This window comes from Pezoporus occidentalis, unplaced genomic scaffold (genome assembly GCF_034315485.1).
Source record: "Pezoporus occidentalis ecotype Australia unplaced genomic scaffold, CSIRO_AGI_Poc_V1 ctg158, whole genome shotgun sequence".
Lineage (NCBI taxonomy): Eukaryota > Metazoa > Chordata > Aves > Psittaciformes > Psittacidae > Pezoporus > Pezoporus occidentalis.
In genome coordinates, this window is record NW_026913404.1 from 257,565 (window position 1) to 401,743 (window position 144,179).

The 144,179-nt window shown below is 40.6% G+C and overlaps 3 protein-coding genes across 6 annotated transcripts; 1 reads left to right on the plus strand and 2 right to left on the minus strand.

Annotated features, from left to right (window-relative positions):
- The first annotated feature begins 4,399 nt into the window (after nucleotides 1–4,399).
- Nucleotides 4,400–6,610, plus strand: RMI2 (RecQ mediated genome instability 2). The gene is made up of 2 exons (XM_062611876.1): nucleotides 4,400–4,720; nucleotides 5,564–6,610. Exons 1-2 carry the CDS (start codon nucleotides 4,450–4,452, stop codon nucleotides 5,710–5,712), a joined length of 420 nt encoding a protein of 139 aa, XP_062467860.1. The 5' UTR covers nucleotides 4,400–4,449; the 3' UTR covers nucleotides 5,713–6,610.
- Nucleotides 6,611–9,696: 3,086 nt separating this feature from the next.
- On the minus strand, nucleotides 9,697–104,723 carry LOC134160128 (uncharacterized). The gene is made up of 72 exons (XM_062611803.1): nucleotides 104,676–104,723; nucleotides 102,995–103,155; nucleotides 101,416–101,486; nucleotides 99,313–99,478; nucleotides 98,267–98,398; nucleotides 97,260–97,449; nucleotides 96,430–96,557; nucleotides 90,663–90,766; nucleotides 89,010–89,175; nucleotides 87,194–87,376; nucleotides 85,799–85,951; nucleotides 84,339–84,483; nucleotides 79,514–79,672; nucleotides 78,703–78,821; nucleotides 77,936–78,217; nucleotides 76,801–76,956; nucleotides 76,165–76,349; nucleotides 75,185–75,367; nucleotides 73,692–73,783; nucleotides 73,335–73,504; nucleotides 71,964–72,123; nucleotides 70,865–70,944; nucleotides 69,493–69,673; nucleotides 68,227–68,382; nucleotides 66,797–66,930; nucleotides 65,695–65,853; nucleotides 64,505–64,685; nucleotides 63,002–63,213; nucleotides 61,355–61,543; nucleotides 60,324–60,463; nucleotides 55,976–56,138; nucleotides 55,780–55,866; nucleotides 54,773–54,907; nucleotides 54,289–54,408; nucleotides 53,350–53,567; nucleotides 51,189–51,382; nucleotides 49,695–49,997; nucleotides 48,712–48,941; nucleotides 47,548–47,709; nucleotides 46,657–46,734; nucleotides 45,001–45,357; nucleotides 44,076–44,432; nucleotides 42,666–43,016; nucleotides 40,653–40,784; nucleotides 39,597–39,746; nucleotides 38,928–39,044; nucleotides 38,000–38,173; nucleotides 37,100–37,307; nucleotides 35,668–35,834; nucleotides 34,183–34,457; nucleotides 32,967–33,048; nucleotides 32,216–32,353; nucleotides 31,347–31,509; nucleotides 30,163–30,284; nucleotides 29,003–29,143; nucleotides 28,252–28,365; nucleotides 27,723–27,851; nucleotides 26,497–26,658; nucleotides 25,237–25,401; nucleotides 24,042–24,207; nucleotides 22,562–22,746; nucleotides 21,549–21,641; nucleotides 21,084–21,288; nucleotides 19,949–20,136; nucleotides 19,136–19,233; nucleotides 18,576–18,757; nucleotides 17,317–17,519; nucleotides 16,647–16,836; nucleotides 15,927–16,036; nucleotides 13,667–13,780; nucleotides 13,110–13,249; nucleotides 9,697–10,272 (listed from the first exon to the last, which is right to left on the minus strand). The coding sequence occupies exons 3-72, from the start codon at nucleotides 101,427–101,429 to the stop codon at nucleotides 10,257–10,259; spliced, it is 11,403 nt and encodes a 3,800-aa protein (XP_062467787.1). The 5' UTR covers nucleotides 101,430–101,486; nucleotides 102,995–103,155; nucleotides 104,676–104,723; the 3' UTR covers nucleotides 9,697–10,256.
- A 14,423-nt stretch (nucleotides 104,724–119,146) lies between these two features.
- Nucleotides 119,147–133,787, minus strand: LITAF (lipopolysaccharide induced TNF factor). 4 transcript variants are annotated; one of them, XM_062611811.1, is made up of 6 exons: nucleotides 133,471–133,787; nucleotides 128,930–129,036; nucleotides 126,972–127,102; nucleotides 121,136–121,318; nucleotides 120,053–120,209; nucleotides 119,147–119,724 (listed from the first exon to the last, which is right to left on the minus strand). In XM_062611811.1, the coding sequence occupies exons 3-6, from the start codon at nucleotides 126,991–126,993 to the stop codon at nucleotides 119,616–119,618; spliced, it is 471 nt and encodes a 156-aa protein (XP_062467795.1). In that variant the 5' UTR covers nucleotides 126,994–127,102; nucleotides 128,930–129,036; nucleotides 133,471–133,787; the 3' UTR covers nucleotides 119,147–119,615. The 4 variants fall into 4 exon arrangements, with proteins under 4 accessions (XP_062467795.1, XP_062467796.1, XP_062467797.1 ...); XM_062611812.1 differs by having other exon boundaries at nucleotides 126,972–127,125; XM_062611813.1 differs by having other exon boundaries at nucleotides 120,053–120,203; nucleotides 133,471–133,781.
- Nucleotides 133,788–144,179: the final 10,392 nt, after the last annotated feature.

Below are 144,179 nucleotides of genomic sequence, written 5' to 3' on the forward strand. Positions count from 1 at the left end.
CCAATAATTAAATTCAGTGATGATAAGATAGACTAAACAAAGATAAATGAAGGATGAGGATGGTTTTCCAGACTTCATCCAGCATGTCAGCTTAGAATCATAGAACAGTTAGATTTGGAAAGGGCCTTAAGATCATCTACTTTCAACTCCCCTGCCATGGGTAGGGACACCTCCCACTAAACCATGCCACCCAAGGCTCTGTCCAACCTGGCCTTGAACACTGCCGGGGATGGAGCATTCACAACTTCCCTGGGCAACCCATTCCAGTGCCTCACCACCCTTACAGTAATGAACTTCTTCCTTATATCTAACCTGAACTTCTGCTGTTTAAGTTTAAACCCATTACCCCTTGCCCTATCACTACAGACCCTGATGAAGAGTCCCTCCCCAGCACCCTGTAGGCCCCCTTCAGATACTGGAAGGCTGCTAAAAAAAAATAAAATAAATAAAAACATGTCCACATTGCATCTGTTATGCAGTACAAAACACCAGGAAACAAGTGAATTGTATGTTCCTGTGATTGCTTCATGTAGTTCTGTGTTCAGTATAAGAAAATAAGCATAAACTAGGGTGGTCTCATAGAGGTGAAACTTAGAGCTCTTGTCTGTGCTAAAATTAGTCCTTGAGTGAAGTTTCATATGAATACCAGGAAGTCTCAGATCCCTCTTCTTACTTATGGAGTTTTTTACAAAGTATTGTTTTCTTGTTCCTGTCATGCTTAGCTCCTTAGCTGCTTCCTCTTACTGAAGGAGGATATAAAAGACACAATCGTATCACTGCAGTTTACTCTGTGACTGTGGGCAGGCAGTGTCTGCAGGAGATACTGACACAGGGCAGCAGGTTGCAGCAGGTGAGGAGCTGCCCCATCACACTCAAATCCCTCAGCTTCTGGGCTACTACAAACAAGATTTTCTATAGGATGTGTTTTATGGGCATCTGTTGGCCATTCTGACATTGCCATTATGATCCATGTATTTATCAGCTCCATACTTCGTGCCTTTTCTTCCATTCATCTGTGGAGCTTCCAGGTAGCCTTGTTTCTAAAGCAAGTATTTAGAAAACACAATTTTTTTTTTTTTTTAAACTATAAATACTGATTGGATTTCAAATCTTAAAAAAAAACCACAAAACAAACCCAAAACTGAACAAAAAAAACCACCAAAAACAACAACCAACTTTTTTTGAAATCCACTTAGTGACTTCTCAGTACTAGGAAAGAGAAACTGAGAAATAAAACTGAAGAAGGGGGCCTACAAGCATGCTGGAGAGGGACTTTTCATCAGGGACTGTAGCAATAGGACAAGGGGCAATGGGTTCAGACTAAAACAGGGGAAGCTCAGGATACATAAAAGGAAGGAATTCTTTACTGTGAGGGTGGTGAGGCACTGGCATAGGCTGCCCGAAGAAGTTGTGAATGCTGCATCCCTGGCAGTGTTCAAGGTCAGGTTGGACAGAGCCTTGGGTGACATGGTCTAGTGTGGGGCATCCCTGCACATGTCAGGGGTTTGGAACTAGATGATCTTGGGGTCTCTTCCAAGCCAAACCATTCTATGTTTCTATAAGAACCTTTTCTGTACACACTGACCAATGCACTGGGAGGGAGATCTTTTTAAAACTCTTCTGGGTAGGATGAAAGATATTGTAAAATATCAGAATTTCTGGCCAAGAGAGAGAAGGATTTTTCTGCTTGCATATCAGCCTTTTACCAAAACTAGAGAGGGGGACAGAGAATCGGTTCCATTTTAAGTAGTACTGTCAGTGAGAGGGTGAAAAGGTCTGAGTTGGAAAGAAAATTTAAAGTTGCTGATTCTTTGAAAATCTCTGATCATGGGTCAGATTTCTAAGGTCTCTTGACACCATACCAGCAAAACAGTGCCAGAGTAATTGAGAAAGATCTGGCTCCTGCTGCGCTCTGGACTGTCTTAATCTGTGTCTAGTCTGACCTTTTTTACGTGTACTGTGACAGCATCTCATGCATGTCAGCATGAGGAATAATGTCCTTGAAGACTGCTTGGAAGAAAGGCACATATTGTAGCAGCAGGCAGAAGAAGATTCCTTCTTTTTAATCTACGCAAACCAAAACTGTCTCACCCAGCATGCTCTCAGAAAATGCGCTCAAGTTTAATTCACTATGATTTACAGCCTGTCAGCCGCCTACTCATTGCCTTTTCTGAGTGCTGAGCTTCCTCTGCTACCCTTAAATCAGGATGAATGCTGTGGTATCATCTTCAGAAAACAGTCTGTTGAGGCATCAGACATTTTCCTTGCAGGTGCAGAATGTGTCTCCATGCTGAGCTGAGCCAGTTCTTTGATAAGACCTTTGCAGATAATTCAGTATAACTTCACATTTTACTGAAAAATAAGGATTTTCTGGTTTAGGAAAACAAATCCATTTCTTGGTGCAGATCACCAGTGCTTTTGCTCTTCGTCTTGTAACAGTTTCTTCAAGGAAAATCTTTTAAAAGGGACCTTTTAGCCTCTCCTGGAGATTACACCCTTGTAGGGGTCCTGCCTTCATCTGTAGATTTAATGGCTTAATAATCATTAGACCCTCCTATTATACAGTAACAAATAGGAATACAATACTTTTATCAATATTTGGCACAATTAATTTTTTTTTAATGTGAAACTAAATATTGATGCTGTCAAGTGACTACAGTTTAGGGGCATAAATTACAAATACTCCCGTGAGCCTCGCTCAAATTTGCATTCATATACAGTAACCATCTAATGTCTTTCTGTTCCTGTAAGCCATATGATTTGATTGCCAGATTACATGATTCTGTATTGTGCTTAGATGTTTTTACTGTTATTACCAATACTATCTTTTATTCTTACTGTAAATGGTAACAAAAAGTTAACTGCTTCCTTACCCTATAAAAGGAATGAAGTCCCATTTACAGAATGTCTCTAAACAGAAAATATCTCTGGAAAAAAAGATATACTGAATAAATAATTCATAACATGATGGGTAAGTAGAAAAAAAAAGGCCTTTTGATGTATTTTGCTACTCAAAATACAACCGGAGATTTAAAATAAAGTAACTGGCTATTATAATGGAGAACAAAATCTGCTTTAAAGAAGAACCACTGCAGGGGAGTCAGCTCTCTGTGCATTTTTACCCATTTTGCGCTTTTGTAGGTAACAACTTGTGAAATTGAGGAATCTGTCCCCTTGATTTTCCTAATTCGTTTCTTTCTCTTCCTTCCACCCTCCTGGTTTTCCATTAGCTTATTTCTTGGCTTATTTTCTAAATGAAATGTCAACCCACCCACCCAAAGGACACCCTAACATTTCAAGGATTTCAGATTACAGCAAAGCCCATCTGTAACATAAACAGCAAATAAATTCTTAAAGGCCTTGGAATTAAAGTCTCCCAGCTCAAAGCTTTCATTAAAAACTTGAAACTTTCAGTGCATTATGCTTCAGATTTCCACATAAGAATATACAATAAAAATATATCCTGAAAGCATCCCTGAGGAAATCAGCATGTGCATTTTCTCTTTTTCCCCATAAAACTGGAGGATCTTAATCAACTGAACAGTAAACATGAAGTCATCATTTCTTGCTAGGTACTGAGGAAATGCTGCATGAAACCACCTGGGAGGGCTCGGACAGCCTGTGTGGAGGAGCGGGCCGGTAACCCTGTGTCCCCGTTGAGGCGGGGGCAGGGGGCAGAACCCGGGCTGCAGGGCGGCCTGGCCTCGCTCAGGTGGTGTTGGGACGCAGCAAAGTGCTTTCTGCTCAAACCAAACCGCTGGGTCAGGTGTGCGCTGGTTTTTGCACGTGGAGGAGTCGATCCGGGGCTGATCTGAGGTGAAATGATTCAGGTGTGGCTCTTGCCAAGTGCCCCGGTGGAAGGGGCTGCTGGCCGCGGGCAAGCCCTGGAGCAGACGTGGGCTTGTCGGGAGGAGGCAAAGCCCCTGGGAGTGGCCTGCCTTGACCGCGGTTTGGACCGAAGGCAGCACACCCCCGACGAGTACTTTATTTCCCATACGAGCCCTTTATTTGTTTCTAACGCACAAGTGCCGGCTGCGCGTGTCCAGTGCTAAAGGACGGGTGCTCGTGCTCCCTCTCCCCTCATCGGCGACTGGACTACCGCACCCGGGGGGCGGCGGGCAGCTGCGGGGCAGGAGCACCGTCACGATCGCAGCGCCGCTCCTCGGAACGCCGCCGTTATGTGGCGGTGAAACGCGGGGTGCAGCTCTGCCGCCACGTAAGCGGGACGCTACCCCCGATCTTTATTTCTAAGTCCTGGGGCCAGTCTCCCTCTTCCCGCCGGGGGCCAGGCGCCGCCATCGCTCCCCTCCGGTGCGGGCCTAGCGAGGCCTTGCCGGCCGTTACGGCGCCGACGCCGTGTGCCGCTAGGGCGGGGCGTGCGCCGCTTCCCGCCTTTCGCGTCACCTCCCTCAGCGGGCGCCGGCACCCGCGTCCTCCCCGCGACACAGCATGGCCGGGGCGGCTCCGGGGCCGCCGGTGAAGGTGCTGGCCGCCCAGCTGCGGGGCGCGGTGCGGGGTGCTGGTGGGACGTGGCAGTTGGGCCGGGCGGAGGCGGGCCGGGCACCGCTGTGCCTGCGGGCCGTGTGGATGCAGGGCACCGTGCTGGAGGTGGAGCGCGGCGGCGTCCGCGGCGGCTCGGCCCGGCTGCGTGATGACAGCGGCCCCTTCACCGTGCTCGGGGTGGAGGAGGTGCCCAAGGGGCGGCCCTGCCTCAGCGCAGGTACCGGGAGGCGGGCGCGGTACACAGCCCCTGCGGGGCCTCTTTCCCTTGCATCGTGGGCCGTCGCTTGCGGCTCCTCCTGGCTCGTGTGCGCAGGGATGCAGCTGCTCCCCTTGTCCGAAAGCGGGAGGCTTGCAGGCAGCGGGTGTGTGTCGAATACGTGCCTGGGGCGCGCAAAGCTAGCGCAGCTGCACAGGCATCATTTCACATACACCAGCCTTCCTACAAGAGGCACCCTGAAAAAGCTGTGCTGCTATAGCAGTCAGAAGGAGCAGCGTGTGTTGCCGCAGGGGAGCGTGTTTCTGGCTGTCAGTACAAAGACACGGCCTTCCCCTGCGAGTTCCAGTGAAGATAGGGCCTGTTTTCAGTTCTTCACAGTTAAAGCCAACGGTGGATCAAACTGGGATGTTGCAGAGAAGAGCTGTGAGTCTAGGAGCAAGGACAGTATTTACTTGTTTATTTACTTGTTTCTTCTCTTCACCAGCACTGCTAATTCAAGTGAACAAGTGCTGGACTGCAGCATTGCAGGAGTTGTGGTACAAAACAGTCTTGTTGCTTAATGTTCAGTCTTCTGAATTGCCCTCCCTCCACTTGCATGGTAGAAAGAGGAATCGTGCTGGTTTTGACTCCTAGTGGATGTGAAAATGTAGCAAACTACTGTAAAACAGCTGTACAGATCATGTAGCCTTTTTCAGACTCAGATCCAAGCAATCTTAGTTCCCTGAGTTTTCTTGCAAGTATTGGCAGCTTTAATTCAAACTGTTTAACTACTTGTTTTAAATTCCTTAGCTTTTTGAATTAAAATAGAGGCTAATTAGATTTCACACTTTCTTGTTTTTTTAGGGAAGTATGTAATGGTGATGGGTGTGGTGCGGTCCTGCAGTCCTGAGCCTGTGCTTCGAGCCATAAAGATGACAGATCTTTCTGAAAACCCCGTGCACAAGGATATGTGGAGCCTCGAAGTGGAGGATTTGCACAGAGTCATCCCCTAGATATTTTTTCTTCTGCCAAAAAAAAAACGGAAATGTACTTTTTTTCTCCCCCCCCCCCCCCCCCCCCCCCCGCTGCAGAGCATTGAGCCATTCTGTGTATTTGCAGCTTCAGATAATTGCCAGTTACTCTCCTGGAGTAAACCAAGGTGAGAAAGTCAGGCTTGGAGTTAAGTGGAGGGATCAGTGCGTATCTGATAATAATCAGTGTACGTCTCTTTCACAGTCTCTTTTTATACCAACAGAAACACTTGATGTGCTAAGATGTCTGTGCTATTAAAATTACTACAGTTCTACATATATTAGTTGCTGTTTCTAGGCCCATGTTTAGATAGTTGTTCCTGTAGTGGTGTATTCTTGGCAGCAGCGGCTGAACAGAACTCATGTTACCAGGTGAATTCAATACATGAAATGAAGGCAAAATGCATTTCAGTCCATCTAGGTTGGGGTTGGCAAGAGCATCTTCACCTGTTTTCTCTTTCAGTAATAACATGTCAGCAAATTCTACTTGTAAGACAGATGTCTTTTTCTAAGTGTAAAAGCAGAGTCTTGTAGCTAAACGCCACTCTGGTTTCTGTGTTTCTGAAAGTGGTACAGTGATAACCCCTGTGTTCCAGCGAAGCGAGATTAGCTGAAAAGATGTGATGCAGGATTCCTTGGAATAGGTTCTCAAGATGCAAATAACTTCTACTACCTCATGAAACAAGCTTGCTAAGCCTAAGTGTATTTTTCTCTTTAAAGGTTTCCTTTCTTGTTTCAAGCTATGTTATTTTTAGTTGTTTACATTATTCTTAAATATATTTTAATCTTTCTTTCCTCCTGTGGAAAAAAACCTCAAACTCAAACAAACCAAACCCCATATAAATGATGAAATCTGATAAAGGAAAACCTTTCAAAATCAGAGCTATGGCTACTCTTTTATCTTCCCTCATCTATAGAGAATTTGAGTTCTAAAGAAAGCATTGCATTATCTATGTGATACAGCTTTGTAGTTTGGGACTCTGTTGTCCAGCAGTAGTTATGTTAATTAGGAATGCATACAGGAAGGGAAGATGTGCTCTAATTGTACTCTGAAAAATAGAAGATGAAAATCCAGTGGTGGTTAACTAAATTTTAAGACTGGAGGATTATGTTTTCAAAGTGCCTGGAAATGAAATACTCTTTTCAGTAGATCTTTAAATGAGACCTTTACAGATGAAGGACTAGCTTTCAGAGTCAATTCCAGCCTTGAGATCAGTATTCCAAATCAGGCCACATTAGAGGCACTTGCATAATGGACATCCTGAGCTCCAAGACCCTGCTGATAAAATGCCAAAACACACATACATACAGAATTTTGGCAGTCTGGGTTTATTTATTGTTTTTAATGCTGGGGAAAAAAAAAAAAAACAAACAACAAACAAAACACTTGTGGAATGATGTAGCCTTTCAGGAATGATCCATGCGGTCAGGATACCGACTGGCAATTTTTTACCTAGCAATAGATACTTTTCCATCTGAATGCTGCTTTTGCCAGGAACCTGAAGCTCATTGCATGTAAATTCACCTTGCCGTGCTTTCCAACTAGGCAGTGAAACCCTGAAAATAAAGAGCTAAAAGGTCTGCTGCGTCCTTGCTGGTGTAAGTAAATCTGTGGCAATATTAAATATGGCTTGTAGCCCTGTTGGTGTGTGCAGAGTATAGTGGTTGTCAGGAGAAAAACTACTGTCAGTCCGTCTGGCAGTGATGCATATTCACTGCGTGCATCTGAAAAGTTGCATTTCTGTAGGAGTGGGTTGTATGTACATAGGGCTGGAATGGATTTGTAAAGGATTTCTTTGCATTTTTCACCACTCTGCCATTCAGAGGCTCATGAGTCAAAGCATCTGGGGTTTCTTTGCTTGCCAGCAGTCAGTACCAAGCACAATAAGATCTAGATCCCTTCACTGCTTGACTTTTGGTGTTTCTGTACCTTGTCTGGATCTGTACTGCATGCTTGACCTCACTAAACACACAAACTGGCTCTACTCCACCTGGAAAGTTTTTCATGTTTCATCAGCACAAAGCTATACATGTTTGCTTGACAGTTAATGGGAAGGAGAACTGTTGTTGAACTGAAGTACTGCTTCAGAAAGGCCTGCAATTACATTAGTGAATTTAAAGGGTTATCGTTAGTTTAAAGGTTTTAAAGGGTTCTAAAGCCAACACTGGATGCTTTTGTGACAGTTCTTGGCAAAAAGGGCTTTCCTAGGAATTCAAAGCAAAAGGCAGTCTTCAGAAAGTTGAATGCTGAGTTTGTAAACAAAAGACTTCTAGTGATTGCTGATGCTTCTTATGGCTGTTGGTAGCTTCAAGTACCACCCAGGGCGGAGTGCCTCATCTCTGGGTTTCCAGAGTTTGGCACTGTAGTGCTCTACTGAGCAGTGTGAATTCTCCCTTTTCCACATCTTAACTGCAGCAGGCAGAGTGTGTATGTGGCTATCAGTATGAAGACTTACACTATCTTCCCCTGTTAAGTCCCAGTAAGGATAGGGCCTGGTTTCAGATCTCTTCAGAGTCTGTTAGTCCTGCTCTGTATAAACAGTGCTTTGCCCAGACTTCTGTTGCTGGTATGATGCACTGTTTATGGTTGGTGTGGTAGGTGGGTGTCAGGGACCACGTTTAGAACCTCAGGGCACGAGGGGCTGTGGTTTCTGTTGCCTGAAGTGCTGGCTTTGTTGCTGCTCAGTGTGCACCAACCTGCACCCCATGCTGACAAGGCTTCTGCTGCCCTTCATGGGCATCAGGTGTGAGTTGGAGGGTCAGTGCGAGTGCTTGCCTTGCTCATCAGTATCTGTATACAAACCATGCAGTCGCATGACCTGGGAACAGCTCAGAGACATCTATCAATGTGCTGAACACCATGGCTGTAGCTCAGTATGTTCACTGGTGGTTAAATGGCTTCTCTATATGCAGCTTCTAGGGGACCCCTTGTCTGCACCTACCCCAGGTGTTGCAGTTGACAGCTAATACAGTTTAAACAGTTTCTTTTCTGTATTGCTGAATCCCTGACTGCACTGCCCTTAGTCGAAAAGTAAAGCTCTTCTAGATCTTTTGTTCTACTTGTTGACATTGTATTTTGTTCCTGTGGCTGTCATCTCAGTATTTTTTCAAAGGTGTTTGGTGTGTTCAGCATGCATTAAGTGACTGGGGAGAAGATGATGAGGTTTTTAATTAAGTGGTGTAAATACTTTTTAACTTTCAGAAAGATTGCACACAATTTTGGATTCATTATAAAACGTCTCTCTAAGTAAGCAGTTATAAAATCATTACACAGGAGGGCCTCATTTCTACCATGTTTTTACAGCAGCATCTCCTACCACTTGTAGGAATTTTTCCTGACCCGTGTTAGAATCATGTTTTACTTGCATTTGTGTAAAACTACAGTGTCACCGTTGAGGAAGCGATTGCAGTTGAAAGTAGCACAGACAGGGTACCTGAGGGCATCTGCTACTTTGTCTCTGAACTGCTGGAGGCATTTAAACCCAGCTGGTTCCAACTCTGTAGAACAGTACAACTTACTCTGAATAATCAGTAAAAACAAACTCTTGCATAAAAATAAGCAAGTCAAAAGTTTATTAACAATTATTTCAATGGCTGCATATTATGCAAAGACATCTGAAGGATTCTGAAGCATTACAATTTACTAAGGAATAATTGTGTTTCTGGTATTGTGTGGAGAAAATGTAATACATTTTTTTTTTAATCAACAGATCTACACTACAGAAAGTAATTTAACAGGTGGGACACTCACACATCGATCTGTAGCACCTTAAGACAACTCTGTGGACAGGATAGGTATTGGTCACCCCTTCCAACATGTAAACTGGTTTCTGAGAAGGGGGTTGGTTCTCAAGACACAAAGGGAGACTGTGAAACTGATGAACAGATACCAAGAAGGCTGGTTCTCATTTAACAATGTACAAAGTAATAAGGGAAAAATCAACCAGCACAGAAATGAGAAAATCATTAAAGGCTTTCAGTTATTTATTTAACCATCTTACTTCTTGCTTAGCCTTCTTGGGTGCTGGGGCACTTCCCTCGAAAAAGGGCACTTCCTCCAGAATTTACTGGGTAGCTGAGTTATAGTTCTGGAGAAAAAGGAAGTCAGCATTTCTGCCCAGCTCAAAGCTGACATACTGCCCTCACAGAGGAGCCCACTTGTACCAGTCTGTGCTGGCAGAGACCTTTTGTCATCTTTACACATATTCCTGCTGTGGTTCAAGGCTTGTCAAGAGGCACCTTTGCTATTGAATGGGAAATTTACTTTTTTATTCAAGTACCTGATAATCTTATGTCCAATTTCTTCTTGTCACTGTACTGAAATCATTCCTCTTACCCCAGGTGTTTCTGGGTGAAAAGCTTGCTCTCTAGACTATATATGCTTCATTATACTCATGGTCCTAACACAAATTCATTCCCGCTTTTACTGGTCTCCCTACTATTGCTTCTAGCTTCTCTACCTTAATCGGTTGTTTTATTTTGGGTGCCAAAAAGGTTCTTCCATCTTCAGGGCTGGTATATGCCATTCAGAACTGGCTCAAGCTGAAATGAAAAGGAGATGAAATCCAGTTAAAGAGTTAGTGGTTACTTGAAGGATGGGAAGAAACAAGTCACATTTAATACAAGCTGTTACTATGCTGAATTACAAGAAATCTATGAAGGGGAAAAATAGCATCAAATATATTTATGACATTATAAAGAAGCTGTGGGGAAAAGTACCCTAGCAGTTTAGATACTGGTTTAGCTACACTAAACTGAAATAAAGATGTTCTTTCTTTATGTTTGATGATAAATTCACCTTTAGGAGGAAAAGAGCAGCATTACTGCTAAAGTTTATGGGCTTTGGCTAGTTCAGCTATGCCGATCTTTGACAAGACAGGCTTTCTAGAAAGCAGTAGCTGTTTGTGACCAAAATGTTCTCTTCTGCTCTCCTGACCTTGGCCAGCTGTCAGTTACAATGCGTAACCAGCCTGGCCATTGCAAATGCTTTCGCAGTATCAGACCTAATGCTCCACCGCTGCGGTATGTGCTGTGGCACTTCCTTCTCTTTACTGTGTTTACATATTTGAAGACTTAAATCATGTCCCTCCGCAGCCCTTCATTTTGCACCCACAGAGAGACCTCTGGACTTCTATCAACTATTTCACAACTAGATCATGGTGTCCAAAACTGGACACATAAAACAAGCTAAATAGAGAAGAAGTATTTCTTTGGTACATTTATTCATGTGTACATCCCCAGTGCACGCTGCTTGTTTAATAGTATGTTCTTGTTGCTGTCTGAGCTTGTGATTACTGCAGTTTCAATCCCTTTTCTCAGAAACGGGGCAATGTAAACCAGAGGACTTCAAGTCTTTTGGCTACTGAGTCATTCTAAACCTCTGGTTCCAACTGAATATTCAGGCTCAGATTTAACAGAATTTTTAATTCAATGTTGAGTTTTTATAAATAATTGGAGCTAAAACCACTTACTGCCTATAAGATACCACCCAGAAATTTCATGGTCACCTACTGCTTACACACTGACCTGAATACATAAGGCAGATAAGGACAAGTGGAGTTACTACTGCATAGGTAAGTCTATGCTTGTGAGGTACTAATGTACATACTGGCTGTTCTTATTCTAGGTTTTTAATTTATTGCTAACAGAATCATCTACAACTATGTGATAGTTATTCCTTCCCTTACTGGGTGACAATTCAACAAATGCTTGCAAATATATATATATATATTTTAAGCATATCACAACTGTTTGTAGTCAAGGAACTCTTTTGAGGTAGTAGTGAGTTTACAAAGGCAAATGCGTAACATTTTATTGCATATATTAAAAACTCCACCCTGTTTCTCATTACTAAGCCACATCAGGAGATGCAGCATGGAAGTTAGTGCTTCATTTCAAGCAAAAGCGTAACCGGCTTTTCTGCATGATTCAGTTATTTACTTAAGAGTGAACATTTCCATTGCAGTCCTGCAAAAATGTGATTACATCTGAAGTTATTACTTGGGCAGGTGAATCAGTAATTAGTATGACAGTAATTTGTAAGTGTGTTTCCTTTCATGTGCTCATTGAGTGAAAAGATACAAGCACGTAGCAAATTTCAGAGCAGCTCTGTCCTTTTTTTTGGTCTAAACTAAGAAGTAACAGAATGCAGATGAATAAAAAAGTAAGTTTTGACTGTCTCAAGACAGGAAGATGTGAATGGCCTGTATCACTCAAGGGGTACAATTTATCATAGTTTAGTTATTATTTATGTAGCAATTTGTAGTCAGTAAATAGCAGAACTCAAAGAAGGTAGTTATGTATGGAGACAGCACTTAATAAAAAAATGTGTAGGCAAGATGTAGAGTGCAGATCAGTGACTATATGTAATACATAAAACACCCAACAGACATCCATCCTGAAGCCGTAAGGTGTCTCACACAGGTTACTGTGGTGCTCTAGCAAAGACAGGGTTTTGTCCCTTGGGGACTGACACTCCACAGTAGCCAAATTGGACTGGAGTACAGTAACACATACTGAAAATGGCAACTATCGAGCTGCAGTGTGCAGCAGCTGTGGTAGCTCTGAGGAAAATGAGGGAAATAAATTTTACTACTAACAGGTATGTTGGGGCTGGAGACTTACATAGGACTTCTCTTTACACAAGAATAATAATTTTCTTAAAATGCTGTACTTCCCAAGTAATACAGGTGCATTCCTTTAGAGAGTAAGTTTCCTAGTCTGGTTTCTGCATCAATGTAAGGATCCATAACTAACTTAGATAGTAACACCAGAAATGGGCAAGGTTAGTAATGCCAAAAATTTCAAGCTAGTACTAGTGCTCTTTTCAGCGTTCTGTGTATTTTCAAACAGATTCCTGGAAGATGTTACCCAGGTGACAGCTGCATTAAATACAAGTACTGATAATCTTAAAATCCTGGGTTAAGTTTAAAGATAGATCAATTTAATTGAAAAGTACAAAACCAGGTCACTGAGTATGTTCAGGGTCTCTATATGTTGTATTATTGTTAATAGGGGTCCAAATGCATTATTCAGACAGAAAATTGAAACAAAACCAGTATCTGAGCAGTGGAACAGCTGGGGACAGTCACACCGTACTTGGCCAGTGTTCCGCCTCCTGCATGGAGTGAGGAGGCAATAATAAGCAAGGCAGTGGGAGCAGGCATTGATGGGCTGTGGTGCACTTCTGAGAGAGCAGCAAGAAGGAGGAGGTAGACAAGAAGCAAGAGGAATAATTCCAGAAATAAGTTCGTTTTTGCTCAAATCCACAGTCAGATTCACTGGTGTTTTTTTTCCTCTCATGTGCTCTTGAATAACAGACATGTAAGTGTTGGAGCAATGCAGCCAGCATGTTCTGGATGAAAGGAAATGAAACTTACCACTGAGGAGGAATTTCTACAGGGACAAAGTTTTGGTTGCACAAGTGAACAAAAGCTGCTGCTAATCTGCAGGCAGCCTTCACCTCATGTGATCCACAGGAGTCGTAAGTGCACATGCTGTAGAATGGTGCAGGGTCTACCTTTAACACAAAGCAGTTGTTAGAGGAAGTGCTGTGCAGGACACACACACATCTCTTCTGGAGATGGCACTCTGGGCACACACCTCCAGGCAAACTGAAAGGGAAGTTTGATTTGTGTCATCCCTCCCCCCAGTCTTGATAGGGACTATTGCAAACCTTTAGTCTCTTCCCAGTATCAAGTGGTTGACCTGTACCGCCAATTCCAGACCTGTATGCTAGAGCACTGCAAAGCCACGCCACTACCTCATGGATGTCAATGTATGCTATGGTGACATAATACCTTTTTTTTGCTTTCTGTCTGAATTGTTCTGATTATTTCTAAAGGTTATCTGTAACTAAATTCCTATATCCTTGCAATAATTATGTGTACCCCTACCTGGTGTGCAGGTAGCCTTTGGTGGCCAGAGTTATACTTACAACTCTGAAGCAGTTCCGAAGAAGTGAACGTGGTTCCTCAAAAAACACTTTACAGACTTTTTGCTTATTTGGACACAGCTCCGCTTTCTTCTGTACAAGCCTGCATGTGTTCACCTGGAGAAACAGAATCACTTGAGTTGTTTGTTTGTTTTTTAAACATCAGTGTGCTGGGATTTCTTCACATTTCCAATGGGAGATGGTTTGGAGGAAGACAGGGGCAGCTCAGTTCTCTGGTTAACATTTACTGTTCATCAACATTGAGAAGTACCTTGCACTCTTGATAAACAAAACTGTATGTCTCAAATATTACAGACTATGGACACTGGTTCATTTTCTGTTGATTTTATTATTCACTGAAGGATTTTGGTGTGGCTGCTGACACAGTGAGTATCTGACCAGTTTCTGACCAGTTGTCTGACAGGTCAGAGTTGTGCTTTTACTAGACTTTGAGTGAAAAAATTGTCAGATGCTTGCTGGATTATTCACAGGTAATAACAAGGCAGCTTAAAACCCACTCCCAAACCCAAATGGGACTTCCCTACAATTACAAGCATTTTTGGATGATAAAAATGTGAATGCATTTTTATTGTATGTGATTCAGGTAAGGCCCCTTAGCACACCACTCAACAGCTGATGATACCAAATATTAACAGAACTAGTCATGAGCAGCATTTGCTTACATTTCTTAGGTTTTGTTTTGACTGAACACTGGGTTTAGTACTCTGTATGGATCAGCAACTTACTGTTTGCTTTTAATCAGTAATTTCCCAGCAAATCTTTTAAGATTTTAGAAGCTTTTTCAGCAGGTGTGAAGTAATTTTAGTTACTAAGAAAAATTAACTCCCAGTTTAATCTCTCAGATAACTCATCCTGCAGCAGTCGGACACTTGCAGTCTCCTTATTAACCTGACTTTGTACAGCGGCTGCTCTGGTAGCACTTTTGTTAACGTGTAAGGTCAGTGCATGTTACAAAGCCCCTGGGAGCGAGCTGACAGTCTGTGCTCAGAGCTGGGTGCTAGGTGGCTCCAGCAGTGTGGGGTGACTGCTGCTATTCCAGGCTTTGATGCCTAACCAGATGTAACATGACTGTGTTTCACTTTCTGTATCATGTATAGTTGTGCTAAAGCTTCTGGTCAGGATGGGTTTTTGCAAGCTCCATTTTACCAGCACAGATGAACTGCCCATTTAGACTGGATATTTCCACAGTGTCATTTCATCCTTCTGCTTCAGAAAAGTTTCTGAAACTCTGCAGGAACTCCTGACTTGGTACATTTGTATTTCTGGCCATTGCTTTGATGCTGTATGATAGCAGTACAGTATTGGCAAGTCAGTCCATTCATTTTTTTTTTTTTCTGAGCAGAATACGACTACAGACAGCCCAGAGGTCAGCCAGAGACATCTACAAATCCTGGGCAGTACACAGAAATGTCCGAATCAATAGTGTGAGCACAGCCATTATACCACTTAGAGAAGGACATACGTGACTTCCCAGCTTGTTTACGACAGTGTCTTATGTGTTGCTTTTAATTGATTATTGGGTTTAGTTAATTGTCTCTGGTAGTTTTGCATTAGATGGTTGCATTTTCATGAATATATTAAAGTTAATATTTGTAGCAATTAAGAAAATTATGCCAAGTCTGTCATGTCATGATCCCACCCCATTATTAACAAACACATGAGCAGTATCTTGGCAAGGAAAGTACAAACACTCAAAGCAAAACTCTTCTTTACAGTAAAATCCTAACGGAAAGCTGAAAATAGTAGTTTCTGTGCCCAGAGCGCAGACATCTGGTGAGAGAAGGTACAGGGAAATGCCACAGAATCATAGTAGTAAAAAGATGCTGGTTTCTTTTTTTTTTTTTTTTTGTAATGGATTCTAAAAATGAGGCTTGAAGGATTTAGAGGATCCTGTCAATGTGGCTTGAGAGCACATGAAGGCTACTTTGTTAGGTCAGTGGTATTCATAAATAGCCATGTATACCTGCACATCAGTGTCTTCTAGTAACAGAGGCAGCCTCTATTTTTTCCTTACTACTTGAACCAAAAATGCTCAACACCCATATACAAGGAATCCTTGCACTGTTTTAGCAACTTTGCAATCGTTACCCTGGTTAAACTCAGGAAAACAAATTACACACAGTATGCTCTGTTTTTACTATCTAGCTTTATTTCATCTAAGCAAAACCAGCATGTGGGATGTTGGCATTTGTGCTCCAGCACCGCTGGTAAGCTGCACTGGCAGCAGCCCTTCCCTCATTACCTGCCAGCTCTGTGTGAACTCCTGCAAGTTGTCAGTGATGGAACCATTAGGAAGGATCCATTCATTTCCAGCTTCATTGTCATTGGTACCAAAAAGCCCAGCTGAAATGCCTGGAATGAAATTGGAGTCAATCAGTAGTTGTCACAAGTAGGTGTAGGAACAATTTAGAAGCTGTGCCAGGGCTCTGATTATTCTGCAGTAGAGCTCAGCTGTAATGCAGAAGAGGGAACACATGCTCAGGCACCCCTTATGGATTTTCCTCCAATTGCACTGCCATCTTGTTTGTTACCTCTTATTTTGTTTCTCATGACCGGATCAAGGCATCGTATGCATTCTCTGCTAATCTCAGGGGTCTGAGTTCTAGAATAGTGCGAGGCAATGGGATAGAAATGTATTCCAAGTATACTGAAAACCTCCCTCTTTCATGCTCTTGCATGTTTGATTCTCAGACAGGGCCTGGGCCTGCGCTGGCTGCATTCCATCTTCCCCCTATTTCTGTCTGCTTTAGTGAGCACTTTCTGTTCTTAGTGGCATGATACATGCTGTGCTTTACTTGATAATAACTGGGAATGCTTAGGGCCATTTCCAGGGTGTATATACACAAGGAGGGGGAAAAAGAAGTGAAAGACAACCCATGTGCTGGTACTAAAGGTGGTGATGTTCAGAGAGAAAAAAAAAAAAAATGACTAACACTGGCAAAGCTCTGGGATTGATACTCACCATGATGCCAGCCAGCCAGAGTGACAGTGCAGAGATCATACTGGAAGTCACAAGAGACAGAAACTCCTTTCTGATTGGACACTTCTATTTTATTGCTTTCTCTCCTTGAATTAATGGTATTCTTTTCAAGGGACTGATCCAGTGCTTGGCAGTTTTCTTCCATAAAGGAGAAGTTGTATGTCTTGGATACCTGTTTCAACATGAAAACACAATTTCCAGTTCATCACAGGGCAGGGTCAGTGCCTGGCAAGCTCAGCCTGGTTTTGCAGGTGGGGTGGGGTCAGCTTTGCTCAGCCCAGAGCTGGGGAATAAGAATGGGGTTGAGTTAAACTTTTCAAGAGTAGGAAAGCACAACTCCTGCCAGGTACACTGAAGCTGGGGCCCAGTCTGCTCTCCAGCCCTTTGTAACTGTCGATGAAGTAAGAAGAAAGCTGAAAAGTTCAGTGATCCTCTCTTATTTAAGTACCCAGAAAGCAAAGAGGCAACCCTGGAGTTAAAACTGGTTTTGTTCAGGGGAATTATTTCCTGATTAAAAAGCGGTTGCTTTCTAGCACTTACATCTGCCAGCTGCTCTGATCTGTGTCTTGAGCATTAATATTTTGAAGACTTTATTTTTGTTGGTTGGTTTATGATAATCTCTGGTCTAGAATGTTTGACTTCCTCCTCCTACCTTCAGTCTTGGGGAGATGCTGATCACGGTCTGGTTCATCTCCACATACAGGGATCTTGAGTTACCAGTTTCCTCATTTAGTATTACAGTGAATGTATTGTGAGCAAAATCCTTTGCAAGAAGTACACTGCACTTTGATGCCAAATCATAAATTTTGCCATCAAAAGTCATAAGATGCTTGGTCCCCATTAACATAGCATGATCTAGAGAACGACATTTCAGAAGCAGCATCAGTGAATTTTCCACAGAACTGTAAGTACTGTGCTACTACCTGCATACTCCAACACAAAGAGCTTCTGGCTGGCCATCTCTTAAGATAATTTCTCAAGCTATTATTACTTTTTCATTAGTTACAAGTTACTCTGCAACAAAAATTTCTCCTGAAAGGAACCAATCTAATAACTTCTTTTTCATTATAGATCCACTCAAGTGTCCTAAAGCTTTGAGAAACATGAATTAGGATTCAAAGCTCATCTTGATCTACAGTCATGTTACTTGATAGCTCTATTTGTGAGTCTGTCCCTGTTCCCCTCCCCATACACAGTATACATTCCTATGCAGAAAACAGCAAGACTATTTTAACTGTCTCAAAACAAGTACCCAACCAGAGCACCAGAGTAGCAGCCCAGGAAAGCCAGCTGGTATATCACTCAGATGATGTGGTCACTAGAACCTATTTTGAGTGCCCTCCATTGAGTCTGCCTGCTGGAAGGAAGCCAATAGAAGTGGCTCTTTCTGGAAAAGCCATTATCTAAGGGACAGCTGGGACTGTTAATGCAGTCTTTCAGCATTTAGCAATGCTTTTTCAGGTAATGCTGTCTCTCAAGTTTTGGTAGAGCTGAGCTTTTTCATACTAGAGCCAACAGAAGTGATGTCAAGTCTGGACACAGCCTCCACGGCAAGACCCAGGGCCAGCAGGTATGGCAGGCACTGAACCATGTCAACTCACAAGAGGATATTGATAAGGCAGATAAATGCCACCTGCTAACTGCTGGTCTCAAGAGGAAGAAGTGTAGAGTTGCAAAATTAGCATGAATATTAAGTAAAGGAGTGTTTACCGCATGTCGGCTTTACCCAGAGTTGCTGTTACGTGTACAATTACTGGTTTACAAGAAAGTCTATATATCAAGTTCATAGGAAAAGTAATAATTAGCAGCCATGTCTATATAAACTGCTATTCCAAATATGTTTTGTAGGATTTGGAACTAAATGGACATATATTCAAGTACAAACCAAAGCAGCACTTTGAAAGGGCTTACATTCGAAGGGACTCTCCAGCATCCTCCGTTTGAATCTATAATACTCTGCAACTATGTTGATATTGTAGAGGTCTTGGAGAGGCCTCATTAGCTTTTCTTCAATGAGATAATGAGTGATATTTCCCAGATCCAGAGATCCAGCTTTAGGAAGTACTGGCAGTTTTACTGCCACTGAACAGTTCCTGCAGAATACAAACAAAACAGTGTATGCTCTTAGCTGCTAAGCTGATGAAATGCAGTTGCCTTATTATTAGAAATGTGGAAGTGAAATATTCGTAAGAACTGCAGTCTGGTTACAATGGCAAAACCAAAGATACACCGTGCCAGATAAGGCAGTTATCATAGCTACTGCCATTCTGTTTACTGCTGAGTCACTTCTTCTGAAGTACAGCCCATCCTGGTAGCCAACAAAAAAACACATTATGGTGTGATGCCGTATGCCCAAAGAAGAGCCAGGTAGTCCCCAGCCCCCAGCATACACACTGCTATGAAGACCACCTGTGCACACAGCCATTTACAGTGGTACCCAGCAGCAGGGATCCTGCAAAACCACCACTTACCTGGCTGAGAAACTGTACAGGTTGAGTAAGGGCTTCCGGATCTTGCTCACAGCTCTAGAAAACAGGGCCTCTGCCCACCTGAGCATCTGCTGTGTAGTCTATTGGAGAGCCAGAAAGGGAGATTACAAAACCGGCTTCAGGGCAGGGTCAGTACTGGACAATAAGTTTTAAATCAGTGGTCAGTGAAATAGCAATTTAGTCTCTCTTGCATTTGTCACCTGCCTGGCATATTGTCATTTAGAGGTTAATATCCAGAGGACAGATACTAGTCATTACTGCAACAAATAATGGGCAGAAATAAAAATTTCCTAAAATAACATTATTTAAAGTATACCAATACTTCATTAAGTTAATGTGCTTCAGTAGCGGGTTTGTATCTTTGTTAATATAAACTGCTGTCATGATATACCCTTCATGCTCTTCAACTAGACGAGCCCAAACTTTTTGTACATTACTTGTTGGAATCGCAGTCCCTTCCTTTTATGGTAGAACAGCAAAAGCTACATGCATGAAAGATTACCAGTGCTGTGATTTCAACCAAAACTAATACAACACCCTCTCCTCTAGCTGGAAAAGTACTGCTTTCAAAGCAGGACAAGTATTTCAGGAACAAGCACAAGCCTGTTGTGTAGCAAGATAACCACACTGTATTTCAGGAACAAGCACAAGCCTATTATGTAGCATGATAACCACACTATCTCTATAAACGAAAACATGTAACTATTTGAGTATACCCAAAATTCAAAGCTGAGACCTGAATTTGTAGGCCTTGTCTTTCAAGCCATTAAAAATGGAGAACTGACTTGTACCAACCATGTCCAAGCCCGCTTTCACAGCCTTCAGTGCCACCTGAATTGGTTCCATTAGCCACACATCTTTTACTATCTTGGGTAAAAAAGCCTGGATTTTCTTCATGTACTCCTCTGTCTTCTCTTGCCAAACTTCATCCAGTGGTTTCAAGGTTACATCGTAGTAGGCATCCTTCAAAGTTGCTAGTGGGTCTGTAGCAAAAGCATGAGATGATGAAGCATTACTTAGGGAGTATGTTACAAAGGAGCTGTTTGTTTCAGAGTGTGTTTCTTTCCCCACAGCTTCCGGCATGGTGAAGTAGGGACACAGAAGAATGGCACAGGCAGCTTGGGTTTCATGGCAGGCACCTCTCACAGCTGTGTGTGTGGACACAGTGTTAAAAAACGCCCTGAAACACGCATTTAGCTGTAACCCTAATCCACTCATACGCCCTACAAATACACTGCTGCTTTCCAAAATAAATGTAACGCATGCTTTGCAATATGCCGCCATCAGAATCATACAGATCAACCTGCATCTGCTGGAGGAAAAACTGAGCAGTTTGGTCACAACTGCTTCCACATATGGTGTATCAGCTAAATCTCACTTTGGAGTGGAAAGCATCTAGAGGTAAGTGGAGTGAGGTTTTAATCTTGTGAGAACTGAGGGTTCTCTCTGCCCATTACAGCTGACCGTATTTCTTCATAGTGGGAAGTGTCAGGCTATAGACCAGCCCAACAGTGAATTAGCGGCTGCTGGATAGACTTAGAAAAAACAGTTCAAGTGAAATCAGATTAGTACAAGCATCCAAAACTGAAGGATGGGTATGAGCTGCCCTTTAGGAGGAAATGCTTGCAGGGAACTGTTAGCAGAAAGGCTTCAGATTAGGAATCAGGGCTCTGTTCTCATTTGACTGATCCAGACTCCTGTGTCCAAGAGAATGCTTTTTTAATTATTTCATTACAACAGTGCTCACAGTGAGCTTACTTACAGCTTATTGCATCAAGGCTCCCACTCTGTAAACTAAAAGCCAAGGTTGGCACTTTTTGTTAGATCAAAATAGAAACATTTGTGCTGTTCAGCATCTTTTATACTCAAGTTTGTTTTGCCCTGCATTGACATTGTCCTTACTCTCCTTGCTTTGCATTGTTTTGCTTACTTTGCAATTCATTCTGCATTTGCTGGACAATGTCTTGAATTTTATCCAGGTAAAGTGGGAGTTTGCTTCTCAGTATATGCCCAATTCCACTTTGCTTCCACACCTGGGCGACAGCTCTACCCACACTGTGGAGTAATCCTGCTACCTTTTGCAAGGCTATGGAGGGCCAGCCAGCTGTTTCTGACAGCAAATCAACTTGCTGCACCTAAAAAAGAAGAAATATCACATTACATTGTGATCACAAGCAAAGTTTTGACTTCATTCCAAGGCAATTCTGAAGCCCATGGTGGTGGCGCAGAGATACAGGATCTTTAGCATGAAAAACACTTTCAGTCTATGTGTGAATTGCACAGGAGGGACCATTTAAATGTTTAAGCAAAACAAAACAACTGCAAGTAGCATCATTTTTAATAATACTGCAGGGACATTTCATGGTGCTTTCCCAGATGATGTACAGACACTTACTGAGCTCCTGAATCTCCACATGTATCCCTCAATCTTCTTTATCTTCTCCACCAGTTTGGCTTTCAGAAGGCTCCCAATTTCATTAAGTTTGTACTGTGAAAATATGAATAAAACCCTTGAATTTATGATTTAGAATTGCTTGTGCTGAGTCCAAGTCAAAGTTTGTACTAGTTTAAATGTCAGCAAAGATCCACATTGGCCTTCCATTTCTCAGGGGAAACAGCTTCTGGTTACAATGGGTTAGAAATGGGAACAGAAGAGTGTAAGGATGAAAAGCCAAAAAGCCTCCTCCAAGCAGAGTATGTGAAACCCTATTAGGAGTAAAAGCACATTCAGGAATTGTAATCTTAGTTTTATAACCAACATGCTGAAGCAGGGCTATAAGGATGCTGGGGAAGGACTCTTCGTTAGGGACTGTAAGTAACAGGACAAGGGGTAACGGGTTAAAACTTAAACAGCAGAAGTTCAGGTTAGATATAAGGAAGAAGTTCTTTAAGGGTGGTGAGGCACTGGAATGGGTTGCCCAGGGAGGTTGTGAATGCTCCATCCCCAGCAGTGTTCAAGGCCAGGTTGGACAGAGCCCTGTGTGGCATGGTTTAGTGGGAGGTGTCCCTGCCCATGGCAGGGGAGTTGAAAATAGATGATCTTAAGGTCCTTTCCAACCCTAACTATTCTATGATTCTATGCTGAGCAGCCCTGGCACATTACTACTGCTCTTGCTTTACTTACTTACCCTCTTCAAAGGATAGATACACCCTTTAGGAGAGGGTCCCATATTTTCTGTGCTTTCTAGGTATGGCTGAACTTTTTAATTCTCACCATGGTATATTTTCACACCAAAGTGAAAAATAATGTTACTATGAGCTTAAAAATTGCATAATTCCCCTACCTGCCTGGTTACTCACTGAAACTCATACCTGAAGCCTACCTGGATGATGCGCCATCAAAGTGAAAAGATGAAACAATATTCTGGACAAACCACACTGCAGTAAACTGCTGTTGAAGGGTCTCACCTCAGTCTTAAGAACTGGATCCCCACAACCATGAGCCAGAAAACTCAAGCTTCCATTAACAGCTGCTAGAGTCATTTGTCCCATGTTTTCTTGCCTTTCACCGTTAATGTTGAGATAGGTATTAACAGTAGCCATCTGTTGCCCATCAGTACAAGCACTGACTTCCATTCCTTCTTCTAAATCCCCTTAGAGAATGAAAAGCAAGAGCTTAATTCACAGGAACAACACTGACAGATACTGTTTCAAAGGCAGCTTTGTAATTACTTAGGTGATCAATCAGTGTCTGAGAGTGTTACGTGTTTATGGGAAAAAAAAACCCAAGAGGAGATAAACAGGAAAAATTGTCAACATTGGATTTTTCTCTTCTGAGGGGTTTGTGAATGATTTACAAAGACAGATTTGCCACTCCAAATACAGCACTGGATAAATATAATCTAAATAAATACAAACAGTTCTCTCAGTCAGAGTGATTTACAGGCTTTTTTCTACTTCAGTCTTACACTGTCCCTTGTTGACGATGTTTCAGAATAGCTCAGACCATAAAATGAAAGTGTGCCAGTCACTTATCCACCCATCACACACAGAAGTTCTTTCTGCCCAAGTACTGATGAGCATAAACAGAAGTGTTTGGCAAAGCACACACAGAATCTGGGTTGGGAGACTCGACTTGAATAATTTCTACAAAATTTCTACTTCAGTGATTCACAGACTAATGGTATTAATCTCAAATTCATCACAGCACTTACAAGTGAGGCCATACACCTGAGAGAAATTCTACTGCAGAAGTGGGGAAGGGCAAATCCGTAACTGAAACTAGGACTGGGACTGTTAGCAACATAAGTTCAAGACAACTGTTATACCACCATATTGACTGGTTTGCACATAGATCTAATGTACTTGAAAAGTGGATAAGTCACAACAGAAAGCACTTGCAGTAGGTCTAACTTTACTCATCTACACTTAGGCACAGTCTGAGCCAATAGCCCTGTTTCCTCTCTGTTGTCAGTCAAAACTGACTGCTGCTGAGAGTCAGCTGCAGAGGGTGACTGCACGCACCCTGTTGCATGCCTCTGGAGGTGCCTTCCTTTGTCCTTTCATTGAAACTGGAATGCAATGATTATCTTAAATGATGCACAACTGTAAGATGGCTAAATCAAGAAGAAATTAATCCTATATTTGATCACCATCAATTACAATCCTTCCCTGGCTAACAGTCATAAAAATGTTTCCCAAACTGACCCTTGTATAACTGCTCTGAAGCTTCAGCTTTTCTATATCTGATAGACCACAGACTGAATTGTCATAAAACTGAGCTAGCTTGGTGCTAGAGAGACACAGCCTTTCTTCCTGCTTCTTCACACTAGTGAGAGCTGTGAATCACAGAATATCTCAAGTTGAAACAGACCCATAAGGATCAAGAACAACTACCTGCCTAAAACTAAATCTTATGACTAAAAGTATCATCCATGAATGTACGTACCTTTCAAATACCCCACGTAGCACTGGAAACATTCCTTTCCTTTAGAAGCAGCTATTTTTACTTTCTCTTTCTGATCAACAATCCCCTCCACCAGGATTTGACTCTGCACAGATGAGGAAGCAGCAGTTCCTGTCAGGCCTAGCCAAATATCTTCAAAGGCTCTTAACTGTAGCCATAAAGGAAAAACATGTATTCAAAGCCACCACACAGAATTAATGCATGTTCAGGGATGATGCTCAAGTATCAATGCTGCCCACAGATGGGTAAGTGGTGAGGGAAGTATTTCCCAACAGGAAACAAACAGGAGTTATACTCTCAAGTAAGACACAAGTATTAGGATGATGGGCTCAAGAGCTGAATGACCAGACCCCACAAGACTTGTGGACAATATTTTAATGGTACAATGAAAGAAACATACTGTAACAGTCAACTCCCTAATGTGGACCATTTAATCTAAAACAGAATACAGAAAGCCCAATCAGAGCGGCTTATACTTCTTTCATCTCCTTTCTAAACAGAGAGGGAAAAATAACTGATTATTTGTCTTAGCCTGCTACTGATTAAATCATTATCATTTTGTTAAGGGATGGCCTATTGTCTCAGTTAATTATGACTAACTGCCTACATTCCTTCTAATGAAGAGTTTGGATGCAGCTGACCACATTACTCTTCTGCTTCACTCTGCTGCCATCATCAGCTTCTCCACCTTATTCACTACACAGCAAATTGAAGGCAAATACAAAATATAGGGGAGAGAAAAAGGAAGAGATTTGCCTCAGGATGAGCATCATATTAGTTGTTCTGTGCCTTTCTTAAGGCCAGTTCTTTTTTCTGGCAAATGATGCTTAGTGCCTTATCAAACGAGTCAGTCATGCTATAATAACACACAGCCTCTTAAAACTTTTATATACCTTATATACTCCAGTTGATAACACTTACTGTATTTGTCACTGAGCTCTGCAGATAATTAATGCTGGTGCTTTCCCTTCTCTCTTGATCGTACTGCATGCACATTGCATAACTGATCCTTTGACACCAGAACTAAAGAAACCAGGAGTATTTTATGTTGCCTGTACTTGTCTGCTGTTTTACAGTCACTGCCTGCACCTGATCAGTTTGGATGCTAGGTGGCAGTAGGCCTTTAAAAAAAACAAAACTCAAATCCCAGTGGCACTATACTAAAATAAAAACTCACTTCAATTTCCAAAGAATAGTTCTTCACATCAGCTGTACTCTGATTTTTTAAGGATATTCCAATCAACCCCTCATCTCTCCCATGATCAGCAAGGTGGAACCTGCTCTCTGACTGCAAAATGATGTCATCTTTGTTGAGCTGGTGCTTTCCAGAGAAAGCAATTACCTAGGTACAAACAAAAAAAAGTGTTAAAGCTTACTTCTTCCAAAGAAATGGGCTCTGCATAGAATAGTAAGAAGCTGTACAATGTCAGCATTCAAACAGTGAAGTGATGAACAAGACTTGTCCTTTCAGAAACCAGCACGTCTTCCTCCTCACTCAGCATTGTCTTACTTCAGTACCCCTTCAGTTTCCGTGGTGTAACAAAACATGGTCAGTGATTACAGCCTAGGACAAGATGAACAGCTATAACTATCTTTCATTAAAACACGTTTATTGGTTTTTTTTTGTCTTATGCTTCTCAGCTACTCTAGCTGACATTTTGCTGCGTGCCTTTGAAGGGAAGGATCCATAAGAACACAGAGGCTTTTGCAGTGAAATGCATACACATATTTGGCATTATAAACAAGCTCTAACAGAGTTCTGGAAAAAGCTTTCACTGTCTGCTGATACCTATTGCTAACAGACTGTGACCTTCTCTGATTGATAGTGAATGAGGAAAAAACTGGGATGCATTTCAGCATCTGGGAACTGAAAAGAGACCACATTCATTACAAAGTCCAAGTTTTGTGTTTGCTGTGATTATTTCTCACAAATCTGGGGTTCAATGTGCACCTAAGGAAGACCACAGGTGTGTCTTTGGTTTATGTGTGCAATATAAAAATAAATGACAGCTACAAGGTTACACTAAGGTTCAAAAATCCATCACTGCCAGCAGAGCAGCCATAAAAAACAGTAACCTTTTACCTACAGGGGAAGGAAAGCACTTTTACTCTGCTCTAGTTTCCTTTTTTAGAGCCAGTTTTGATATTCTTCAGAAATATGAAATTAAAAGACCTTTGAGAGAGGAAGGAGAAAGAAAGAACATGGAGGAAGTGGGAATATTTAGAGTGGGAATTGTAACAGGACCTAAAGAATATACTACAGTGGCAATCAGAATCTTTCTGCCTCAGGCCATCAAAAGATACTTTCTATTTATGGTTTGTTAAGTTACAGAAGTATGGCAATTTTCATATAAAGTTACAGCTGAGGAAAACGGACTCTCAAATGAGTAATTACATTTAAAGTGAAGTACGTTCAGTGAGTTTACGTGAGACTTACATGTGTAAGGTCACAGAACTCAAAGCTCATATCATAGTCCAGGCTAGACAAGTAGTTTGTTTCCACTTTACCCAGAATCTTCTGTTTGGTGCATGAGGTCAGGAATATATTCTCCAGAACAGCTTCTAACTGAAACTTATTAGGATACAAGAACTGATTTCTCTGCAATGAACCAAGAAAACAAAGTTAGAACATGACAAAAGAATCTTAAAAGACTCCTCTATGCCCACTCATCCCAGCTCTCAACGTCATCCCTTCCCTGTGCTGGCTTTTTTTATTCTAGTAGCTTCAGGGTTTTAACCTAACATTTCCAAAAAGTCACATTTCCACTTGACAATGTTTTGGCCAGTCATCACAGTTACTGGTTCTTATCCTACAGAATTAACTCAACAGTTTTGCAAATTTAGGGCCTCTAAATTTTAGGTCTCAAGTTTGCAAGAACTCATTCTTTCTTATTTATGCTACATTTACCTTTCTTCCTATACTGAAATATATGTAGAAGGTAAAATGGAACAATTGTATGCCACAGAAAGTGGTACCCCACAGATGCTTTCCTAAAATCCACTCAAAAGTACATATAAAAACTAAATAAGTTCCTATCTATTACTGTCCTGGGTTCAGCAGCAGCAGTCATTTTTCTCCTTCTTGGTAGCTGGTGCAGTGCAGTGTTTTGACTTTCAGCTCGGGAACAGAGCTGATAGAGATGTTTTGTTTTGGCCAAGGACTTTGTGAGCCTCATGCTCTGCCAGGGAGGAGGGGAAGCCAGGAGGAAGCAGAGACAGGACACCTGACCCAAACTGACCAAAGGGTATTCCATACCACAGCACGTCATGCCCCGGAGGTAACTGGGAGTTAGCCGGAAGGGCTGGGAGACTGCAGGGTTGGAGGAGGTATCGGTCAGAGCTTGGTCGGGCTGGGGGGGCGAGTTATCGGTCGGCTGGTGGTGAGATGATGTATTCTCTTCCCTTGTTATTTCCTTTATCATTGTTATTATTGGTGGTAGCAGTAGTGATTTGTGTTATACCTTAGTTACTAAACTGGTCTTATCTCAACCCGTGGGAGTTGCATTCTTTTCGATTCTCCTCTCCGTCCCTCCGAGAGCAGGGGGAGGGCAAGAAAAGGGGGGGAAGTGAGCGAACGAATTACCTGACTGGGTTTAAACCACCACAATTACAAACAGCTTCCCTAAAAATGGTGAGTTAACAGATACAACTGCCTTCTCTTACCTCAAAAGTTAAGTTGTGTTTGAATTTTTTGTTATCCCAGCTCAGATCTAGATATTCATTAAACAATGCTGATCTTTGCTCTAGAGAACCACACGCATGCAGGTGTTCCATATGTAATAGTCTCTGAAGCTGGAAGAGGGGGAAAAATTAAGACATGTATATTAGTAATATTAAAAAAAATGTGTTCGGTATATCCCACATGAGTGTGTTTTCTGGGCAAAAATACACCCATGTGAGAACTCTGTAGTGGTCTATATCAATAAAAGACTTCTACAGTTTTTAGCAAGAAATCCAAGGGGATGATGATTCTGTCCTGAGGGAAAGCTGCATCCCAAATAAAAACATACCTGGCAACATGAAACAGAATTATTCAAAGGTTTTGTTTTTCTTCCTCTGAGAGAGGAAAAGAAAAGGCTAACTTTAAGTAGAAGGTTTTTCATACGAAAACAAGTGCAAAAACCCCAGATTCTGTGGGATTCAAACCAAGAAATTTAGCTACAGCCATCCCTTCTTAGACTCATTCTCCTACCTGACCTGAAGAGAGTATCATACAGCCACCCCAGGCAGTGCTGTCCATCTTTGATTTATCCTCCAGGGTCAGCTGGATGTTAGCAGGCTGCCCACCATTCCCTGTCAACTGCAGCTGAAACCAGAAGAGAAGGACTGTCCAGAGAAGCAAGACTAGAACTAGAAGAGCCTGCAGGGTAGTCTATCAGAATGATCTTTCCCCAGTGGAGAAGAAAAGAAACATGATTAAAACTGCAATAGAACAATGTTAAACCTCCACCGAACTCCACGTGGTCTGGAAGCTCAGGGCCTTAGACAAAAACACAGGAAAACTGTTTTTACAACTGAGGAAACAGCAGTCTTTTTGTTATCTTCTCTGGAAGCTGTTTGGTCTACCATGCATAGCAATTAATGACACCAGTAGAATAATGACACTGCAAGAGAACTTATTCCTCTGAATACGATGCTTGAGCCCTGTTGACTGAAAACAACCAGAGACCACTCTGTGGCACCACTATTGAGTACCAAAGATGAACCAACAGAACACTACACAGTTTGCACAACTTATTATTGAGCAGAAAGTCTTTAGCCTCAGCAACAGGAGTGTCCTGTCCCCCACAGAGCATTTTCAGAAAGAAAATATTCTGTAGTCTTTTATTTTGTAGGATGATTTGTTGAGTTGTTCTTTTCCCCCACAAATGCTTTGCAAGCACACCTCAAAAATGTATTTCAAAGCCTTTCTAGTCACACACAACCCTTTCTCATGATCTCACCTGCTGGTTGTACTTTCTGCCTCTTCTGTCTGACAGGGAATGGACCTCCAGCTGCTTCAAAGTGTAATTAAATGGATGGGCAATACTAGCTCTGCAGTTTGTACGGTCTCTTCCAAACTTCAGAGAAGATGACACTGATATCTGATCCAGATCAACAGATATAAAAGGAACTTGTGAAATGGAACACCTCTCACATACTATCCTCAAGCACACACCCAGTAAAATTTCTCTGCACCTTTTCCTCAGATGAATTACCTGTGCAACCAAGTCCTTTTTGAAGTAGTGAGGCACATTAATGTTTAAATAAGGACATTTTGCTACTTGAATTCCCTACATGACACAGCTGAAAGTAAAACTATTCTCTGTATTTTACTAAAATCATGAATCATGCTTAAGTTTGATAAGGCTTAAATTTGGTCTCATGTTTAGGCCCTGTAGGCTCCACTGCCTGTGTGTTAGACACAGCCTGAGAAGCTGAAGCACAAGAAAAAACATCTGCAGAATCAGGAGCTAAATTCTGTAACGTTGCTGGGAGCAAAATATTTTTGTGGCAATTTAAATAGTGGTGGCATTTAAATAGTTGTGGTAATATAAGCATTAGTACAAAAATACATTCTATACAACTTCTAAAGTAAATTTTGGAATTTTAGCACTTTTAAAGGAAATAAGAAATTCTAATTCTTTTTGCAGGCAAATGTATGTTTCCGTAGAGTAACATCTTTTACACACTGTCTTTTATCTGTCATTTATTCAGAAAACAATGTAACACTCAGGAAAGATGCTGCCATTTCAGATGCACGTATAAAGATAGCATAGTTAGTTGCAAGTCAGTGAGCTTCCCTGTCTAACCACGTTTGGAAATCAACCAAAATTCTCCTAGTTCTCTTTTTTTTTGCTATTTATGTTTTTTAGAAAACAATGATGACTTTAATATATAGCATTTAATATAGCATGGCCTGAAAATGCTTTCAACAAGAGTATCAATCACCTGCTCATCTTTCATAGTCATAGCCTTTTATATATCCAAGAAAGATAGTTTGCCTCCTACTGGAATACCCTTGCCTTGCTTAATGCCTATTTTACAGAAAGAAAACAAAAAAAAAGAAGCATCTGATATTGCTGTAATCCTCCTGACGTTTATTTGCTCTGGGCTGTTGTACCTGGTCCTTCTCATTCCAGATGACAGTAAGATCATCCTGGTGACTATGTGCCGAATGTTTCATATGTAAGTTGACCCTGGCATGCCATGGGAAAGGAATGGAGAGGGGATGGAAAAGTTCCACTACAAGGGAAAAAAACAAGTAAGTTTTCACCACCACAAATCATGACCATTGATTTTCTGATAAAGGGATAGGACATATTCTCCCACAGGTAGCAGGGCAACAGTTGGTTCCCAGAGAAAACATGGTCTTTGCTCATACACACATGCACACATCCAACAGCCCCAGCGTAGTGTGCTGATTTCTGAGGAATATGAAGAAACTTAAGGGAAAACAAGAGTCCTCTATTTAGCAAAACAGTAATTACCTGCAGTAATCCAAAGATTATTGCAAAGATACCTACTATTTCCAGCAAGAGCAGCCAGGAAAGTAATCTTTATGAATCTGAGACGATCTTACACAGCAAGAGGAACAGCTTACAACTCAAACACTGACTACAATTATTTTCTCTATTTTCAGATAACACAGCCTCAACATAAGGGTTTAGCCAGCATGACCAGTGTTCCCTGCAGTACCAAGTGCAGCAGAGCAACAGAATTCACTACAGTTTCTGAAAAAAGCCTCAGAAATAGGTGACAAGTAATAACAAAACATAAAATTGTATTCTGAAGCTGCAAAAACATACAAAGGAAAAAGAAAACAGAAAACCAAACAGAAGTGCTTTGGCTAGAATAAAAGTAGCTGCAATACTTTAACTCTCTTCCCTGTTTACAAACTGTATCTAGTCCAAAACTAGTTCCTAGGTTTCCTTTGCTTTTCATGAAATATTCGAAGTATAAAAAGTCAAATATAAAAATAAAGCAAGATGTGTCATTTAACCCCAAACATATCTGAAATTTGTTGTAAAATAATAACATTCTAATTTGTCGATGACTTTTGACTCTGCCCAGACTTTTCCCTGGCACTGCTGAAGTTTATTTAAGCTTTACATTCCACATCCACAAAGCAGAAATAGTGTTCAGAAGTGGATGTTTCTAACAGCCAGACTTACAATGAATTTAAAGTAAATAAGATCTTAAAAGGCCTGGATTGAAACCATTTAAATAAGCATTTTGAAATGAGATTCATATGGTCTAGTTTATTTTATAGTCTATCAACACTGGCAAAAGACTTTAGAAACCTACCCTGAACATGATGACCTCCAGGCAACTTTGGGAAGAGTCCAGTGTAAGTGCCTGCAACCTTTATCTCCTTGCCATCCCACAGAGCAATATGCCTCAGGATACGTGTTCTGTTGCCTTTTTTGTAGTCCATCATAACCACAAGCTGCCTTGGAAGAATTTTTAACTAAAAATAAAAGAAGGGAAACATATTAAATCCCAAATTCCCTGCAAAGTTAAAAACCTAAGTGTGTAACTCTGATACTGTAAAGCCCTGTGGAATCGAGCCTCAGAAATGTGTTTATAAAAGGTCTACTACAATAATTCCCCAAAGCCCACTGCTTTTGTACAAGCAGCTATTAAATTCTGCTTAACTTCAATTCTACAGTAAATCATGTTCTCACACAATGGAACATACATAAACAATAGAGTATCCCCTTTACAACAGTCCTGGCTTGTTACATATTTTCATCTTCTATCTCTCTTTTACCTCAATGAATAATTCTTACAACATCAAGAGGCCCATTGTTACAGAATGAATCCAGCAGACAGCATAAACAACAATATCTATGTAGGAAAAGAAATGTGTGGTACCTGCATAATAAAAATTGGCAATTGGTCAGTTTGTAATGTTATTTTTCTTATTTGCTATATATGTACTTTTGTCTACAGAAGGAAATATAAAATCAAACAACAGTTTATACCATTGGACACTCAACTAACCTACAGTTGAATGTTTGCTCATGCTACTGCAGAAATCAAGGGCAAAACACCTCACAGCAGCTGGAGCTGTATTTTATCTTCACTGTTTGGCAGCCAGCATCCTGAACACCACACTCTAGAAATAGGCCAGTCACAGCTTGTCTTTTGCCTTCTGAGTTGACGGTACCAACCTGGGACATTGTCTGTATTACTTCAATGACATTAGTGTAGCTGGTTCTAGTGACAGTTAGCTTAGCTGTAACATTGAAATCACTTTCTTCCATCCTGAGGTAGAGTTTGCCTTTTGCTTCACTCATATCATAATTTACCTTTTCAAGTTCCCATAAAATAATTAAAAAAAAAGAGAGAGAAAGATAAAATAAATATTGTGCTCACATTCTTTACACAGTATGTTTGTTACATTATGGTCCTCAGGACCTGAGAGATCTGATTGTATATTCATTCCCATTATATAAGACACAGCTGCAAAACAGCATAAATTGAATAAAACACATAAGAAAGTATCTTTTTATGTGAGCAGGAGTAACTGTGCCCTATTTGACTGACAAATAACCCATTCAACTTCCTTACTTATACTGCTGTTGAGCATTCCTGCACTGCAAATAGCCAATATCCAGCACTGCTGTCTGTCCAGTCTCTCTTTTCTTAGAAGCCAGAATAATTAAAATCATTCCTGGGAAGAGTCTACCAGAAGTCATAATGAAGGCAGATGCATGGAAGCAGAGTCAAATGGAGTCTTTTCCAATGGGTTTTTTTAGTCCTTTTCCAATAGGGACTGTTAGCATCTTTGAAAACATGAACCACCTCAACAACATAAAGGTCAGAGATAATAGTACTAGAAATAATACAGCTTGAGTACTAAAATGTCAGACAAATCTAATTTGTAGTGATGTATGTGACAGATAAACTTCAGACAGTTACCTTAGAAGACAGTTCTGCTGCACTGGGGAAGTACTGTAGAAAGTAGGGATGAGGCTGGAGGGCTTTTATAGTCAACTCTTCACTAAAGGGAAGAAATGTACTTTTGTTGAACAGCATTTCAGAAAGTCCACCCTCACTGACAGCCCAAGTTCATCTGAGCAATCTGAATCTGCCACAGTTACAAATTACAGTATCTCCCACTGAATGCTTGTCCAGCTCACGTTTTTTGGTGCATTTATACAAAGGTAAAGGAGACCAAACAGCAGCACCACTGTTTCTCTCTGATCCCAGTGAAAAATCTGTGTATGCATCTGCACAGCACTGCACTAGCTATCACAAAGGAGAAACATGACTGCTACTGCTGAACCCAGGACATTATCCCAATGACAGAATGTGGCTCCCTGGATCAGAAATTACTTTGGCTAGTAATTTATTAACCATAGTAAATGCATCAGCTTTTTAAAAAATAGATAGGTATTTTGGAATCTGACTTTGCAGGTATTGTCATGGTTTCCAGACACAGAATTTATTAGAGTTTGACAGAACTTAGAAGACTTTTCAGCACAAAGCTCTTTTGCTGGAAACTGAAGAAATACTGAAATACCCTAAGACTGAAAATACTACACCTCTTGAACACCCTCAAAAGCCTACAGTTTTGTTTACATGCTATACCAAACATTTCTGTTTAGATGCTGACTAGAACACACTTTCAAAGTAAAGAATTATTCTATTAATTCTTCATTTCTTTAAAGAACTTTGAAAATTTTATAAGATAGAAAAGAAACAGAGGAATTAGCACAGCAGCTATAGCCATACTGATACCAACTTAGAAAAAACTGAGAGAGTCGTCATAATTTTGCAAGGTTCAACTGTGTCAAAACGATTTACTAAGAATTTATCAGTTATGCCACATTAAGGTCTATTTTTAAGTAGTTGGCTGGCTCAGACCTAGAGCTTTCTGAATTATTTCACTGCCCATTAACTTCAATACTGTGGGGACACACAAAAAGACAAAGCATACTCCTATGAGGAGGGGAATCTCTCTGTAGCCCTTCATAAACTTCTTGAGAAACACAGACTTTCTGCTGTGACTATTCACTTTATCAAAGATTTGTTAACCATTTCACCAGTGCTTTAGTGACTAAACCAGTAACTTTTTCCATGGAAAAATAATAGCCTCATGACACTTTTACAGTTTTCAGAACGATACTTTTACCCTTGTTGGTCTTTTTTCCTACTGATGGTAAATGAGAAGTTTGTGTTTTGTTCATAGGTCAGCCTCAGAGCTCCTTTGATTTCATCTTCAGTCAGGACTTCCTGAACTGTCATCTGTTGGAGGGAGGGAGGGAGAAATAAACAATCACACACGATAGCTTCTACCCAGCATTTCACCTCAAGTGAGCACAATCTCTTGACTGACTTAAAGCCATCATCTTGACTGCACTTTTCTAGACTCAACACAAAAGCATCAAGAGCTGTCTGCCTTTTTTCCTGTGTTTTTCAATAGCTATGCATTTGCATTATTAACAAATATTAGCCTTAATATCAAGGTACCTTTATCTGGTTTAAGTCTAGACCCACTGGTTCTTGTTTATGTCTCCTCCACCCTTCTTTTTATAGACTGTAAAAAACCTGCTTTTCCTTCTTTTTTTTTTTCTTTTTTTTTTCTTTGATTAAACAGATGGTGCTCTACAAATCTTTTACTTCAGGGTATCTTCTTCCTCCCACAGCTGCTAATTCATCTACAGCTTTATGCTGAAACTGCTAGAATCCCTTCGGGGACGATGAGTGCTTTCTCCTACACTTAAATTTTAACATATTTTGTGTTTACTGAAGTCTGTGGGAACAGTAATTTCTGAAGTCCCATGGTTACACTCATACTTTATACATGAGTGAGGCACCTAAAGAATTACTATCTCTGTTTTTCTTTATTTCACCTAAACATTTAGAGAATAAAAGACATTTTGCTCAACAGTAAGGGGGAAAGAAGAAGGGGAATATATCTAATACCTTTTAATAAACTGTTGGCATTCCCTTGAAACACACTTAATATGCAGGTTTAATATTGATCTAACATCTATTTTCAGAAAAGTCTAATCTTGTATTCTAGCTAGACGTCCTCTTACTTGAAGATAAAGTGATGGATTACTTGGACACACTGTTCTGTATACCACTCTTCAAAAGGGAAGGAGACATATTTACTAACACTGCTTTCTCCCAAGGGATGAACAGGTACAGCCTTTGTTGATCCTACCAAGTGGTTTGGAATAGAAATCTATTTCTGTTTATTCAACACAAACATTTGGGGTATCTATGCTACAAATGGTTTAACTAAGTCAAAGAATTCTCTAGTTATAGAGGTGTCATGGATTAAGCCCAGCCAGGACAGAAGGACAGGGGTATTCTACCAAAAGTCCTTCCTACTTTAGTAAGCCATATCAGCTACGAAGTGACTGTAGATGAATGCCTTCCTGAAATGATCCTGAAATTTGAAATTGGGGATTTCAGGTGAAACAGACAATTAACTGTGTACTTAAGATAAACAAGGATTCAGATAAACTGGGCCAAGTCACCTCTCATCTGCACTTGTATAAATCTGGAATAATTTCACTGAAGTCACTGGAAGTACTCTGGATTCATGCTAGTATAACTCAGATGACAGCCTTAATCAAAGCACAACAAAAGATCCATGGTTTATTACCTTAAGAAAGAAGGGAAGTCCTAGATAATGGAGAAGTGATATTGAATGCTTCACCTCTGCCATGAATTCAAATATACCATAAGGCTGAAAGTCTGTGTCAATATCCAGAGACACACATATATCTTTGCCATCATACTGGATTTCACAGATAGTCTTGGCTTTGTTTTCTAAACAGCAAGAAAAAAAAATAGTGCCATTTTGAAAGGCTCATTCTCAAGAAGTTTCAGTTCCACCTGCATAAAATCAATCCAGCTAGCTTTTGGGTTAAGATATTTGTCATTGAAATGTCATCCTTTCAGGATGAAAAGAGCTTTGGCCTGTGATTGAAGGAGTGCAGAGTTCTCTGGTTGTCCCTGCACATACAAAGTCTAGAGTTAACAAAGTTGTGTACCCACATACAAGTGTTAAGTGACAAGTCAGTTCCCAACAGTAGTGTGTTTTTGCAGCTACAGCTGAGTAGCTTATAGAGCCAACTATAGCAGTTGGCAGTTAGTGGCTTTTTGTAGAGAATTTCTGAGCTGTTTTGACCTCTTCTGACTTCTTCAGTTCCAGCTACAGCAGACCAACCCTGCTCAAGCAACACAACTTGAAGATCTTTCCCCTACCTTCCTACCAGCTTTTCATATTTGAAGATGAAAATACAGACTTCTAAGAGATAAAAATGAGAGATGTGAAACCCTAAAACTCTTTACAGAGAAGATAAAATCACAGACATGTATGCAATCATACAGTGACCACTCTGGTGGGTGTCCTGAAAGCCACTTGTTGTCCTGTTGCTTTTTTCAGAATGGGTGAAAGGAGACTCTGACACTAACATTTAGTATTGATTCAATCTCTGCTAACCTCAATAATTCCTACTCTTTGGTGCTCTCACATTTGTTGCGTTTTTTTCAACATGAATATTCTCCCATGTGGGCATTGAAGGTATTTGACCACAATATGAATCAGCAGTTGAGGGATATGCAGATAGGATTTATGCCAGAGAAGTTCTGAGGACAGGCTGGCTTATTCAGACTGGGTCTGTCTCCCCTCCAGTTCAAACAACAAGAGTAATTTAGAATTATTTTCAAAACCCTTTTTAAACTACACCAGAACACCAGAACTCACACTTCTTGTGTTCTGCAACAAGGGTTTTTTTTGTCTGATACTGGGAATTTATTTAATGCAGCTAAGTTTTTTTGGGGATCATTTGTTTCAGCAGGCATTGTACCTCATGAGATCTTTCCTGGAATTAAAACCCCCCAAACAGATGTAATACAACTAATAACAGATGCAGTTAAAGAATGACAGTTTTACTTACACACAAGAAAAAGCCCTTTTTCAGGCACTACCAGCAATTCTTAGTCAGTTTGTAGATGTTGAAGGAATAGGTGAAACATCCTTAAAGAGCTATTATCTAACAAATAATTTGCAAGGAATGGTAGGTTCCTACCTGATTTCTGTAAACTGAGAATCAAGTTGATTGCCTTAGGGTAGCCAGATGCCTGTAGTTCCTCACTATTATGTACACTTTGGCATAAGATAGCCACGTGGTGACCAACATAATAGGAGTTTATTATGTACGTGATTGATGTTTCTTCAGCTGCAATGTGCACGTAACTTTCTTGAGTTGTGTTTCCCCCTTGAAAAACTACATCCACCTAAAAAATTACACGTAGATGGAAGTTCTTGAAACATTTAAATACTATTTAATTTTAAAACATAAGAAAAATGGAAGTGAAATAAAGTTCTCTCTAGTCAAAAATCTATCCATTAACAAAAAATCTTAGCCTTTTATTAATCATCTATGACTTTCCAGGATGAACCCATTCAACTGAATGAATTACAAACCACACCAGCCTCACTGGTTTATATCGAATTCTCATTAGGTTCTCTTCCATCCCACAAAAACATGACTCCCTTTATATAAAGGATCCTTGATTGATGCACACTTCCAATATCAACCAGACAGTAGGTACTCCAACACTTCCCTGAAAACAGCACTTGAAAACAGTACTTCTTTAAATATAAAATTCCCATTAAAGAACATAGGAGCAATATTCCAATTCCTGATGCAACATACTAAAACTATTTTCCTATAATTACAGTATCAATGCACACTGTGCTAACACTGATCAGAATGGCATAATCTGGTCCAGAAAGCAGCCAAAAAGAAATTTTCTATTTCAGTAGTTCACGTTTTTAATAGTTCAGCATTTTTAAATATCAAAAAATATCAGCTTCCATCCTGTACATTACAAAATGGCAGCTCTCATTCAAGCCAGGGGCTATTACATTATAATAAAGGACAATAATTTGTATTTAAAAAAAAAACAAAAACAAAAGAAACTACCTGTAAAGATGATGGGACTCTGGCTTGCAGCAGCCATGGCCATGTATGATGGAAATTCCCAGTTATGTTGGTACCTGTTCCAAACTCCTGGATTTGTCCCTTAAGAGCTGTTAGGTGAGCACCATAATGTGCTTTCATACTAAAGCTCTTGATTACATTCAGGTTCAGGATAGCCTGTGTGCAACAAAGGTAAATTGTGAAAAGGCAGCTTTGTAAATGTAAAGTTCCTGTCAGTCAGGGTTCTTTCTTTGGTTCAGGCAGTATCATCTCAAAGATGTGTCAAGAAACCTAATCTCATATAATTTTATAACACAACATAGTTACAGATGTCCTTTTGATTTTTAAATCCATCATTTTAACACACATTCTCCAAAATGGCCATACCTTAACCCTGTTCAAGGAGTTAAATGATAAATAAAGAGTAAGTGTTGTGCTGTAGGCTTGGGTATCTCAGATAAAAAAAACAGCACACCAGGCAGAGTCTGGGAGGAAACTACTATTTGGAATGTAAACCATGAAATCATCTCAGTACTCACCTCTGTCTAGTCTACACAAGGTATGCTGCAGACAGACTAGGCATATGAGCTAAAATGCATTTCCCTCCTGATGCACTGCATGCTGTAAGCTTAGCTGTGGCTTGGGCATTAGGAACTAACCTCCCATTCCTATGAAAAGTTCTGGTCCAGCCAATTCTTCTCCCAACCCCTCAAGAACAAAGCGAGCATTTGGACTCCCCTCGAGAACAAAGGGAGCTTGTGCACTCCCCTGCACCCTGAACTTTAGGGGGAAAGAGAGAAAGAAAGCAGGAAGTACAAAGTCACATCTACACCCTCTGGTGTTTGCCATCTGACTTCTACAGCTACAGCTTCCATCTTGGCATGATTCCAGGCTGGATTCATGTCTCCCCTGTCACTGTCCAATAACTTACCTGCAACTGAATCCTGTCTCTTATTTGCAAAGTCTTCAGTGCTTCTATGTTATGAGTAAGTTTGTAGTTAAGAGACACAACATCCAACTTCTGGACAAAGCTTAGTTCTTCTGTAATCTGTTCAGTCCAAATAAGACCAAAGTTAACTGTGGCATATCTCTGATACTGAGACTTCTCTGATTAATTGTAAAGATTGCACTAATTACACATTAGAGTAAAATTATGAATTCTATCAAAAACCTATGGTGAAGAATTGTCTAATTTTTTTTGTAAGTCACAACTTTGTACTGTAATAGGGAATATGCTGTACCAAGTGAAGATACTTGGCAAGAAGGGTTTGATACAGTTTGCAAATGTGATCATGGATCACTGCTCGTGTCAAATTTGTTGCTAGAAGTGACAGGGACTTGGGGGTCTCCGAGGTCAGTTGTCCCAGAGACAGGGGTTCGATTCCTTTGTTTAGTATAGAAATGAGACCATACTGCACACGAGCTGTTGACAGATACTGCTTTCATCCAGTTAAGGTCTTTACAACCAAACCAGCCCCTGCAGAGTATTCCTGTAAAGGCCTTAGCTATATCAAATGGAGAAACAGTATTTAACCAAATCAATTCATTAGTTCATTTTAACTTTTATTTCACATCTTACTCATATGGAGAAAATACTTACTTGCTTGCTGTTCACACAGAAGTGAATAAGTCTTTTATAGAAGTCACTTTTTTTTTCTGATACCACATCTATTAACATCCTCATAGGAATGCCAATGTCAGCAGCTCCTTGAATGTTATGGGTTAGCACTGCATCCAGCTCTTGTCTTTCCTGTAAATATTTCTCAACATAAACAGCAAAGCATGTGTAGAACTCAAAAGCTTGCTGCAATATACAGCTTGAAATAGAAATTTAGCAAATCTATCTGTTCTACATTTAATACTAATCAAAACCATTTGCACTGAACTTTAGGAAGTTAAGGTGGGAAAGAGGAAAACATCAAGTCTAACAGGACTAAAAAAAACACATATTTCAGCTAAGAAGGAAGAAGGTGTAAATGTTTCTCTCTGGTGGCAAAGAACTCCCCCCACTAGCTATCAGTTTACACCTCAGAAATATGCAAAAATTATAAGTTATGTCAAGAAGGCAAATGATCACAAGGAAGAAGATACTTCTCTCTGTGTGTACTCTATTCTCCTGCACTGATTACAAGAGAAGTCAAACTTGTAATTGTCAAAAGGAAAGCAAGTTGTGCTTTTGTTTTACTGAAGAAACAAACAGCAGTATCTTAATCAATTGCTGCCTATTATGCTGCATAATTACAGTGATTGCTCTATAAATCACCACCTCTTTTTCTTCTTGTGCATTGCTGTATGCTTTCATGATGAATGAACAGTGTTATCGTGGAGCACCTGTAACATATCTGGAGCAAGATCGGCATATGTGGGTTTGCATGTCTTAACATATTTGGCACATAAGGAACATAAAACAGCACAACTTTAAAAAGTACACACAGAGAGCATAACAAGGAAATTATTGAGGGAAGTGCCATAGCATGTATGCTATTATCTTATACATCTGTTTTACTGCACATTACAAGTGCCAGATTTTCAAAGATTTTATTTTTATTCTCACATTTATTACTAAAGCTTGATTATTTGTTCCAAACAAAATAATTTATAGAGTATGTTACTCAGTACTGTTTACATGCAGTCCAACAGCCTGCAGGACACTTACATCAGTGACTTTAAGTATAACGAGTCCTTGTAATTTACTTTCATCGACAGTGATCCAAGTCTGTGAATCTAGGTGCACTTTATCCATCAAAACATAGCCTGAACAATCAATTGTTACTGGTGCTCCAAGATCCTGTACAAGCAAAATAAAATCAAAAATTCACCACTTTTACACTTATCCAAAATACACTATACACCTGAAACTTTTTAGTTCTAACAAGTAGCTCTAATAGCACCTAGCTGTAAATCAAGTGTGTGAGGCAGCATATCCATATGATGTTTCAGAAATCTTGACAGCTTTTTATTGCATTTTACACATTTTGTCTTTTTTATTTTGAATAGGTCTGACATTTCTGATGAGTGAGCCAGCATAAGCAGATACAGGACAATATGCCAACCTCTTCCTGCCTAAGTGAAAAGTCAATTGATTTTCCATGCTTGGCACTGCTCCAGTGGCCCAAGACATCCACAAATCCAGTGAAACCAGACTGTATGCATAGGTTTATTATGGCAGCTCCTTTTTTGTAAGAGGGGAGGTGAATCTTGTCTTTGTATTTTCAGAGTTACCCTGATTTGCACATTGAATCCACAGATCTTTCTGTGTAACAGCTCTCAAACTTTCTGTACAATTCTGTCCTTTACATTCCTGCCCATATAGCACTGACTGGTGAGATCTGTGAGAGGCCAAGTGCCATGATACCAGGATTTCCAACAGCAACACAAATTTTCAGTAGGAAAAGTCTGCAGCTAAATTCAGAACTGTTACCTCAGGAAATCGTGCTATAGAATTTCTCCTCTTCCAGTCACCTACAACAGTCTGGCCTGGGAAAACAAACTACTGGCAAGATTTGAGGGGAAAAAGTGCCATTTTTCACTCCATCATAAGGCAAAAGGAGCTCAGTGTGTCATGCTACACGGCTGAAAGAGGTCACAGCACACTTTCGTTACTTGGGAAGCACTGAAGGGATCAGCAAGGGACCCCTTCAGAGACGGGGACCTCCCAGGTCAGTTGTCCCAGAGACAGGGCTTCAATTCCTTTGTTTTGTATAGAAATGATATATGTATGATATAGAGTGATACCCTTCCACAGAACTCCAGTTTTTGCTGTATTTTTCTACTGGCTGAATCTTTCCAACAAAGACACTACTCTTTTTCTTATCCTGCTAGCTGCTGTTCACTCAGCACCTATAGTAATGTTCCCACCAAACCCAAAGTTAGAACTCGTTAATGAAACAGGAGTGATTTGGTGGTGCTCAGTTACGACACTGTCATTGGTAAGGTTCAGCTCAAGGGCAATTATATGGCCAGCATCTGCAAGAATTACCACAGAGAAATGGCTCATCAGGGCAATCCAAAAGAGCTTGTTCAAAATGTCACTGTTTGTTTTTCAACTAAACTCCCCAGAATATTTCTCAGCTGAGGTCTTACAGGAAATCTGTTTAATGCTGGCATTTTCACTGTGTCCTCCACAGTGCTCTTCATACATTGTGTATCAGTTTGTTAGCAATTTCAGTTTTCTGTAAAGCTGAGTGAAAATATTCTGCCCTGAAATTCCCCATTTACTTACATATTTTAAACTATTTCAGAGTTTGGTTGTCAAACTGTAATCACTGACAAAGCCAAAGACAACTTTGAATGCTTTTTATTTCTAAAGATTAGAAATTCCCTGCAGATTTCTCAACCATGCTTTTAAAAAAATACATCAGAGTTAGTACAAGCAAGTCCACTAACTGTAGGCAGATTCACAGAAATTTGCCTTATGCCATAGAAAACTACACTTTTCAGACTTTTTAGACTTGCTCCAAAGGTAATGTGAAGAAAAGAAAACTGAAAGAAGAAAATTTCAGTTTCTTCAAAAACCTGAAGAAACTGAAAGAAGAGAATGTTTTTCTTGTTTCTCTGCTACCACTGAAATCATGAGAGTTTTTATTTTCTTTTGACACTAGTCTAGGAGCAAAGATCCTGGTTTACATGTATAAATTCAAGAGTAAAGTGAAGAAATTCTTTCCAATACCTGAATTGTTTGGCATTTGTTTTCTATAACCATTTTCCACTGAAGCTTCTTTTCAGGGTCAAAGTCTCCATTCATTTGAAGCTCACAGTCACCTGATTTAATTCCTATTCCCATATGATATTTTAACTGTTTTCGTGCAGTGATAGACAGCTTATTTTCCCTTGGGATTTCCCTCAGTTGAGGGAGGTCATGCCTGAACTGAATTTCCAGTGTAACCTTTGGCTTGCGCTCTGCTCTCACTTCAAGATGGGCAGTCTTGCCTTCTGTTTCAAGGACACAGAAAAGTTCTGCTTGGCACTTGTCTTTCTGAATAGATCCTGTGAGCCATGACTGAGTTGGAATACAGAGATCCTATAAGGATTTAAAAATATACATATCGTTTGGATTAGACATACACTTTAAGACAAGTCAGCATTGAGACTTTTTATTCCTCCCTTTAGCACATGGAAAAGGACATTTTAGGTTACAAGATCACAGACAAAACCTACAATCTCTGCACTGCTATTTTCCTCCAACACTAAGATGGCAATTTTGCCTGAACAAGGTCTGAGGGAAGATTTTAGGATTGCCCTGAAGAATTTACAGCTTCTGTATCTATATGAAGTTTTACATTTACAAAAATACAAAATGCCTGTTTCTTTAGAATGGCAAAGTTTACTGAACATCCTCTGTTTCATTCAGACCAGACCAATCTGTTTTTAAACAACTAACCCACAAAAACTAACAGGCCTAACAGACATTCTTGCATCTGGTGTTACAAGGATTATTTTTTTTTTAATACTAAAACTTCAAGCTTGTCTTGTGCAACATCCCAATGAAATGTTTCCTTCTATTCTTTCACAGTATTTGTAAACAACTGGAAAATTCTACTATTTTTAATATTTGAAGTGGTTTTCATTCCCTGTTCACTATGGTTGACACGCACTTTCCTGTAACTTTGGGGTTTATATTGCTACTTTGTAGTTGAAGAAATTAAAACTGACGAGTTAAAAGCAGAATATAAATGCTTCTGAACATCTGGAAGTAACCCCTAAATTTGCAATACTTATTCTTTCTAACGTCTTCAGTGAGGTTAAATGGGAAAAAAAAAACAAGGAAATTTCACAACTTTGATAAAACAGACAGACCAGAGAATGTATTTTTTGATGAATAGTTCAAACTAAAACTGCTGTTCAACCTTAGATGGCAGTCTTGGTCTGCAAAGGTAACAAGCAGCAAAGACCGAATTTGCCTCAGTCTACAGAGAACACCTATGAAAAGGACATATTCAACATTTTTTTTGCCTAATGCTGTAAGACAGGTGTGTCTCTAGAGTGGCTTTCAAGCACTCAAACACTGTAGTTTTAGCTAAAATCCTCTATGACCTGCATTTGAGCCCACATCTCTCTTTAATACCCTCCCAAGATCTACCTGCAGAAGCTGACATTCTGTTTCCGTTTCCAGTGTCCATTCAGTTTTATTCTGAATAGAGAGATCTCCTCTAGCCTTAAGTTTGCACTTGCCAGCCTGCAGCAACAAAATTCCCTCTGTGGTGGAGTCTGTGGCTGCAGATAACAAGACAGAGTTTTCAGAAGGCAGCCCAAGCTGACTCAGCCAGTGAACTGAATGCCTGAGCACCCCTTGCAGCGTATATTCCTGTTTGCAGGAAGTGTCTATCTGCACATTAACTGTTCTGCCATCACACTGGAGGTTCATTAACAAACCCACATCACAGATGTTCTGATGAAATGAGCCCCCAAAGGCTACAGCATGAGGCAATCCCATTCTCTGCAACAGAAAAGATAATACTATTTAAAGCATGCAAGGTAAAGCAACTGTCTTCTTAATTTGTTTCTAATTAATGATTAAGTATTTCTTCTTTCCAAACCAATAAGCTTTTGGAAAGAAGCATACAAGACTGCTTGTTTTAAAGAGAAATCAGAAATTTCTCAGTGAAACAAAAGAAAACAAAAATAAATGGCATGGGAAAAAAATAATCCTACAACAATCCTTTCACAAGTACTGTAGAAGAAAAAGTTCATAACCATAAAGAAAGCTTTCAAAATTTCAAACTGAAAGGACATGCTTTTCATTATATTCTAGGACAATAATTTATTTTAATTAAAAAGCTATTATTAAGCAACTATTTTATGGTAACAGCAGTAACCATTTTATATTTCCAAATTTTCATCTTCAAATACACTCCCTCTGCAAGTGCTCTGGCTCACTGCTCTACCAAAACAACCTAAATGACCAAACCTGTCCCCTCCATAAATAACTGTGTCAGGAGATTGTAACTCATAATGATATGAAACACACAGACTACAATGTCATGCAGAAAACAATCCAGGCTTACCTCTAGACTGACACACTTGTTTCTAAAAGTAAGCACCCATTCTGTATTTGTTTCATTGCTTGCTAGGCTCACTTCTCCATCAGCTTTCAAACTGCAAGGCCCAAGGACAACATCAAACATGCCCTTATACTTGTCACTTCTCATAGCTGACACCTTCACTTGGTTTTCTCCAGCAAGTCCCAGAGACTGGAGCAAAGGCAAAGAATGCTGGAAGTCAATACTTAAATGAGGCTGGATGTTAGTGGTGGCATGGAGTTGCAGGCAGGCAAACATGTTGTGAAAAGAAACATGTCCAAAGAAGATGACAGTAAAGTTGCTGGTAAACACTGACCCATTCAGTGAAACTCTTGCTGGAGTCTGGAAAATTACAGGAAAAACTGTTGTCAAGTTTGTTTTCCTGTCAGGCCATATACTGTTTTTAAATGCTCGTATTACTAAAAGAGAACTATTTGCCTACTACCCTGACACAATTTTGGTTTAATACCACGTATTTATAAATGTCTAAACAAATGGAGAGATGCCCTAAAATCTTTTGAGTTTCATAATAAAATTAACAGAGAAGAAACCACAACTCTGCAACTCCATTAAAACAATTACTAATACCAGAAAAACCAACTGCTATTGCTTTTACTATTATCACTTTTTTTTTACTATGAGTAAATAGGGCTCTAGCACTGTGGGAATATGTTCTATTCCCCTCACACCTCAGCAGGACTGACATGTGTCATGCATACTGTACCCATGTTACATTAGGGAAAAACTGAAATGCATTTGTCTTTTTTGTCATTAGAACATACATAGGAATCATAGTCCCTGTGACCTTTTTAGAGACAAATGCAACCTTTTGTACTGTCACTCACAGAAGATCTTTTAACATTCTTAAGAATATGTCAGAATATAAGGTGTATCTTTCTTGAACAGTTCAAGAGCCATAGGACTTTCACAAACAACTGGTCAGCTAGAAAGAGCAGAAAATAGAGTAAGTAGAAGGAAACTGACATTCTCAGCTTGTGCTTTCTATGCTCCCTTGTCCAGTTTATATCAGGTTGGCTGCCCAATAACACGACAAGATCATTTACACTGAGTTCAGTTCTACCTGGCAGAAGAAAGAGTCTGAAGACTTCAGTTAGAAGCATTAATGTGATTCTTGCCTTTTGCCTGGTGCATACCTCTTATCTCCTGATACTAGTTTTCTCCTAGGTGTGAACTCTTGCAATGAGCTCTGAAGCAGCACAACTCAATTCTTTGCTGTAGGACACAGGAATATCACCTTTAAAATTGCACTTGTTGAGCCCATAAATACCCCTTTTCTCCACTTTGTACTCCTCACAGCTGTGCACTAAAGACGTAAATCTGTAGCACTTGAAGCCAAGCTTGCTGACAATTCTGATTCAGAACGAACGAATTACCTGACTGGGTTTAAACCACGACAACAATCCACTGCATGAAACTGAGTGTAGACTACCTCACTGATCCAGAAGTATTCTGATCTGTTTGCGAATATTAAGGAAGTGAAAATATCTGACAGTGCGTGCAAAACTTTCAGCTAGCTCAAGTCCACTTCTACATCTCTGACACCTTCCAGTACTTAGATTCCATTACTGGTAGTTAAGACAGTATGTTGTTGACAGCAGAGTTTATAAATGAAGCCAGTACCTCAAAATGATGAAGTATAATTGCTCCATTGCAAAGGCCAGAAAGTTGCTCATTAGCAGATTCTCCACTGCAAGCAACCTGTTGGCATTATCAACAAAGCACATTCAGAACATGAAGAAAAGCACAGGGAACTAAAATAGAAATTAGCAAGCTAATAGACTTCTTTCAAGATAAAAAGCATGAAGATACTAAAACAGCTTTAAGATTAACTTTTAGAAATCAGTTTTGAAAAGATAAATGGTTTAGTGGATCTGAGGCTAATCTGAGGCTAATCTGTCTCTAATCTTGCATTATCATGCCAAAATATTATCAGCATAGATAAGGGCAAAAAAATATCTTCAAACAGTAGGAAACAGTTACTTGCTAAACAGGACTATTTTTGAAACTCTGGCTTTTGATTTTGACAAAGATAGTTGCATTTCTTAAGTTTTGGAACAGAAAATACCCCCATCACAAGCAGACATTCTGTGTTTCATATGCCATCAGCTGTGTCCTCTGTCGCAGAAAGGGAAGTCCTTGTGGATAATTGCTGGCTGCATGAAAACTGTTGCCATTAGTGTTCACTCTGCTCTCCATACCCACCTACAAACAGCCACGTCATTCACCTGCAAACCCTGTTTTAGCAATATTGCCAAGCTGGGACTGCATGTTACTGTGTCTGGGCAACACCCACCCAGCTTCATGACATGAATATTTTGTCACCCACCAAATCTTGAAAACCTGCTCTTCATTGCTAAGAAACAACTTTTAGGCTTTCTGCACGGGCCTTGTTTGACAAAAATCTCTCTCCCTCTGACCTGCTAGCTTGCTCTCAAGCAGTAAATGTGAAGAACTGAGAAGGCACAGCAGAAAACTCCATCAAATACACTATATAGCAGGATTTCTGCTAACCTCTAGTACACGTGGAACAATGTAAATCAGTCCTTCCACATCATGGTGAAGTAAAAGAGAAATTTCCATAGCACTGCCAGTGGCTTTCTTCTCTATTTCAACTTTGAGCTGTTTCATCTCCACTGTGGCTGTTATCCCTGCAGCAGTCTTTCTGGTGAAATTCTGTGCACAAGAGAAGCAAAACAATAGAAAGAAACAAACAACATCCCAACAATAACTGGCAAAGGCAGAGTATGTTTCACCATGATTACACATCACAGCCTGTGTCAGGGCAGCAGTATTAATAAAATAAAAGTGCAAAGTCAAAGTGGCTTCACTTCAGATAGAGATTTTCCTGTTATGCTAGACTGTGCTGTGCACCAATAACTTCTTCTGGCTCCAAAACATATTGAGAGCATTTAGTACCCTGGAGGATTTGAGTCCTAAGGCATAAATGATTAAACAGTGAAATTACTAGTAAGCAGGGCAAAGTGAACTGTTCAGAGCTCTTCCTCCACACACCTGTGTTTCCCTGTACCAGAGTAGCTGAACCCATCACAAATGTTAGTACGTTAGTGACTTCAGCCTTCTAGCATGTGGTAGAACAAGTCAAATGTTTGAACCCTTCTTTTATGGAAGGGTATTTTGAGATACAAAATAGCTATATGCTATTCACAGATCTATAGCAGAAATGCTGACAGAAGAGTGGCCAAGCAACACTGTACCAGGAAACATGATCTGTGATGCTTCTTTGAGTAGAGATTTCCAAATGGAAAGCCAGGCTATACAGTCTTCTGCTCTTTAGCAGACGTTCAAAGGATGCCATCAGAACTAGATAATCCAGTACTAGACACAATGCAGTACCTAGGATCGCTGACATCGCTACATATATTAGGTCTGCCAGTCCCCTTCCCATTTATAGGGGGAAAAGAAAATTGGAAAAGACTCCTGATCCTATGCAGCAAAGCACTTCACTTAAATGAGAACTGAATGTAGAATCTCATTTAGTCTAGATTCAGCTCTAAGACTTCAGATGACAGGTACACAGTATGACAAGAAGCAAGGAAACATCTTTCTTTGGAACACCTCAAAAAAACAGATGCTTTTGGAGCAAAGTGCAAAGGAATAAGTTACATTATTAGAAATGGTTCTGCCAGGAATTAAATAATCACAGGCAGAACTCACCTCATAATAGCCAGCAGCTTCCACAATAAAAGGGATCCCATGTTCCTTTATCTTTGAGATGTTGTGCTTCAAACTCACAGATACCTCAGATTTAGGATGCTCTGTGGACAGTCTGTGACTTCCAAACATAGTGGTAATCCTTTCACTGCCACTCTGCAGGACTACCGTAATGGTGTGATTTCTTGTGTCATGATTACACATGGCAGTAACAATGACATCCAAGGGCAATCCTATTGACAGGGAAGGAAGCAAAATCAAAACAATACTTCTGGGTTGTCCCTGTAAAATACAGAGCAGATGCGTTAATAAAAGATTAATAAAAGCCATCTGTTGTTTTTCATAAGAAAAGACAGACTTTTTTTAAACTGCAATCATCCAGTTAGCTGCACTTACTGCTATTTATAGTAAGAGAGTACATTACCTACCATATGAAAATCATATTAAAAAGTGACTGTTAAATTAAAATGTGGCATGGACTTCAGAAGTCAAGGATTTTTCTTTTCTCAATAACGGATATCTACCAATGGGTACTGTGCCCAATTCCAGTATTCAGCTGTGAGAAAGTTTCAAAACAGATTTCTTCAGTCCAAAAGGACAAAGGCAATTTACCCATTCAAAATTCTTGATAACTTCATGTTATGAAAACCCTCAGTTTTGCTTAGGAAACAACACTTCGCATATTTTAGTCCTCAATGTTTCAATTCTGGCTCAAATTAAAACAGCCATAAAATATGCTCAGAGGAACCTATAAGCATGCAGGAATAAAGATGTAGAAGAGAGAAATAATTTGCTTTGAAATAGTTCAGAGTTTGTAAATAGCTTTGTACCATTTTGTTGCATTTTCTCAACAATATTAAAAAGAATAGTGCTAAAACTGGATTACATTTTTCTCTTATGTGAGCAAATGCAACCTATTTCCACTGGTCTCCACACAGATGAATTCATCTTGTTACACCACACCATCAAGTCAGTTATCTTCTTACCTGCATTTTTAAAAAAGCTGATATTATGTGTGAAAGTCCCACTGAGGCTGCTGTGCCCATGACTCATGATATTGGAAAAATCTACAAAAAGGGCTTTCTCATCCACCTGGAAGCTAGCTAGCACCCTTTTCATCTCTTTGCTCAGCTCCAGGCGTCCTTTCAGTTTTGCCTCCACAGGGATTGCCTGACTGCCGTTCTGAAACATAGCAAAAGTGATACTGTGTACGGTGGTATTCCCAAACACATTTCTGTTCCTGAGATGGAGCCCATACAGTGTTTTGTTGACCATCACATTGATGTTACCTGTAACAGGCAGAAATGGTTACTGTGGGGAGAGTTCTTCAGGGCAGAAATAACCAGATTTTTATAAGCAACTCGTAAAATAGCCATTAATTTAATAGCAGGAGGAAATAAAAGAATTTTCATTTATTATAATAGATCATTTAGCCTACTCTAGAGAGCAAATCAGTTTATTGTTGAGAATTTCTCTACTACTATAAGCATCTGTGCTTTAAACAAATTATGTAATATTAATTCTGGCAGCTGTTTCTTTTTCTTCACCAAGCTGCTTGTGCCTTTAGGCGATGGACTGCACCACACTGCCTTCTGAAGGAAAATTTACAGTGCAACTATGACCTAATACTTGCATGACTCCAGGTTAAACAATCCCTCTAGAGCTCTGCAGTGACCTACTCCACCTATGGAGCCATTCAGAAGACGAAGGGCCTGAAGCTTCCTCTACCCCCCACCCTCAACTTTAGAAGAGCTGGACAGGAAAGATGCCACCCACCACTTCCTTCAATCAGTGAAAAAATAAAAATTATAGATCTATGATGTTAGTTCACTGAAAAGTAGTATCAACACATGGACTAAGAGTTCATTTTTCATGCTAATTATTCTCTTCTGTATTACATATATAGAATGGTTTGGGTTGGAAGGGACCTTAAAGCTCATCCAGTTCCAACTGCTACCACAGGCAGGGACATATTCCACTAGACCAGGTTGCTCCAAGCCCGGTCCAGCCTGACCTTGAACACTGCCAGGGATGGGGCAGCCACAGTTTCTCTGGGCACCCTGTGCCAGTGCCTCAGCACCCTAACAGGGAAGAACTTCTGCCTTATATCCAATAAAAATCTCCCTTCTGTCGGTTTAAAGCCATTCCCCCTTGTCTTGTCCCTACAGGTCCCTATCCAAAGCCCTTCTCCAGCTTTCTTAACCCCATTAGGCACTAGCAGCTGCTCTAAGGTCTTCCTGGAGCCTTCTCTTCTCCAGGCTGAACAAGCCCAGTTCTCTCAGCCTGTCTCCAGAGCAGAGGTGCTCCAGCCCTTGCAGCACCTCTGTAGCCTACTCTGGACTCACCCCAACAGGTCCACCTTCTTCTTATGTTGGGGGCCCCAGAGCTGAATGCAGTATGCAGTTCAGTAAGGAAATATATTGAAGAAGCTTCCTCAGACAGCTGCAGACTTAATAGCAAAAGATAAAGTAAAAAAGTACCATCACGAATGTTGGTTTTGCAATTCAGGAATCCATTCAGAGAAAGATGATGAGGTACAGCCTTTAATCCAGCAAATGTGTGTTGGACTTTTCCATATAGGGACAAAACAAGACCGACTTTCTGCTCCCTCGCTCCCATGAAATCCATGTGAAGCTTATTTTCATTAAGCTTCATCTCAGAAGATATCAAAAGTCTAAAAAGAGATAAAAATATTAAAATATTATTATTATGGTTAATTCATTATTGTGAAGACAACCCCTATCTCACTCAAAGCAGGATCAATGAAAGCAGGGTAATCAGGAGTGTGTGTGGCCAAGTTTTGAGTATCTCCCAGTATGGAGACTCCACAGACTTTCTGGGCACTTGTTCTGGTGTTGGGAATCAGTGAATCACATGCCTTGCAACGAATATATGTTATTCATCAGGTGTTTATAAAACTACTCAGTAAAGCCTCACTTGTTGGCAGACTGATTTTTCTTCAAATTTCTTGGATGCTTTTCTCATCCCTAATAAAAGAAAAAAATAAGAGTTGGACAGAGTTAAGAGTTGAAAATGAACTCTTCTCTGTCACAATATCAAAACTCTCTTCACTGCTGATTTAAAAGCAGGACTGAGAATTCAGCTCAAACAATAATTTTAAAAGCCACCACCGCCTTGAGTATGGCAAATGAACCAACAATTATTTCTTTGTATCTTGGCCATGAGTTGAACAATGCTGGAGAAACACAGTATAGGTTTTTAGGGAAACTTGATGGAGCAACAAGAAACTCAGCTTTCAGTGTTTCAAGAATAAGACTGAGACACAATTTTTACATTGCCTTCAACAAACTACACTGAAATGTCTGACTTTCTAGGCTCAAGTATACCGCACAAAATACCTACAAGTGAGGGAATCATACTTTCATACTGTTAGACATCCCTCCTAGAAACTTGAACGCTCTTGAAAGACTGATGACAAGTAAAATCTCAGTGAGAATCCACTTGACAGGAAGAACTGAACTACAAAATTCAGGGAAGTAAGATTCATTTCATCAGTCAGTGACTGAAGTTTGTATAGACTGCATGTTTATAGCAATTCCCCAGAAATAGTCGAACTTTTATTCTTCTCTCTTTTCTCCCTGTAAAATAAATCTAAGTAAATCATTCCAGAAATTTTAAGTGTTCTATTTTACTTTCTGAAGTAAGCTGTAATAAATTGCTCTGTTACAGCTTACTCTGGTATTTAAACAAATTAATTTACTATTGGAAGCTCAGAACTGCAAGTAAGCTGCAGAAATACATGAAATATCTTTCTTGGATCTTTTATTTTTCATTTTGCTAATCTAATTTTAATATTTTATTAAATCTAACTTCAACAGGACGAGGGGTGATGGTTTTAAACTAAAAGAGGGAAGATTTAGGCTGGATGAGAGGAAAAAAATCTTTGCAATGAGGATGGTAACACACTGGCACAGGTTGCACAGAGAGTGGTGGATGTGCCATTCCTGGAGACATTCAAGGCCAGGCTGGATGTGGTTGAACTAGATGACCTTTGAAGTTTCCTTTCAACCCAAACTATTCTATGATTCTAATGAGCTTCTACAGAATTGTAATAACTTCTTATTTCTTTGTCTCCTCATTCTCTTTATCCCATCCAACTCCTAAACTGCTAAACACTGAGACCTCCACAAAAACATCAGCTCCTTCATTGCACACTTTCATATTCATGAAATTTGAAAAATAGCTGAAAGACAGCTGAAACTTGGGAGGGCCAAATTTCTATTTCCCACCCCTGCCATCTCAGAGCTTTCCACAATACTTAGTGAAACTTTGTACTAAACACTGGCATAGCTTGTAAATATTAGTTCCTTACTTCTGAGAGGACAAACCTCTGGGGGTGGGGTGAAGGGAGAAACAACTGTTGATCTAAAATGAGTATTACAGTACCAACTGTTCAAGTGATCTCCATACAAAGTCCTAGGAAAGCAACTAGAAAACATGAACACAACTTATTATACCAACTTATGAAACAAAGAGCAAAAGTATTTCAGTAACACAAGTAACACATGAAATAGCATTTCCCCAGTGGCTTCTGTTGCAGCTACATGAAAGTAGCTACTTCCAAATACATATTACAAAAAACACTAGCTCCTCTATTGAATAAGATTCTGATATCTCTACCTTGAAGGAAATACTTTGCCTATGAGCTGGAATTGTATTGATTCTGGATTTGTCAGGATTGCCTGATGAAGGAAAGCCCTCAGTTCAACAGCTCTGCTTTTTCGCCTGTTTTCCGTGGTCATATCAACCTCCAGCATCAGCATGCCCCTTCCATTGTAATGAAGGTAAAAAGAGCTATTGAAACTGCTCTCACCATAACTCTTTAGGGATGCCTGGGCCTACACAGAGAAAAAGAACAGGACATTAAGTTTGAGGAATAAGACTGCAGACAAGTTGGGCTTGGGAAAAAGCAGGGAGTAGCCGAGGGGAAAAGGTGCTTTTATTTCTCGTCTTTGTTTCTCACATTTAACATCATTATTAAAGTTAATTTTTCCAAGTTGAGTCTGCTTTGTCTGTGAAGGTAACAGGTAAGTGATGTCCCTGTCTTTACTTCAGCCCACCACACAGTACAGAGTTAATCCTAGAGAAAGAACCTTCTGAATTGATAACAAAAGCTACAGATGGCAGCTGATTTTGCACATCAGCCTGACACCATGCTAGAACTTTCAACAAGAAATTACAAACTACGCTGAGTTTTAAGTACATTTTAACTTGACTTTCAGAGTTTTCTGAATTTCAGCCAGAACGCAAGCCACCTACTCCAGCTGGATGTAGCCATGTAGCCAGAACAATCTCTAACCGTAAAAGGTTAACTGTTTCCCTAACAATTTACACCTCTCCACTACACTCACTGAACTCTGTATGAGTTGACTAGCTCTGTAGTATACAGATACATTTGTGCTCCCATGCTTGAAAGTAGTTGCAGAGCAATTTAAAGCACAAACTTAAACAGTTGAACATTCCTAATGCATGCTACTCAAGATTCAACATGGGTCTGAGTGTATGAGCTGCAAAAGCCACAACTTCAAGCAACAAAACTGTAATAATCAGGGAACTGACCTGTGAAGACATGTTCTTGTTGATGATGGCTTTTACACTCACACTGTAGTCAAAGTGTTCCAGTTTAGTCTGCCTGGAAAACAGCTCCCCACTTAGGCCCATTGCTCGTGGAAACTCTAGCTATTTGACAAAGCAAAATGCAAACATAATCACTGCGTTCCCATCAACTGCCTCTTGTGATTTGATTTTTGAACTTTTAGTATTAAGTGAAGGATGCGTATAAGCAAATGTGTGAACAGAACGTCACCAATTTTACTCAAGGACACTGAAAAACAAACTACAGTAAAAAAGTATGAAAATGAAAGTTCAGTGTCTTTCTTACAAGACAGATTGATACAAATTATGATTTGATCTGCTGAAATACTTTGTCAGGGCCAGGACTTTATTGAACTAGGAAATTTAAAAGCATAAAACAATTACTATTCTAAAGACAATGCAGTAAACCAACCACCAATAAAATGCCATAAATGAAAAGCATGAATACCTGGAACGAATGTGTCACATCCATGTATAAAAGATGCCTAAGAGCTGCCTCATTGGATTTGTCCTCATATCTCCCCAGAAAGCTGAGAACATCTTCCTTATTGATCTTCAAGGCAGTCTCAAGCTCATGCTTCAACTATGTGTTAAGAATAAGCAAATTACATTGACTAGTAACCTTATATATCATGAAAGATGAGAGAAGTCATCCCTACATATTATGAAAAATTAGTGTTGCAAGCTATTATATTGTGGGTTGTCAGAACAAAAAACGAGCAAAGCAGGGAAAAAAACCCTGTGTTTGGTAAGGAAGATGAATAGATACACCTATATAAGGATGAAAATCCTGAATCCATTCCTTTCCCATACTTGATAATATTAATGCATAATAGTATTTAATACATTAAATATTCTTATAATATATTAGCACACAGTGTATAATTATATATTATCATACAAAACATTGTATTAGGGAGGCATCAACCGCATCACTGCTCTTTGGACCTTTTGGGTGCAGCATTTGTGTGGAGACAGTGTTCTCATGGGAGAATGGATAACTGGTACATAAACTCTGAATAATCCTGAAAGATACAGCAAGGCCATGAGAGGCCCGAGGAAGCTTAAGCAAGCAAGATAAGAAGCGGCTGGAATTCACTGAATTAATGAGAACTGTGGACTGTTGGCAAGCTTTCGAGGTCAAGTTCTCACACCTGTGCTTAACCAATTACATATTAGTCACTAAGGGTCTTCAGGACATGTATCCAATCATAATATGCCAAATCACTGTAGGTGCATGTAAGAAATAGTATATAAGGAGTTAAGGCTTTGTAATAAATTTGGCAATTGCTTGATCACATTGATCGTCTCTGCGTTGTCCGTGACTCCTGCGTCAACACATTTACATGGTGAGAAGCTAAAGAGAAGCAAGATAGGTCTGAAAAGACAATACACTGTAAATTAATAAGTAATGAATGTCCCCTACTAACTGAATTTAATGGGAAATTTACTTACATTTTGATGATTTCGAGTTAATATGCATATTTCAACTTCTTTGGGCAACAACTTGTAGTTATATGGATGAACTAAGCTAGCACAAATCTAAAAAAAGTTTGAGAGGAAATGCAAGGAATATAAGATATACACAGTAAATCACTCATTTGCTGACTTTTTTATATGCCAGATTAAAGGAAATTGTTGTATAACTCACATAGGGGTTTTCAGGTTGGTAACCAAGTGTAAGAGTTTGAACTGTTTCCTCCAGCCCATTTATCAGAATATTTGTTTCCATTAAATAGTGCTTTTGCTTTTTGTCAACACTAAATGTCTCCTGCAGAAGGAAGCTCTGCAAAATGGGCACTGTGAAAGGGTGCCTGGAACAGAACAAGAATTAAGCAGTATAAAAGATCTTGATAGACAACTACAGAAAGAAACCATATAGAGTTCAACCTGAACTGCTAAATTTCAGCTGCAGATACCATCAGGGTGTTATATACAGAAGAGAAACACACAGGACTAGAACATCTAAGAAATTACTAGAGCATAACTGTAACTTCATACAAGCCACACGCACTTACCAGAATTTCTGATAAAGAGTTTCCATCCTAGATTCAGGAAAGGCTTGGAAGGGCATGGAAGAGGGTGATGCTCTAAAATTCTGATATGTATTACCAGTATATACACTTTATATACCTGCATTGCCAAGACATTTCAGACAGGGATAGTGCCCAAAAGCTCATGGCAGCTTTGAAAAATCTCACCATCAACCACATTTTATACTCTCTGTGGAAACAGTACCTGCATGCTAAGAATCCTATGCAACAGATGTTCAGCCACTACATAGTTCTTGGAGTAGTTTCATGTAATGTTTAATGGACTTTATTGAAAAATTCTGCACATATAACTTAGTTGGGTTTCTTGGAAAAAATGTATTAACTTTTATAAGCAGGCCTTCATACATGTTAGGGTATCTGGTACAGCCTTCATTCTTTATTTAGGTAATTTTTCCACTACTGAAAAGGCATCTCACATTATTTTTTAGCTATCTCCAAGATGTACAGTGGCTCCTGAGGGAACCCATGCACTCTTGTTGACCCTACTATGACTTAAGAAAGCTGAAATGTCCTCAGAGAGGATCCAGATGTCCCAAGTCTGATCATATGTTTTCACCAAGGCCTTCAAGCTGTATTTTGATAATGGGTAATGAAGAGAGAAATTTCAGAACCAGTCAATATCTAGAAGCAGTGCATTCATTCTCATCAGGAAATGGAAATGTTCCAAATTCTAAATAAGAGCATTTGTTGTGGTTTAAGATCATTTGTTGTGTCTTTAGAATTACTGTCTTATTCCTAAGAACTAGGAAAAAAGGCATCTGGATGGCACAAAGGATCAGATCTGAATTTTGGAACTTCTCACCATTTCAAAGTTTGAATACACTGTAAGTCCTGTTGCTTTCATGAAAGGAGGCTAGATGCCTAATAGAGTTGCCAACATACACGTTGCCACAGCATACATAGCCTGTTGCCTTTGACAACTTTACTCACTATCTTTTCAGTAAAGAGGGCAAAAAATAATCATAGAATCATAGAATAGTTAGGGTTGGAAAGGACCTTAAGATCATCTAGTTCCAACCCCCCTGCCGTGGGCAGGGACACCTTACGCTAAATCATATCACCCAAGGCCTCGTCCAACCTGGTCTTGAACACTGCCAGGGATGGAGCATTCACAACCTCGCTGGGCAACCTATTCCAGTGCCTCACCACCCTCACAGGAAAGAATTTCCTTCTTATATCCAATCTAAACTTCCCCTGTTTAAGTTTTAACCCGTTACCCCTTGTCCTGTCACTACAGTCTCTAATGAAGAGTCCCTCTCCAGCTATGAGGTCTCCACGCAGCCTTCTCTTCTCCAGGCTGAACAGCCCCAATTCCCACAGCCTGTCTTCATACGTGAGGTGCTCCAGTCCCCTGATCATCCTCGTGGCCCTTCTCTGGACTTCCAGCAGTTCCATGTCCTTTTTATGTTGAGGACACCAGAACTGCACACAATACTCCAGGTGAGGTCTCACGAGAGCAGAGTAGAGGGGCAGGATCACCTCCTTCAACCTGCTGGTCACGCTTCTTTTGATGCAGCCCAGGATACGGTTGGCTTTCTGGGCTGCAAGTACACACTGAAGCCGGCTCATGTTCATTTTCTCATCAACCAACACCCCCAAGTCCTTCTCTGCAGGGATGCTCTGAATCTCTTCTCTGCCCAACCTGTAACTGTGCCTGGGATTGCTCCAACCCAGGTGTAGGACCTTGCACTTGGCATGGTTAAATTTCATGAGGTTGGCATCAGCCCACCTCACAAGTGTGTCAAGGTCCCTCTGGATGGCATTCCTTCCCTCCAGCGTATCAACTGAACCACACAGCTTGGTGCCATCGGCAAACTTGCTGAGGGCGCACTCAATCCCACTGTCCATGTCACCAACAAAGATGTTAAACAAGACCAGTCCCAACACCGATCCCTGAGGGACGCCACTTGTTACTGGTCTCCAGATGGACATTGAGCCATTGACCACAACTCTGTGTGCGGCCATCCAGCCAGTTCTTTATCCACCGAGTGGTCCATCCATCAAATTGATGTCTCTCCAATTTAGAGACAAGGATGTCATGTGGGACAGTGTTGAACGCTTTACACAAGTCCAGGTAGATGACATCAGCTGCTCTAGCCCTGTCCATCAGTTCTGTAGCCCCATCATAGAAGGCCACCAAATTGGTCAGGCAGGATTTCCCCTTAGTGAAGCCATGCTGGCTGTCACCAAGGACCTTGTTGTTTTTCATGTGCCTTAGCATGCCTTCCAGGAGAATCTGCTCCAAGATTTTGCCAGGCAGAGGTGAGACTGACTGGTCTGTAATTTAGCTTCAGGACCCGTGGATGGATCTCATCAGGACCCATGGACTTGTGCACGTTCAGATTTTTAAGATGGTCTCGAACCAGTTCCTCTCCTACAGTGGACGCAAGGTCTTCATTCTCACAGTCCCTGCATCTACCTTCCAAGACTTGGGTGGTTTCGTCAGAGCCTTTGCCAGTGAAGACCGAGGCAAAGAAGTCATTCAGAACCTCAGCCTTCTCCAAATCCAGGGTACCCAGTTCTCCTGAGAGCTTCCTGAGGGGGCCTACATTCTCCCTAGTCTGTTTTTTACTTGCTATGTACCTGTAGAATCCCTTCCTGTTGTCTTTAATACCTCTAGCTAAGTTTAATTCTAACTGGGCCTTAGCTTTCCTAACCTGGTCCCTAGCTTCTCGGACAACATCCCTGTACTCTTCCCATGCCACCTGTCCTTGCTTCCACTTATTATAAGCCTCTTTTTTCAATTGAATTTTCCTCAGGAGCTCCTTATCCATCCAAGAAGGTCTCCTGGCCCTCCTGCTGCACTTCCTTCTGGTTGGGATGCAACACTCCTGAGCTTGCAGCAGGTGATCCTTGAATATCAACCAACAGTCTTGGGCCCCTCTGCCCTCTAGGGCTGTATCCCATGGAACCTTCTGAAGCAGGTTCCTGAAGAGGCCAAAGTCTGCTCTTCTGAAGTCCAGGGCAGTCAGCTTGCTGCACGCTCTTCTCACTGTCCTGAGGACCTCAAACTCGACCATCTCATGATCGCTGCATCCAAGGTTGCCCTGGAGCGTCACATTTCCAACCAGCCCTTCTCTGTTGGTGAGCACGAGGTCAAGCAGGGCACCTCTCCTTGTCAGCTCCTCTATTACTTGCAGAAGGAAGGTGTCTTCCACACAATCAAGGAACCTCCTGGATTGCTTGTGCCAGGCTACACAATCGAGGAACCTCCTGGATTGCTTGCGCCGGGCCGTACCGTCCTTCCAACAGATGTCAGGGTGGTTGAAGTCACCCATGAGAACAAGGGCCTGCGAGCATGAGGCTTTTCCTATCTGTCTATGGAGTGCTTCATCCGCAGGTTCTCCTTGATCAGGCGGTCTGTAACAGATCCCCACAGTAATGTCTCCCATAGCTATATTCCCTTTAACCCTGATCCACAAACTCTGTGCACTGCTCACCTGTCCCCAGACAGAGTTCCATACTCTCCAGACTATCCCTAACATAAAGGGCAACTCCCCCTCCCCGTCTGCTGGGCCTGTCTTTTCTAAAGAGCCTGTAACCTTCCATTCCAACACTCCAGTCATAGGAGCCATCCCACCATGTTTCTGTGATGCCTATTATATCATACCCCCATAGACGTGCACACATCTCTTAATTCCTCTTGTCTGTTCCCCATGCTACGGGCATTTGTATAGAGGCATCTGAGCCGAGCTCCAACTGAAGCCGGCTCATTGGCTGGAGCGGCTGGGATATCTCTACATTGCTCCAAGCATTTATTATAATGGATGCAAGCAACTAGCCCATGAAGTCCCTGTGCTCAAGCAAGCCTTGACAGACAGATGGGAGGAAGCACAGGCTTTGTGTATGTGGCATTTCCACTTTGTAAAACCCAGGACATTTCCCAAGGGCATAAAATTTAGGCCAAAACAATCTTCAGAGATAAAAATAATTCAACTACTGAACCTGAAATAGAATGTTCCACGTTTTTGATAGAGCATCTTCTCCTTCTTCAGCTCTTCTATCTGGCCTTCAAACTGTAGCACAACAGGCAGCCTTTTATAATCTCTCCATACAGTCTTTACTGAGAAGTTTGTCTTCTTAGGCTGCACTCATATCATAAAACCAAAAGAAGAAAGGATAATTGCATCAGATTTAATTCATTCATACTCAGGAACATCAATATACAAGCCACGTTGTTCAACAGGCTGCAGCAAGGCTATCAGTTCACAGATCAACCCCTTTCTGCTTCAGTTTAAATGCTGATCTGCATTTATACAGAATTAGAGTACATTGAAAACTGACTTCAGCAAAAGACAAATGCCCTATAATGTATCACTTAAGTGCAACCTACCTCCAGTATGAGCAAGCTCTAGCTGTGGTACTAGTACATTTACATACAAAAAATAATTGGATTTGCAAAGCATGGAACCTTACGACTTGAAAAACGCTTTTTGTTTTAATATGTCCTGCAAGGAACTCACCAAAGTAACTGATCAAACTATCTCTTTGAAGAACAAATTGCTGATTATCCTTCCTGTGCTGCAGACATCAAGCAAGAAAAAATGATTTTAAGATTGGAGAGGATGTAAAGGCTTAAACTGCATATAAACCAAGGCTGGTGCTATGTTTACTAGCAGGCAAGATATTTTGATCCTCCAAGACAATAGAATTTTCCACACCTGCCACGCATCTGCATCAACGTTAAGTAACCGCATCTATATATCACTATCTAGCAATGTGGTCTCTTGTTGTCCTCTCCTCCCTTTCTGTCTGTAGTTGGCCTCCCAAACAGGTGAGTACTTAAAAATACACAAGTGTCTGTCCCTTTTCTTTTTGAACCTAGTTTTACACAGCAGATTGCTAAAACAGGGAGAAACAGAAACAACACTAGAAGCGTTTAAGTTTCAACACCAGCAATAACATCTCCAGAAAGGTGGCAGACCTGAAAAACACAGTGCTGAGTCAAAGAAATTGCATTTGTATTTCTGTCTTACCACTGCCAGATTCTGATAGCTGGCTGTGAAGTTAAATTCCTGTTTTGGACTCTTTATCTTAAAGCAGAGAAACTTGGCTCGCTCATTATTCTCCAAATGAATCTCATTCTTCACAAGCTGATTCCACAGAGATACCATTTCACTATAGCTATGCAGAACATTCCTCCCAAGATGATTAAATGTTGATGCCTGAAAAACAAAGGCAAACACATTAGTCTGGCTGAGTTAAGACAGAAAGCAGCACAGCACAGAAGTGAAATTAATGCATTTTCTTGGCAATGATGATTACAAGAACTGTTAGAGTGCAGCTCTTCAATTACCAAAATACTCTGAACTGCCATAAAGACCTCAAAGTTTATTTTATCCCCTCTAAGCAAAGGAGAAAGGAAAATCTAAATAGTTTAAAAGAAAACAGTTGATAAGCATTTTTTTCCTCATTCAAAAATGTTTCTCACAATCCTTCACACTGTGTATGAACCAGCGGTGATACAAGAGGAAAAGCTGCAGCTCAGAATAAAGGAACACCTTAAACATAAACCTAAGTGAAAGATTTAGATGATTGCAGTGGATTCTAAAAGAAAGGCAAAGATTCCAAGCTCTCATGTCATTTATACAGAAGCACGTAAGAAATTTCTTCAAGACAACTCTACACTTTGCATAGTGACAGGTTTATCATATTGCTTAATGCACAGCAAGTGTGACGAAATCAGTCTTAAACCTCAGTTGCATAGAACAGTCTAAAATAAATTAGGAGGAAGCTTAGAATCACAGACTGGTTTAGGTTGGAAGGAACCTTGTAGCTCATCTAGGTCCAACCCCCTGCCATGGGCAGGGACACCTTCCACTAGATCAAGATGCTCCAAGACCTGTCCAACCTGCCTTGAAACACTACCAGGGATGGGGAAGCCACAGCTTCTCTGTGCCAGGGCCTCACCACCCTCACAGGGAAGAACTTCTGCCTAAGTTACCATTTCAATCTCCCCTCTGACAGTGTAAAGTCACCCCCCCCTGTCCTGCCACTACATGTCCTTATCCAAAGCCCCTCTCCAGCTTTCTTGTTGGCCCCTTAAAGCGCTTGAAGCTGCTCTAAGGTCTCCCCAGAGCCTTCTCTTCTCCAGGCTGAATAAGACAGCCTGTCTCCAGAGCAGAGGTGCTCCAGCCCTTGCAGCACCTACGTGGCCTCCTCTGGTCTCACTCCAACAGGTCCACATGCCTCTTGTGTTGCTGCACCGGAGCTGGATGCAGGACTGCAGGGGGGTCTCCCCAGAGCCCAGTAGAGGGGAGAATCCCCTCCCTTGTCCTGCTGCTCATGCTCTGGGGTCCCAGTTTCTAGGCTCAGACTCTCAGAGCTGCCTCCAAGTCCTTCTCCTCAGGGTTTTTTTCAAAGCTAATAAAAAGACCCTGGCTGTGCCGATTTATCTGCCCCAGAGTAAGCTGCTCATAATTCAAGCACAGAGAACAGATGACCATAAACATTTCAAGATCCTTTCTTATGAGATGGCACATAATGCATGAGTTTCTCAAACAAGCTACTTCACACAGCATGCCAAACAAGCGTTAGTTTAGCATGATGACAATTCTGGCTGGTACCTGTCACAAAGCTCTATCATAAAAGCCATATACTATAGGAAGCATCATGTTCTTTACCTGTAGGTATGTGGTAGCTGGTGTGTAAATGTGAATTTTCCCTTCCTTTTCATTGCCTTGATCTTTATATAATAGTTCCACTACAAGATTCTTAATGGAGAGAGATTTTCCAGTTGTCAGCTCCATAGTCAACAAATAAGCAGAATGCTGAGGCTGATGTAGTTTGTGAGCTGCATGCAGATATAGCCATGGGGTGTCTATATTTAATAGACCTGGAAGGAACACATATTAAAGCTGGCAGAAAAGTGAGATTTCAGGCTTCCTGGATTCTAACTCTGCAACAAAGCTGGTAAGACACTGGGGTTTAGAAATAAGGATAAAATGCTCCTCTCAACCTATTCTCTTCCTGGATGGTATATAATGAAATGTATGTCCTTCACTAGCATAACATGCCTCATAGTGTAGCACATAGAGAGGTTTGTTAATAAATGGAAATTTGTGAAGTCCAGTCTCTAACTGGCACCAGGAACAGGTTCTACTGCATGATCTGCAACAAAATGTGAAATCTTTACCTGAACTGTAAGTCTGTAACCGTTATTTGCATAATTACAATGGCCTTAATCAAAACTGTTCTGACATGGGCAAACACTGAAATTCAATCCTGCAACACATACATTTCGAACAAGATTTCATGCTGCATTAAGTTCAGTAAGATGTTTCTGTATGCATATTTTTTAGGGCTTTACTGTATCTTTGGCCATAAGCTTTTTAACTGCCATGTGAAGAAATGTGAAATGAAATTCAATAAGAAATATTTTTTTTGTCATTTGGCTTTATGTGATGCAGTGTTTTTCAGATAATGGAGTCAATGCTGGTTCCATGTTTTGACAGTAAAGAATTTTTTTAAAACATGGTTCCTTCTTGGTCAGGTATCTCACTCAAAAGCTACAGGACATGACTGGTCTACATTAGGAGTACAGCTATCAGACAGCCCACTCTGCACAGCATAGGAGAGGTTATGTCTGCAGCACTAATCTGGTTTGGGAGCACCCAGATCGAGGCAGATGGTGAGAAACCAGAAAAGCTACAGCAGAAGGCTGCTCTGATGCGAAAGGGGCTAAACAAGACCTGTGACAAGAAGAGAGGGAGCAGACTTGTTTAGTCTGCCAAAAGACCAGGGGAATCTGTAGCTGCCTACAGCTAACTTAAAAGTAAATGGCAAAGATGAGGAACACAAACTCTTTGAAAGAGGCAGCAATGGACAATGGCTACAAACTGCATTTTGAGAGGCTAAGGCTCTTGCTGAAAGAGGCTAGCCAGCTAGGCTGTGGAAAGTTGGAGGTTCCAAAACCTCTGCTAGGCAAACCCACAGGAGATGCGATCTAATACTAGGAACAGTCATGATGGAGCAAGAGGCTGGTCTTGATAGCTTCCAGGGTTTGTCTCTTCCAACCATTATTTCTATGACTGACACCCACACAAAACTTGCTCACAGAATCCCAGCAGCAACTTTCAATGCTTGCTTTTCTAATCACAGACTTGAAATGGTTTGTGGTACTTCACCTTCCCACTTCTTCAGGCCATTTCTGGATGCATCTTTCCACTGCAGCCCAGCCACAAATGGCACGTGATCATTGTACTGCACCTCAAAGTTGGTGCTGCTCTGCAAATAAACCTGAGAGGCATGCGAGTGCTGGAGCTGGGTTCTATAATTCACCTGTTTCTCCAGGACTTGCATGGTAAACTGGAAAACAAGTTAAGCACATTTAAATAAAAGCAGGATTCTATCTTCAGGGCTGTCTAAGCTAACACACACACACAGAGTAGCAGAAACGTCATGAGTAGCATCTCTGCTCTGCACATTTGCCATTCACTTTACAGCTTTTCATGAATGCTGAGCAATTACAGATAGGGGTTTCTTTAATATGCATTTGTTACACCTACTTGGGATTCAAAAAGGAAAATTCCCATTAATTTTTAGATAATTTACTTTGTTGGAAAAGAACAAACCAAAATCTAGGTCTATGCTGGAATCACAGACAAATTCTATGCTTACAAGTACTCCATATAGAAAGAGAATAATGATTCAGAAAACTATTACCTAATCTAAGAAAATAACAGAGAAGACCTGCAACTTCTAATACCACAGAAATTTTTGGAACGTCTGTAAGAACATCTGTAAGAACTTTTTACAAATAAAAGATAAGAGGGCATGCCAATATAAATAATTGTTTTCTTTTTGTAGCTCACAGAATGTGCCTCCAAAAGAAGGCATAAACTCTCTGAGGTTTTTAATTATACCTTACTACATGGGAAAACTTTTTACTGATCCAGAATAGAAATCAACTTATTAAAAACCCCAAAAAAGCGACAAAACCCAGGTCCATACAAACTTCCAGCTAAATGCTGTAATATTCAGAGTTACTATAACCTGTACTTTCCTTCCACATTGTGTGAGAAAAGCAACCTTCACAAATCTCTACAAAGCCTACAAAAACTTTAGACCACATTACACCCAAACACTTTTAGTACTTGAAAAATCCATCTACCAGCTTTCTCTTGCTCCTTTCAAACGTCAGAGATCTCTACAAGCCTCGGTTAAGATTGTACCTAATTCAAACTTAGCAGATTTGGATATCTGACTTATTAATACATAACACAAAAGTCTTAATAAATAAATTTATCCCAAATTTTCTCTTACTTTGTCTGCTAAACATTTGAAGTGAAGGTCTTACTCTTCAATACATGATTACCTCCATGAAATAGTTGACTAGAGATGAACTGGAACTGTTCTTAAATGCTTGGCTAATCAGCAGTTTCTTCCTGTTGTTTATTTGATTCCAGTGTTTCCCATAGCTAATTTCCATCTGGGAGGAAAGCCAAGATGCACTTGTTTCATGTTTCAGGTTAACCTAAAGAACAAAAAAACACCTTCTTCCTGTAAACCAGGCTCTTTTACTCACTGCTGTTAAGTGTGTGTAGAAATAGTTCCAAGTAGCAAGCAAGACTAAAGCAGAAAGGGTTGCAAACTTTCCAAAGAGAAATCATATTCCATCAGAAGAAAGAAATTCAGTGTACAAAGCCCCAGACTATGGGCTTCCAGTCAAATTGATTTTCTCAAAAGCTAAGGCAACTGGACTCAGGTACTGGATGGACTGGCCCACAGGGATTCACTGGGCAGCTGCAAAGCCTGGCAAGATCCTCCTTATGGGAAACCCTAACACTTCCTGGCTTCAGTCCAATTTGGACCAAAAGCAAATCTGAAAGGATACAAAATTTCCCTTTAATTCAGAAGCTTATTCTTCAGCCAGCTCTCTGTTCTGAAGTAAATACCCAGTTTTCATGGTGATTTGCCTTTAAATTAACCTTTGTGCCGTCTGTAAAGGATGAAACTTTAAACATATCTGCTTTTCTGCATGAAAGGGATGCACACACTGAAATTTGTGAGAAAGCACACAAATCTGAACAAGAAAATTAATACAGAACATGTCTAAATGTCTTATTTGCCAGACATATAGCTTCTGAAGAATAAGCAAACTCACTTCTAGTTACAAGGGTAGAAACAAGATAAATCATAAACTTAAATTTTTCACACATTCTGCATTAATTGCAAATTAATACATTAACATCACTGGAGAGTTCCGCCACTTACAGCTGTAATGGACTGCATAAATTAGAAGCAAGTTACTGGACTGGCTATCTTTGTCTACGTAGAAAGCAAAGAGAAACACGATGAGTAGAAAAAGACTGATCCAAAAAAGGCATCTTGGGCATTGCTCTGTTTAAGCCCCTCTATGTGAGTTACACCAAGATACTTGGCACACAAGTACTAAGTGCTTCAGTCAGTATCTCTACCTTGTGATTATAGGTTGGAGTCTGCATACAGTGAAATTCATGCCCAATATCAAGTTCGTACACGCCATGTGCACCTGTCTCCACTTTCATCTTTTGCCGCACACTGCATTCATGATGAAGATTCTTTGCCTCTCCTGTTCAAGTTAAACCACAAAGTTACCTATTTAAATAAATCAAAAGTAAACTCTCAAAATGTTAATTGCATATATCTAGTTCTGGCTTCAAGGTTTCTGTTTTTTCAAAAACATTAAAGTGAGATGTGTCAATTTTTACAGGTATCTTTTCATTGATTTACCTTATGAATCCAAAGGAAAGCACACATTTAATGAATCTGCATTTAAGAACAGTTACTTTGTATTTGCTAAATAAGTGATTTACACCCATGAAAATGAAAACATTATTAGAGTAAAAAGTATAAGACAAGTAGATATTTAATTCATGTAAAAGGTCTGGCAGTCTAAAGGTGCTGACCAAAGTTTGTGCAGTTTGGTACCAATAATGGCATAACTGCATTAAAATGAAGTTCAGCTCAAGAATTACTTCCACTAACTGCTCAAGATCTAGACACATTTTACTACAGTGTTGTTGTCAAAACACTGTTTCTTAACACCTGAACTTATTAATAACTAAACTTAACCAATGAGTAGGATTACTTCTACAAGGGATCACTTGCTGACCACATCAGGCAGAAGAGATACCAAACTGGGTTTGCATATATATGGCTTAGGATCTAAGTATGCAAATTCATACTTGTATAGCTATAGCTATATATCATCCAATACTGTTGTATGTGTACAGGTATGTTTCTGTTTGTGTGTATAAAAAACTCTGATCAGCATGTCATTTTCTGCAAAATTATGGGCTCATACTGGTGTAGGTTTAAGAAAGCTTTACTACTTATATTGCTATAGGCTTTCTGAATGTGCAACATACTTTACACATACAACTACCCTACAATGTTTATCATGACTAGCTACTATAAGCATTCGATACCTTGATATAAGTACACTGATATTCACCTGCTTTGTCCAATAAAATTAATGCACAGTTCATACACTGCAGCTTGGAGGGCACAGCCCACTCTTTCCTACAAAGAGTCCCTCATTTTTTTTTTTTGTGTATGTATGCAACAATTCATTTTGTATTAACACTTGAGAACACAAATTAACTAGGAGCAATTCCCATTAAAAAAGCCAAGTATTGGACATGCTTGTGAAAAGCACATTAGAAAATTAATTCTCTTTTTTATATGCAGAATCAAAGAGTAAAGTTTATCCACGTGAAAAGAGAATCTCACCCTAGGCCTCAAATCACAGTTTAAAAATCAAGTGAAATCTTTCCTGTTAAGAGTGTCCCAATCATGCAGCCAAATAACTTGCAGAAAAATGACACAAACAGAATGCTTTTACTTTCCCTCTTTTTCACTGTACCTAGGAGTCCATATTTCATCCTCAAACCATGAGACCACAAGCCTTCAGTTTGCTTGAGAAGACTGATGACATGAACTCCAACAACACCTGGAAGGTAAGTCTCCCCTTCCAATGAGTACTGTCTCAGCTTATCATCAACCTTCTTCTCCAGAAACACTACAAAAAGAGTAGAAGTGATTACGCAGTGGTAGAACACAGAGTTAACTTTAACCAGAAAAGTAATGCTGCAGTGCGAAAAAACGAATGCATTCAGGCTCACCCTGTCTAATCCATGCTGTACTCCTTGTGTAGTAAACAAAAAGACAGAGCTGAATGTCCAGTGTCTTCCTCTGACTACGTATACAGCCTGTAAACCATATTTCTCAGCTACTGCTTAAAGTTTAGTGAAATGAATGCAGTCAAAGCTGCTTCTAAAAGGAAATAAAATCTAACAGACTGATCTTTTAATTAATTAAGGCCTAATAAATGAACATGTGCATATTTCCTTCTACACAGGTCAGAGCAAGGTTGTGGTTTTGTAACAGAATTGGTGCATTCTAGGTCTAGAAGAGTTTAAAATCAGACCAGATCAGACTGGCAATCCATGTGAAAGCTAAAGATGAAAATTTCACCTAAAGTTAACCTCGCATAAACCAAACTGATATTTTGAATTCCTTAAAAGCTAGTTTTACTTGGAAACATTGCATAATCCTATGACATCTCAATGTCTTTGCCACATGGAGACTAGAGTAAGAAATACTATGGAAAAAATGAGAGCCTTACATTAAATTATTGGTTTATTCCACTGTATTAATTTACCTTTAAAAAAAAATTACATCATACAAACAGTAAAGCCCTCTTTCTGATACTTTCATTTCCCTCTTAGTGTATTTGTAAGAAAAAAAAATTAAAGATTTTTAGAACAGGTTTAAGAGACATTTAGCTACATGTATGTCTCTGCAGTTTTGTACTAACAAAAGTGAAAATGAGAAAATATTTTAAGACCCGTTATTGTTTTGGCATTTTTTGTTAGGTGGGATTCCTTACATCTTATTTCCTCTACCCTCTTCCACAGTTATTAAAAAAAGACTTAAACAACAAGGTGTTTTACAATTCCTATTATCCTGAAATACGTATTCGTACAAATTTATGAAAGATAGTAATCTTAAAAGGCAGTTTTACCGATTTGAAAGGAGTTTTAGAAATGCATGTCCAAAACCAGGCAAACATAATATATAAGAGCTCCAGAACTTACATTTATATGGCAAATACTTATTGTCCTCTAACCTGAAAGAAATGCAGCATCCTTCAATAAATTATTCAGGGATACTGAAAAAGTTATCTTCTTGCCAAGTTGTTTAGTGATGTTTCCTGACAGAATGATAGGACTGCTTTCCTTTATCAGCTTTACCTCCAGCTGGGTCACATATCTCTGCTCTCCACCCAGCATCTGCAAATCTGTCATTCCCTACAATAAACAAACAAATAAAAAAACAAAACCAAAACCCAAGCCACTCAACAGTACAAACTGATTTGAGAAAACAACAGTATACACTTGGGCATTTCAGGAATGAGAGGAGGAAGAAAAGAGAGGTTTTTTCTATACACTCAACAACCCCCTCTTCTACCTCCCAAACTACAGAACTTATTGTAGGTAAATAATGGGGAGGAAGAATGGATGTGTTTTTCCAGTTACACAAAAATCACAGTGGTGTGAGATGCTATTTCCTTCACCTTTTGCTGGCTTCAGTAGTGACTGAAGTCATCAAGAATATTACGATACTGGGCCAAAAAGTAATATGGTGTTACTGAAAATACTGGCAGTCTCACAGAGGTAACTAGATTTAAGTTGGACTAGATGCAAACAATCTGAAATGCTAATTAGTGTTTGGGTTAATGAGAAACATCCAAAAAATCTTTGCTGAAATATTACTCTAGAAAAAAAAAACAAAAAACTTTTAAATAATGTGTTCACTGTAGGAAAATGCAGTGTTTGAAACTGACTGGCTTAGGAGGCCCTCATAAGACATGGCATCCTGCTATGGGTATCAACTGCATAATGAAAAAATTGTTCAAGTCCTGGAATAGAAACAAAAATGTCAGTAGAGTTTCAGTGACAAACTCCCACCTGCATTTTTATTTGCTTTTTAATTTCAGAGTTCAAATACTGTAATTCTCATGCTTACTACCCAGTGCTTTAAAAAGAAAATAACTTCCTGTGATATAAACAATAGTATCTTAGAGATTCCTACAATTGTAGAGTCCACACACGTGAAGAAATGGGCCTAGGCTTACTCAGAGTGTCTTTATGCATGGTCAGAACATGGCTCTGAAAAACTGTGTGCTCCATATGCACATAATGAGACCAATGTGATCTTCTCTACTGATGTAACACTGGAAGCAACCCAAGAGCTTTGAGTATATCTGAATGTGAAAAAATTGCTTTAGATTACTTGTAGAAGCCATGCCTTAAAAGCTTTTGAAACACAATTTAGCACTGAGTGTATCTCAAAAATATGTAATAAAGAGAACTGGTCGTTTCTCTGGTGGACTGCTGGCAGAACTATTTTTCAGTATGTGTAGTTTTCATTGCCTTTCTTTTCTGTGCTTTCATCTCACTATTCATCCTAGTACGAGAGTTCATGACTTGATAACGTACCTTAATGTAATATACATCTTGATCATCTACTATCAGCTCCAGGTGTCCAACTCGTGAACTTCTAGAAAACTCAATTCTCCCTTGGAGAAAAATAGAAGTGTTTACTTTTTCTGGACATGTACTGTTCAATGATGCTTCATAAAACTGCACCCAAGATGATAGCTGCCATGGTTGTGAACAATACGTTTACAGAGTGAAAACAAATATCAGAGCAAAGGAAAAAGTTAGGAATAGTTTGCAAAAATGTCCTCAGAGTACATATTTTGTTTTGAAAGGATATTTTGAGGACACCAATTGAAAAGAGGCAAAGAAGCTGTCTCCAACAAAACAGCTGAGCTCTCGAACGGATTTATACACTTCCTTTAGGCCTGTGCTGAAGTGTCATAAGCTTGGAACACTGCACGCAAAGCTTTGCACCATAAAGGTAAATCCTCCATGCAATCCATTTGAAAATAACCAAGGTAAAAAAAAAAAAAAAATCTGTAAGGACAAATTCTAACTATGTGATATGGTAGAATAAATCAAACCAAAATAGCACTTGACCAGCATGTCAGGGAAGTTGAAAGATGTAATTATGTTGTCATACCATTACCACATATTTATCAGTTTATATTTCATCAATGTATTTGCTTTTGTTCTATGTTACACTGTGATTGAAATGGTTTTTATTATAATGCATAAAAATATCATGGTCAGTACTTAATTGATTTGGCAGCAAGTAATTTCATACCATAACTAACAGTATACAGTAAACTAAAATTCAGCAATAGTAAAGCCAGTTCAGCTTATGTAAAAATTTACAGAACAATCCACTGTGCTCCTTAGCCTTAACTTCATCTATACTAGTATCAGCTTTCCTCTTTAACCTGGGCTTCTGAGCCAGGCACTGAACCTCTGACTGCGCAGAATAGTCTTAACCAAGATGCAAATACCACTGGGAATGGGGCGTTTCCTAAAGCAGTAAAATGACTGTCTATTACACAGTAATGTAGTTTTAGCACCGGATTATTGATTGAAACATATTGGCATTTCTCTTCTAATTCTAATGAAGTTCTAACTGACATTAACTGATGATCTGGTTCTCAGCTGAAAAACCTACCATCAATCGCAATTTTTTTCTTAGGTTGCATAAATTGGATTCTGAATTGCTTCTGTGGGACACTAAAATTTAGGTCAATGCCAACATCCCTTTTCAAGTCTGACTTTGGAGTCCCAATGAAGAGGTGAAGGACAGCTTCATTTGGGATCCATGAATTCTCCTGGAAGGAAAAAAGGATAACTGCATTTGCAATTGGCAAAGCATTCACAAACCAATATATCACACTGAGTTACACGATAGGATCACAGCCACCTTCACTGCTACAATTTTTCACCTATCTGCTTTTCAAAATTTCCCCCCCCAGAAAATCTGTTTTTTTCCATTCCCTGTCCAATGCTTGTCTCAGAAAATCTTACCTAAACACCTTTCATTTCACAGCATACCCACCTTCTCTTGAAATTGTGCTGAATCCTGCCAAATGGAAAATCAGATCACCCTTCCAGTTACAAATTCAAGCTGTTATCACTCAGGCCTAAGTGACTACAGGTTGGCAGAGTTGCCTTAAGCCCTTACATTCTGGCGTCAGCAGTGGGATATGGTGCACAGCGCCATGACCCTGCAGTGGGTGCCTTAGGTGCCAATTTGCAGCTTGCCCTGCCTACAGACGTCAGATTCTCTGGCAGGGGAAAATACCTGTTCCCTTTCCTGCTTTTATTAGAGATAGTCAAGAAAACAACACCACAAAGGAAAACTTACTCTGCTTATTGCTGTTATCTTGCTGTCTTACAGATACCGAGCAGTGATCAAATATAACCAAAGCCCAAATTATCTCCCAGTAAAAAGACTTAGCTTAAGCTCAGCGGCATACTTGGTCTGTGACAGAAGGTGAGACACCACCCATCTTAAATACCTATACTATCATTTTAGAAAAAGCCATGAATTCTAATTGTCCTCTGAAGAAGCTGAAAGCCATTCCTTCCCCAGGATTGCCTAAACATGTTAAGAAACTGACAGCCTTCTGGAGTGGATTTACTGGAGCCTAACTTCTGCTTTTGAATAATGTGCTTAATGTAAACAAACAATTTGGGGTTTGAGGTTTTTTTGTCACAAACAGAAACAAGTCATTGAAGTGAGGCCAGGTTGTCTAGTACTGGGCACCAAGTCAGAAATCCTGGTCTCTAATTCCAGCACTATCACTCTTACCTAACAAAATGGCTTAATACTCATGTGTGCAGGTTTGTATATGGAAATACACACCCATATATGTATTCACATGTGTGATTTCATATATATTTTCCCACTATAATGGGAATAGAAATAATAACAATGTAGACCCTGAAAGCCAGTTAAGCTGAGTATGTGGTACTGAGATACATCATTCTTTCATCAGCATAATAAACTAAACCAAAGTAAAGCATGCCATAATGGTACCTGAGCAATATAGTTATATGCAGCTTCCACAATGTACTGCTGCAGGCCTCTGTCTTGCTTAGTTAATGTGACAGCCACTCTCAAAGGTCCAGTAAGAGGGAAAACCAAACCACTGGCTGCGGCAGGATATGACATTTCAGAACACAGCTGCCAGCCAATAATCTTAGACACTGGTGGAAGACAACAGTTGACCATTCAGTTAGAACAACAAAGAAAACATGCAAATGAACTTTGCACTGAAGACATTAGAATTAGTATGCAAACAAGAACTTTTACTAAACAAAATGATCTGTTATGAATATTTCAGAATGATAAAGCTTTCTAAGACAAACATAGTATCTATCTATCTAGACTCACCTTCCTCTCTAGTGCAAGATCTGGTTTCTGTGTGGTGCTGGAAAACATCTGTATCTTCCATCTCGTCCACCATTTTGAAGTATAGCTTAGAGCTACAACCAAGAATTTCAGTCAGTCACCTTAAAACAATTATGCTAAAGTTACTGCAATATTTAAACAAAATTCTCAGTTATATGCCCCCTTCTCCCAAATGGGAAAACAAGAAAGATAAAGTTCTGCTAAGATCAGTCTACATTTCTACTAATTAGCACTGATTTTTACCCACAATTTTCCATGTTCAATCTGTCACTACCTTGAGATTCCTCCGCAGTTCTTCACAGCCAAAATTAGATTTCTCTGTTTTGTGCAATTTGTATGGTCATCTTATTGCAACTCCACTCACTTCCTGGCTTCTAGACTTTATTCCCTTCCCCCACCCCATCCCACCTTAGGCTATGTATGGACATTAGTTCTGTCTTAGTCTCGAAGTTCTTCCAGAACATCACTAAACTGCTCATACAAGAATCATGGTGTCTGCACTTGATGGGAGCAAGAGAGTTAAGGCAGCATCTCATAGACTCTACAGTCAGTCTTTTGTTCAAATAATACACAATACCGGTCTGTAATTACTTGGACTTTCACTTTGGCCTGTTATCCATCCTGGCTGACAGAAACAGAACTATGTTAGTAATTTCCCAGACTCCTAAGGGAATGGATGGTTAAAATGTGAAGTCTAGAGCATTTTAGCTCTTTTCTGAGCTGCATATCCTATGGTACCACAATGTCCAAAATTAAGGAATGACAATCCACATACTATAAATACTTCATTCATCTGTTGTCATGTCTAAAAGGCATGTAGTTGACATATCATTTACAATATGTGCCTTCTACCTGGACTTCTATCAAATCTAAGAGTTCAAAGAAAAGAGAAAGCCAGCAGAAAAAAAAATAAGCCCAAAAGCCTCACTTGCATTAACGCAATTAATCTGCTTAACATCTGACAGCTGTTGAGGTGGTGTTTCATAATGTAAATATTGTAATATTAAATATTAATATTTAATATTAAATAACCTAACTAAAAATTCACCAGAAGGTTATGAGCATACCTTGCTAGCACTATACTCCAAATAACTCCAGTGTCTTGCTAAATACCGTTCTGCACCCATTTTCACTAAATACCATCAGCTTTTCCTCCACAACTTTAATACACTAAACTAGATTCTTTGGACACTAAAAGTTCCAGAAACAGCACTGATATTAGGTAGGAAAAAACAGGGGAGTATGAAAACTTCATTTACACCTTTTATTATCAGGCTCTGATTCAAAAATACGTTTTTATGGTAAAACAATGTAAAATGCACAGAATAATTTTCCCTTTTCTTCTGGACTGTAAGTCAGACTGAAACAGTTTGTTTTCTGACAAAATATATTTCCACTCTACTAATGAGCCTGCCAGTTACATTCTGATTCAAGGAAGTTATCACAGTTACTAAGAAGTCCTTGCTTAATCTTACCTGAAATTCATTATCTCCATAGATTCTTCTGGAGTGTTCAAAAAAACTTTGAGCTCTTGCCCTTTTTTTACCTGGATTCCCCCATCAAGACTAGAAGATGTCCTCATTCCTATTACCCAGTTTAGGCCAGCTTGTCCCAGAATCCCCACAGTTCCCATTTGAGCAGAAAGCTGGACAAATGCACTGTTAAAAGATTCAGATACATATTATTCTATGAAAAGCAGTTTCTTTTTAAAGCACTTAATTTAAACCATAGGTTGTTCATTCTCCTCTATAAATACAAAGCACTTGATGCTGTAACACAGTATATTCTAACATTAAAATCATGACTATTTTGTTTCAGGAAACAACTGAAAAAATTGTAGGTACACAAATATACACCTTCTAACGTGACTTAAAGTATAGTTTTACTGTATCTCCTAAGGGATTCAGCATGAAATATCAGGAAAGGGAAAGTGATGCAGACTGAGTGCAACTTTATCTCTGTCTATATCATGGTGTAAGTTTATTTCTGTCTATACAGCACCTAGTGAAGTTTAGCAAATGTATTCAGTATGTATAAAAAACTAAAATAGAAAGGCAAGGGTTAAATCACCCATTGGTTGTAGATAACCTGTAACTACATGTCTGATCCTGAGAAAAATCCAAAATGTTATCCCTGGAACAGGTGAAATATTCAAAACATCATCTGCATGCCCGCATTTAGGAATCTGATTTAGAGATAATGAGGAACGGTCAGCTCAAAACAGTACTGGAAAAGCACAGCAATAGAGTTCAAAATCAAATAGGCAGGATAAGAAACCACTGTTATCCTTATAGTATAGCAGCAATTCCATAACATAATGCTGACGACTGCTTGAGTTCTTCAGGAATCTCCTAGTCAATCACCACAAACATTCACACAAAACTTTCACATCAGGAACTGCTACTTGACAGACATCAGGAATATGTGAAAGTGGCATATTTGAAGCAGTTATTACCTTGGCTTGATATACCCACTTAGAAAGAAATTTGACTGTTGTTTGAAATCCGCATTCCCTTTGATTTTTATGTTCACTGCTGCTGAGGCATTGACTGCCAGCTGAACAGGAAAGCCTGAAATTGCTGGGAATTGCAATCCTTCAGTGGCCAAACTCATCCTTTTATTAAACTGGACCTCTTGCCCCTACAGTGAAAAAACCCAAACTAACAAATGTCAAAATTTTACTTTGCATAGTAAAGTCAGCATTCAAGCATTTTTCCACATATAACTCTCCACTGCATTTGCTTGCTGTGAAAGTGGGTTTTTAATTGAGCTGATTTGGGAAATAAGGTAGAAAGCAGCCTAAAGCTTGCATCTGGTCAGGGCATGAGTTAGACATTAGTCCTAACCCAGTTAAAGAAAAAATTATTTGAATGAGAAGGATTTGAATGAGAAGTAAGAACAACAGAACAAGCTCTTGCCTAATGTATTGTATAAACATTATCTAAACAACAATGTTTAAGACAAATATATACTGGTGTCTTTTAGAGTTCAATTTAGGGAAACAGTAACTAATATTTTGTATCTTTTACATATCTGTAAGAAAGTAGTTTCTCAAGGCATTTACTTTCAATAGAAGAAAGGTTCATATTACCTTCAGAAGTTTGACAGCCAACGCAGCCAGATTTAAAGAATAATGTTTCCTTTTTTTTCTTAAATCTTCACAATTCCAGAAGCTAAGTTCATTTCCAAAGATTTTCATGCTTAGCTCACATTTCAGTGCCTCCTTTCCCATCCTTGTCTCAGTAAACTGACATGTCATGAAGAAATAAATCAGGAAGAGAATTATGTTTATATTAATTTCCTTTCAAAGACATAATAAACAATTCCTCAGTGCAGGTTATGCTCTTACTAAACAGTCATCAGGCTCCCTTTTATAAATATTTCAAGACCACTTAAGACCCTAGATTAGTACCTGTTCTTCCCAGCTAAACTTCACCTCCATACTGCACAAGCTGACTTTCACTGTGAACACAGGTAATGTCTAGCCCTAAGGTGAATGAGCAAAAGAAGTATTGCAATATATACCCAAAACCAGATGAGGCTTTGAAAAACACAATCTCAAATAATACAGCATTATGGATGCCGTAATTGCTAAATAAGCTGCTAAGAAGTAAAAAAGTTTACATTTTCCCTTTTTATGAACCAATAAAAGAGCAACAAAACATGAACATGAGCTTACACAGTAGTAAGAAACTCCCAGAGTCCCAAGAAGAGAGATGTTTTAAGACTAAATAAATCATGGTCCCCAAGTTTTCCAGGTAATATATCAACAACTGAAGTCAATTCCCAAAGCTTTCCTGTTACATACATAAAACATAACTTTCTCCAAACAAATTCACAAAGGCTCAATGTGACATCTGACATCAAACTGGGAAGTCAGACTGCAAACAGCATGACTCAAGAACTTAACATCAGCAGCTGTTTATAGTGCTACAGAAGTCAACAGATGAAAGCACATCAGTATAAAGAGAATCAGAGCTCAAAACAACAAGAGGAAACTCAAAGTACAGGCAACACATTCCCCTGCATGAGAGTCATTGTTTTGAGACAATAAATCTCAAAAAACTTAAGATCTGACTCTTTGTTGATCTGTAGGGTTTAAGTTCTATGCAACAGGTTACATACACTTTATGCACAACAGTCAGTAGCACAGAACAGCTGTCCAATCCTAGATGGGGCCCTAAGTTTAACTGGGGAAAATCATTAATTTTTCCAAGTGTCAGTACCTTTTTGACTATCTCACTCATCTTACTGTACTTTCTACTAGGACAATTCTGGTTAGCTTTCCTCAACTTTGGCTTGCCAGACTTGGTCACAAGATGATCAGTGGAGCCATACTGCTTCAAAGTCAGCTTCCTCTGCTTGACTTTTCCTGTTGTTTTCACTGGATTTTCTGATTTGTGGTTTCTTTCATTAGTGTTTGCAAAAAAGTAGTCACTGAAAGTAGCAGATTTCTGCCCAAAGGTCTTCTGCACGAGAGCTTCAGCATTCTCTAATCGTACACCAATCTAGGGGAAAGTACATGTCAGTGAAAAGCCTGACAGTGATATGCATAAGCTACATCCAGCACTACAGGCAAAAAATTAACAAAATATAACCAGATGCAACCTTTAGGTTTTTGTACAAAGGAAGATTTGTCATACAAGTTTGAGCTACTGCTATTTTCACATGTTACAAACAGTATTTTGGTTGGAAAACAGTAACATACCCTTTCAATGCTCCTGAAATAAGATCTGTTTGGAAGTTTGTCTAAAATAGTATCACTAACGCATAAATTCAGGGTATATGATGCTGAAAAAATATTTTGTTCCTTTGATAGTGTACCCAAACCAATCCATCTTCCACTGTAAGTGGTAAAACAGAAACTGTAATACTGTTAACAGAACTATTTTCCCACTGTAAATGGAAATTTTTTCTTTTTACTTTAATACACCAAGTATCCCTTGAGGAGGGAGACTAAAACCAAAACCAAACCAAAAATCCATAAACTTGCCTCCAGCAGATTTACAGCCTGCCCCATAAGGTGAACAGTCAAATTTGTCATGACTGATCGTGGTAGAAAAGATGCAGGAGAAAAGACCACTGATGCTTCCATATTTGCACCTGCACCAGCTGCAACAGAAAATATCAGATGCCTGTCATTTGGAGATCATCTGTTCTCATATACTTTGCAAATCTCATCATTCTTTGGCAAACTGCGACTCTGCTCATTAAGAAGATGGTGAATAAAACATTAAGTCAACAGGTGAAGTGGTTTAACTTTTTAGTATAATAAAGACTTTAATGGACATTACTGAAAGTCTATCGTTTGGAAAACACTAAAAGAGCATTTACAGTATGTGTATTACACAATTGCATTGGAAGAGATAGACAGAAAATCAAAACATTACTCTGAAAAACATTATCTAGCATTTTTGCTAAAAGCAAATGAGGAACAGATAGCAAGACTGGAAGGAATTAGTCTGTATCATTTCATACACCAAGGAAACAGCATAAATCAGAAGAAAAAATACATCCCAATCCCCTGTTGCAGCAAAGGAAGCTCACTAAGGAAGGAGTCAAAGTTGATATTCACAAAAATAATCTAAAAAGTTCACTGCTTCTTACTCTCTCTCTCACTAAAGGCAAGCTGCATGGTATCTGGCTTGCTGGAATTACACTGGATATACTTCAATTAAGGTCAGATCAGAATCAGCCTACGTTGGGTACTATTAAGCCATAAAAAAAGAAAATTCTCTGGAACAAGATGTAAAGGACCAGAAACCATGCGAGGTTTTAACAATCCATATGCTACAAAGCATTACCGGAGTGGAATGTGGCATCAGAATATGAGGAGTATTTCCATGTCTCCCGATCAAAATCTCTGCTCAGGATTTCATCAGGAATAGAATCTCGAAGGTGCTCCTTCAGTGGGTCATCTGTCTCCAGGAGCTGAGAGAGATGACTCCAAACAAAGGAGCCCACTTAAATCAAACAAAGAAAAGCATTTTAAATTAGAGAAAAACTAAAACAGTTTTAAGAACTGATACAGGGAACCTTCTTATTTATTTATAGAAAAATTAATCCTAAACCATTCCCCTGGCCACAACAGAATTCATTCATTTTCAGCACCATTCAAATCAGTCTGACACACCTCTCTTTACCATGGTCAACTTATTGAAATACTGTCTCATTCTGTCCAATACAGCATGTGAGAGGCCATTCACTGCCCAGTTTCATTTATGCTTCTCAGCTAACCTAAGCAGGCAAGAAGGTAAGGTTAACCTACTGACTCACTGTTTGCAAAGGATCTTCTATACTAAACTCAAAGGAATGTTGGAAAAAAGAGATACAACTCTAATACAGACATGAAGGACCAAGCTGTGCAGCTCAAATAATATTGGTCTGTTCCTGTTCCTTCTTCAAAGAACAGATGCAACAGAATTATTTAGAAGATGGTTTTAAACTTCAACTTTGGCAGAATCACTCATTTTGTTCTTGAAAAAATCACTGACCCAGCATACTGAAATATTAAAAAAAGTATTTAAGTCTGGGATTGACTGCAAGCGTATGAAAACCTTAAAATACAAAAACACTAACCTTAAAAACTATAAGCAGGAATAAACAAAGCCCTTTAAAGGCAAGCATTGAGCAACTTTAAATACAGGGATGGCTACTAACCAGACACCCTGCACAAACACTGGCAATGACACTGGTGAACTTGTAAGGGAAAACTGGCAAGTTTCTTCACATACAGCAAACTCACCACTCCTATACAAAGAATCTTTCTATGCTGTGCAATGTACAACAGTAAAAAAAAAAAGCTCATACAGTTAAACAGCTGGGATTCAAAATTAGTATTTCTGCATGACACTATACTGATTCATGGTCTAGCCATATATGTGCTGCATGGGGGGGGGACAAACAGATTCCATGTGTTCTGGAGTCTGGTTCTTAAACAGAGGCGCTTTTTTCTCCTGCAGATATAAGAGACATTAGGCTCCAGTGCTAGTGCAATGTACGACCCTGAACACTGACAGAACTACATTTTTCACAATACAACTTCTTTTTTTCATATTGCTTTTTCTGAATGTGGCAACTAAAAACTAGTATGTGCTCTATGCCTTCAAAGCACTTGCTAATCAAAAGCCTATTACATGAATTATTTAGGTGTTACATCAACCAAAGTCAAAGGAAGGAAAAGAATGAAATTCAGAAGTACTGCATTAAATTGTTTAAAACATAAAACCTTTTGGATGGACTTGCAGAGCTCCTTCATAAATCAGACAATTCGTTTTTTCTGCATGGAGCCATGGGCAGAAGGGTCACTGACGGTAGACCTTGACAGTATTTTGGAGGATGATGCAATTTGTCTCTGTCTGAACTCTAAACACAGTTGAACAAGTCAACTCTCAACCACTAGACACATCATCACGTGAACAAAATGCTGGGCCTGAACTCAATCATTGCAGAATACACCTGCCTGGATATAAAACTTCTGATAAAACAGATAGGATACACTGCTTCAAGTTCAGAGCTGGGTATGATCCAGATGTAGAGTACAGACAGAGCCTGCTTTCACCTGCCTGCAACCAACCTTATATATACCCCTTTCATATTTGCTCCTTCCTGACAGATTTAAAAGCAAAGAATTAGTCCAGAGGTATTCTTTGTTGAATGTGGCAAAACCATTTAGAAAAAAAATCCCTGCTTCATCCAAATAATGGGATCATCTTAAAACTCTGTGTGCTCTGGTAATGAAGAGCTGATAGGATTCTGTGCTCTTACAGAACTTACAGTTTCATTTTGTACCAGCCCAAACAGCTTCTCCTTTGGGTAAGCTACCTCATAAAATATATTTTTATGCATAGTATAGAAGATTTTCTACTCAGCTTCAGTTCCCGGTTCAGTAAACAATAATTTAGGTAAAACAATAATTGATCATGGAACCACAGAAGCAGGAAGCATAACTCAGAAGAAACTATCAAGACATTATACTCACACTAACCTTTTCCCCAGATGACTGCTAGACTGTTGGCCAGCTATCATACATTTGGATACATGATTAACACTCCTAAAAGTCCTTTTCACAACATTCCTAACACAGCATGTGCTAGTATCCAAGTTTTACTTTTTCCCTGTGTTACAAACAGGTTTTTGATGCCATTTGTTTGCCATTAGATCCACAGTTCTCCAACTGTGATCCTTAGAGGACTCTCAATTGACCCGAAGAACCGATTCTAGCTCAGTGACAAAGCACCTCCCACTTAGCCTTGATGCTAACAGCAGGAAGCCTGAAAGTTCCTAGATGTCTGAAATAATCTAAATGAAAATCAACAGGCCTTCCTTTGCAGTCGTCAGATCTACTCAGTTTTTGTCTCATGCTATTTTTAAAATACTGTGCTCAATATTAAAATGACATCAAAATTGATGTAAAATAACTGCAAAAGAGCAATAAGAAGGAAGCGCAGCAGGAGGGCCAGGAGACCTCCTTGGATGGATAAGGAGCTCCTGAGGAAAATTCAAATGAAAAAAAGAGGCTTATAATAAGTGGAAGCAAGGACAGGTGGCACGGGAAGAGTACAGGGATGTTGTCTGGGAAGCTAGGGACCAGGTTAGGAAAGCTAAAGCCCAGTTAGAATTAAACTTAGCTAGAGGTATTAAAGATAACAGGAAGGGATTCTACAGGTACATAGCAAATAAGAAACAGACTAGGGAGAATGTAGGCCCCCTCAGGAAGCTCTCAGGAGAACTGGCTACCCTGGATTTGGAGAAGGCTGAGGTTCTGAATGACTTCTTTGCCTCGGTCTTCACTGGCAAAGGCTCTGACCACACCACCCAAGTCTTGGAAGGTAGATGCAGGGACTGTGAGAATGAAGACCTTGCGCCCACTGTAGGAGAGGATCTGGTTCGAGACCATCTTAAAAATCTGAATGTGCACAAGTCCATGGGACCTGATGAGATCCATCCATGGGTCCTGAAGGAGCTGGCAAATGAAGTTGCGAAGCCGCTGGCCATCATATTTGAAAAATCATGGCAGTCAGGTGAAGTTCCCGATGACTGGAAAAAGGGAAATATAACCCCCATTTTCAAGAAGGGGAAAATGGATGACCCGGGGAATTACACACCAGTCAGTCTCACCTCTGTGCCTGGCAAAATCTTGGAGCAGATTCTCCTGGAAGGCATGCTAAGGTACATGAAAAACAACAAGGTGCATGGTGACAGCCAGCATGGCTTCGCTAAGGGGAAATCCTGCCTCACCAATTTGGTGGCCTTCTATGATGGGGCTACAGAACTGATGGACAGGGGTAGAGCAGTTGATGTCATCTACCTGGACTTGTGTAAAGCGTTCGACACTGTCCCACACAACATCCAGAGGGACCTTGACACACTTCTGAGGTGGGCTGATGCCAACCTCATGAAGTTTAACCATGCCAAGTGCAAGGTCCTACACCTGGATTGGAGCAATCCCAGGCACAGTTACAGGTTGGGCAGAGAAGAGATTCAGAGCAGCCCTGCAGAAAAGGACTTGGGAGTGTTGGTTGATGATAAAATGAACATGAGCCGGCTTCAGTGTGCGCTTGCAGCCCAGAAAGCCAACCGTATCCTGGGCTGCATCAAAAGGAGCGTGGCCAGAAGGTCGAAGGAGGTGATCCTGCCCCTCTACTCTGCTCTCGTGAGACCTCACCTGGAGTATTGTGTGCAGTTCTGCTGTCCTCAACATAAAAAGGACATGGAACTGCTGGAACAAGTCCAGAGAAGGGCCATGAGGGTGATCAGGGGGCTGGAGCACCTCACGTATGAAGACAGGCTGAGAAAGTTGGGGCTGTTCAGCCTGGAGAAGAGAAGGCTGCATGGAGACCTCATAGCAGGCTTCCAGTATCTTGAAGGGGGCCTATATAGGGATGCTGGAGAGGGACTCTTCATTAGAGACTGTAGTGACAGGACAAGGGGTAACGGGTTAAAACTTAAACAGGGGAAGTTTAGATTGGATATAAGAAGGAAATTCTTTCCTGTTAGGGTGGTGAGGCACTGGAATGGGTTGCCCAGGGAGGTTGTGAATGCTCCATCCCTGGCAGTGTTCAAGACGAGGCCTTGGGTGATATGATTTAGCGTAAGGTGTCCCTGCCCACGGCAGGGGGGTTGGAACTAGATTATCTTAAGGTCCTTTCCAACCCTAACTATTCTATGATTCTATTCTAAATGAGAAATAGCTTACTTTATATCTGCAGCTTGCAATATTCTTTTCTGCTACTTGCTTCTTTCTCAAACAAATGTAATTTGCAGTTACTCATTTGTATTTCCAATGCACTAAACATCAAAGACATTCCATACATCTATTTGTCAAGAGTTCTCAGCTAATTCAATGTTGCCACTAGAGGGACCTAATTCTATGAAGTGTCACTCCTTACTGACTATTGCGAAAATAACAGTATCAAGACTGCAAAACAAACTGTGGCAATCATACAATCTTTTGCAAACAATCTCAAAGTAAAAAATAAAAATATTATATAAAAAATATAAAATTGATATAATTTATATAATTTGTTTAAATATTCATATAGATTGGTACCATTACACCTGTAAAGTAAATGTTACATTAAAGTATCCTTTAGGAATGTGCAAGACTTCAGTAGCCCTTTGGCTAACCTTGACTGGATGTTTCTTTCAGCAAAGTCTTTTGTACTTGTTTAAATAACTCTCCATGAGGACATTTCATTGCTATATAATAGGCAGCAATCCTTATTTCCACATCTTCACTGGTTTCTTGATACAGCCGAACTAATACAGTATCCTAAGAGAGAAAGATAACAAAAAAAAAAAAAAATTATGATTTACTCTCCTAAAACACCCCATGTATGCACATTCAAGTACAGGTGGGTTTTCTTTTTGCAACACACAGTTACTGCTTTATACCTGAAAAAGTAATTTAAAATAACATATATACAAATGTGCATACGTATTCTCTATACTACCTTACCTACAAATCTTCAGAACAGTGTCATTATGACCTGAATCCTATCCCTAATTTATAATACACCAATTTATAATATTTTATAATATATAATAACTGTATAATATATACAGGACTATGCAATACAGAGGCTCACTCACTAGCACTACTGTTAATGATGCTTTTATAGACCACAGGAGAGATCTGCTCTATTGTATTTAACAAATGTACCACAGCTAATAAAGACAACAATGGCTACATTTTTGTCACCAGGCTATTAGATTACTTCTGGTCTCAAAGGGTAGGACTGTTACGAATTTGTTCTGTTTATTACTTCCCTGGTATCAACAAATACAAGTTGTTTTGTGAACTGCCAGGAATCAAGACATTGGTGACTGGTGTTAATAACATTTAACACTCCCTGTTCTCCCACACTGTGTCAGTTTAGCAGTTCATTTGCTAGACAATGATGGGGTATATGACAACATATAGACTTCATAATTTAACAGGTCCCAGAAGCAACATTGAGCTTCATAACTACAGAACAAGCAGGTTACACCAGTCCATGCTGTGATTAAATTTTAAAAAGCCAGAGAAAATGCTTCTCCAAGTAAAGTCCATGTAGAACCTCTTGTTCTTCTGGAGCAGGACTGCCAACTTTCCCAGGCTAACACTCCTGGATTTGCATTTAATAGAAGAAAACACAAAAAAAACCCAAAGTTTTGTGGTTTCTTCCATGAGACCATTAACAGAATATACCAACTATAAGTGTATTCCCAATCACAAGCTTCTCACATTGACACTTAGCATTTCAGAGGATACAGTGGAACAGACTACAGGAAAAATCAAGTACTGTGGGTTTTCAGCCATAACCCAGACAACTGAAGTAACTTCTTAAGAAGTCATGAACATTATCTCAGTCACTGGATGTGTTACCTCAACTATAGTAAAGCATATTATACGACCATTCACCAGGGTGGTACTACCAACCTCTCCAAAAGCAGAGGAACTCTGCTGGAAGACATGTTTATGACTGTTCCTTGTTTGCTTGAACTGTTCCTTGTTTGCTTGAATGTTTTGTAAGTATTCCAGAAAGTCAAAACTCTAGGGCAGTGCCAGGAAGCCATCAGTCACCTGCTGGCAATAAATCACTTACCCTGCCAGAACAAGGAATGCGCCTGAAGGCCTGGATAGCAGCTAAACGAATGTCGACTGGATTGCTTTTCAGGGAAGCACACAAGCTCAGAGCAGGAGCTAGTGAAGCTGCTGCCAGGCCTGCGTTTCCAATGGCTTTTAACACCAGCTGCATCTGTAAATACAAAGCAAGTTGGAATAAAAAGTTCTTTAAATGCTGTCAGCTGTATGTGAGATTTTATTGCATTAACATTTTCTGTGCAAATTCTCTGTTTAAAATGATCACTGATCATTTGGGGGGAGTACTGAAGCCCCTATTGAACCAGCTATTCTCCAGCTGTAGTGTGAGGACAAGACTTATATGAATACGGACAGCCGTTTTAAAGCCATGTAGCACTTGTAAGTAAAATCTGGCTTAGACCTGGAGAAAAAAAAAAAACATTTAAAAAAAGCTTCACTGCAATGGAAAAGCTTAAGTCATGGATTTGATGTACAGTAAAAGTTTTTCAATTACTTTAATACTTTGTCCCTTTTGATCACAGACATTTTGACTTTTTAGTTATTCAATATGGAGTTCTGAACACAATAACCAGTTTTAAAAAGTGATTTGTCAGTAGATGCCATAGTTTTCTTTGCTAAACACACAGGAACCTTGTGCAGCCTTAGAAGCCAGAAAACATGCTACTGCTGGCAATCAATGAATTTTTAATTAAAAGCTCTGTATTAACATTCAGAACCCAGAGATTTCCAATGCAATATGGTGGCTGATTTCCCTTGTACTGACAGTCCCATAGAAACAACTACAACTTCACTAAAGCCAGTACAGTTAAGATGTCCAAAAAACCTTCCACAACTCCCATTCACAGCTGGTTTGAGACATCAGGTGGGAAGTCTCTCCTCTTCTGCTCTGCATATTCAGTAATGTTGTCATAGCCATCTGGTACACTGCCACTGTTTTCTAAGCATGACAGTAAGAAGCGGTTCTTTAAGCAGATCATCAGACAGAAGATACAAAGATACTTCTTCAGCAGCAAGTATCAGTTAAAGTCTCCCAGTATCATGACTATGTTACCTCAGTAACACTAACTCAGCAGAACTTACTGGCCAGCAATATCATCCAACACTAACTGTACATGAATTTGAGGCAATAAAGGAATAGCTGATCAGCAGTATGAAGTTTCCTTCATCACAAGACCCAAACTTTTCCTTACTTAAATACAGAAGAACACACATGCTGCTGGTTATACTTGATAGCTTACAAAATTTTATTTGCCTATTTGACCAAAGAATATTAATTTATAAAGCTTGCATTCATGGCTTTTGGGAAATCCACTCAATGTCTTTTTCATCAAACAAGTTCTAGGTCATAAAGGGAACAGGAAAGTGAAGTACTGTATCATATGCTTCTGACTGATACCTTGCTGAGTTGTTCTGTATCTTGCACGGTACAATTTCCTCCCAAAAATTTCCCAAGAGTCCTCATCACACTCTGCACAGCAGGTACACCATCACAGGAGTTGTAAGCTGAACAAAATCTGTGTAAGAGAGCAGTTACTCCTAAGAAACAGCTCTGGCTTGCTCCTGGTGACTTTAGCAATGGCTGGAAACAAGCACAAAAAGAACAGGGTGCTTCAGGGAAGTCATTCTCATGATTACTGTAACACATGATAGAAAACAAATGTACCAAAATATTTACATACTACCTCAATCTCAACAACGCGCATTTTCAAACAGCTCTTAAAGGATTTAAACAGATATACAATGTGAAGTTTTTCTATCTTCCTATGTAAACACATGGGCTATTTTAGTGCCAACACAATACAGACCTCAGTTCTTTCCACAAGAAATCATGCCCTGCGTGCTTAGGATATGGAGTAAACAAATCTAAACCATTTTCCAGGACCCTCAAAAGAGTAAAACCCTCACCAGCACAGAGTTTCTCTAAGTCCTACCTCATTACTTAGCAAAAAGCACTGACAGCTCAGAAAGTTACAGGTATTTTACCCATTTTTAGAATGAAAATCAGTTTTTCTGTCCCATAAATCTGCAAATTCCACATTTCTGCATCCTCTGAAGCAAGCCTGTTACTGCTGAAAATCCCACCACTTCAAAAAGCATTTGCGAACCTGTGGAAAGCCTGCTAACACTGAGAGCTGGTATTCGTAATCCTGATCAGAACCTGTATGATTGGGCACAGGAGCTGTGATATACGCTGCAAGATTGTTCATGGCCATTCATTAGAACACAAGCCAAGCAGGCATAACATTTGACTTAACTAAAAAATATTCTTAAGGCTTATCCTACAAGACTATCTCTGATTTTACCACCTGGAACATAGCAAGTCCAACTTCAGCCTCTAAGAGCATGATAGATTGCCCTGTACAAACTCAGCAGAACCACAGATTTTTAAAGGAAAAATAAACGGAAAAATGGAGCCAGTATTAACTCTCCATACAATTGACTTAGTTAAGGAAAAATGTCAAAAGCTGCAATAGCACTGTGTCTCCATACAATTGACTTAGTTAAGGAAAAGTGTCAAAAGCTGCAATAGCACTGCATATACAAAAGACGTCATGCCCAGGAAATGTTCTGGGAGACGGCAGGTACTAAATACAGAAGTATTCTCTTCCCTTGTTATTTCCTTTATCATTATTATCATTGGTGGTAGCAGTAGTGACTGTGTTATACCTTAGTTACTAAACTGTTCTTATCAAAGTTGCATTCTATTCTCCTCTCCGTCCCTCCGAGAGCAGGGGGAGGGCAAGAAAAGGGGGGGAAGTGAGCGAACGAATTACCTGACTGGGTTTAAACCACGACACACTGCATATACAAAAGACTGAAATGTCTCCAGGTACTAAATACAAAGCAACATACCAAACTGGAGAATAAAGCTCTATCCAAAGCAGGGAGAAGATGCAACAGCATCAGTCTCCTCACATTGACCTGACTTTGACCCTCACAACCAATTAGCCCAAACCAGTCTCTGGAATCCACAGGGTAGGGTTTTTTTCAGAAGTCTTTTTTCTTAAATGCAAATTAAACTCCAGTCGCCAAACATGACTGCATCCTCTTTTGAAATCAAGATTAAAACAGACAGTAGTTTCATCACCAAAATTACCTAGTCATTTTGGTAAAGTTTTGGATAAATCTGTGAAAAAAACTACTAATGTAAAACACAAAAATTACAAGCCAGCTAGACCAATGATAAGAAAGAAAAAACAATATCCACTCACAGCAAAAGATTCAATCATGCCTGAGGTGGGTTTAGGAATGAATGACAAAGACCAGAAGAAATACTCCTTTTTGTCTTCCTCGACTTCTCCAGAAGCTATGATTTCTTTCATTAGGATAACACATGCTTCTGTAGCACAAGATGGGAGAGCATCTATTAGTGGCTGCCTGTAACACAAGAAAAAAGTACAGCAGTGACCAGAATACTCAGGAATCAAACAACAGACACTCTGAGACTGGGCTTATTTCAAAGTAAATACAAGTCCACCGGTTTAGCAAATGCCAGATTCTGCAGAAATCAGTATTACCCTTTGGTTTAGTGATAGTAAGTATATATGCCTCAGCCAAGATGTCAAGAAGTGTATTGTTGTTTCAAGAACTGCAGGTAGCCAGGCTTTCAAGAAAATTTTCAGCTGCCTTCTCTGAAAATGAAGCCACAACATATCCCAGGTATGACATCTAAAGACTGAGGTACCTTAAAGCACTAATTTTTTATTTAGGTGTTTTTTTTCCTTTCATTTCACCAATAACAAATTAAAATACTAAAACTGAATTGAGTAGCTTTTATTTCCTCTGTTTTTCTAGACCTTATTTAAGTAGAAAAGTTACAGCAGCACGACAGACAATACACATTTCAGCTCTTAAGAGTCCCTCTGTAAACATTCTGTACCTACCTCCAATACTTGTGAATGGACATTTTTGCATTAACTAGAAAGCAGTTAAAACTAAACTGGATAAAAGCACCTGCATCAAAGTAGGAGAGTAGTCTACATGGGATTCATTTTAGCTCCCAAAGTTAATAACCTTGTCCTGAGTAAAATTAGCCTGAAGGTATTGCATAAAGAAGAAGGGTAGTTAGATTCTAATATAGAAGAATGCTAGCATGACTAATTGTCAACAGGTGAGAATCAACAAAAGCCAACAAAATTTGCACTTTTTACATTAAGATACTGTTTCAGACATAAAACCTGGCATTAAATTAACTTCAAAGAGGCTGATGACATTTTGTAGTGAAGCCATGTAAAAAATTGTTTCTTTGTTCACACTTTTCAGACTATTGATTTCAGAGGGAGAAATAAACTGTATAGATTTTAATAATACCGGATTAGTATTTCTGACAGTCTCAAACTGCTGGATCAGAGCTACTCCTGACTGCAGAGGAGTGAGGCCCCTGATCTTTAAAGCTGCTGTTCAGTGATTGGTATAAACCATCCTGAGATCAGGCTGCTACTGAAAGGTGTGGCTGTACCACGTCTATACTCCCAGCCTAACATTTGTCTCCTCTTGTGTACCAATGGCACTGAAGGTACAGACCTAGGTAAGCTTTTTCACAACAAATGGAGTAGCAGCATTGTTTTCCATCTAACCCATGACTCAAGTTTCCTTTTCACATTGTTTCTGAAAGAAGAATTCTGTCTGTAGGAACAAGCATGGGATAAGAAAGTCTATTTTGCACACAACATACATTCAGTAAGGAGAGAATAACATCCTCCTGTCACATAAACAAGATTTGCAATACATATTCTTCCTTTACAGTGCTGCAAATTCAAAGCCAACATTTGGGCATGGATTTAAAACATTCATCCATTTTAAATATTTACAAGAAAAAATCTTTTCTATTTTTTTTTTAAATACAGTTACTGACAGGGCCTTACCAGTTGTCTCTGCATTTAAACGAAGATCTTTGCCATACTGCTTTTAAGGCTTCAAGAGAAAGATGTCGAAGCTCAAACACAAGAGTCATGAAAAGGTCTGCAGTCTGCACAAGAGCACAACAACAAATACAATATTACTGGATCTTTTGTCTTTTTTTAAGATTATTTTCATTTGCCCATACACTATCAATCACATTCTTATTTTGGCCTCAGTACAAGCTTTCTGGAAAACGGTACTTTAAAGGCTAAATAGTAGATGTGTTCCTCTGAGACCTGATCCAAAGTTCAAGGGAGATAGATCTTACTACTTGAAAAATTAGCAGAATGTTAAAAACAGTAGCTTGTATGTTCATTTTAACCTAACTTTATGGTGTACAAGTTTTAATCATGGTCTATGCCATATAGATTAACTTCAATTCTTTATTCACTTCAGATGTTAAAAGCTTAGGCATAGGACTACCGCTCTGCTTCCAAAGAAAACATTTTTTGTCATGTAAAAATCATGCAAATACAGTATAATTCCACTAAGTCACATTTCCAAAGATCTGGAGAGAGACTTAGTTTGACTTCCTGACCTTCCAGGAGCTGTTTCCAAAAGCAATGAAAAATTGGAACAACTCAGTGCCAGTATTTGGTATTAATTCAAGACAGCCAAGATATTTTCAGGAAAAAGAAGCCGTCTTTCAGTAAGAAGATGGAGTAATTTCTTATCATGTTGTTAGACAGGCTGAGGGAATAACTTGTCAGATCCAATGCAAACACACTTTATATTTTTGGTTTTTTAGGACTTCTTTCTTCACCAAATTGAAATTTATTCTCGTACATAAAGCCCTACCTAGGTATTAATTCCAGTAACATTTATAATTGCATAGTTAAAATTTAGTTAGATCCACATGTATTCCATCCCATCCCAACATTACTTTTAAGGTCTATTTTAAAAATACCCTCTGGGCAGCATGATTAGGTGAGCTGAGGAGGATCACAGATGCTATCACAAGGAGCTGCATGTGAGCTGCGGCTGAGCTCAGGTGGCTCATCAGTGCAAGACCACAGCACAGTTCAAGATAAAACTGCCAGATTGATCTATTTCCAGGTGATATAATTTTAGACTGTAGACTGAATGACTTCATTCTGCTTTATTCCTTTGACCAGACAAGCTCCTGTCTAATAACTCAGTGCAAAATGTTGCAGAAAACCAGCTGGTTTTACTTCCTAACAATAAAACTTCTGAATGAACTGTCTAGTTAGAAGGGCTGTTGCACTGAAATCGAGCTGTCAGATAAACAATAACCTCATTGCAAATTCCTCCATTTGTAGTATCATAACAACAAACTCTATGCAAATTTGGTTCCCATTCCAACCATATCGTGGTTTAAACCCAGTCAGCCATAAATCACACAGTCACTCTCTCACTCCCCCCCCTTTTCTTCCCCCCACTTGAAAGAATGTAACTCTCACCGGTTGAGATAAGAAGAGTTTAGTAACTAAGGTATAACACAAATCACTACTGCTACCACCAACAATAATAATGATAAAGGAGATAACAAGGGAAGAGAATACACCCACCGACCGATAATACCCAGCCCGACTGAGCACCGACCGATACCTAGTCCAACCCTGCAGTGAACTAGCCCTTCCGGGTAACTCTTAGTTACATCCTGGGCATGACGTGCTGTGGTATGGAATACTTCTTTGGCTAGTTTGGGTCAGGTGTCCCGTCTCTGCTTCCTCCTGGCTTCCCCTCCTCCCTGGCAGAGCATGAGACTAACAAAGTCCTTGGTCAGACCAAACAGCAGTGTTATCAGCGCTGTTCCCAGGCCGAAAGTCAAAAACACAGCACTGCACCAGCTACTAAGAAGGAGAAAAAAATGACTGCTACTGCTGAACCCAGGACAAACCACTAAATGAAACATAAGGAAGCCTGGGTTTTATTCTACATAGAAGCTTGTTTTTCCTTCTATCTGCATGACTTACCATAGCTCTGTTTAAAAACATATAAACAAACAAAACCTCTGAAAGCATAAACATGGTATAGTTTAGATTGGGGAAGGTAAAACAGCGAAATGCTTCCCAACAAAAGTGTTTCTATTTATGATACATTTAAACAGTCTTCGAAAGTTTGACATTTTATTTGCTGCCAAGTATAACTCGATGTAATTGTAAGGGAGGTTGCTTTGAAAATGTGTTCAAATGTACATCTTTGGTTTTGCCTATTGATTTATGTTCTCAATGAAAGTGTGAGGCCTTCTCTCCTGTAAATTTATTATATCTCTTTGGAATTACATAGCCATCTCTTCTGTATGGAACTTCTGGTTTTCAGCTGTCTGATTTCTTTTTTCAATTATACATATAATAAACAACAAGTGACTTCCTTGAATTGAAGACCAAGTGTGAAATCAGATGGAGGTGACATACTCTTCTCTCTTAAGTCTACTGGTTGAACAGCTGTGGTTATTCTCTCCCTGTCATGGCATAACTTTCCTTCTTCCTGATCCTCATTGGTTCTTTCTTGTTTGGTGTCTTACTTTGTCAGTCAACCTTATTTCACCCACAATTTCAGGAAGGATGTAATTGTGCCTGGTTATCGACCAGGTTTAAGTGAACTAAGAGGACATTCCCAGCATTATCTTCTAAGGCTTTCCAGTTCAAAGCAGACAAAGACCTCTGTTCCTGGTAAAGTTATTATACAGAAAAAGAAGAGCTCAATTTCAAAAAGCAAAATCATCATGTAACTACAGTATCTTAATTCATCTTGATAATCAGAACATCTTTCTTACCTGGGAAATTCTGTTATATACTTCCTATACCACAAGTTTGAAATGCAGACATCGTAACACCCACCTAGGTAGTACCTAGCAATTAGAATGACTTGTGAGAAAAACAGCTGGTGAAACCATGCCCTCTTTTGGGTCTGACTGTGACACAGGAGTTGGGCAGAGTGAATCTGACATACTCTTGCCCACATAAGGCATTATACACAGCCACATTCACCAGAGCTTCCAATACAGCATTAAAATCCAGAGACACAAAGGTAAATGCAGGCCCCAATAGAAGCTGTGTGACAGGCTTCCTTCAAGCTTCTCCCCATCCCTTTGACCATTCTTTGTCAGTATGCAGCTTGTTCACTTAATGGTCCATTAGCTAATCTACATTCACATTGAAATTCAATCTTGTCTCATAATAGCATTAAAAAATTAAACAACAACTTTGCTTCCTTGGAAATGACACAGTCTCCACCTCCATTTTCTCATCCCTTCACTGTTTTTCCTGGAGTTGAGGATTTTCCCTTCCATTTATTCTTGGGTTTATGTCCTGAAAGAAATGCATAATCTCACCTCATTCAGAGGCAACAATAAAAGGACAAACAAGCTATACATGCATAACAGTGGAGCTGTCTCCCAGGCAACGATGTGGGCATTCCCACAACTTTTTTCCTGGCCCAAAGGGCATTTTATCGGTTGGAATGAGGGATACTAAAGATCCCCTTTGAAATGTCTCATCAAACAGAAGGAACACACTGAAACAGTGAAAATGGCTGACAATCAATTGAACTCTGTGCTGGGACCCACATATGATGAATAATTCACCTCTGGTTTAGGCAGTGTCACGGACAGCAGCCACTTGTGCTAATCTTAGTAATTTACAAAACAAATTTCCCACACATGAAGTCAGTGGGCCTCTCTGGTGACAGAAGTGACATCCCACTGGTACTGGGAAAAATTATCTACTGCTCTTTCAAAGAATTGTTCAAAAGAAAGCAGGATTTAGAGAAAGTTTCCCAGGTCCACTACAGTCATTAATTTTTCTCAACATTTTCCAAGCAGTATGTATCCCTCTAGTCCACCCAAAGAGTCTGCTTTTATTCTACATTAGCAAGAACCATTGTGTTTATGGCTCTGTTAGCTCTCTGCAGCCCAAGTCTCCCTAGCATGCACCTAGAGAAGATGGCAGACATGCTCATAAATCAGAGAAACCTATTGCATATGCTACCACCCAGAAAGGCCACCTGCTTTCTCCTCAGCCCTGTGCTGAGGTCTTTGTCAAGCTGTGATACCAGGTCAGTCTGATGATCACAATTTAATAGGTTGGGAGTAACTGCTAACGGTTGTGATTTATCACAGCTCACTGAAGTTGCCCACTTCAGCTTTTGTGACTATGATCCTCTTCCACTCTGTGCCTTTGCCTTAAGTCTCACACCACATTACACAAACACTTACTTGTGCTTACTAATCACAGCTAACATTAGGAGAAAGGTGAATATCCATAGTATTTTAATTTCTAAATAGGCATCACTGGCCTGTAGAGCTGTAACCCAGCATTATACTCTTCTTTAGTCCCATAAAGCCTGTACTCCATCTCCCTGTATCTGTGTCCCCCCTGAGGAACAGACAAGGCAAAGCTTTTTATTTTTGCATGGGACTTAACCTAGAAAAGGAAGGTGATGTGCATCTGAAGCTTTTTGTTAACATCACTTGTACCTAAGTGGGTTTACAGGAGCAACCACAGCCCTGTTGCACATGAAATAACCTTGCTCGAAATGACGAACGACCTAACAAGACAAGAACATCAGAGGACAGGGAATAGATCAGGAATGAGTTGACTAAACTAATCAGTGGCAAATTCATGGAGGCACGAGTTCAGTGTCTTCCCCATTAGACCATACGTATTTTCTGGTAATATCCTGACCATGACTGACTTAAACGCAAAGTAGGCTCTTCTATTTGCAAAACTGACTTTTTTTTGTTCAAGATAGGAACTTCACTACTAGCAAGAATCACTCCATCTGAAGGATAATAGGATACGAAGCACCCTTTCTTTTAGGTCACTGCCCTCAGTTCAACTTGGGTCAGCAATGATGAAGTACCACCATCTGTTGGTCCTTCTGCACTGTATATAATAGGTGTTCTTGATAATCTCCAAACTTCACAGAAGATGGGGTGTTCATTGCAAAGGCAGTGATAAATTCTAACTGATCCAGCTGCTGTCAGCTATCAAGAGAAATTACAAGACCTAAGCGAGCTAAGGAGACAGGCAGACCCTCATCTAGAATTATGGTCATTACAGAAAAAAAGTTAAGCCACTGGTCAGTTCCACATGACCAGAATATTCCACCCTATCTTAGTAGCATTCACCCATGAAAATTATTTAGATCAGAAGAGATTCTCTCTGGACCCAAGCAGCATCCCCAAAAAACACAGTGGTCATTTCTAGAATTCATCAGCAACACATGGAACCAACCAGCCAACATACAGAGGCAAGGGTTTCATGTGCAAAGGGGAGGGGATGAGGCAACAGCAGGTCTGCAGAACTCAAATAAACATGGAAAAAACAACACTACCAAGGGTAGTATCCCACACTAAAGCTGCAGAAAAGGGTTTTTACAATTAAGCATCAGTGATAAGCCACACTAGACACTTTTTTTGTTTGATTTTCCAGAGCAAAACAAAAAAAAACCCAAACATTTTCTTTCCAGTTAATTTAGAATACAGTTCAAAATTTCTTTTGCACAGTATTCCAGGGCCATGTGACATTTTGACTCTTCAGTTTATTTTTATATAGGAAAAAAAAGTATATTCAATATATTTTTATATAGGACACTTCAAAGCATTATATCTTCCTGCAATACCACATCAAAAAATGCCCCAAACAATGGAAGGCTTCAGTATTCACAGCTTGCTGTCCTCCTAGTCACTTCTTACCTGTGTAGGAGAACCCTCAGACCACAAGGGGCCTGATAAGGAAATGGAGGTTATGTGTAAAAGCTTACCTCAAAACTTGTACTATGTGCTAAGCAAAGCTTCCACACTAGTTCAGTCACTTCCCCGCCAGTGACCTCCCTCTCAGTTTCTTCTCTTTCATAGAGCATGTTGGTCACATACAGATCCTCAGAGTCCACTGGAAAGACATAATGAAAAATAGTGGTTCCTGCCTATTAAGGTTAACTGTAAATGCTAGGAGAAAGTTTCTCTCTGAGCCTTTATTTCTACATGTAAAAATCTGTCTGGTCTCAGTAAAGCCAAAGGATGAATATGAATGCCTGCAGTCAGGATGAATTTAAGAACTGAAGAAAGGCCTAAGGACAAGTATGACCTGAAAGAAACAGAGAGACAAGACAGAGGTGCCTGAAAAAAAGTGTCACTTTACATCAATATCCATCTTTTAATGGACATACTACTTCATATTCATCACCTTTTCCAGTTTTATTACCTCTCTTGCTCCCTTCCACACTTCAACCTCCCAAAAAATCAACAGGAGATATAGATGCCAAGGAAAATAAATGGCTCAGCTCTTAACCTCTTCCTGAGGAAGAATTCTGTCATCTTATGCCACATAACTATAAAGAAGAAGTCCTGGAAATTTGGATTTTCCTTTTAAGAAACCACTATTTGGAAGCAGTCAAAAAAAAACAAAACAAAACAAAACAACACAACAACAGAACAAACTAAACCAACCCTACAAACCCCAAAATGTTTCTCAACATCTAGAGCTCAACTTTAACATTTTTCATCAGAGAAGCATCCACTGACTTCAGTAAGATCACCCTCCCATGATAGTTCTAGGAAGTAAATTTACTTTATTTTAGCAGAAACATGTTACCTTTTCTATACAATGTTTCTGTTTCCACTTGAAAGAGTGTCAGTGAAGACTGTGTCTGTGTCTTTGCCCCACCACTCTTCTGTGAGGACAGCGTAAGCAGGTTGGACTCAGTACATTTGGCCTCTGCCAGGACTCCATCCTTAATGCTCTGAACACACTCCAGTTTGGAGGACAGGATCTTCTGCTCAGACTGTGAAGAACAGATACTTCAGATAAAGTCCTGATGACCTATTTCAGCCTGCCCAGTTCTTTCTCTCCTAATTTCACAGAGGATTCCAGTTCTGTCATACAGTCTCTTGCCTAGACCTTTGGCAGCACCCACCCTGTGAAGGTTAATACATTATTTTCAGTCTAGTTCCTCCACCACTAAAATGCAATTGCTAGTAACTTCCAGCATCAGATGGTCCCAATTCAGTTCACAAAGCATCAGTGTTAAGCAAATGTTTTTGGTCAGCAGAGCTAAGAAAAGCAAAAGGCTGGTAAATTGTAACTAGCTAGTACAATGCAAGAAACTAGTAATATTCACCTAACAAGAATGACACAAGATAGAAACATTGACTGTATTTGCTGTGGACAGTGGAAAGCTGCAAGTCTGGCTTTTAGATAAGCTTCAATCTTTTCCAAAGTTTTCTGCAAACACAATTTTCTCTGCATAATGTATTTTTCCTATCTACATCTCTCTATTTCTCTTTCATGATCTACTTTCAGTTTACAACTCTAATACATTTTAATGACAGAGTTTGACCCAGGCACGTAACAACTTGCATTTCTACTATGATGTTCATCAACTACAATGCAAATTTGCAATAAAAAACAAAATCTATGAATAATAGGCATTAAAGGGGCAATGATATTCATCATTTCTTTGATGGGAATTCATGTTTGGGCACACACAAATATAATTTGAGCATAAATGACTATTCAAAAAATGTTTTCATTTACATTTTGACTCTTCAGAGAAATTAAAAGTCCTTGTGGAAGAATCAGTGTCATTCCCCAACACTTACATGAGGAAGAACCACAGATTGCACAGAAGTAAAGCCAGAATACCGATGCGAGCAGAGGTTTAAGTCCCTTGTCTTGACAAAAACAGAACCTTTCCGCTGATACCTGGTTGGGCATATTCCCAGAACATCCACCTAGTAACAAATGTAGTGTTGAATCACACATACTGCACACACACAATACAAGCATGAATTATGGCCTATTACAATTGATTTTAATAATTGCTTTTTTGTAATAACAATACAACAGAGACCTAAGTTCTCCCTTGCAGGACACTGGCTCTGCCACAAAAGACATGGAAAGGCAAATAATGTTAAAGACCTTGGTCAGACTTTATAATAGCCAGGGTTTGAGGATTTGTTTAACTTCACTGTGTTATCTTGCATTGGATAATTTATAGACATGAGCTTTTTTCATTTAAGATTCTGTTGGTTTGCAGGGAAGCATTACTTCAGAAGAACATTTCTACTCAGAAAAGAAGTACATATGGGTGTCCCAAACCTGACTGCGTAACATCCATTTAAGCACTGATAAGTACCATAGCCTGAGAATGAGGAGGTGCACATCACACTGAAAGTCAATCTAGAGACTGCTCTTCATAACAGAAGTAGTGCAGGCACTGAGCTATCTCAGCTGCACTCATGTCAACACAAGGGCAGCAATGTGGTACTCTGGACTATTCCTTCAGTGTAACACAGCAGAATTTGAGCTTCAGTATGGAAAAAAATGCAAAGAGCTCTTGAGAAGCCTGCTCTTAAAACCTCCTAAAATTAATGAAAAAATCACAATGAATCATTATGAACAATGAATACTGTATCTTCCCCAGAGAACAAGTAAGGCTCTGATGTCACTGCTCCTCAACCCTCAACATGATTGCAAATTGTAGATCATTTCTAACATTCACTATAAAAAACCATCAACTACCACCACTGGTTGCTGACCAGTCACCGAGTGGCAAAAACCTTTAGTTATTTTGCAAAGGGAATATACTTAACGTATCCAAAGGCTAACAACCACCCTAGAACATGACCTCTACCAGTGGTCTCACCTCTTCAACAACTGTACTAGCAGTGGATGCTTGTGATGTCTGCAGGACACTGAGAATGCCTCGCTTTATGTTCAGAGCCCAGGTCTGTTCACTCCTCACAGGACAGAGCTTCATAACTTTCCCATCATGGAAAGAAAAATGAAGAGGATGCTGTTCTAGTACTTCCCTGCAATAAAACAGTTTTTAGTTTCTTACTTCAAACAGTGGCTGCAAGTCAGTTCATGGCATTAGATTCAGATTTTCTGAACAGAGCTGTTCTTAGAAAAGGGATCTGTCTTATTTTCTACCTCCATTCTTTATAATAAGCAGCTCAATCCGACACCAGGAGCCTTTAAAAACCCACACAGACAAAAAAAAACAAACCCAACCCTGTCAAGACAATCACTGCATCTTTGACATAACTGTAACACTTAAAGCAAACTCCTTACAAGTAATTATACTTAATGGCAATAATTCTTGTTTAATATGAGAGAAATTCCATTTTATGATTTAGCATTGGTAAGCATGTCTCAGTTGCAAAGCAACTGCATGTAATCTTTATCATTACTCTTCAGCTGTGACACACACAAGAACAACTGCTTTCCAATCAACCCATATCTTCCTGCTCTCTAGGTGCTCTATCCCAAAGTTATTTGTTGTAAGTACACTCCCTGATTGCTTTTGCTATGCCAGATTAAGAGTAGTCTTTTCTACTTCTGCATAAGGTAATTTAAAAACAGATCTTCACTCCTAATATAACGTACTTTAATCATATATTTCCCCTTCAAATGGGGAAAAACAAGGCATCCAAAGGAAGAATTCTACAGTAGCCCAAAGGTCAGCTCCCATACAGCTAGAAACAGAGTTCATATGAACACTAACTGTGGAACTAACTGCTCATCTAATCAACTGGTGAACAAAGACAGTGTAAGAGAAAAACATGTAATGCACCAACACCTGGATAAAGTCTTTCAAGGAGAAGAGGCCGTGCACATGGGATAATGGCTTCTGGACTCCTAGGCAACTGTGATTGCTTTTGCTACTATTTGTGGAAATTACATGCATGTTTAGAGGACAAGCTAGACCACCGTATATTCACAATAGGCTGAGGCAAATGCTAATAAGGTTCACTCATCTGAATAATTATTTTCAACAACCAAGCTTCACTGGATGCTTTCTTTGCTACCTCTGATTGGCTTCTCTGCAGAGAACAAGACACAACTGCTCTTACATCTGTGAAAATCCTGCAAAGAATTTCACAGATGTGCATTTCCTCTGATTTGACCCTAATACCACTACCCACACTGTGGAATCTAAAGCTTTTCCTGATTAATATAAAAAGCAATGCATTTATTCCAAATTTGCTCTTTTCAATCCTTCAAGTTGAGTCAATTACCACAGCTCTCAGTGTCTTTAAATGTTGAGAATCCAAGTGATAGGACAAAGAGGAAGATTACAAGGGTTAGCTTAATCAGACAACAGAACTCCCTTTTTCTGATGACACAAGAGCCATCAGCTCTCTGGGAAAATACCAAAGCTCCACAGTTTGAAGAGACCTTTTTGTGCAGGCATCTTCACTAGAGTCTATACCTTTGCAAGTCAGAAGAAAACACACTGACATATGTTGTGAATGAGCAACTAAACCCAGAAACATAAATGGAAGAAAATTACATTAGATGAAAAATGCAGTTTAAATAAAAAAAAAAAAAAACTAAAAAAAAAAACAACAAAAAAAACACCCAACCCCACAATGTTTTGCATCATGAGAATCCTCCAAACCAAGAACTTCTGAAAGGTACTTCAAAACTCAACAGCCTGTACAAGTAACAATTGCTGCTCAGAACTGGAGAGCTATTCATGCCCATGGCATGGGGGTTGGAATTAGTTGATCTTAAGGTCGTTTCCAACCCTAACTATTCTATGATTCTATGACTTATACACACTGCTGGCCAGCTAGAGGCTTGATAACTTGTACCCAGAAAAATTATAATTGTTTACTCACCAAATCTTTTTTACATAAAAAAGGATCAAAATTAGGTTAAAAAAAACCTTTTTGGACCAAATGCTGCTAAGCCATAAAGCTTCAAAAATCCAAGAACTAGACCAGATTAGACATTTTTCTACCTTAGACTGTCCATTTGCTTCAGAGGCTCCTCTCTGGATGCAAGGTTTTTCTTAATCTGTACATCTTGCACCTAGGAATCAAGATTATAGAGCAACAAATACCATTGTCAACAGGAACTTGTGGACTTTGCCACATTAGGATATCTACACAGAGCGTCACAGACTATGAAAAACCATTCAGTGTGGCAAGCAACACAACTGAAACAGCCACATCTTCAGGTTGCATATCCAAGGTAGTTTCCAGAAATTTCTTCTACAAAGAAGTTTCACTCACTATTAAATACATTTTATACAGCACTATTATATCCTTTTCATTTTCAATACAGAAGCAATCATCCGCTATGGGGTACAGCAGATAGACATAAGTCCTTTCTACTCCAAATGAGAAGCAAAATGACTAGCCACGTCAGTGGACTCTTGCGACTATGCCTGGTGAAGTTCCTCAGTGGTCAGTAGCTTTCACAGCTTGCTTACACTGAATTCAGAGGAGAAAATGCATACCTAAGTACATTACAGAATTTCCTAACGTACTTCCAGTTTGGCTGGTTGCGGTAAGGAAGAACTGTTCTCAAAGGGTAGATTAGAAATGGTGGCTATCTGCCCCATTTTAAGAACAGCACAGACTGCAACTATTAGCCCTTCTTTTTTCTTAATATCTTCTACTTTTATTTATAAAGACAAGCATTCAACTACACACCATCTTGCACATCTTAGGACGCTTCATATTAAGATAACATGTTAGAAGTTGGGGAATCCTGCCACTGATATTTCAAGGCAGAAGAAAGTGATTCAATCTGAAGACAATATACTCAAATTCTCATTTTTCATGTAAAGTCACAGGACCACAGACCAGTTAATTTTATCCATATGGCCATGTTAGGACAGGGATAACTATCCTATTCTTTATTGGCCTCATGTGTATGTGTATACAGTACACACGTCAATCCCTGGAGAACCTATGTATTATCCCTTCTGTTAACCTGGGGGAAAACCAAAGTAGATGGGAGAAGTTTATTTTCCATGCTCCCCCTGATAAACCACGATGGTTCTCAAACTGGCCTACCACAGGGGTCACCCCCGAAAAGTCCTGTAATCTGAAACTGCTCTGATCTCCTGTTGAGATCAACAGAGTGTTACAAGACTGGATTTGACACCAGGTTAGGAATGGCACCAATCCAGCACATCACCCAAGTTTCTCAAGTTCTTTTTGAAACACCTGCTATATTTAAATTACTGCCACAGATCTGAAAGTGCTTAAAAATAAACAAAGTTCCTTTCAAAGGGCCTAGCTTCATCTCCAGTTCTGCCTTCATGTAACAAAACAGTGAAACTGCCATGCCACTTAGGAAATTAAAGATCAATTTACTTAATCTGCCCTTTCAAAACTGGCAAATATTTAATTTGAAGCCATATCACATTAAAGCAATTCTGCAACTCTAATTAGGAGATCCAGAATTGAACTTGCTTTTAATTACAAGAAAAAAAAAAAGTTTGTAATGTAGCAGTCAGTAATTGCAACAAACAATACAGCTCCACGTCAGTTCATCCCCATCACTCAAGCGATTATGACAATACTCACTTTCAAAACCAGCTGGCAATTCCCCAATACCTCAATGATCACTGTGCTCTCCAAAGAGATGCCACTGCTTCTGTAAATATTTCCCTGCAAGAATGTGTTGGTGACTGCTGTATACCTGTAGCTGTATCTAGCCCTTCTGGGGAAGTATGATGTACTGTGTCCTAGGAAATAAATGAATGGAGTTTTAGTCTAATAGGCTTCCCCATGCTCCCCCACTCCCATCTTTTTTTTTTTTTTCTACTTTTAAATCTTTTGGACACTGAAATCAGCTAAACAAGGGGCTGGATATTCAGAACGTTCCCTTCCCACTTGGACTTACAACTGAAAGGTTTCCAAAAGCACCATGCATGCTACAATTAGCTCTTGTATGGGATGGGAAAAGAATTTCTAAGAGCAGAAAAACAATGCAATGCATTTACGGCATGATGCTCTTTTGATGCCTTTCGGCAGCAAAGCAGGACCTTTGCAACAGCAAGATGAAAAAGATCTGCTGATGCATTCAGTGCTTTTCATGCCCATGCTCTGAGCTATATGTAGGCAGACGAACTAAACTGTGGCTTTTAAAAAGCTTTGGTTTTTAAAGCCTGCCCAGTAAGATCTGGGCTGAGCAAGAGAAAGCATGAGAAGACAAGGATTATTTGTATGCATATGAAGACATTGGTAATGACTTGGCAAGTGTTCATGGGTAACACTGTCATCTAGTAAATATAGCATCAGACACCCTCATATATCGCTGTATTCCTCTAATAAAAGGATATTCTCTTTCAGACCAGGTGATAAGAATTAACCTTGAAAGGATGAGAAGATAAGTCATAATACCTTCACACCATATGGGCAAGATTTTAACACAGGGTCCCTAAAAAATAAGGCATCATGGTATAACCCTAAGTGGGACCACTGAAGTGCAGAAGAGGGGAAATGTTAAAGGAAATACGCTCCCTTCCCTCAGATACAGAGGGCAACACCTAGGAAAAGTGACCACTGTGGCTCCTATAATAGTTTTTTCTCTGCCTCACAGAAGCAGTGCAACACTTAAGCGCTTTCAATGACAAAGCCACACAGAGATGAAGTAATGTTGAATAAACTAAGAGTCTCTGAGCCACACTGTCTGTGTATGTAGCTACGAGGCCAGGGCAAGATCTTCTTGGAGGCAGAATATCCATGTGCTCCCTTTGCTGTTACACTGAAAACCACTTTGCACATTCAATTACCTGCTGGCAATGCAAATGAGAACCATAAGTCATAAACTACATCTCAAGAAGTTCAATCAAACCTTTCCAAGTCAGTTCAATATCCTGTCTACCCATTTGCTCCTCCTTTCCAGAATGTAAGTTTTGTGCCCACTTACTGAAGGAGAAGGCTTTCTTCATGCCTCTTTCAGTATGAAAGGAGCCAACACTGGGTACTAGTAACAAAGACACTCATACATGGCTGGGGTTTGTCCTGCACTTGTTTAGTAGTGTGCACTTGTTTAGTAGCTTCTGAACTCACAGAATGTGAACTTTGAGCAGGTCTGGGCCTCGGAAAGCTTAGTGGAACTTCTCCACTACTTCCATGAGTGCTAATCATTCAGACTTAAGTATTGCTCTTCTAAAAACACAACATCCCTCATGAAGAAGAGTTTTCAAATCCCTCCTTCCTTATCACATACAAGGCCTGAATACTGTCTTGTTTTACTCACCTACACACTCCACAAAACAGGAAGCTCCATAACTTAAACTCTTCAAGGAGCCTGCAATGACAAGTAAGATAATAGAAAAACACTGAAAATTTGTGTGTGGCTCAGGACAGACCTGCTGCTTTTCAATGACAATGAAATTAACTGAAACCAAAGCACGGCCCTCAAAATCAAAAGCCCATGAGAGTTTTGCTACTGAGTATCCAGGAACAAGACTTCGCTCTCGCCCCTTTTCACATGCCTATACCACACGAGCACATACATAAAGGAATGACATGCCTTAGTGTATTTATTGAGGTAGGTATGGAAATGCAACAATACCACAGATTACCAAGCAAATATAAAAAAAGGGGTCTTAATCCAATTAAAAAAGGCCTGATCCTGTACTGACAGCACTCCCTGGCACTCAACTCTGCAAATTACCTGAAGTCCTAGATATTGATAGGAACGTGCATAATGGCAAGATCAGTCAGATCCCAGGTGCTCATATGCACTGCAGTGATATGTGAGAACAGCCAGTATCAAGTATGTGATCCTGCTGCATTTCAACACATAGCACTTGTATCATTGCAAAAGAAACGCTTCTTTATTAAAAAACATATATTGCATAATTTAATTAGTACTAGAACCATTCAGTCCTAAACTTGCCAGTATTAATAAATTCCTTAAAAAGAAATTCCACAGGAAGTCCAACAACAGTACAACAGCCCCCAACCTCTATGCTGGTCTATACGCTAATGTACCTCTCTGTTAAGCAGTAACTAACATCCCTGTGTTGCTCACCTTCATCTCCCACTGGAGATAGAAGCTAAAAGAGCCTCTTTATTCTGGTCCATGATTCTGGATGTTTTATATATGCTCTATGCCTGAAGAAAATGCTCTTGTTAAACTGCAACATTTAAAATCCACATTTGTATTATTTATTGGAACCATATTTTGGCAGGAGAAAAGAAGTGAATTCACTGGTTTTGGAACAAAAAAAAAAGGAAGGGTTTGTTTCTTCAGCTCAAGCTTATATGCACTTTTATTCCCAAGTTAAAATTTAAGTTTCTGGAGACCAGAATTACATTTTTCTTGAAAAGACCTTATCCCCACATTCATATTTTCTTCCCAACAAATGCTCCTTTTTACTTTGCAGAATCAATTCTCTGTACAAAAATTCAGATTTTACCTTTATAAAGTACACACAAAAATAACACGGTATTCAAGCAAACTAGTGCTATGGCTATCTGCAAAAGTATCAAACTTTCTAGCATAAAGAGACCAGATCATGTTACATATGAGAATTATCAGTTGACTATTAATTTTTATAAATATACCTATCTATACATAGAACATACGCATTAACTTTAAAATTCCAAACACACTGCATGTGGGGAGAAAGAAATACACTAATTTCTTTCCTTGGACAGAAAAAAAATCATCCCTAAGTATCTTGTGGATCACAAAAGAAAAGAGCTATTCTTTCAAACAGTGAGAAATGGCAGTGTTCAATTAATGGGTTTTAAAAAAGAAATGAGTACAACTTATTCAAGAACCTTAACATAAATATGGTAAGACAAACCTGGAAAATTCATCTCTGTTCCATAGCATCAGATTTTCAAGAGGTTGAACTCGGCAGGACCAGATTTAAGAGCTCTCTCAGATCCTGTGTGGATACCTAAAATCCATGCTCAGGATTTTTGAATGTGTTTATCACAGTCAGACAGTGTGACAGGCTGAGCACTCTGGACAATCAGGCACTTTGTTAACATCGTTAAGGTGCCCAAGTTCAGAGTTTCTGCTCTTTTAAAATTTTACATTTTCCTCCCTAATTTATTTCTGTTTTAGAAACAGCATGTGTTTAGCTCTTTTCAGTTGACAAGAGGAACAAAGGACCACACCATTGACATTTCATGATCTAATCACACTTTCCAGAATCCTTCATCTGCCAAGTACCAAAGTGAGCACAGTTTCAGAATATGATACTAATATGTTATTTTCAGGAGAGATACTGAACTGACTGGCACAGTCTCACTGTTCCTGTTGCTTTCCCTAGTAATGCCAAAGGAAGAGGCAATATTTAACTGCACTCCTCTGTAGGTAAGGTGCCCTCCCACCTGTCCTGTACCACCCAGTGAGCTCAGTACAGTGAATTGCTATACCACACTGAAAAGCAAGACAAAGCTTCTACAGCAATTACTGCAAACCTACAACTTGTAACATCACTTACAGGACCTTCAAGTTTTGACAGTAAGATCATTTCTCAACAGAAGTATTTTGCATTGAGAGAGATCAATCTTAGCAGAGAAAAAAGTTTGTTCTACTTACTGCCTGAAGCTCCTATGACCACAGCACAGAGTAAAATGATGGCATGCAGCCCCATGGCCTTTGAAATCACCTCCTCAGTCCAGAAGTTAACAAAACATCAGTTTTCCTCTCAAAGGCACCTCTGAGCAAGGCAGTGAAAGAAAATTTCCTTCACAAAGCAGGAGCTCACTATTTCAACTCCCCTCTTCCAGCCAGAGGAGGGGCTCTGGCAGAGCAGTCTGCAAAGGGGAGGGTGAGCGTGTGTAGTAGGAGGGAGAGAAAGACACACACAAGCATTTACCGAACCTCATTTTAGCCTTTTTGCTAAAAAGGGAAAGAAATTCACAGCTCAGGTCTGAAACTAAATTTAAAAAGCAAACATCTTGCAGATTTCATACAGCAGCTCAGATTTCCTTTGATCAACCCAAAGTAGTAACTGAGAAAGCCCTCTTCTGCCCACAGATATTTTTCCCAATATTCTAATTCTGAAATAGCTTCAAAAGATTTAATCGTGGAAAACTTGCAGCTTGCTGGGTTTGACATTTTTAATCAGTCCTGTAGTAATTCTAACTTTCAATATTAAGATTAGAGCTTATCTGGGCATAGTACATGCTCTGTACGTTATCCTGCAGTCATTCAGCTCTCGAATTGCTAATTATGCCTGTTCTCCACCGCAGTCTGACTTTTAACTATCTATATAGTAATATTTTTCAATATATTTCACACAGCTATTGCAAAATAACCTAAAAGCATAAAACATACTGGTCAGTGGGAATATCAAAATTGGAATTAGAAGGACTTTTTGCCTTATCACAACTCTCTTACATAACCCAAGAGCAACAAGCTACAAGCAGTGTTTGTGTGCTGAGCATTTGTAGCTCTACTCTCTTACTAATAAATCTGACACTTTACAGTAAGTTTTCCCCTTAGTTTACGTTACCCTCATGTATGGCACCAATGTCTGGAGTCAGCAGAGTACATGAATAGGTCCTTAACTTTAAGCATAAGCACACCCCAAAAAATAAGTATGTGCTCAAATCTAAATGCCATCTTGGAACAAGACTGGTTTTAGTAATTTCTTCCCCCACTCAAACACCAAAAACTCTTCCAGAAACCTCCTGGCCTCTAAAATAGCCAGACTTCCCTTAGAGAGCTGTGAGCAGGTTTCTCAAAAAAAAAAAAAAAAAATCTTTCTCAGTTACATTTTAATTTTCACCCAGAATAATTCTTGCAGGTTACAGGCAACTCCTTTTTCACAAGGAAGGAGCTTTAGGAAAGAGGTGTCCAGGAAAGATTGTATGAACTATGCTGACAGCCTGTATCCAAAGTCCCTGAAACAGAGCTGAGTCTAACCAGATGGACCAAAAATGTCAGACCTGTTCACAAGACTGCAGCACATCAGATTCTGAGACACCTCAAGGGTGCTGCACATGTGGAGACAAACAGCACTGCATGTATGTCTTAAGATGTGGCAAAACAGCCTGTTTCTAGAAGGTTACACAACAGGCATCACACTGAAAAAATGGTCTCTTCTGACAAGCTTTTTGATAAGATGCCATAGTGCATAGACATGTTTTACAGCTTCAAGACAAATACTGTAGCTACTACAGATATCAGCATTTCAATCACAATTTCTAAAGTAACATCTTCACGCTAAAATAGCTGATGTGTCCTAGAAGAAGGGTTCTCTTTAAAGTTTAAAAATAAACTTTCTCAAAAAATTCAAACAGGGAGCTACAGTTTTCATTTGTAAACACTGGACATTAATGCAGTTATATATACTTAATTTTAAGCACAAGCACTCGTTTTAAACATGAAGGGTCAAATAAATACAGACATATAACACATGCTTGAGCAGAGTTAAGAGAAATTCAACTATCTGTAAGAACAGAGCAGCAACTACTCAGAGGTCTCCATCAGAAGTCACCAGTGACCTCTGTGTCTGAAAACTGGAAAAATCCAGCTTCAGACATCAGCACGATCAGAGAGTAGGTGAGTATCTCCCTTTCTTATACCAAACGGAAGATCAACAGCCAGTAATAGCACTGTGAGCCAAAGACTGAATATTAACATCATAGAATCACAGAATAGTTAGGGTTGGAAAGGACCTTAAGATCACCTAGTTCCAACCCCCCTGCCGTGGGCAGAGACACCTCACACTAAACAATGTCACCCAAGGCCTCGTCCAACCTGGTCTTGAACACTGCCAGGGATGGAGCATTCACAACCTCCCTGGGCAACCCATTCCAGTGCCTCACAACCCTAACAGGAAAGAATTTCCTTCTTATATCCAATCTAAACTTCCCCTGTTTAAGTTTTAACCCGTTACCCCTTGCCCTATCACTACAGTCCCTAATGAAGAGTCCCTCCCCAGCATCTTTAGAGCCCGCTTCAAATACTAGAAGCCTGCTATGAGGTCTCCATGCAGCCTTCTCTTCTCCAGGCTGAACAGCCCCAACTTCCTCAGCCTGTCTTCATACAGGAGGTGCTCCAATCCCCTGATCATCCTCGAGGCCCTTCTCTGGACTTGTTCCAGCAGTTCCATGTCTTTTTTATGTTGAGGACACCAGAACTGCACACAATACTCCAGGTGAGGTCTCACGAGAGCAGAGTAGAGGGGCAGAATCACCTCCTTCGACCTTCTGGTCAAGCTCCTTTTGATGCAGCCCAGGATACGGTTGGCTTTCTGGGCTGCAAGCACACACTGAAGCCGGCTCATGTTCATTTTCTCATCAACCAACACCCCCAAGTCCTTCTCCACAGGGCTGCTCTGAATCTCTTCTCTGCCCAACCTGTAGCTGTGCCTGGGATTGCTCCGACCCAGGTGTAGGACCTTGCACTTGGCATGGTTAAACCTCATGAGGGGGGCATCAGCCCACCTCACAAGTGTGTCAAGGTCCCTCTGGATGGCATTCCTTCCCTCAAGCATATCAGCCGAACCACACAGCTTGGTGCCATCGGCAAACTTGCTGAGGGCGCACTCAATCCCACTGTCCATGTCACCAACAAAGATGTTAAACATGTCCCAACACCGATCCCTGAGGGATGCCACTTGTTACTGGTCTCCAGCTGGACATTGAGCCATTGACCACAACTCTCTGTGTGTGGCCATCCAGCCAGTCCTTTATCCACCAAGTGGTCCATCCATCAAATTGATGTCTCTCCAATTTAGAGACAAGGATGTTGTGTGGGACAGTTGAACACTTTACACAAGTCCAGGTAGACGACATCAACTGCTCTAGCCCTGTCCATCAGTTCTGTAGCCCCATCATAGAAGGCCACCAAATTGGTCAGGCAGGATTTCCCCTTAGTGAAGCCATGCTGGCTGTCATCAAGCACCTTGTTGTTTTTCATGTGCCTTAGCATGCCTTCCAGGAAAATGTGCTCCAAGATTTTGCCAGGCACAGAGGTGAGACTGACTGGTGTGTAATTCCCCGGGTCATCCATTTTCCCCTTCTTGAAAATGGGGGTTATATTTCCCTTTTTCCAGTCATCGGGAACTTCACCTGACTGCCATGATTTTTCAAATATGATGGACAGCGGCTTCGCAACTTCATTTGCCAGCTCCTTCAGGACCCATGGATGGATTTCATCAGGTCCCATGGACTTGTGCACGTTCAGGTTCTTAAGATGGTCTCGAACCAGTTCCTCTCCTACAGTGGGCGCAAGGTCTTTATTCTCACAGTCCCCACGTCTGCCTTCCAAGACTTGGGTGGTCTGGTCAGAGCACTTGCCAGTGAAGACCGAGGCAAAGAAGTCATTCAGAACCTCAGCCTTCTCCAAATCCAGGGTAGCCAGTTCTCCTGAGAGCTTCCAGAGGGGGCCTACATTCTCCCTAGTCTTGTCTTTTATTTGCAATGTACCTATAGAATCCCTTCCTGTTATCTTTCACATCCCAGCCAAGTTTAATACTAACTGAGCCTTAGCTTTCCTAACCTGGTCCCTAGCTTCTCGGACAACATCCCTGTACTCTTCCCATGCCACCTGTCCTTGCTTCCACTTATTATAAGCCTCTTTTTTTCATTTGAATTTTCCTCAGGAGCTCCTTATCCATCCAAGGAGGTCTCCTGGCCCTCCTGCTGCACTTCCTTCTGGTTGGGATGCAGCATTCCTGAGCTTGCAGCAGGTGATCCTTGAACATCAACCAACAGTCTTCGGCCCCTCTGCCCTCTAGGGCTGTATCCCATGGAACCTTCCGAAGCAGGTTCCTGAAGAGGCCAAAGTCTGCTCTTTTGAAGTCCAGGGCAGTCAGCTTGCTGCATGCTCTTCTCACTGCCCTGAGGACCTCGAACTCGACCATCTCATGATCGCTACAACCAAGGCGGCCCTGGAGTGTCACATTTCCAACCAGCCCTTCCCTGTTGGTGAGCATGAGCTCAAGCATGGCACCTCTCCTTGTTGGCTCCTCTATTACTTGCAGAAGGAAGGTGTCTTCCACACAATCGAGGAACCTCCTGGATTGTTTGTGCCGGGCTGTACCATCCTTCCAACAGATATCGGAGTGGTTGAAATCCCCCATGAGGACAAGGGCCTGTGAGTGTGAGGCTGCTCCTATCTGTCTATAGAGTGCTTCATCTGCAGGCTCTCCTTGATCAGGCAGTCTGTAACAGATCCCCACAGCAACGTCTCCCATCGCTGTTCTCCTTTTAACCCTGACCCACAAACTCTCTGCTGACTGCTCACCTGTCCCCAGACAGAGTTCCATACTCTCCAGACTATCCCTAACATAAATAGCAACTCCCCCTCCCCGTCTGCTGGGCCTGTCTTTTCTAAAGAGCCTGTAACCTTCCGTTCCAACACTCCAGTCATAGGAGCCATCCCACCATGTTTCTGTGATGCCTATTATATCATACCCCCATAGACGTGCACACATCTCTAATTACTCTTGTTTGTTCCCTATGATACGGGTGTTTGTTTAGAGGCATCTGAGCCAAGCTCCGAATGAAGCCAGCTCATTGGCTGGAGTGGCTGGAATATCTCTACATTGCTCCAAGCATTTATTATAGGTGCTGGCAACTGACTGGGTGTGTTGGGATGGAATGATGCCCCCCTCCCCCAACACATCTAGTTTAAAGCTTCCTTGATCAGTCTGGCAAGCCTCCTACCAAAACCGCTCTTCCCCTTCTTTGTCAGACCAGATCCCACAGCCCCCAGTAGATCTGACCTACTAAATTGAGTCCCATGTTCTAGGTACCCAAACCCCTGACTATGGTACCACCCTTCTAACCATTTATTAACTTGGCCAATCCTCCTAGCCTTTTTAAGGTCCTCTCCTTTATCCTGGAGAATTGACAAAAAGACAATCTGAGCTCCAGAGCCCCTAACCACCTCTCTCAGGGCTCTGTAGCCCTTCCTTATGTTCTCCGGGCTACTGCTATCTATATCACTAGCACCCACATGGATCACTAGAAGTGGGTCATGGTCAGTGGGACTTACTAGAGCAGGCAGCCTCTCTGCAATATCCCTGATCTGTGCCCCTGGTAGGCAACACACCTCGAGACTGGGTCAGGCTGACAGATGGGTGCCTCTGTTCCTTTCAAAGTAGAGTCCCCTACCACTATGACCCGCCGCTTTTTCCTGGCAGCACCAGTAGTGATCTTTACCAGTGCATCAGCCAGTTGTTTGTGGTGCAAGTGTGTTTCCTCATTAGTCCCCTGCAGGACAGCAAAGTGGTTCTGCGTGGGGACAACAGATTTAGGAGGAAGCCCCTTGAGTTTAATTGTCCTCTTCCTCCTTTTTTTGTTGTTTTTTTTTGTTGCTGTTTCCCACCTTCCTGGGTTAACAGCCTCTTTCTTTCCTCCACGAGCTACAGCGGATGCTTGAGGCCCCTGCACAGTTTGGGCCTGGAGCAAGCAGTCCTGCTTCCTCTCATCTTCCCTGACATCTTTCAGCCTATTGACAGTGTCCCGCAGCTCAGCCCCTGCTTCAAGAGGACCAAATGCAGCCTGCCCATTGTGCACCCTCCCCTCACAAGTCCAGTGCAGGCACTCTCTACACTCTGAGCTCTGCACTGCAGCCTCCCCTCTCATTGGCTCTGTCTGGGTATCTAAGCTGGCCACTGCTGGGGCACCTGGGGCAGCCAGAGCAGAGCTCCTAGACTAGGCAAATGCTCACCATCCCGCTTGCCTGCCCGCACGAACTGCCTCGACCCACTCTGTTCGCCTTGCACTTGGTCACTCAAGCTTTCTGTGGCAGGTTTTTAACCAGTCAATGTCATGCAAAATAAGAGATACAGAGATTTTCTATGTAAAAAATATTAATTTCAGAATGTCAGCTTATGAAGAGACTCACAGGTCAGCCTCACATTCAAACTCGGATTCAGGCTGCAATCCTGAGGTATGCTGCAGATGGAAATGGCTGCTGGGATAGAGAAGCTTGAAGATTTGGGCTTTGGCTTGCAGAAAGAAAACAGAATTCAATGTTACCTGGTAAATGCATTTGATTTTCTATTTTGCTCAGATTATCTTGCTCTGCTTTTGCAGTCACAGCTGTAAATCATACTTTCCAAAATAATCAAATTTGCATTTTAAGTTCAAGTTTTAGCTTTGTGGCTTCCCACTTCTTCAGAAAGAAGTTATATTAATAAAAAAAAAAACAAACAAAAACATCTTATTGCAAGTGTATGAGCACACTCGCATAAATCTGGGCTTGCCTGAATCTCATACACCAAAGAACAATGAAATTCAAAAGCAACACTCCAGGGCTTTTTGTTGAAAATATTTCAAATAGCTTTTTTTCAGTGTATCACAGATTTTAGGCCCTTTGTACTGCAACCTGTAAGTTACAAATTAAATGCCTGATTTGTGGTTGACTCTTAAACACATGCTAAATAAAGACAAGTCTTTAAGGTAATGCATAACACTAGTGTCCTATGTACTTGACTAAGTTCACTCATTTGAGTGGGTTGCTAATACAGAGAACCTCCCCAACAGAAATGTCTACCATGGTGCTGTCCTAGATCTTAAAATACTGAAGAAAATCAGCCACATGTGCTGCAAACACACTAGTTTAATGACTCACAGGAGACCAGCACTGGCAAGAAATCTGAGGAAAGCATCCATCCATTTTAACAGATATTGTACTCAAGTTTGCAAAGTGAAATTAATCAAAACTTAATAAAAATACCACCTAACACACAACACAGCAAAAACATCTGTGGACACCTGTACTGCCCAGGAAATCTGAACTTTAATAGCAGTCTGTTCTGTAAAGGCCCCAACAGTTCTTTTAGATGAAGAGACTGGATTGAGAGCAGCCCTGAGGAGTTGGGGAGTGGCGGTTCACAGTATCACAGTATCACAGTATGCTAGAGATTGGAAGGGACCTCGAAAGATCATCTAGTCCAATCCCCCTGCAGGAGCAGGAACACCTAGATAATGTTACACAGGAATGTGTCCAGGCGGGTTTTGAATGTCTCCAGGGAAGGAGACTCCACAACCTCCCTGGGCAGCCTGTTCCAGTGTTCCGTCACCCTCACTGAGAAGTTTCTTCTCAAGTTTAAGTGGAATCTCTTGTGTTCCAGTTTGTACCCATTACCCCTTGTCCTATCATTGTTTGCCACTGACAAGAAGCTCCCCATGACCCAGCAGTGTGCGCTTGCAGTCCAGAAACCAGTGTGCTGGGCTGCATCCCCAGCAGCGTGAGCAGCAAGGTGAGGAAGGAGATTCTCTCCCTCTACTGCAGCTCTGGGGCAACACCATGACAGGACATGAAGCTGCTGGAGCAAATCCAGAGGAGGCCACAGGGATGCTGCAAGGGCTGGAGCAGCTCTGCTCTGGAGACAGGCTAAGAGTGCTCAGCTTGTTCAGCCTGGGGAGGCTTAGAAGGCTCTGGGGAGACCTTAGAGCAGTGCCTAATAGGGGGGCTGACAAGAAACCTAGAGAGGGATAATTTACAAGGACACAAAGTGACAGACAAGAGGGAATTTAAACTGACAGAAGGAAGACAGAGATGAGATGCTGGGAAGAAGTTCTTCCCTGTGAAGATGGTGAGGCATTTGCCAGAGAAGCTGTGGCTGCTCCAACACTGGTAGCGCTCAAGGCCAGGCTGGACAGCGCTTGGCACAACCTGCTCTAGTGGAAGGTGTCCCTGCCCGTGGGAGGCAGTTGGAACTGGATGAGCTTTAAGGTCCCTTTAACACAAACCAGTCCATGATTCTATGAAGAAGCTCACGTCTAACAGCCAAAAGCAGGAGGAAAAGGTCCCTGGCATGGCCCCATTCTTGCCCCTCTATGCACAAGCCCTGGCACGGCCCAGGGGTCGAGGCACACCCGGTCCCACCTACCTGTCCTTACAACCACCTTTTGTCTTCACAGGTTTTCCAAGCCCTGGACCTTGCAGCGAGGCTGCGAGAAGCCCACCACATACTGCTGCTGCCGCCACAGGAGGCAGCGTGGCCCGGGCCGCGGGAGCCCTCACTGCTGGAACGCTTCCCAGGGCAGAGCTTCGGGAATAGTGCTCCCAATACGTTATTCCCTTGGTGGCGGGGGGGTAATAAAAAACGCGCCCGCAAACCAGGCAGCTCTTTGAGACACATGCATTTCCAGAACGTGTACTGCGAGGAGCTAAGGCGATGGAGGGCCCCGCCGCCTTCCCCAGTGCTGTGGTAGCGCTCCTCGGCCTCCACACACCACGCAACCTCCCCCAAGGACCGACCAGGACTGCGCCCCTCACCCGGCTGCCCCCGGGAGAAGAGGGAAAGCCGAGAAACCCGCGGAACGGCGGGAAGAAGGAAGAACCGCTTCAATGAGATAAGGAGGAGGGAGGGCGGAGAGCCAGGACGAGTGAGCGGGAGCCGCCTGAGGCAGCAGCGCGTTTGGCGGCCCCGACGGCCCCGGGCGCCCCCTGGCGTCGAATAGGGCAAAGCTCTGGCTGTGGGATGGTGAGGGCCTGCGCCGGGACACGTGGTTATCATCGCAGCGCCGTGCTGTGGACAGGGAGAGCACGTTGTGCGGCTCGCAGCGCAGGCACCCGCGGTGCCTTCCTTCCTCCAGAGTTACTCAGGGCCGTGTGCCCAGAAAAAGGGCCTCAGGGACCTTCTGGAGCAAGAAGGGGAAAAGACTTCAGGTCTTCCTCCCCACAAACACTTTTGTGAAAGCACTACTGCCACCTTCAGATGCAGTGTGTCACACACACCCTTAATTCAATAATCCTCTTCAGGATTAGGAAGCTGCCTTCCCCCCCACTTTGTCACAAATTCATGAGATGGTACACGAAAATAAAACAGCCAACCACAAATGGGCTTTTGAAAAGTCACCTTCTCACTCTTGGTTTATTCTAGACTTGGGCACAACTATTGTTAGCATCTCCAAACCACACAGCCACATATGCAAACAGATGCTAGATTTTCAGATATATTATTACCTTGGGGGTTTTGAGTAACAAAAATCAAGTTAAGTGGTAATACAACACACTTCCTTTAAACTCGGGAAGTTTCACCACACACTTGGTTCAAAAACATATTAAGACACTTGGAGAATTTATTTCTATACTGGAATCAGATCCAGCACATCATACACATCACCTCACAAAAATACAGTAAAAGCCATCCTAAACATAATGAACTTAAATCATGTTGCAGGACCTTTAGGAAGAAGAAAGGAACACAAAGGTTAATTTGCTATAAAATTCACATGAACAATAGGAAACAATTAAAAACAGAAATCTAATAGAAATAACACTATTAAAGTGTAACAGAAAGCAATGCCATCCTGCAAAGTGAATGAAGGTGGGATAAGGGAAGGCTTCACCCAGCTTTGTCATGTAAGGCCAGAGGATTTCAGATGCCTCATGTCCCTTCCTTATTTGTAGACATAACATGAAGTCAGCGTGCCACTTCATTTTTTATCAACAGGGGAAAAACTATTTGTTCACCACTTGTTTCTTAACAACACGTTGCTTAATAAAAATATCAATGCACCAGAACAAAGTTGTTTAAGGTAATCAATCCTGCCTTTCTGTATTTTCTGCACCTCAAAGAAAAAAGTGCTTCAGACATTGAAAAAGTAGTAGGGCATTCTCACATGAGTAACAGGGATTCTTTCAGACTGAATATGATGATATTTCAGATCTATTTTCTCCCTACCAGTTACTGGTACATAGAAGCTTATCTATATCTATATGTGTGTTTATTTATATTATAAGCAAAAAAATTTTACCCAGAGGAATTTTAACGGGGGGGGGGGGGTTGAGAGGTGGTGGTGATAAAAAGAAAAAAATAAATAAAGGGCCTAAATTGCAGGAAAACAGCTTTTCAAGTGTGGTTCTGTGTGTAAACAGTTGGTCTGCAGGCCAGAGGCCACCATTTATCAGAGACCTGGCCCAAGTAAGACTGAAAAATTTTACCCTGTAATTATATTTCTTGACTTAATTTTAACATTTCAGCCATTTGTGTGTTTGGAAACATTCCGAACGTTACAGTTTTCTGATTAGAAGCACTAGATATGAAAGACAAAAGTTTTATTTTAAATACAGTGAGGTTTAAAAGCAAAGAGCAACTTCTATACAAAGCACTTTCACACAAAGCAAGTTATATTCTGCATTTGTTTGTCTAAAATAAGTTTAACGAAGCAAGTTATATTCTGCCTTTGTTCGTCTAAAATAAGTTTAACGAAGCAAGTTACTCTGGCACATTCTATAGGTAATTCCATACACAAAAGAACTTTGTATTTAAGGAAATTTAAGTATAGAAGGGACAGCAGAAAGTTTTGCGGAGTACTTAATTAGATGGAATAGCTGCCAGCATTACATGTCCTGTTCTCAATCTATATAAGGAATTTAAAGAGATGAAGTAGACTGTGCCCATAGAAGAAAACCATAGAAGAAAAGTACATTTTCTGTAAAATCCAGAGGGGTGGGAATACTGGTTTACAGCAGCATATGCTATCTGCTTAACTTAGAACTGTTAAACGTGTCATCAGAACAGAAAATTTAGTGGAGCATCACCCAGGCTATTAAAGAACATGGAAAGCACTGCAGTGGTGCAGCAGCAGACAAACAAAGGAACAAAAACCAAACACACAGGCAAAAAAAAAAAAAAACAAAAAACAAAAAACCAACCACAAGATAATTCTACATCATCGCAGCAAAAGCTACAAAATTACTACCCTTTTTACCTCCATCGCTCTTGTAAATTAGTAGCTACTGATGGAAATTCCTGTTGCACAGGGCTCCATATGATCAGAAACCTTTTTCAAATGCACATGAGAGCTATTAAGCCACCTGCAGATGATACAGAAGCAACAGCACTTTACAAAAGCTAATTAACACGAGGCCTAAAAGCTGTATTTGTGATCCACAAAACTGGATTTCAAAAGTGAAGTGTTAACAGACTTTTCAAAAGTTCACTTCTACCAGATATTTATAGAAGGCACATTTGGCAAAAGCAGTATTTTTTAATTTTTATTTTAGCTTTTACAGAGATTAATACAGTGCACCACAGCCTTGTATAAACACCCATCTTTTCTAGACAGGTATCATTCAAATTCATCAAGATTTTATTCAGACCAAGTCCACTACTTATGGCAGAGTAAAACACTTCAACCTTAAGAGCCTTGTTCCCTAATTTTTTGTGATCATTGTCTTAAATAAGCATATCCAGCTTAAGCCTCTGAAAACAGAACTTCTTTCATGTAGAAAAATCACAGTACACACCTAAATAATCAGAGAAACTCCTTAACAATCATGGTACCTTCTTAAAGAAGAAACAGTAATTAACAAACAGATCAACAATTAAAATCCCAGGTCCTGAATCTGTGTTTTGCAGGTGGAATTTAAGCCTTAAGATAAGGCTGAGGTTTGTTTATGCTTTATCAGTTGACCTGCGTAAATGTACAAGGAAGTCTTCCAAGGCTATAGCTAAGGCTCTATGGGCACTTTCACTGGGGTGGAGCAAAGAGAACACCTGATAGATGTCTAGATCAGCAGTAAAAAAATCCCAACCAATCAAAAAACACTGAACAAGTACCTATTAATAATTCCTGTATGAACGTCTTTACTGTAGAGTAGAGGTATGACTAGAATTGAAACTGGAAATTCAGGTACTAGGTTGAATCACCATTAACGCATGATAACCTGAGTTGTCCATTTGATAAAGTAGCCTCCAAAAAGGATGAAGCCTCTAGGTTTGGTTCTCTTTCAACTAAGAAAGTTTTAAATCAAATTTTAGTGCTCATGACAGCGCTAAAGTCAAAGAGGGGCACTTGTCCCAGAGGCAAGCAGCTCCCTGCCAGTTTGCAAACAGTGCTGTTACAAAAGCATCAGCGCCAAGCATGAGACTATCTAGTTCTCCATAGATGTTCTCCTCCCTGGCTGTGCTGACTATAAGCATGCACACCAGTTTGCAGCATAGTTGAAATGAGATTAACTGAAGAACATCATGAACCTGTTCTACATAAAGCAGAAAGGGAAAACATAGTTGCCATCAACTGGTTCTGCACTGAGTGGCCCTTAAAGATTAAATATAGTTTTTACAGACTTAAGTCGGAATCCCCTCAAGCAAATTCTTACTCAAACAATCTAGCAATAAACATTACTTTTGTTTGGTTTCCAGTGACAGGATGCACAGAAACAACAGAAGTCTCCAAGAAGCTTCAAAAAGGGCTTGTAGAGGTGCTAACCAACTTCATCAATCAATTATCAATGTTTAAGTACTGCCTATAAACGTTTGTAAGACCCAAGAAGAGTACTGCAGTTTGGACAGCTATGATCCACATCCTTTAGGGCATCAATGCAGAAGGGAATTAAGCAGCAGCCAGCTACACACCTGCAAAGCAAAACAGAAACATAATCAATCTCTTTTACCACTTGTTACATACATAGGAAGATAAATTTTATTTCCTGCAAAAGCCATCAGGAAAACTGGTGCCTTGAAGCTGTAAGAAGACCACACATGGTTATGGAATCCATCACTAGTGTTCTTGAGCTACTTTAAGGTCATATAGGACTTAATGCAGATGTAGGCTATTCAAACCTTTAGGGCCAGGTACAAGACAGAATGCGACTGCAACAAAGCTGAGAGCTTTGTCACTCCTTAGAGCTATAAAAGGACATGTAAGAAGAGAAAAATGAAGTGCAAATTGGAATCAACCTACCCCAACAGGAAGAGGCCACCACATGACAGCCAAGTCAAAGCTCCTGAGTCATACGAGAGACGTGTCACTATCATCTGGTTGCAGGAAGGGCAGCACATCTGAACTGGGCGGTCACAAAATACTACTGGTTGCTGCACATACACTGTCTGAACTGTAACTGAGCAGAAAAACATGCTATACTCAATGAGTAAATAAGGAAAAAAAGTTAATCAACTTCCACCATGGTATTTACTAATGCAGAAACACACTGTCTTAAGAATAAAGCTGCACTAAAAAAACTGCAGAGTGGCAAATGATATTACCGATACTAGTGCACACAGAAAGCCAATCATATCCTGGGCTGCATCAAAAGGAGCGTGACCAGCAGGTCAAAGGAGGCGATCCTGCCCCTCTACTCTGCTCTCGTGAGACCTCACCTGGAGTATTGTGTGCAGTTCTGGTGTCCTCAACATAAAAAGGACATGGAACTGTTGAAACAAGTCCAGAGAAGGACCACGAGGATGATCAGGGGACTGGAGTACCTCACGTATGAAGACAGGCTGAGGAAGTTGGGGCTGTTCAGCCTGGAGAAGAGAAGGCTGCATGGAGACCTCATAGCAGGCTTCCAGTGTCGGAAGGGGGGCGATAGGGATGCTGGGGAGGGACTCTTCATTAGGGACTGTAGTGACAGGACAAGGGGTAACAGGTTAAAACTTAAACAGGGGAAGTTTAGATTGGATATAAGAAGGAAATTCTTTCCTGTTAGGGTTGTGAGGCACTGGAATAGGTTGCCCAGGGAGGTTGTGAATGCTCCATCCCTGGCAGTGTTCAAGACCAGGTTGGACGAGGCCTTGGGTGATATGATTTAGCGTAAGATGTCCCTGCCCATGGCAGGGGGGTTGGAACTAGATGATCTTAAGGTCCTTTCCAACCCTAATTATTCTATGATTCTATGATTCACAAGAACTCATTCACCTTAATCCCTTCAAAAATATGTCTGGAAGGTGCAGAACAACTCTGAACCACTATCTTTCGTGTTCTGCACAACACTTATTACGCAGCCACTCAACATCTCCTTAACATGCAGTACAGTTCAAGGCTTACTGGGGTTATGCATTGGTGAAGGCTGTTCCACATACGGGGAAGGGTTCATTCTTTTCCCGTCTAGTTTCTGGCCATATTCTGGGGTAGGATAGGGCTGAGGATAGTTCACATTGATTCCTGTTGTTTCCTCATAAGAAGGTGGTGCAGATGGAACAGGTATGCCACTCGGCACAGACATCGTATCTAAAACATAAGAGAGAAAGATGTAACAGAAGACATTATTTATTGAGGGCAAGTGACAAGTAATTAGGCTGTATTCAGGCAGAAAGTGAGAAGATAGCTAGATTAAAATGTACCTTCACTAGTGTAAATTGTATTGACTGTTAATTCTGACAGTGTTAAGTGTTAATTTTGATATCATTGCTGCTTCCTCCCCTTTTCCTTTTCACAGAGTAGTTTTTACACTTTCTCCCCACCACTGCTTCTTCCTTTATAAATAAAAAATGCTACAGCAAGGACATCAGGGCATCTTCAGTGGTATACTAAGCTATCTGGCAGTTTCTTCTAATTCTCCAAGAAAAGTATTTCAGATCCTTCTTGTTCTACTGGACAAAATAAAACAATCAAGCAGTATGATAAGCCACATGGTAGCTGCTAACTAACATGAGCCTGGTTTGTGGTGAAGTTCAAATATTTAAGAGACTATTTATCTCTGCTGTAATTTGAAGTAATAATAACAATAATAAAGTTATATTGAAGAAAAATGAAACCCCATAGCACTAGTGTGAATGAGTAAGAGAAACTGCAAATATGAGGGGGAAGAAAGAAAACAAAGCATGTTAAGAAATAAAAATACCCACAACAATACAACATTACTTTCAAAGCAACAAACTTTCAAACAGCAGTTTACTGAATATATGCAATGTCTTGTGGTACAAGACATCAGGCATTCTAAACTCAAACATTCTCCCCACTGTTCCTATCACATCTTGGGACACCATTGCACTGCAGGGTTATAACAGGACCTAAACATACCCAACTTAGCTTTCTAAGTTGGTACTCTCCGCTTCAGTTATCTGCAAGGTTCACAGCCCAACTTCCTTTTCTACCTCACAAGATAATGACGCCTCCTCCCAGAGAGGAACCAAAGAGGAATGAGGTTGAGTGCAGACGCAAGCTAATTCAAAGCTGGACATTAAAGATCAAAGTTCAGACCCAGTTAAACTCTCAAGGCCAATCCTTCCCTCACAAGCTATGCTGTTGATTTTTACAACCCAGGAAGTATGCTGTAACTTGGCTGCCCAATATGCAGTGTCACTATAGAGAAGGATAAGGAAAAGAGTAGTGAAGAATCAAGAGAATAACATTGCCCATGAAGACCTTGCTGCTTTTCCGGCCCAGAAGATAAGGGGTGAAGGGGATAAAAATCTCAGCATAAAACCTGGCTAACCCTTAAAATTTTTGAATGGCCTTTGGGGACTTTAGTTCCTGAGTAAATAGAAGATCACAGCTTCTTTCACACTGAAATCAATACACAGTCACAGAAGACAATGGAGGAACAACAGTTAGTGGAGAACCAAGTTGAACTGTTATACAATGACCTAGTACACAACAGTTTCCCCACAGAGTGGCCTGAATAATCCTTTAAAGCTAGAATGATCATTTTATCAGAGACATTATTATTTCAAAGTAGAGAATACTCTTGTGAAACTATGCACCTATAACCACCTTCTCCCAGATTACCTCATTCCATTCTGTTTACATGCGAGGATGATGTTCAGAATTCATTTGCTGTTTTCAGTATATTGCAGTGCTTAGAAGCACCAGTTTACCAACTGATTCAATAAGATTCACCACAGAAATGAACATAGCTATTTTATGAATATATCTGCAACTTTTCCACTGTGTACTCTAAAAAATGATCTCTCATCACCCTTTTAAGATATCTGTATAAAACAGCCACCCTGAGGTCAAAGCATCCCAGACTTCTAAATTAACACATGGATCTCCACTATTAGTGAGCTATGAAACAATTGCCCGATAAACCCCTTTTTCTTTCTTTTGGAGTCTTAAAATCTGGCTTTTTGTAGTGTTTAAAATGTACCTCTTTTCACTTATCACCCAATACATACATCACATTCTTCATTCAGAAGAATTGATTTCTTTGGCAGCTAGACTTCTGAGAAGGATCCATCAGCTGAATATAAGCTGACAGTGTCATGAAAGTGGCAAGCACCATGCAGGGGTGCATAAGCAAAACCAGTATCCATAGGGAACTGAAAACGTTCTGCTGCTCTGGGAAAGCCCCCGTGGGAGTACAGTATTTAAGAGACAAAAGGTAAACAGAGTCCAAAGAAAAGCAGCAAGAACAATCACAAAGACTAGAAAAGGAATTCTGGGGAAAAAAAAAAACAAACAACAAAAGAAACAGTTTCCTTAATTACAAAAAAAACCAGAGAGAATAATGAAGACAGACAGGTAGCAATGAAAAACTAAAACTCCTGAGAGTAAATTTTAAGAAAAACTGTAAGAGAAACTTTAATAAGCTGTTAATAAGACTGTTTAAGCACTAGATGAATGGGCAAGAGAATTATGAAGCTTTCCCTCCTGAAAGTTTTAAGAACAGATACACATGACAAATTACGGATTGTTCAGCATTAAATGGATTAGAGAGTCACTTCATTTCTCTTCCAGCTGTATTTTCCATTGTTTCAACATTTGCTTTTGAAAATAAATTCAATGCCTTTTAATTTTAAAACATCTACTTTTACATATGCTGTTTCAGAAGTGAGATGCTACATCTTCAGAAGAAGGCAAGGCCAAATCCTGAACAACCGCTTGCAAATCAGCCCCCACCCCTAGAGCACATTGCAAGACGGGGTCTAGAACTAACTGAAAACCAGCTTCCTCTGTTTACAAAACAAACACACACCCCTAAAAGCCAACTAACCAGGCAACAAACCCCACAACCACACACAAACACAACCAACAACCCCAACAACCAACAAACTCCACAACCACAAACAACCCACCCAATGCAACTATAAAAAGTTTCTCAGTATCAAATGTATTCAAGTTTCAGATAAGATACAGCAGTAAATTGATCTGGCAGTAAGCATTAACTCAAGGATTAGATAGTAATGAGAACAAAGGTGAGAGGGACATTCTAGAAACCATTCTATTTTTTATTATGTAAGACAGCCTGGGTTAGTAAGTAAACTGTGTGTTGTACTTCCCCATGCAATCTCTCAAGGCACTAATAGACTTTCTATGGTTTCCATTTGTACTTTGCTCCTTGCAAACAGGTACAGAGCAATTTATAAAAATATCCCCCATAGAGACATTTCTGGGAAGATCAACTAAGAAGTAAAACCTGTTTACAAGGAGATCTTAACGATCTTAAGCATCCATAGGGAAGACTTGAACTTTTAACACGTTAAGAAACTGTACCCACCTACTTACAAACCAGCAATTTATTAATTGAGAGATAGATGGGCACAAAAAAGAAGTTGATAGCAGGAGAAACTGATCCCACAAGTTTTGTCTTCTTAAAGCAGACTCTCAAAAGTTGCTTACAAGTAATCCAAAGGGAAGACTGTTTAGTGACAGCTACCTGACGGCAAGACAAGACAAAGGATAAGAGAGGTGACAGGGAAGTCAAATACACTATAAAGTTACCTGGATGTAGCATGTATTAAAACCATTAGGTACCATTAAAGCCATTGCAAACATTGTAAGACCAACAAGCACACTAGTTGCAAGACCAGGGCTTTAACACTGATATACAAGAAGTTTCCACTTAGATCTGGAAGTTTCAGATCTAAACATTATTAAGCAGATAACTGAGCAGTTCTAGATTCTGTTCCCAGATTCTCACTATTCTCTTGCTTCAGGTCTTTGGAAATGGATGTGGTAAGACAAAGACCAATAGCTTCAGCCAGCCCTCCCACATCATTCTGCTCTTCAGAAGAAACCCTCTTGTATTCCAGGTGCACAATGGTAAGGTGGACACTGACTCATGGTGCCCGTGCCCAGCTGCACCCTATCTCTGGGCAGATGAGTCACTGGACTCAATTCATAAAGCAACAAAAGCACCAGCTCCCTCCTCCAGATTTTTATTGTTTGTTCATTTGCTCAAGAGAAAGAATCACAAGCACTTCTCAGCTAAATCATTTCCTCCATCAGCACACACTGGAAAACAAAGCACCCTTCCAGTTCATTCCTTTCTGCAGAGGTCTATTGCTCTACATACAGAGAAAATCTGGCCGGGAGAGAAAAGGCTGTTAAAAGTCATAGCATTCACAGACCACTCTATTCAAATGAAACCAGATTAGTTACTTATGCTAGCTGGAGACACCAGGAAGATAAGCAACAAATCCTACTGACAGAACAATGCATGGATACTGTTCTCTCCAATGGGGAGTGCAGCACAGCTCTATGCCACTTGTACAACTGCGCTAAAGCCACATGAATTTTGGGGCATGGAAGCCTTCTGAAACTGTTGAATATTCAGTAAAACTCTGGGTGTGCAGCAGTTTTTGCAGGGGTTTGCATTTTCCAAGATTGTATTTCAGTGAATTTAAACACTGCTCCCACTTTAATTCCTAAATTCTAACTCTATACAGTAATCTGAAACCAGAAGTAGGGTCTGCATTTGCTCCCCAGCCAGAATTGCCAGTCTTAACATGGCAAAAGAAGTTGCAGCCTGTACCTGAAAACAAATACAAATATATATTTATACATAAATATATCTATATATTTGTACTATACATCTGTAGAAAAGCCACAGCACCTGACTAAACTTTCATCTTGCTATTGGAAAAAATGAATTATGTGAATCAGAATTTCTAACATATCTGAAGAACTTACCAACCAAATTCTTATCGCCTTCTATCATCATGGGCTTCAGGGTTTGTATCTGACTACAGTCATCCGAGATAAAACTGACTTGAAACTAGCAGCATGCTCAGCAGCAGCTACAAACTCAAGAACTCAGCAGGGTTGAGTCTCAGACAAGACGACTGCCCAATAGTGTTTGTGTATTTAATTAAAATATAGACTATGACCTACATAGTTTTTTTAAATAGCTGCATAGCATTCCTCAGGAGACCCTCCCACAACATGGATTTGCAAAAAGCTGGGCAGTTTCTTCAGAATGCTAACTGAAATATCAAACTAAAGAACCTACTATAAATGAGCAAGACTCTTACACTGACCTTCATCAAGATACATTACAGGGAAAATACGAATATACGTTTATTGTAGTCCAGAAGCTACTCAGGTCTTACTTAAAGTGCTCAAAACAACAGGCTGTCCTGTCATAGCCTATACCTGCTACATCTGCCAGGTAAGACACATTCACATGTTAACTTAATGCTACCATCAGCTGTAGGAAGGGAAACGTATTCAAGATTCCCTTTCTCCCAAGGGGCAGATTTACTGTAAGAAGATTAGGGTGCCATGTTCTGTGTCATGCTCCCAAGTACAGAGACAGACAAAGCTAAAGGGCTGCAGTCATCTCCCCCCTTCCTCCTCACACTCCATTCCTGATGCAGACCAGTTAGGGGCAGAGTCTGGCTCACATGCCTTTCAGGCATCTTCACGTTGTGATAATCTCAAATTGTCCTCTCCACACCCAAAACCGAACACATGTTTATTAGCATTTTCTCACCATAGGATGCATCCCCTGTCTTACAAAAAATTATATTGCCCAGATGGGCATGTTAATATTATGCAGTTTAAAACTGCAGCCTTCTTCTGAAGACGGGATGCAAATGTGTATTCTTCAGAATGCAGAAAAATACCTTTTGCTCAAGGACAAATGGAAAAAAGGAAAAGAAAAAAGAGGAGGAACAAGTCAAAAGTGGAAATGTAAGTCAAGTCATTCATGCCTCACCCAACAAGTACAGATGAATCATTAGGCAATATTTTTTTTAATCCCAGCTGGTTTCCTGACCTGCATGAGAGTCTAGGAGAAATGGATTCCACAGCAGCACAGAGGTAGCAGCAACAGCACCTCAAGGATACCTGTGGGTAGATAATCTCTGCCCCTTATCAGGAGGCAAAGGAAAGAGGTCTGTACAGTCCCGCCCACTAACACAGCATGTGAGGAGAAACTTATGCACAGATGAGTTGCTCCTGGGAGGCTGGAGGAAAAGTACGGAGTTATCCCTCTCTCCCTGTCCAGCCAAATCTGAGCCTGGCACCTGCTTTTAGTGCAATAGTGAGTACTGCTCTTCCACAAATGGAAGAGCAAGTACACTTACTACCTTACAAAACAGTTTTCCTTATCTGAATTCCTTGTTAGCCACTCAGGTACAGACCAAGAATCATAGAATCTTTAGGGTTGGAAAGGACCTTAAGATCATCTAGTTCCAATACTCTGCTTGCTTGTAAATGGGCTCCCCTTAAGCTAAATAATTACATCCCTATTTCCTGAAATTCTTCCAAAACAACCTTGTGTATAAAGAAAATATAAATTTTAGCTTAAATCAGAATGTATGTCTGTCATGAGACATTTTTATAAAATACAAGCATAGCTAGCTATATGAAAATTTGAACTAGGAACATTTTCATTATTTGGCATGGATTTGGAACCTGGTTTTGATCAAAATAAATTTATAGCCTCAAACCAGTGCAACAGAAAATGTCCTAAATAAATCTAAGACTATTTTTACCAAAAGAAAGATCCCACTTGCAACTTCAGCTGCCTGTCACCACTACAGAGCAAGTTTTAATCAGTTCCTTCGTCTCCCCGGCCACACAATAGCATAAACACGAGTTTATGTTACAAGAGAAGATGGCAACAACATTCGTGCAAAGGAGTGTAAGCAGATCATGAAACCAGACCCAACATCTCAGACCATCTGGTTTTATTTTCATAGAGCATCATTCCAAACCTCAGAATCAATACACACCCACTCACAGCAGGAAAAAGGACATTTCCATTACACATATTTATTTGGAGGACTTAGAAAAGTAAGTACACAGTTTATTTTTACCTTTCACTATAAGGAATGTTGTTGAATGTCAGTTTATCTGAACATATTACATTAAATTGACTTCTAGAGATTTGTTACTTTCTAGAGATTTGTTACTTTTTGTAGCAAAGGTGCCAGGCAGGACAAGAACAAGAAAAATCCTGCATCTTGCTACTCAAATGATGAACAATTATCATCAAGAAAGCAAACTTTTTATAAGATCACAAGGACAGATTATTTTCTCAATTAGCAGTTTTCATTTTTTCAGGACTTTTATTGAATGGTATGTATCTTGGATGAAAAGAAACAAGACATATGTAAATTCAATCATTCACATTTGGGTACAAGACAGCAGATCTCAAGCAGGGACGTACTAGCTTCTACCCAGGACAAAGACACAGTGCTGAGCACCACCTGTTTGAAGCACAGCAGAGGAGTTGGCAGGAGAAACAGGGCTGGAAGAAGGCTGCAAAACTGTGTGGCATGTGAGGGGCTTCAGCTGAGCAAGGGAGCAGGCACCAAGAGCAAAACCCAAAGATGTGCATGGCTGCCAGGAGCACAAGAGCCAAGCCACTGTCTCCCTGCCATTGCCATCCAGCCCTGAAAACCTGAAGCTCGTCTAAAACTCCTGCCAGATTCTTGACCTTTTCTGCTCTATTCCCAGCCCAGCCATCTTCTGGCTATAACATCATTCACATGTCCCTGTTGCCCAAGCTTGTTCCAAGCACCTCTGCCTCTCAATTTGAAAGCCATTACCTAAGCAGCCTCAAAGCACAGAGTGCATCACAGCCGCTCTGGGTGGGGAGAGAAACACAGGGAAACAAAAGTCCAAAAGTCTCAGGCACCAAGAAAACTTTTAAATAGTCTGACTTACCTGGATTGCAGCACGTTCGTTTCACACGGCAGAAAGTTGCTGGCTATAGACTCTGGGATCTGGTCTTTTCAGTTCAGGAGAACACACACTGGAAATAGCAGCAGAATCTGTAACCAACACACACAAGGATAAACAACAGATTAGTTGGAAGGAAACAGAAGCTACGACTGGACAGTTTTTACTAGAAGCAAACAAAAGGAACAATAAACAAGCAAGATAATAATGCAGAATTTCCCCACTGGGACCATAGATGCTGTTAATAATTCCATAACAAAACCACAAGTAGGAGACACACTTTGGAACAGAAAGCAGTAACAGATACAAAGTCAAAGGGCCTTGAACAACCTCATCTAAGTAGGTCTTAAGCAGGTGGCTGATCCAAATGACCTCCAGAAATACCCCATCCAACCTAAATTTTCTATTAGTAACACAGAAAACAGAAGTTACTGTACTAGAAAAAGGTGCCAAAAGTTCAGTTTCAGTTTTACCCGTATACCAAATACAAAGTTATGAAAAAAACAATGCAAAAGATACCAGTCACGCTTCCAGTTTGGTTCAGGTCAGAAGCACTAATTTATCCCAAGTACAGACACCACAGGCAGCAGCAATAGGAACTGCATGGCTATTAAATACTCTTGCCCTAAGTACTGTTATACTGTTATACCCATAGTGGAATACAGACTTGGCATCAGTGTCTTGATATCAAAGGAAAGCTGGGTTTTACCAGTGGACCTGACTTCACAAGACAATGTAAATATGTGTATTTGAGAACACAGGAATTTCAGACCATTTTAAGACAAGTTTGATTTTCTCATTTTTTGTGAGATGCTCCAGCTACATGGAGCTACATTCCAAACTTGACAATAAGTTTTAGCCTTAACTCATAACCAGTTTCTCTTGTGTCTACATCATCCTTTAAGCATTTCTATACCCTAATGTTTATCTCATATGCTGCTACTACCATAATTTATCAACTTGAGTTGTCAACCAGTGCCTCCTGCCTGCTGAACCTCTGCTGGTCTTACAAACATCCATGCTGGTCCTCACCACTCATACCTGGATCTGTCCATGTCAACACTGCTGCCCTCCAGGGTTTCACATCTTTTCATTTCAATGCCATCCCTAGGAATAATCAACTTCCACCGCACACCAGCTGAGCCAGTACAGAGCTCAGTTATGCAGCCAGACACCCCCAGTGCTTCTGTAGCCACGCTGGACAATTCCTCTGATGGGTCAGTAGCCAGGGTTTACCTCCCTTACTCTATACCTACACACTTGTCTGCTTACCAGACGTAATCTAAAATTGCTGTTGGTTCCTGCTCTGGTAAGCTATTGATTCAGCCTTTCCCTCATTTACCATCCAGAAAAAAACTTTCCCTTAAACCTCCAACTACAAGGGCAAGGCTCTGCAGACAGACATCTCCAGACTGCAAACCTCAGAGAAGTATTATTTCTAAGTAACATAAACAAGTTGATTTGTAATCTATGACTGCTCTCTCCAAGCAAGGCAATTCCTGTACATTCCATTGTCATTCTTCAAAGTTTTAAATATGCCTCAGATAGCAGCTCCTGATTTTACACTTTCTCTGACCATGTCTCTCAAGTTAAAGAGCCCTTTCAACGCCTGAAAGATCCCTACAGAGAACACCACGATTACAAAGACAACAGGTAAAGAAAAAAATTCCAGGCTTATGTATCCAACTAGGGATGGAATGATTCTGTCCACCCGAAGCATGGCTAAGACCCAATTCACAGGTCTTCCAACAATGACACAAGCCTCTTCACTTTTCTGGACTGCAGAAGAGTCTCTGGAATACCGCTGATTGCCTTCCTTAAATGACACAGCTTTTATCATGACTTCAGTGACATCTATAAGTATTTTTATATAGAACTTGTCACAAGCATGTTCAGTCCTATGTAACCTGGAAGTGTGATCTGCTGCACTGGAAGTCTAGTAATAACATCAGTAAACATCACTAATGTTTATATATTTCAGTAGTCCCATGGTCTTTCCAGTAGACTAAGTGGAAATGCAGAAAGGTTTATTAGAGAGGGAATTGTATACATAGTCCAGTGTGGGTTTTACACGTAGCTAGGGCAAACACAGGAGCTGGTACGGAAGGACAGTCATGCCTACAGGCGCAGTGTGTACACAGGAACAGTAGTTGTGATAACCCCACTTCCTTGAAGACAGGCATTGTTCTTGCACACTGTTCCCATGCTCACAACTCAGCTTTGGCAGACTGAAGAGGGAACAAGACAGTAGTCAAAGATGATTAAATTCAGTAAGTTTTCATAACTGTATTTGTAGCATCCAGTATTCCACAGCTTTATTTTTAAAAAGCACTGACCTCTTGTTTTCTTTAGAAAAACCAGTTTCCCCTTGTGACTAAATTCAGAGCTGAATGCTGATGCTGCCCCTGGTCCCACTATGCTGGTTCTGGCTGGAGAAGCACAAGTTGTTAGGAGAGGACAGTGCCGGAACAGCTGACACCAACTGCCCAAAGGGATATTCCAGACCGTATGATATCATGCTCACCAATCAAACTAGAGGGAAGCCCCAGGCACTGCTCAGGGACTGGCTGGGCATCAGTCCTTTGCTGCTAAGCAGTTGTTTTCATTTGCATTTCTTTCCTTTCATAGGTCTTGTTTCTGTTATTGTTCTTTACAATTATTTTTATTATTTTGATTTACTTCAATTATTAACCTGTTTTTATCTCAACCTATGAGTTTTCTTACTTTCACCCTTCAAATTCTCTTCCCCACCCTCACCTGGAGGGAGCAGGTGAGCAGCTATGTGGTACTTAGCTGCCAGCTGGTGTTAAACCACCACACACAGCTGCTTCTGCTGCACAGACGCTGCTTGGCCAAAGACCATCCTCACCTCTGCTTTGCTGAGGAGCAAGTTCTAAGAAGTCAGCACCTCCTCATAGATTTAAAAGTGTTTGCGATCACAACTTTGCACATGAACACATCTAGTCATGATATTTCAGATTCAATCCTTACTTTCAAATGATGTTGCATTTAAAAACACCACTTGCACCACTGACTAGTTTTGGACAGCTGGTTCAATTTTAAAATGACAGCTATGCTTTTTCACCTTTCCCTATCCCCCTTCCTGAAAGCAGATGCAAGCATGTCTCAGGTCTTCATAGCACTTGGCAGTACCCCTGGCTTGGCAAGCTCTTCTCCTGCGCCTTCCTTCTCACCTTCTAACATTTAAATCTGAAGCACCGGTAATATTTACCAAGTACTACAGTGAATGGTATAAAACTAAAACCATGTATCAACCCCTTTAAGTTATCTATTAAAACAGAAATGAAAGTACAAGATGACATCAGGACTACAACACAATCTCTTCAAAATACTGCATATTGTAGAGGTAACCACAGCTTCAGCTTCTGAACTTAATTTTGCTAGCATTCCTCATGCTTTAAATGTCACCTCTGAAAAAGTATTTGAACTATTCCTTCATACAGCCAGTGCAAACATGCATCTCAATCCTGAGCACTACTTGAAGATTAGCCTGGAGACAAGAGAAAGAAGGTAGTGACCCACCCCTCTGCCTGGTATGAAGAAAAAGGAAAAAAAAAAAAAGAAAACCCAACAAAAAACCACCTTGGACAAAGCAAACACGTTATTGCCTTTTCCTTACTCTCTTACTAAAGTTTGGCATTTGATTTAATCCATTAAAATTCCTACTCTTGTGTTCTTCACTAGAAATCCGAAGCTGCTCTCTAACACCAGAGGTAATTACAGGGGCTCCCTGCACAGCAGCGTTTGAGGCAGCTGCTGGTCAGCAGCGCCTGGAATCAAACACAGGCTGAAGGCTAATTCTTTTTATCCATCAGGCAGGATATACAGGTTAATCGGAGCACTTGGAATTTTTGCAGCAAGACCTAACAGAGTACTTTGTTAGGCCACTATCCCAGTTATCTGAACTCCAGACGGTAACTCCCTAGTTTAAAGTACTATTTCTCAGCAGGCTGGTAAAGCTGTGTAAATTCCGCAGGTGTTCATGAGAGAATAAAATTCAGTAATAATTACCCAAAAGCCTTACGCCATATTACTATCTTAGGACAGCAACCGGTGCTGCTTGGGTCTCACTGCCTTTTACACTCACAAAATCGCAATAATCCCGTGAGCGGCTTCAACCCGGGTCCCAGTAATCCCCTCCCCGGAGCAGGGCAGGGCCGTTTTCCTAGGTTGGCTCCTCAACGCAATCCCTGCCCACCGTGCGGCTTCCCTCCCGGCTGCCGCCCGCGACGCTGGGGTTTCGCTTCCCTCAGCCCCAGCTCTGGCCCCACCGCCCACAGCCTCTCCCGGCCCGATTCCCCACCGGCACCGCTGGCTCCTGCAAAGCCCCAGCTTGTCCCCATCGCCCCGGGAGTGCCCCCCCCGGTCCCCCCCGGCACGGGCAGTGGCCGGCTCTGCCCCCCCCGGAAAGCCTCATACCGCCACCTTCCCTTACACCTCGCGGGTCCCGTCCGGCAGCAGCCCGCCCCCCCCAGCATCGCCCGTAGCAGCCCCGCGGCCCTCACCGCTCCCAGAGGGCTCCTGACTCTCCTCCTCGCCGCTCAGGTGAAGCCACCGTCCCGCAGGGATTGTCACGTCCCTTCCCGTCCGCACCTTGCCTTCTCCTCCCCTTCCCTCGAGGCCGGGGCAGGTGCCGCGGGACCCGCCCCGGGGAACAGCCCGCCTCCCTCCGCTCCCCCAGACCTACCGGCACCGCTCCCGAGCGCCGGTGGCAGGCAAAAGGAAGAGTAGAAAGGTCCGAGGGAAGTACAGCTGTGACCCACGCCCACAGCCGAAACTGGCTTCAGAGCTGCAGGCTTCGCAGCTCCTGAGAGAGGGTCACCCGGGTAAAACAAGCAGTCTTCAACTTCCCTCATCACCGCTGCCAGACTCCACATTTTGTAGGACAGGAGGAAAAGCCCTCCCCTAATCCTACCATACCAGTTATGTGAACAGGATCAGTTATTTCAGACATGCAAACCCCACATAATGGTTAAAGGAACAGTGATTTTAACTAGTGCCTTTACAGGCAATTAGACTGAATTCAGTCTTTGGAAGATACAGAGTACATCACTCCTTCCTCTATCCGGCCCAACAGCTCGAAGATCAAACAGAAAATTAATTACTGGTCAGACCCCTGGAAAGGATTCAGCAAGGACTGCCTCACCTGCTAGAGTTTAGGTGCACCCGTTTGGCAAGAGCTAGTATTTTGGTTCCTTTGTCTACTTTAGTCTGAAGGAGTCAATAACCCCTGAGGGCTCAGCAGGGATTCTGCGTTAGACCTTCTGGCTGAAAGCATCTAAAATCCGTTAAAATCCTGGTTTTGTGGTTAAATTCTGAGACTTTGCCCTAAATAACTTTTATAAAGCTTCAATTCAAACCCATCCCAGAGCCAGGATTCAGGTTTCATAGGACAAAAGGAGCTCTGTCCCCAAGTGACAATAAGCTTAACAGTGAGCTCTGCAGTCAGTGACCTACTGAATTGCCTGATGGGCACTTAGGGGGTTGGAGTATGAGGGTTCTTGGCATAACATTCCCAGTCCCGTGATTGGAAAGGCTGGGGGGGGGGGGTGTGTGTGTCAAGGTGGAGAGGGGAAAGGGAAGTGGAGTGAGGAAGGAAAGGGGTCGATTCAGCAGCATTCAGTCCTTCCTATGATTTAGCATTTGAACCTGAGAGTGGGAAAAGACTTAGAGGTAAGGTTTTTTTTTCATAATCAAGAAGCCTGTGTATTTTGTCATCACACTAATTGCAGAGCACCAGTAGATGTCAGTTAGCCCCCAAAATGAATGAACACTGGATTTATTAGCTTTTGCTCTTACAATAGTAAGTTTCCCCCTAAGACACTAAATGAAATTTCGAAGCTGACACACATTTAAAAGCCTTTAGCTACATTTTACATAATGGAATATGCCCTCGATGTGTAAAATCAGTAAACTGTAATGTCAGCTTGTTTTTCTCCTGATTGGAAGTTGTAGAGTTTGCACATGTACAAAGCAAGGGAGGGTGTCATTTTGCATAAACTGATTTTTTGAGGCCAGAAAAGAATTTTTATGAGGTTTGATAGTTTCGGTACTGGAATCTTAAGGAGAGTTGTGCCAGAATGCAGTTTCAGACCACTAATCAATGTACACATACAGATTCAGAGAAAGCAACCCAGATAAAGTCAAATAATATGAAAGAATGTTTGTTACACACAGAGTTGCAATGTTTGATGGGGGGAAGGGAAGGGGACCCAAGCAGCAGTACCACCTAGAAGAGTAACACTTCCAAACATTTTGGAAGATTTATGTTTTAATGAGCCAAACCAGACCAAAAATCCAAATTTACCATTTCTACATAATTCACTGCTGCAAGCATCAATTGGTTAAAGAAAACCTACTTCAAAGACCCAAGGGCATGAACTTCCAGATGGAATCAATACTGATGAAGAAAAACTTGTTTACATTTACAGTGTCAGGTGGTGCTCCATCAAAATTCAGCTGCTGCCCATGGGAATGCCAACTGCCTGAGAAAGCAGATCTTGAAGTCTGATTTAAATGGTATAGTTTAGTACAGATTTAGCTAATCCTACATCTTATAACATGTCTGACTGGATAATAATCCCATCTGATGTAAGAAATAATGCATCAGTTAAAAACAAAACCAAACCCCTATACCACCACAAACCAGTAGTACCACTTGCTATCATGGTATTTGATTTCTAGTGACTTGGGTCAAACTTTTTAACCAACAATAAAATACACAACTGTCAGTACCACAAGTATAAATCAATATTGTATTCTACAGGTGCAAATGAAGATGTTCTGTGGCCTCACCATCTAACAGCGGCTGATCTTCAAAGGAGATTTTTTTCTCTCTGACTAGCCAAGCAACCATGTGACACAACCTGTGAGGTTCACACTCCAAGCCTCAAGGCTGAAAACAAGATACATGTTCCACATTTCAGTGTAAAGTGTGTGTTCACATTGCTGAGATGCCCTAAAAACATTGGTAATACTTGGATGTCATGAGCTGGGCACACCATTTGCCAGGTGAGATTCAGTTACTTAAGTAATTCCTTCATAATAGATGGGAGCATAAAACCAGGAATTTCGTCTCTTTGAGAAAAGCCTCCCTGTTGGGGTGTTAGCTGCACTTGGACACCAGACCACTGAAGGGAGGGAAGATATGAACCTCTGAGACTGCCTGCTGACAAAAGAAAATCACATGCTAGCCACAGCAGCAGACACACACCCTTTGAGAGGCACTAGGACTTGACAAAGGTGGTGTTTGCATACATACTGTATGTAGCCACAAAAATCAATTAGAATATCCCTACTAAAGCACCAACAGCACCCTTATTAGCACCCAGTAATTGTAAGTTAACTTTAGTGCAGGGAAAACTAATTTCCACTTCTGCGTGTTCCTCTCCAAGCCTGTTGGGTAGAAAAGCAACAGCTAAAGGAACCTAAACAAAAAAAAAAAATGACTTAAACAAAAGCCTCAAGCTTTTGTTGAGTTCAGGGTTAATGGTTTCAGCAGCTTCCAAATCCACACTATAGTAACTTCAGCACTTTGATTGTACTATGCAGACAGCTTCAGTTTCATTCTTTAAGCTACTTTCAACAGTGAGTGCACATAAAAATGTCTGCAGTAATTAAGACTAAGTACTGCCATAATATACTTCCTCTCATGTACTACTACAGAAATACTAATAGCAAAATACTTTGGAGCTATAACAATGCAATTATTAACAGCTTGTAGAGGCAGACATAGGCAATACTGCTGTGTTGCTTCTGCTTGGGCAAGCACTGGTCCTGTTCAGCATAAATAATTATATTGACACATCTAGTTTTTCAAGAATTTGATATTATAAGTGCCAAATTCATTTGAAAGTATGGTCCAGTTTGATTGGGTGAGCAAGAGCAGAGCCTGAGTTTTCATGTTGCCAGGACATGGATTACTTTGAATGCTGGTTTCCAAAGACTTGGGCTTTGAAAAAGAGATGTGATGGGGGCTGTGTAATGTTGATCTGGGAGTTAATAACTTCAACTTAAGTTCTCTCCAAATAAATTCTGTGTGTGATGGGGGGGGACGGGGCAAGAGAGGGAGAACAGAATGCCCCCAAATACTCCCTCCCTTTCAGAAGTTACTTTCTGAAGATAAATACTCCATGACTAACAGCATCATTGCTCTCATTCATGTATCAAAACAAAACTATTGCTCCACATCAATATGGAACTGGTAGAGAAAACAAAACAAAAAAACCCTTGTGACAAATAAATGACTGTCAGCTCCCAGGCACATGTTATCTTACATAAAACCATCTTCTTTCTCAGTTCCCACTTTTTTTCAGTGTCTTTTACACTTTCCCTGGTGATCTCCCCCCAAGTGTTGGAAAACAATGGAATGAAAAGGGTGAATTCTGAAAAAGTTTTGAGCTTTCCAGTTGCTCTCGGGTTTCCTCACCCTACACCTCCCTTCACACGAGCCACTCGGACACTTCTGCTGGCGCTGTCTGGTGAGGCTGAGTTTTTCCTGGCTGCAGCTGCCAATTTACTGATACCTTGGCAGGTCAGGAACTCCTTACCCTAGAAGCTGTCTGTGCGCTGGGTGAATGCATGGAGGTGGGCTTCCCTGCCTCCACAGAGCAGGGACAGAAACGAACCCTCTTCCCAGCGAGGCCAACTCTTAGTTCAAGGTACTGCAACAACTCTTCTGGGCACTAAACATTTGCCATCATCTTTCCCAAGCATGCGTTCTCCTCACTATATGTGCCTTGCTTAGCATGCCTGTTAAAGAAAAAAAGACATATTTCTTTCATCTGCAAGTTGGCAATATGTTTGTGGAAGATTAGATTATGAATGGATTTATTACATGAAACAGAAGTAGCATATCGAGTCTGAAACTGCAAATGATCCCCCAGGATTGCAGTTGGTTCACAGCACTGCTAAATGAATTGAATCCAAACCTAAATATTAACACTTTACTGTTTTTCTTTTACTATTCCTTCCTTCTTAATTGCCAGCTCCCATAGTGTTATTTGATCATCATAACAGCTAGTAACAGCTGCCAAATTGCAAAAGACTGTTTGACACTATAGCAAAACATTTAAGTATGTAAATCATATCATCTCCCCTAGAGAACAACACAGCAGTGTCAAAAGAGTCAATGATAGATTTATTTTACCCAGAACACTTGGCACTACATAAAAAGAATTACAAGGAGAATAGCCATTTATTGCCAGTAATGGTTCTCCTAGTATTAACAATCAAAAAGAAATAGCTATAATAGAAAAGTTTTCCATTTTAAAAAGGCAGATCTGTCCTGATGAAGTGATCATTATTTGATGGATTCTCTAATGCAATCAGAAAACGGAGAAGAAAATTATGGTTCTCCAACCATTACCCTTCAAATTCATATTCCTACTGCCATGACAGGGTGCAGGAAGGAGAAAATTTTAAAACTGAAGCTGCCGGATTATTTTTCATATAGATAGAACTGAAGCATGGTTTGAACTGCTGTGAAATTGCTGAACAAAGCAGTGCAAAAATCCCATCCTCTCACCCTTCCTCCAGAGTAATACCTGACCTACTGTTCAGTCAGGCTGCGGCATGGTCTTGGCTGTGTATTAGCTTTGCTGGCTCATGTTGTATTTGGCCACTGAAGCCACTCACCTAAACCTCACATTTAAGCGTTCTGTTGTTGTACTTAGGCAGCTGCCATACTTATTTTAATAAGGTGCTACAGTCCAACTTTGTGAATCTAAATGAGCAAGGCATGATACAGTAGTCTCCTGTACATAGTTCTGACATAAGGATCTTTCATACAGCTGTCATCTGGACACCAGAATTCTTGCAGCCTCGCTGGGATACAGGCAAGAAATACAGAAATAGAGAAAAATATTAAGATGTTATTGCAAAAGCAATTCAGTTATCCAACGAGGCTTTCGTTAAGGCCTCAAATATCTACTTCTCCAAAATTGTTCTCAGTATCTCTCACACACATTATTGGCAAAGCTGGGTGCCAGTAAGTACTTGTTGTCTTATGCTCCAGTCACTTCATACTACAAACATTTTAACTTAGCAGTAGTAATACTTGCTGCAGTTTTGGCAATTATTGCCATTGAATTCTACCTCATTGTAATCTCCAGTTGTTATAGCTTACATTACATGATTCAAGAATAGCTTTGACATAATATTTAATATTTCAGTTCCCCACCTCTGGCAGGACTGCCTTTATTAAAGGCACTTCAGTGAATCACTCAAGTCCACATATAAATTAAATGGCCACAGTCTTAGCTGGAAAGGCATCAGTTCCTGTACCAGAAATTCAGATATCATATCTTGTCACTTGATACTGCTTGTCTGCAGGAAGCAGTGAACCAGGGAGCTTACCATCTGGAGACCAAATCAGCCCAAGAACTGAAGAGCTAGAACAGTGATAGCAATGTGAAGATTAACATCCATTTACCAAAATGATAATCAAATATGGTGAAATGTTAAGAAAGCATTTCACCAAATCTCCTGGCAGCCTTGAGTGGTTTGGTATGTATGGACACCAAATGTTCAGGATACTCAGCTGAAATGAAACCTCTGTCTTTTCAGACTAATCCTTTGTGACAAGCAACTCAGCAAACAACTGACCATCCATACAGACAAGCACTAGTAATAAAAGTGAGTGAACTAGAAACCCTCACATGAGGGTTGAAAGCCCTTTGGGGTGTTAAGAGCTGACTGATCTGCTGTATGCATTGATTCTGTACATCTCAATTGTGCGGGCAGCTCCTCCTGATCCTGCCCTGCAACAAAATCATGTGATCTGTGCCATAACCAGCACAGAATTTATAGTCACTAAAAATAAACTGTTTCTCTGCAAATTCATGGCTCAGCTCTTAAATAACTTTCCAGCATTGTTCACCAAACTGAGATCCTTATGGTTATCATAATGCGCATGACCTTGTTAATTGTCACATGGTGGGAGATGTTAGTATCTTCAGATACTTGCAACACTTGGTTTTGGTCCCACATGTTTGTTTAGCAAGTCAGGAGTTCCCTTATCAGCTTACATAGCCCACATTTGTGTATCTCAACAGCAGAGCCATCTGACCCAGCTTGCTTGATTGCTTTTAGTACTTCAGAGGAGCCTGGCAATGTTGGATTACTAATCTGTTATTACCAGAAGCTGCTTTCATCTCTTTAGCACTAGTTCTGTTATACATGAGCGGTGGGAAAGCTTGTTCATCAGCTTTCCAGTGTCTCTGCATGAACAGTTAGCAAGAACATCTATGCTAAAGCTGGAAATGACTCTGCCTACCTGCAGGACAGGCAAAGCTATCAGCACATTGAACATCAAAGTTTCTTTAATCAGCATGTGATTGACACTACTTTATTTGCCCAGCAATTTTTATTCATTAAATCAAATTTAAATTAGTCATGGCTATACTTGCTTTTGCAAACATTTACCACAAGCTTGCCTTATTTTAAGTTTTAGAGGAAAAAGGCAGTGGGCTATTTCTTAAGGACTTTTACAGGACAAGATCTGTTGATCTCCAATCTCTGCATGAAAAGGGAAATGAACTCATTCAGCAAACATAGTATTTTGACAAATGTTAGAGCCTTCCCTGTAAGAAAAAATGCTTATTGCTTTTGGAGAGGACTTCTCAGCCAGTGAGGGATGCCTTAAGAGTTTCACTTGCTTTCTACCAAGAAAGAATCATACTAGTATGATTAAATATAGATACCTTAATTTCAAATAAATATTTGTACAAGTTGTTTATGTCTCTAATAAGAACATTTTTGCCTTCATTCTTGAAGCAAGGAAATTCCTGAATTTTTTTCTTTTTTTTTTTTTTGCTATTATTGGCATGTAGCAATTATAGTGCTTTGAGAGATGCTTCTCAGAATTATTTCCCAGATAGATATAATTCTAATTCATTGCTTCAAAATTAAGGATAAAATGGCAAACAATTTTATCTCAATAGTTTTACAAGTAGTACCAAGTAATTCATATCCTAGCAAAAGAAACTTGGCTTCCTCAAAAGCAAGGGAACCAAGCAAATTGAAAAAACTTTAACTACAAAATCAGCATCCAAGAGGAGCGATTATGTGCACTGAGCTACAAATATGTGCTGTTTTACATATTGCACAGCTAGGCAGCTTTATAACATACACACACAAAATATCCTTGTCCTTAAATATTTGCCTCAAGGATTCAGACCTAATGAGATTGTCCACAAGATGGCAGACACTGTGCCCAAAAGGAACTGACACAGGAAAATGCTTTGCGACCTCTACCAGACAAAAAAAGCTTCAATGTCATTATCTTTCTTCATTTCATTTTCCTTCTAGACAAGCGCAGAAGAAAATCTGTCTGTAATTATTTTCATGATATGCTTACATAATCTAAATCTCTGCTTGCCTCAGATGTAGGCAGAGACTTCAGTTTGCACAGAAAACTGGGAATTATCTGTCATCCATGGGAACCCGTTTTTCTCTTTGAAATTTCAGGTGGCTGTAACCAAGCTAAGTCATACAGAAAAGGAAAAGGCATTGCAAAGAGAAGGATTATAGCCTTACTGAACATCTACTTTGGCCACTGTCTATCTCATTGCCTAGGAGATGCAGGCAAGAGTGGGAAGAGAAAGAACCTATGGTTTTGAAAGGACTGACCAACCCTAAAAACCTCAGAATGTAGACAACAGTGCTTCATAAGAAGATAAAACAAAGAACAGTCTAGAATAATTTATCCCTATATATCCCCAAACCAAAAAACAAATCAAATTCTCAGAGCTCTCCACAGGTTTGTTCAGATCAAAAAAAAAGAAAACAAAATATACCCTACTCACCCCACTGCCACTGATGCTTCTGGAAATAGAAGCAGTAAATAAATACATCTTGGATCTCACAGTTATGTTGGACTATACTTTCTGAGATAAAGTTTGCACAGGGAGGCAATATCCTTCTGTTAGACTCACCGGTGAAGCTCACTTTCAAGTCTACATGCTCATCTTCAGATGAGGTCCTATGTACCTAAAGTCACTTTATGTCAGTCAGCCTAATAGAAGGACTTACCACACTGGAAACTTGACCTTGTTTCCATCTGTCATAACTTCAGCACTACTATTAAAGACAGCATTGCACCATTTATTTTTATTTTTTTTCCAATGGAACCACTACCCTTTAGGACAGTTTCAAAGCCCAAGCTAAGGATGACAATCATATGACTGTGTCCTCCTGAGCCAGGCTGGAGAGCAGAAAGGACCTGGAGCTGTCTAGGCTCTTGTGTAGAGTAGTGCTTCCCAGCTAAACTCGGCAACACCGGCACCAAGCAGCTGAAAGCACAAATATTCTGACAGATATACTCACCAAGTTGCCAAGGTCTTGCAGGTTTGCTGTTACTACAGTGCAAGTATTTTCCACTTTTTTCTTACAGTGATTAAATAATAGTCAAGCCACCCTTATCATTCACCCTCCAGCCTTCCTCAGCTGGCTGATATTTAGATACATCTTCAACAAAATTTAAAGCAATAAATTACTTGAACATACTCAACTAGTTTGAGGCCAAAACCCCCCTAAAACACATGAAATGCTAATCTGAAGAGTGGGATTAATTTTCAGTTGGTCGAGTCCTGATGTCCAAGTTGATCCAAATCCCAATTTTATTTTTGCTGGTAGAAATGAAGAACCTTCTAGTAGCACATTCAATATGAAACATTCTCCTTGTGAATTATGCAAAAAAAACAAGCACCCATCCTTTACTCTGCCTCCCACAGTCAATTCCACCACTCACAGCTATTCAAGTCCTACAGTGAAGCACAGCACTACCCAGCCATGCTTTTTTGCCTGAAAGGCCAGATGTAGATTCCAGCTAACAAAAGTCCTACAATGTCTTTTTTTTTTCCAGATTGACACTGCTGTCATTGGAAACTGGCATTAGCCCAGATCGAGACCACTGGACAGGTTTTCCTAACTTTCAAGCATCATGAAGAGAATTAGTCTAATTAATTATCATTGATGGCTCTTCAGAAACTGAACTAAGTGGTTTCTGTCCTGTAGGCAAACTTTCAAGGGAGTAAGAAATCAGTGCTAGAACAGGCCACTCTATTAGAAGTCTCAGAGGCCAACAATGGTGTCCTGGGTTCAGCAGTAGCAGTCATTTTTCCCCTTCTTGGTAGCTGGTGCAGTGCAGTGTTTTGACTTTCAGCTTGGGAACAGAGCTGATAGTGATGTTTAGGTTTGGCCAAGGACTTTGTGAGCCTCATGCTCTGCCAGGGAGGAGGGGAAGCCGGGAGGAAGCAGAGACAGGACACCTGACCCAAACTGACCAAAGAGGTATTCCATACCACAGCACGTCATGCCCAGGATGTAACTGGGAGTGAGCCGGAAGGGCTGGGAGACTGCAGGGTTGGAGGAGGTATCGGTCAGAGCTTGGTCGGGCTGGGGGGGGCGAGTTATTGGTCGGCTGGTGGTGAGATGATGTATTCTCTTCCCTTGTTATTTCCTTTATCAGTATTATCATTGGTGGTAGCAGTAGTGATCTGTGTTATACCTTAGTTACTAAACTGTTCTTATCTCAACCCGTGGGAGTTGCATTCTTTTCGATTCTCCTCTCCGTCCCTCCGAGAGCAGGGGGAGGGCAAGAAAAGGGGGGGGGAAGTGAGCGAACGAATTACCTGACTGGGTTTAAACCACGACAGTTCTTTTTGGCGCCCAACGTGGGGCTCGAAGGGTTGAGATAACGACAGATTTGACTGGATTAATAGTCACTCGTCACAATGCTGATTTATTGGCTCTCAGAGTTGTTTCGCTTGATCTCACAGCTTCAGAATGTTGTAACTTACTTAGAGCCGGTATTTGCTGTGATAGTGTTTATCAAGTGTGGGGCTTGGGCTAAGGTTCTTGTCTCACTGTGCTTTATGGCAATGGCTTGTAATACGGGCGGGCTCCAGCAGCAGGGCGGGACGGACGTGGCCGTGGACTTGTACCTGGCCGTCCGGCTGCTCTTCACCGTCCTGACCCTCACCCTACTCTCCATCTTCGTGAGGCTGCGGGGAGCCGAGGGAGAGCGGCCCCGGGAGCCGGCGGCAGCCGAACCGGCCCGGGAGAGCGGCCCCGGGGACCAAGCGGCGGCGGGAGCGGGGCCGGAGGCCGCGAGGGGACGGCTACCGGTGGAGGAGGTCGGGGCGGTCGAGGAGCAGAAGGAGGCGGCTGCCGAGCAGCGGGAGAAGGCGGCGGAGGAGCCGAGCCCCGCGGA

Coding starts and splice junctions, on each gene's coding strand:
- LOC134160128 (XM_062611803.1), bottom strand. Junction 38,174..38,927: donor GAGACAGGATTCAGTTGCAG/GTAAGTTATTGG, acceptor TGTTGCACACAG/GCTATCCTGAACCTGAATGT. Junction 27,852..28,251: donor TGATACTCTCTTCAGGTCAG/GTAGGAGAATGA, acceptor CCCCTCTTCCAG/CTTCAGAGACTATTACATAT.
- RMI2 (XM_062611876.1), top strand. CDS start 4,450: ATGGCCGGGGCGGCTCCGGGGCCGCCGGTGAAGGTGCTGGCCGCCCAG. Junction 4,721..5,563: donor GCGGCCCTGCCTCAGCGCAG/GTACCGGGAGGC, acceptor TTGTTTTTTTAG/GGAAGTATGTAATGGTGATG.
- LITAF (XM_062611811.1), bottom strand. CDS start 126,993: ATGATTCATCTGTACTTGTTGG. Junction 121,319..126,971: donor GATTCATCTGTACTTGTTGG/GTGAGGCATGAA, acceptor CTTATGTTTTAG/ATACGATGTCTGTGCCGAGT. Junction 119,725..120,052: donor GGTGGCCTCTTCCTGTTGGG/GTAGGTTGATTC, acceptor TTTGCTTTGCAG/GTGTGTAGCTGGCTGCTGCT.